Raw genomic sequence first — 121,896 nt, 5'->3', positions numbered from 1 at the left:
ATATCTCCAAATAAATAATTTCAAGAGGTTTTTTTTCACAACACATACTTCATATCATTGCCCTGCAACATGTAAAAAATTTATATGAAATGACAAAATATTTTAAAAATACCTTTATTTATGAAATTCATTGATACCTCTACATTTCATTTGCCTCAACTAATTTAATAATGCATGGTTTAAAGTCTATTAAGAGGAATCTCAAATGTGCCTATGCACTTTTGCATTTGGTCTCATTGTTTTTGCAGTATCACTGAAATGAACTACTGAAAAGAAACCCTTTTCAACTAAACACTTAGTTGAAAATGTTGTAATTTAGCTCTTCCCACAAGTGGGCATGAAAAGCCTGAGTTCCAAACGTTCCCTAATTAGACTGATTAAACTGTATTGTTTTCAAAGTCATCAATTAATTTTCTAAAAATACTTTATTTACTTTTAGAGAAAGGGAGGGAAAGAAACATCAATGTGTGGTTGCCTCTTGCACGCCCCCCAACTGGGAACCCGGCCTGCAACCCAGGCATGTGCCCGCACCCGAATTGAACCTACAAGCCTCTGGTTTGCAGGCTGGTGCTCAATCAACTGAGCTACACCAGCCACAGCCATTAATTCTTAACTCTACCTGCTAGTGTTTCATTGGTTTCGAATGTATTAACCTCCCAGTATTGTAATTCAATCCTATCTTTAAACCTAATCAACTAATTAATTACATCAAATGAAAGCAAAATTTCAATCCATTGCTTCTAAATTGACGTTTCCTTCAGGGAAGAGTAGGGAGAATCCCCTGGGGCAGGCGCCTCTTGCTTTTGACAGCCCCTAGAGGCTCCGCCCCTCACATGCTCCACGCCCCTTTTCAGTATACTTCAGCCTCTGGGCGGGCTTTTGACGTCGAGCGGAAGTGACGTATTGGCCGCCGGAGGTGTCGTTGGTCTGTTGCGCGGCTAGACCTGAGTGGACTGGGGCCTGCACCCGGGAATATAGCGCAATGTCGATCGAAATCGAATCCTCGGAGTGAGTCCTGCGGTGATGGATGGTCGGGAAGTGGCGGGGGCCGGGACTTGAAGGGTGCAGAGTGGAAGGTCCTCAGCGGGAGGCGTCCAAGAGGCTCGGGAATGGAGGAGAATTTCCTTGCCCACAAATAAGCTTCTTGGGTCTGGCTACCTCGGAGGCGGGCCCACGAGGAAGTAGCGGACGAGAACCCCAAAGCCCCGAGGGAGGCGGCGCGGGGCCGGGCGACGGATACTCCTTGAAGATCCTAGTTGTAGCCATCGCGGACTCCTGGTGGCGCTCTCTGTGACTGATCAGATTACCCTTCCGTTCTGGGCTCCAATCTGATTATCTGCGCAAGGGGGTTTGGACTCAGCCTTCCTGCTCTCCCAGCCCCCGTTAAATAAGTGTGATTCGTTTCCTATGTGCTTACGTGGCCCCTTTGCTTTCCTCTGCACACCATTTAACCCAGTACTGTCACTTTTTTTCTGTCCACCTCACGAGCCTGCGTTGGCGCTTAGAGGCTCTTTTTTCTTATAGTTCCAGTGCCTAGCACACCGTAGAGGCTCAATCACCGCCTTTGTAATGAATGAACAGCTAGCTATTCTATCAGACTCTTTGTGACGCTGAATTTTGGTTCGTCTGTGAGTTCTGTGTAGCTACAAAGGAGAAACAGTCTGGAGGTCGGGCCAGAAGAATGATGGATTGGGGCGGGGAGCGAGGATTAATGACTAAAGGAAGTCTTTAGTGAAGTTTTCCAGGGCATCATCTTCCACCTTGCTAACACTTAATAATTAAGTCATCAGACATATAACATTTGTGTCTTTAGTGTAAGTAAGGGAGAGGACTTCTTCTAAAAACCTGCCATAGGATGAAAGGAGGTTTATTCATTCACCAAATACTGAAGTCTACTGTGTATAGTTCTAGACCCCGGGGAATACAGTAATGAACAAAACAGACAAAAATCCTTGACCTTAAGGATGTACATAGTGATTGGTGAAGGCAAACAACATACAAAAACAATAAGTAAAATATGTGGTTTAACAGATGATGATAAGTATTGTGGAGAAAAATAAAGCAAAGAAGAGTGATAAAGAATGCTGGAGTTAAGACAACTAAGTCAAGGGCAGGAGTTGGAAAGGATTCCATGCTTTTGGACTTGAGTAAGAGTGGACACCAACCATTCTTCCAGTCTTGGGCTGCTGTACGTTTTTATTATCAATAGTAGCCACTATTTATTAAGCATTTTCTGTGCTAGTCATGCTATAAGCAGTATAGTCAACCCTTTCACCAAGCCTACAGGGTAGGTATTTTTCTTAGCAGATGAGGAAACAGGTACACAGATAACTGACTTGCCTAAACTCACAATTAGTAAGTGGCAATACTCTGATTCAAATCCCAGCTGATCTCCAGAGTTTTAAACTGTATGTATTACATTGTGTTTAAAGGAAGTAAATTTGATTTTGGTTATGCCAAATAAGAGGTCTTTTCAAGGAGCTTGTCTTATTTTGGGAGTGCAAATGGAAGTGTGTTAAGGACGATAGTAGGTACTAGAAGGGATAGTAGAGATCTAAACCTTATTGTATCTTAAAGGAGCCATGAGAAAAAAGACTACAGTAAATAGCAGTGATCAGTTTCCTTCTACAGGGATTTTTAACACGAGAGTGCTTGCTTTCCTGTGAGGGATGTATGCTCAAGAGCCACAGTGCCAGTTTGAATCTTCATTTTCCCACTTAACCCTTTGTTACTTGGTGAGATCTTCATCTGTAAAATGGACATAATAGTAATAACCTACCTTATAGGATTGTTTTGAGGAGTACTTAGGTATACTGTACATAATAAACATTGATTATTATTTTATGACTTATTTCTCCCCAGAGTAAACTGACTAAATTCCATTCTGAAATCCCTTCCCTATGACAGTCTGACCCTCTGTACCAGTGCTGTTTAGTAGAAATATAGTGTGAGCCACATATAGGGAAAGAGAAGGAAAACATACAGTGAGCTTTTACAGTATATAAGAACAGATTCTTTACTAGACTCACTAAGTGCAAGATCAAGATGTTTTACCTATAAACATATTTAAATATAAATACAAGTTTTCTGTCACGTGTTGAAATGGTTGCTTATTCTCTTAATATTTGGCGATTATCTGGCTTCTTCTTTGGGAAACTGAAGGCAGTAGGTCGGTGTTATTTTTGCAAATGAGGACACATGGCTTTGCTTTACTTTTACATACAGTATCGCTGTACTTATTTGTGTTCAACAAATCCCTATTAAGAAAATCTCAATTTACATTTTTGATTGTCATTTTAAAAAGGAACCAAATCATCCTACAAGCATTTAGAGTGTTTGTTGAACACTAGTCAGTGACTACACTAGGTTTAAATAGTTCACTAAAGTGTGTAAGAATATAATTATACAAATTAGTAAGAAACTTAGCATAGTAAAAAGATCTCTGGCCTGGTAGTGAGAGGGTCACTTTGGTACCAACTCCCTTTTTAGCTGACTGTGAGACATTGGGCGAATTATTTCCCCTCTCTGAACCTTAGTTCTATTTCTGAGATGGAGGTAGGAGTAGATGATCCCCGAAGTCTCCTGTAACTTAGATTCTGTGATTTTTGAAAAGTTTTTCTTAGATGGTAGAGAAATGGAAAGTAGGTAGTGAGAGGAAGATGACTGAGAAGGAGAAATAAACTGGCACGGGCTTCATTTTGTGGTCTCTCTGGTGAGTGAGGATCCCTGAACTGGATGGCATGCTTTCTTTTTTCAGTGTGATCCGTCTGATCATGCAGTACCTGAAGGAGAACAGTTTACACCGGGCGTTAGCCACCTTACAGGAGGAGACTACTGTGTCTCTGAACACCGTGGACAGCATCGAGAGTTTTGTGGCTGACATTAATAGTGGCCACTGGGACACTGTTTTACAGGCTATACAGTCTCTGAAATTGCCTGACAAAACCCTCATTGACCTCTATGAACAGGTAAGTGTGGAGGTGATTCCCGTGGGTTGGTTTATTGTGGGCCCCCTGGCTGGGAAGCATTAGTGCACATTTCTTCAAGCACTATAGGGCTGTCATAGCCCTTAAAACTTACACTGTCAAGGCTTGAGTGCTACTTTGTATTTTTTTCCCTCTCTTCTTGGAAGAGCCAAGGTTTTCCCAAATTGAAAGTATTTCTTAATTGATCATTCAGTGAACTGTTCTGACACCACCTATTCTGACACCAACTAGTGTACCGCAATTCAGTTCTGGCAATAACCACCCAAAGTTAGTACAGACCCCACAAGTTGAGGGGTCAGTTCTCCATAAGCTTGCCCATACTTCATATACCAGTTGTACTTTGGAGTCTCGGGCCTCCCACAGTTCTGACCAAGTGGCTACAATTTGGGGGGTCCCCATGACCCCCTTTGGAATTGATAATTTACTAGAATGACTCACATAACTATGAAAGCATTATATTTATGATTGCAGTTTTATTATCAAGGATACAGGCTAGAACGAGATAAAAGAAGAGACACATAGGGTGAGGTCTTGGGAGGATCCCGAACACAGAGCTTCCAGTGCTCTCCCTCCATGGATTCAGTGTCTCCTTCACCTGTCATAGTAATGTGTTCACCAACCAGGAAGCTCCACTGGGGGTTTTATTGGGGTTTCATTCAATCTTCTGCTCCCTGGAGGTTGGGCTAGCTCAAAGCCTCGACTCGACAATCACATGGTTGGTCTTTCTGGTCACCAGCCCCCATCCTGCGCTATCTTTTAGCACAGACTCAAGAGTGTTGCAGGGGGCTCATTAATAGCAAAGATACTCCTATCACTGGTGAAATTTCAGGGGTTTTAGGTGTGCTGTGCCAGGAACAAACATCATACAAGAGAACAGAGTGGAGTTTCTTTATATAAGAATGTAGTCTTGTTTGTAAAAATAGCGTAGTTGGTTTGTTTCTCTATAATCCGCATGAGTTCAGTAATTCCCCAAAGAAAATTTTGATACTTGGAGAAAGATTTGTATGGAGACCATGGAGATATTAACATCTTTAGTTTTGGTCAGCATCCATGTTCTGAAAAAGTGGCTTGAGAGGAGAGGGGTTTGGTAGATAAAAATGGAGGGTGGGAGTTGAAATATTGAAGTTATTATTTATAATTACTTCATTCGTCCACCTGAAAATGAGAAGGCATTTCCCAATATAGGAAATTACTTTGACAGGCCATTTCTGCACAAGAAATTGTACTAAAAAAGAAGTTTTACAAAGAGAATGCTTTGAAATAGCCATCTTCTTTCACTTTCCAGGTGGTTCTGGAATTGATAGAACTCCGAGAATTGGGGGCGGCCAGATCACTTCTGAGACAGACCGACCCTATGATCATGTTAAAGCAGACGCAGCCAGAGCGGTATATTCATCTGGAGAACCTCTTAGCCAGGTCTTATTTTGACCCTCGTGAGGTATGACTATGGTGACAAAAAGAAACTTGTTAATTTTGAAAAACTTATAATAATGCAACCTTTTTAAAGCATTTAATTGGATACTTTTGTGACTTTAATTTTTTAGGGTGACTTTTATATATGTTGTTTGAAATTTGCATATGTTAGAGATTAATCTCGTTCAGTTTTCTGAGTATTGGAGGGTCTTCCCTTCCTCATATACCCGTTTTGCAGAGGCTTGTATGTTAATCAGTAAAGAAGCAGAAAGTGTATTCTGGTATCCTTCCTTCCTTATTCCAGGCACGTGCCTGGCCTGTGAGTGCTACCTGACTTCCCGTATATTCACTGTGCATTTGTGTCCCTTGCCACTGACGATTACAGTTTCCTTCCAGCTCTTTCTTTCATTTCTTAGACACTAGTGCTTTAAAATTTTTTTTAAAATTTATTTTTAAATATTTTATTTACTTATTTTTAGAAGGAGGAGAAAGGAGGGAGAGAGAGAGGGAGAGAAACACCTATTGGTTGCCTCTCACATGCCCCCCTGCTGGGAACCTGGCCCCATAACCCAGGCATGTGCCCTGTGTGGGAATCAAACCAGTACACCTTCGGTCCACAGACCAGTGGTCAGTCCACTGAGCCACAGCAGCCAGGGCAAAGCTCAAGTTTATACTTCTCAGCTGATTATGCTTACTGGTAAAGCATGGTGACTGGTACTTTTATTCTTTCAAAACCATTTTTTGAGTATACTTTCATTCTTTTTTACTAAGCCTTTTACTAGTCTAATTGGGAGGAAGAATAATTTAATAGACATTGGATAATAGAAAGTTAGGGTAAGCTCACAGAAACCATGAGGATACAGGATTACCAAGACAAAGATTTAAGTTATAGGTAGTGAAGAGCCTCTGGGCTGGGGTCATTTGACTGAAAGAAATTACTGAAGAATATAAAAGAATCCTTGGCTCTGCAGATTTTTCAAAACCTGTAAAAACAACCCTGGCTTTGGTGTGGTTTACATGGACTCTTCAGAAATAACAGTGTGGATTGGCTGGCATCAGTTTTCTCCCAGCTCATACTTTTGAAATACAAGTGGGAAGAAATGGAAAGTCATTAAAAACAAACTAATTAATTTAATTAATCCCCTGTTTAACTGGGAAGCTTCTTTCCATGTTTTCCTTTTTGAGTATTTCTGCTTTATGATTGTGGTTTTTTTTTTAAATTAAGCAGACTCAGATCTTCTAGCCATTTCTTGGTAATGATGCTAATCCCTCTCCTTTTTTCAGGCATACCCAGATGGAAGTAGCAAAGAGAAGAGAAGAGCAGCAATTGCCCAGGCCTTAGCTGGGGAAGTCAGCGTGGTGCCTCCATCTCGTCTCATGGCATTGTTGGGACAGGTAATTAAAGGCTGTGGAACTGAAATTACGCTGTATATAAACTAGATGTGTGAGCTAAAGATATCAAACATCCTAAGTATTGAGGATTACCTGTAGAGCTTTTTGTATTAACAGCTGGGCCATGCCACCCTTATCTTTCCTGGGAGGGGCAGTGTAGATGAGGGGTTAAGAGCAAAAGCTCTAGAGTCAGAGTTAGAGTGACCATAGAATTTATCATTCCATCCAGTGTAACTTAAGGTCGCTGTTGGTCATTGTACCAGGACTCTGTCCCAGGCAAATTGGAATGTAATACGAAAATATTAACCAACCCTAGTTAGAATCTAAGCTCTCTCACTTACTAGCTATGTGGCCTTGAGCATGTTACCTACCTTTTCTGACCCCATTTATTCATCATGGTGTTGTAGTTAGGATTAAAAGATATAATGCACTTAGAGCATTTCCTGTATTGCCTAACACCTTGTAAACACGTAGTAAACAGTAGGTGCTGGTGGTGATTTTTTTGAAATTTGTGGTAGTATTTACTAATGTTGTCAGTATTAACATAGAGCTACCTAGAGTAATACAATCAGTTTTTTAAACATTGATTTGAGAGAGAGAGACATAATGATTTATTGTTGCACTTATTCATGCATGCATTGATTGGTTCCTGTATGTGCGCTGACTGGGGATTGAACCCTCAACCTTGGCATATTGGGACAATGCTCTAACCGACTGAGCTACTTAGCTAGTGCCTAATAGATGTTTTATAAGTAGCACAGGGCACAAGTGATTAACAGAGCTGTAAATAGCCTGTTTGCTCTAAATCGGCACTTAGAAGAGAGCTAAAAAGCTGTTTGTTCCACATTTGTACTGCTTCTCAGATACAAAATCAAGCTGCTTTTTTCCTAAATTACTTTTTATGAAAGTAATCGATATACAAAATTTAGGGCTTTTAGTGAGAAATAGTCCCATCTGTCTTCCATTTCTGAATCTTAATTCCTTACAATCACTTCTAACTCTCCTGGCATTTACCTCCATAGCTAAGTAAAGTATTATGTTTATGCTATTATATCTTGAATTTTTTTGAAACATTAGCTATTGACTTTGGAAGATGATTTACCTCATATTCACTCCCTAGAATGCACTCATGTTCTTCTTTCTTCAATTTCTCAAAATAGTTGTATCACAACTTTTGATTAAATTAGTTTAGTGTTTACATTATTTATTTTATTTTATTTTATTTTATTTTATTTTATTTTATTTTATTTTATTTACTTTATTATTTTTTATTTATTTTATTTTTATTTTTTAATTTATTATTCTATTACAGTTGTCCTGATTTTGCCCCCTTTTCCCTCTCTACCCAGCACCCTCCACTCCCTCAGACAATTCCCCCAACATTGTTTGTGTCCATGGGTCATGCGTGTAAGTTCTTTGGCTACTGCGTTTCCTATACTGTACTTAACATCCCCACGGTTATTTTGCAACTACCTATTTGTACTTCTTAATCCTCTCACCTCTTCACCCATTCTCCCCCTCCCTACTTGCATCTGGTAACTAACTTCTTTTGCTGCTTTTAAGATTCTCTTTATCTTTAACTTTTAGCCTTTTAGTTATGATGTGTCTTGGAGTGGGCATCTTTGTATCCATCTTCTTTGGGACTCTACTGTGATTCCTTGATTTGCATGTGTATTTCTTTCACCAAATTAGGGAAGTTTCCTTTCACTCTTTTTTCAGATAGATTTCCAATTTCTTGCTCTTTCTCTTCTGGTACCCCTGTGATGTGAATGTTGGACCTCTTAAAAGTTGTCCTAGAGGCTGCTTGTACTGTCTTCATTTTTTTTGGATTCTTTTTTCTTCTTGCTTTATAGAGCTGCTTTGGCTTCATGTCTTGGTAGTGTGTCCTAATGTAGTAGGTGTCCTGTAGGGTCCAATGGCACAGCCTCCCCTATTTCCCAAGCTGGGTACTCAAGGGGTGCCCTTTGTGTGGGCTGAGTATACCCTCCTCTTGTAGTGGCACCTTGATTGCTGTTGACAGATCAGTGGGAGGGATTTCCCCGGGCCAGTCAGCAGCAAAGATTGGCTGTGACCACTTAGCACCAACTTCTACCCTCCACGGAGGATCAGCTGTGCAGGGGCAGGGTGGTGATGCTCTGAAATGGTCTGTAGCTGTCCACTGGATACACTGGCCCTGGGGTTTCCTGTGGGTGGTGCAGGCCAAAGTCAGCCCCCACCTTTGTTTTTCTGGGGCACCCTGCCTGAGCTGCAAAGCAATCTGATGGCTGCTACTTGTGCTGGGCTTGGAGAGTCCCAAGTGAAGACAAGCTGTGACTCTAATTTGGCTGCCACTAGGGCTCAGTGAAGCTAGCTCTTGCTTGTTTGATAGGATTTAGGAGCCAAGACCAGACATTCTATGGAAAAGCAGCTTGGGCACCTGTTAAGTTGGGTGGGGCAGAGCCTCTGTGGATCTCCAAGGTGGGTCAAACAGTGTTAGGCAGATTCATGAAGTCTCAGATGTGGCACCAGCTTACCAGCTTTGTAGGGGGAGGGTTTAGAAAAGGGACAACGGCCTTTACTCACCTTAATGGGAGACAACTGTTTCTCCCTGTATACCACTGAAGCTGTGCCATTCAAGCTGCTACCTGGGTGCTGGAGCTCAGAGGGAGTGAGTTCTGAGTAGGTGAATCAGTGTGTGGGTTCTTTAAGAGTAACTGTCTGGGGCTTCCACAGTTTTTCCACTGACTCAATCCCTTCTGGTTTACCGCCAGAAGTTGTGGGAACTTAGGTTCCTGGCTTGGCATCATGGGATGGGGGATGTGATATGGGTCTGAGACTCCTTGTTCCCACGATATCCCTCCTGAATTTTTATTCACCACACATGGGTGTGGGACCAGCACATTCCCCATCTGTGCTCCTCCTACCAGTCTGGATGGATGAGGTTTCTTTAATTCTGTGGTTGTCAGACTTTTATTCAACTCGATTTCATAGTTGTCAGACTTCCATTCATCTCTATTTCTGGTGGTTCTGAGTGTTGGTGATTCTATATTTTAGTTGTAGTTTTGATGTGGGTGTGCGAAGAGGCCAGCCGTGTCTGCCTATGCCGCCACCTTGACTGAAAGTCTCATTATCTTTACACAAGTACTGCTCATAGCCCAAAATAGCTACATTTAATTTCTTACATACTTTCTATGATTCCTTGCAATAATTGCTTAATTTTTTTCTTTTGCTTGTTTTTCTATTACCTGTTGCTAGCTTAGCCTGAGTCTTTCCAACCATGTAAAAAGTGCTTCCCTTCCCCTCTTGCTGATACCCTCCCTGAGGCCCTTCTCTTTTGTCTCCATCAGGACTGGTTCTCTTGGTTTGCCGCACAGTAATGGTACTGGGACTTCTTTCATCTTCCTCCTGGGAATTCTTTCCCTCTTTTGTTGGGGCATATTTTTTAGGAGCATTTTGTTTTTCCTTTTTTGTAGTTTAGCCTTTATTGTGGTGGAGTACTTCTAGGAACTTCCTGAGAAAGGGTACATTGAGGTAAATTTTTGAGACTTGTGTATGGAATATTTCTTATCTCTCTTTACTCAAGTATTTAAAGTGTTATTTTTCTCCTTGCATTTCCTTTTTTTCTCTGAGTCCCTTTTTTCCCTGCCCGTTTGTTTAGGTGCCTATGTTTAGAAACTTTGCTGAAATATTTCAGGTTTCTTGGCCGTTGGTCCATATTTAAGAGTGAAATGCTGAAAAGTTATTTGGAAACTCAGTGTGGGAAGGGGATAGAAACTGGTAAGATTCGACCTGGAATGAATGGGTATCCTCATATATCAGTATCTATAGAAATATTCTCTTGGACTCATCAGCTTTTTCAGGGGCTAGTCCTCTAGTTTCCTACATGGGAGAAGTGCAAACTGTCCTGTGAGCCACAGGTAGGGGGAACTGGTGGGTGTGGAGAGTAGAGAAATCCTACTGTCTTGCATATCAATTTGTAGTGGATCCCCATTTTCATTGTAGCTTCTTACTCACTACCCCTCAGTTCTATCTTGTTTTCTAGCGCCCAGGATCTCAACTTTTCCAGAAAATAAACCACCTGTCTTCTCTTGAGGCTGGGGCAAGGCAGTCACCTGATGCACTGGGTTGGGAGAGGTTCTGGGAGTTAACTGCTCTCAATACATATTTTATCATTGCCTCATGTCCTGCCTTACCCTTGAGAGGTATATGGTACCTCCATTTCCTAAACCTTTCTGGAATTTGCAAGGTAGGGGCTTGCTTTTTGTGGCTTCCTCATCCTCACCTTATAGAGTTGTTTCATTTTTCTCTGTTCTTGGTTGCCACTGGTTCATTCACTTTTTAGCATCTGAAACTTCACTAACATTTATCTTGTTAGTTTCTTCTTCCTGTTTTTTCTTCTTCTATTCTTGTTGCTTTTTTTGGTATATACTTTTGTATTTCTCTTTTATTGTCATTGTAATAGAGTTTCTAGAGAGTAGAAATAAATTCATGTGTTCCTCCACATTTAATTGGTTAAATGTGAGGAGTGAGTGAGGCTTTCACTCTGCGTTGCCCTTTGAGGTTTCTGGCTTGAGTAACTTGGGAAGGAATGCAAGCAGGGCAGAGTCATCAGGATGGAGGTGGGAAGTGGGGATGGGGAAGAGATCACTTTTGGATGTAGTAATTTTGAAGTTCCAATGGGATGTACAAGTGGAGACTTCCAATACAAGTATAGTGCCCTCCCCCTTACCTGTGTTAAAAGGTCTGTAAATCTTAAATGGGAAATTCAAAAAAAAAAAAGAAGAAAATTCCAGAAGTAAACAATTTGTAAGTTTCAAATTGCATGCTGTTTTGTGTAGTATAATAAAGTCTTATTTTATCCCACTCTGTCCCATCAGGATATGAATCATCTTTTTTTTAAAGATTTTATTTATTTATTTTTAGAGAGAAGGGAAGGGAGGGAGAAAGAGAGGGAGAGAAACATCAATGTGTGGTTGCCTCTTGCACACCTCCTGCTGGGGACCTGGTGTGCAACTCAGGCACGTGCCCTGACTGGGAATTAAAGAGCGACCCTTAGGTTCTCAGGCCAGCACTCACTCCACTGAGCTACACCAGCCAGGGCTGAATCATCTTTTTGTCCAGAGTATCTATGCTGTAGATGCCATCTGCCCTCCAGTCACTTAGTAGCCATCTTGATTATCACATTGACTGTTAAGGTATCTGGGGGCTTATGTTCAAGTAACCATTGTAGTAGCCTAATGCCTTTGTCATTCACCTCACTTCATTTCACCACATAGGGATTATATCAGCTCACATCATCACAAGAAGAAGGGTGACTACAGCACAAGATATTTGAAGAGAGACCACATTCACATAACTTTTTTGTAGTATTGTCATAATTATTCTGTTATTAGTTATTGTTAATCTCTTACTGTGCCTAATTTATAAGTTAAACTTTATCATAAGTATGTATCAGGAAAAAATAGTATATGTAGGATTCAGTACTGTCTTGTTTCAAGTATCCACTGAGGGTCTTGGAAAATACCACTGTGAATCTAGACCTCAGTCTTGAGGTTTTGGTGAGATCTATAGATTTGTAAATTGCAATAGTGGTTGAAGCCATACATGTAAATGTGATTACTCTCAGAAAACATGTAGAAATAAGAAAAGTAAAAATTTGAGAAGAGAGATATAGGGAACACTTACAGTCAACGGAGTGAACACAGAAAAGAACAGCCAGAGAGATAAAAGGGAAGCTGAGAGAACAGGGTTAGAAAAGCCAAGAGAGGAGATTCAGGAAGATGCGTGGTCATCAGAGTTGACAGCAGCAGAGAACATGAGGAAGTTTAACGTCAGAAAGGAGTCTGGTTTTGACTGTTAGGATATTTGAGATGCATTTCCGATGAAAAAGGAGACAAGTGGTATGTTGCTGTGAGTTGGGATTGAATTAACTCAACAGTGAAATAATGAGTGTAGATGGCCCATGAAGCTTGGCTGTTAAAGAGGGACAGTGACAGTGAGGGGGGAGTGGGGAGGGCAATGGCTAAAGAACACAGGGCAAGAGAGGGGATTTTTTTCGTTTAAAGATGGGAGTGATTTGGAGCTATTATGAACTAATGGTAAAGAGCCAGCATAGAGTACACATTGGTTGGAGAGAGGCCCTGAGGAGATATAAGTTTGTTTTTATTTTATTTATTTTTCAATTTCAGTTGATGCACATTATTGATTAGTTTCAGGTGTACACCCTGGTGACTAGACATTACATAACTTCCTAAGTAGTCATCCTGATAAATTTCACATCCAACACCATACAGAGTTATTAGAGTATCATTGACTATATTCTCTATGCTGTACTTTACATCCCCAGGTCTATTCTGTAACAACCCATTTGTACTTCTTAATCCCTTCACCTTTTTTACCCATTCTCCTAACCTCTCACATCTGGCAGTAGTCCAAAGGTTCTCTGTATGTATGAGTCTGTTTCTGTTCTGCTTTTCACTTTGTTTTTTAGATTCAGTTGTTGATAGGTATGTATTTATTGCCATTTTGTTGTTCATATTTTTTATCTTTTTTTTCTTCTTAAAGAAGACCCTTTAGCATTTCATATAGTCCTGGCTTGGTGATGAACTCCTTTTAGCTTCTTCTTGTCTGGGGAACTCTTTATCTGTCCTTTGAATCTAAATGATAGCTGTGCTTGGTAAAGTAATCTTGGTTGTGAAAGAGATACAAGTTTTTTTATTATTGCAGTAAAACATGAAAAATAAGTAACAGGAATTTTGGAAAGAAAAAATTAGTAATATTTAGTAACATTACATATTTCAACTATAATAATCATAGAATTTAGAGGTTTGGTGATGTTGCCAGATACAAGCTGATTGCATTTCTATGTATCACCAGTAGTCAGTTAAACAATGCAGTGAAAAAATAGCTCTTGTGTCTTTTTTAACATCATTTTTTAAAAGATTTTATTTATTTACTTTTAGAGAGAGGGAAGGGGAGGGAGAGAAACATCAGTGTGCAGGAGTTACACGGGTCGGTTGTCTCTCATTCACCACCCACTGGGGACCTGGCCTGCAACCCAGGCATGTGGTCTGACGGGGAATCGAACTGGCAACCCTTTGTTTCATAGGGCTGCACTCAATCCACTGAACTACATCAACCAGAGTAAATTGGCAGAGTTTTAAAATGATATCCAAAACTGTTGAGTTTTCTTGATATAACCAAAGGAAGAAGGAATAAACATTGATTCACGTACTGGTTATATAGACTTGACATCTATTATTTTGTTGTATCCTTTCAGGAGCTCTAGGAATTAGGCTTTTACTTTTTTTTAGTTCATAAAATGGAGAGTCAAAATAACATTTGGCAAATGATGTAGCCTAGGGCCATCTGTCTCCAATGTCCAGGATTCTTTCAACTCTTCATAATATAGTTGTGGGCACTATTGAAGTTGGCAACTTTTTAGGAGAATAATTTGTCAGTATATATCAAGAGCTGTAACCATTCGTGTTCTTTTTTGGATTCAGTAATTCCTGTTCTAGGAGTCTATTTTAAGGTGGGAATGTTTCCCAAAATAGAAAAAGCCTATGTCCAAAGATGTTCCTTGTAGCATTATTTAGATGTGTGAAATATTGGAAGTATGTAAATGTCCATTAATATATTAATTAAATTGTTAAATATCCACTAGGTAGGATATATTTTATAGCTATTGAAATGTTAATTATAGTATAGCATGATTTGATATTAGATGAAAACAGGGGAATGTATAACTTTATATATAGCCCTGACCAGTAGCTGAGTTGACTAGAGCATTGTCCCGATGCATCAGGGTTGAAGGTTCAATCTCCATTCAGGGCACGTACAAGACTCAACCAATGAATAAATAAGTGGAACAGCAAATTGATATCTGTCTGTCTGTCTCTCTCCCCCTCCTCCCCTATCTCTCTCTATCTCTATCTCCCTTCCCCCTCTCTTTCTAAATTCAATTAAAAATTTTTTTTTAAAACTTAAAACTTTACACATAGAATAATTACAGCTACATTAATTAAACATGTAAGGGGGGAATACTAGAAGGTAATATGTAAAATGTTAACAGTGGCAGCGTTTCAATGTTGGAACTATGGGAGATTTCTGTTTTCCAAACTTTGTTCATAATAAAACAAAATAGGTGTGGAAAGATGGACTTGATGGCTTTCAGAATCCTCAGCCCACCCTGAGATTAGCCCGTGTTCCTAGGAGCATAGATTGTGTTGTGCGGAATCTGTTTGGAATCTAATGATTCCATATAGAGTAACATAGATTGTGTTGTGTGGAATCTAATGAACAAAATGAACTTACAAGCAAAATTGAAACAGACTCAGAGAGAGTAGGCTGACAGCTGTGGGGGAGGGACTAAGGGGGCAGTGGAGGGATTGAACAAAAAAGAAAAAAAGAGAAAGAACTCATGGACATAGACAAGTGTGGTGATTACTGGAGGGGGAGGCATTGCGGGAAATGGAGGAGGGTATGGGGGGATAAGTGGTGTTGAACAGACTTGAGTTGGGGTGAAGAACACAATACACAGTGAACAGATGATGTATTGTAGAATTGTGCACCTGAAACCTGTATAATTTTGTTAACCAGTGTCACCTCAATAAATTTTTAAAAAATGTGTGTGTAGATAGCCAAAGATGGTTGGGTCTCGGTAGCTCACAATGTCTTCTGAACTTTATCCTTTTGGGCTTGGCTTTGAGCAGTCAGGATCAGATCTTAAAAGCACCCACGTGGATTACTGTACATTTGTTTTCTCATAGGCACTGAAGTGGCAGCAGCACCAGGGGTTGCTTCCTCCTGGCATGACCATAGATTTGTTCCGAGGCAAAGCAGCTGTCAAAGATGTGGAAGAAGAAAAGTTTCCTACACAGCTGAGTAGGCATATTAAGGTAGGATCCTTAGACGCTCAGCCAGCTGGTAATCATTTGTTGAGGACTCAACGTGTTCTTGCTCAGCCGGGCCCCTGTGCTGGGAGTTTGGGTTAGGAAGCAGAACTCATTCTCCAGCTCTGACCACATTCAGTGTTGCCGTTGGTCACTACTGGGGTCCTGTGGCCTGGCAGTGGCACCCCTCAGTTGTATAACCTAGTGGACATACATTTGATATCTGGCCCATTGTCTGCCCTGCACTTCCTCCCAGGAAGCCTGTGTTTGGAAGAACCATTAGCTGTTTGGTTAAGCCTGGGACTAACTGAACTGTTAATATATTTGTCTTGGTTAGCATTTGTGTTTTTTGCCCGCTGTGTGTCAGGCAAATTATCAGGCATGGACTGTAAAGTGGGCTTGTGTGCAGTTTGAGGAAAATAATTTTATCATACTATGTCTGGGTCTTGGTTTTTTTGGCAGGGGGTGGTGGTGTTGGTTTTCACTTTTTTGTTTATTATTATTTTTTTATTAATCTCAGACCTTTCTATGAAAAAGCACAATCAAGTAATTGCTGCACTTTCCAGAATTACAAATATATGTGCTACTTCAGCATCTTTTTTTTTTTAGACAGGAGGGAAGGGAGGAAGAAAGAGAGGGAGGGAAACATTGATCAGTTGTCTCTCACACACCCCCAGCGGGGATCTGGCCTGCAACCCAAGCATGTGCCCCGAGGCTTTTTGGTTTGCAAGCTGACGCCCAGCCCACTGAGCCACACCAGTTGGGGCAGCATGTTTTTATATTATAGTTTCTCTCTGGGTTTCTGTTCTCATTGAATTTATGGATTTTAACATAATTCATATCCTTAAAATTTGACTTTGGCTTACTTAGCACATTAAATTTGTCTCTTCTGGGTTATGTATTTTGACTTGCATTCAAAGATATTTTTGAGCAGTACTTTTACCCCGGCTGAAGCCTTGAGACAAATAGAGATCCACTGCAATTATGCTTCTGGGCTAAGATTTTTATTACACTTTCCTTTTTGGGCATCTAAATGGAAATTTGTAACAGAGCATTTCTCTGTACTCATCTGTCTAATGTTCTGTAGTTTTCATGTTATTGGGAGCATGACTGCTGGTAAATGATCAGGATGCATTTCACAGGTAAACAGTCCATGTCAGCTTTCATTAGTTTTCCTGGAATTGGTCACCTACACATTAACAATTAAGAGAAGATCATGAAAAGAAACAGTGATAGAACATTTGTTTACAAAATAGTGTGTGAAAACAGGTATCTGTTTTGAAAAAATGACTTTTCCCCTTAAAGCACAATAGTAACATATAATACCATAGTAAGTTGAGTGTGAAAATCATGCTAATAATGTCTGATTCTGATAAAAGCTTCTTGCTTGGGTTAACAGGATTGTTTCTTCTAAGTCCCATGCTAAAATAGTTTTTTTTTGTGGGGAGGGGGCACTTTTCTTTGGAGATGTCAACTTTACATTTAAAAAAAAAAACAAACTAGTTTCAGCTGAGAGCCCAGACATACAACTGGTCAGAGAAAATATATCCACAGTCTTTCTGTGTCTGGGTACAGAAATGTCCAGTACTTCAATAATAAGCTAGCTATGACTTTATGCTAGGGCAGGGTTTCTCAAAAGGTTAAAATGAGAATTGTTATAAGGCCATTAGATAAAGATGTGTCTGTTTCATTGTTCTGTTTGAAACAGTTTGGTCAGAAATCACATGTGGAGTGTGCTCGATTTTCTCCAGATGGTCAGTATCTGGTCACTGGGTCTGTTGACGGATTCATTGAAGTATGGAACTTTACAACTGGAAAAATCAGGAAGGTAAAGTATTTAAAATGTATTAATTTTTCTAGTGAAACAATGACCTATTATTGCTTTTTAAATTATCTGTTATTTTTACAGTTTAAATTTATTTTTTTGAATGGGTGATATGTACATCTGATACAGTGTTTTATAAAATAGGAAACTTGTTCAGTATAAAGAGTCTTGCTCACCCACCCATGTTCCTCAGCTGGTAATTTCCTTTCCTTGGTCCAGCCAGGGTTACTTGTTTTTTTGTGTAACCTTTCTGGAATTCTCCAGGTATATTTAAGCAATTTTTATTCCCAATCTAACCTAATTGTAGTTCTATTTGTGTTTCTGTTATTATGAATGAGAGAATATCTTTTTATATGTGATAAGCCACCAATATTTCCTATTCTGTGAAATCTCTTCATATCATTTGCCTGTTTTGCTTTTGGATTATGTCTTATTGATTTGTTGGAGCTCTTTAAAGTTTGAGGAAATCAGCCTTTGTAATACTTTTCAATTTTGACTTCTGTCTTTTGATTTTGCTTAAGTTTTTCTTTATATACCTAAACTTTTTTGTGTCATATTTATCCATCTTTTCTTCCACAGTGTCTTCTAGTCTTTTAATGTATCATTTTATGTTCAAATTTTGATCCATCTGGATTTTTTTTAGGGAGATAAAGTTGGTGTAGATTGAATTTAATCTTTTTTCCCAGGTAGCTATTTATTGACAATTCACTAATTGTAATCTTCATCACAGAGTACCAAATTATACTTGAGTAGTGAATTTATGAGTGATTTTTACTTTCTTTTATATATATATATATATCTTTATAGTTTGTCTTTTTTAAAACCGTGAAGCAGCCTCAGTTTATAATTAGAAAAATATAGGGATACTTTCTTTGAACAGTAGTAGTTGATAAAATAGGAGTCACAAGTAAACAGATTAGTCAATAACTTGGTTTAAGGAAAAGTAGCTGAGAATTGGGGGAAAAAAACACTAGGTTTTCACATCATACCCCTAAGGTAAATAAGTTTGGATTTATTAAAGATGTACAGTATGAAACTGGATGCAATTTTTGCTTAGAAAAGATTAGTCAGCAAAAGATACAGGCTTTTATGTTGGCATGTTTCACAATGTTAGTTTGAATTGTGTAAAAGTATTTATTCCCAGCATTGTCAGTTGTTATTAGCAACACGTGTGCTTGCCACTACTCTTTGCTTCAGAGATTTAGTGTAGGTATGAGCCATTATCCTGCTTTCGGTGAGTTTGTAGAGATCTGGCGTAACTGGGTTTTGTGTTATTTTGATAACTGCTTATCATTGTTTCCTTTAGGATCTTAAGTACCAGGCTCAGGATAACTTTATGATGATGGATGATGCTGTCCTCTGCATGTGCTTCAGCAGAGATACAGAAATGTTAGCAACTGGGGCCCAAGATGGAAAAATCAAGGTATAGATTATGGCACAAACTCTTGTATGGGGACCTTTTGAGAGTTCTGTAATGAGGCAGTTAGGGTCCTACATGTGATATGCAGCTCAGTAACAGCTCCTGTTTATTGAGCATCAACTTTGTGCTAATCACTTTATTGTTTTTCATTTAATTCAAATAATAACTCTGCTGAGGGAGGTCCAATAATTTCTTTAAGGTCACACAGTTAGTAAATGATAGACCTGGGACTTCAGTCCAGATCTGCTCTTGCCCTTTCTGCTGGATGCCCCCACCCTTCCTCACCTTATATGTGTTGTACTTTACTTTTTAGCGAGTGAGATGGACTGCAGCTCATTAGCTGTGGCTTGTACTTAATTGCTGGTAAAATGTCCTGAGCTAGATATAATACAGAAATGGTCTCTGCAAAGTGAACTCAAAGTCTAAATTTTTGTTTTAATAATTTACAAGGAAAGAGGTTTAGCTTTTAAGGATTCAGTTATCATTGTTCTATGTGAACCAGACACATCATATTCAGCTATTAGCATGCATTTTTAATGCTGTTTTCATACAGTAGTGAGCACTGCATGTGGCTGGCTTTGTGGACTACAGTGGGACACTATTTACAAGTTTTTACTATGTTTTTTTAATAAAGGTATGGAAAATTCAGAGTGGACAGTGTTTGAGGAGATTTGAAAGGGCACACAGTAAAGGTGTCACCTGTCTGAGCTTTTCTAAGGATAGCAGTCAGATCCTTAGTGCCTCTTTTGACCAGACAATTAGGTAAGTAAGAATGCCTAAATTGCCGTTTCTTGGGTTTGATATGATGCAGTACCTCCCTTCAGAGGTACTTGTGATTCCTTATGCTTTTACCGGGATGGTATTACATGGAGATTGAGAGTCCGTGAGATCTCATTTCCCCAGTCAGGGTACAGCTGACATAGTGCTGTTATTTTGTCCATTGGAGTCTTTACCCACCTGCATCTGCATCATGTTAGAGGGCATATCACAGATAGAGATTCCTGGGACCCAGCGAAGAAGACATAGAAGTCAGTCCATGAACAGAAACCTGTGTTATTATTGGCATATTTTCTTCCAGTCTCTCTGCCAACCTTTACCTTAGTTTTGTTTGATTTTTGACACAATGAAAATTATACTGCATATGTAAATATGTAGACCTATTATAACAAGAGCTTCTATAATTCGTCTAAAATGCATTTAATACTTGGTCTCAACTACAACATACTGAATATTAACAGTTCTTTTTATTTCCTTTTATGCGTGATAGAATTCATGGTTTAAAATCGGGGAAAACCCTGAAGGAATTTCGTGGCCATTCTTCCTTTGTTAACGAAGCAACATTTACACAGGATGGGCATTATATTATCAGTGCATCCTCTGATGGCACTGTAAAGGTTAAGTATTTGGGGTTTCTATTCCATTTTTGCTCTCTGAAGAGGTTTCAGTGGTGGTAATGGTGATAATTCTAGTGAAGTAAACCTCTTTACTATCTATATTTATAATTGAGGTGAGTCTGAGACAATAGTAATATTCTATTGGTAATTCCTATTGGCCTAGGAACCTCAAATCTCAGACCTACAAAATCAAAACAGACTTTAGCATGTGTAGGGAAAGGGGAAAGGTATGGGGTCCTAAATTTAAGTCATACCCCTCTTACAGGGTTAAATTTGATTTTGCCATAGCTATGGTCCACTTGCAACCAATTCACAAAGGACTTGGTGACCAAATAAATGGATCTCTTTTTTTTTTTTTCATAGCCTCATCCCACCCCTAGCCCCCACATTTATGGCCTTCCTAATAGCATTTATAGAGGAACAGAAGATGTATAGAATAGAGCCAAACCCTTTCTCAGATACCGCTTTCAGCTGTCCGCTGAAAGTAATGGCTCTTTAGTACCTTAAGAGATTTATTTTAAGAGAAGGCCTCATTTTCTTGAAAAGGTGAGGAATCCAAATAGTAAATTGCTGAAGATCTTTGAGACATTCCATATACATTCTGGACTTGCTTTTAAATTGCCTTAATTGAGTGCTTTTTAGCGAAAGACCTCAACATTTTAATACAAACACCTGAAAGTCAGACCATGCCCTGAGTTTTGTTCCCGCTTGGGAATCGAATCAGAAACCTGAGGGTAGAAGATACACACTTCCTCAGGATGCATGGGGAAACACACAGAGCTCTTGGTACTTGAGTCATGGGATTGCCCTCTTTGTGCTATGTGTGGGGCACCACCACATGTAAAATGCCATTGGGCATTTTTATCTATTTTTAGAGAAAAGAGAAGGGAGGGAGAGAGGGAGACAAACATAAATGCACGAGAGATACGTTGATCTGTTGCCTTTTGCACACCCCCAAACTGGGACCTGGCCTGCAACCCAGACATGTGCCTTGATCAGGAATCAAACCAATGACCTTTTGGTTCATAGGCCAGCACTCAGTCCACTGAGCCACACCAGCCAGGGTGCAACTGGGGTATTAGAAAGACTGGGAAAGATGATTACAGTGTTTATTAGGAAAATAAACACTGGGGCAACTAGTGGGCAACTTTCCTCCTGTTTAGGGGTATTCAACATCTGTTTTGTGCTAAACTGTTGACGACACAGAGAAAATACAACAAATTCTGTACTTTTGAGGCATTTACACCTCATTAAGGGGGTGGTGTCCAGGCAAGGCTGTGCAATTAATATTTGGTCCATCCCTCGTCTTAGCACATCTCAGATGTCAATAACTATGATGTCCGATGTAACCCTTCAGTTCATACCAGTCCAGGGGACATGGTGAAAAGCATTAGGGTGGAGAGCTATTACCAGAAGAGATGTTGGACGGGGAGAGGTAATACAGGTGGCCAAGAGTGGCTTCCACTTCATGGACCCTCATGTGTGTCAACATTTTGACTTATGCTAAGGGGTTCAAGCTGTATGTTAGAATCATTTGTGGAGTTTTTAAAATGCACGTGCCTGTGCTCCACCAAATCAGAATCTCAGGATAGGGTCCTGAGCATGCAGTTCTAAACAGCTGCCATTTGAGTTTGTTGTCCAGATGAGGGTAGTTTTGTGGTTGTTGATGACAGTGGCGGTATTGACATACAGCTAATTTTATTTATTTATTTATTTTGAGAGTACATTTATTAAAGCTGGGAACAGTGGAACAAGGAAGGGCTTAGAATGGACAAAAGGAACCAGAGAGCACCTAGGTGGAGCTGCTTTGGCTCTCTGGAAATGTTATAGGAAAGAAATGAGCCACGGCAGGGCTGCTTTGGCTCACTGAGAAGTAAGTGACAGTGACAGAAGTGAGCCAAGGTGGGGCTGCTATTATTGGCTTACTGGAAAGTCAGAAAAAAGGGGGCCTTGGATACAGATTTGGGGGCTTAGCGCGGGACAAGCTGCTGCTTCCTTTGCTCCCCTGTTTGCAAGTCTTGTGAGGACCCTTAGAGTATAGGAGCTGCATGCACACCTAAGAGGAAAGAAAGGCGTGGGTGTGTTCTTGAGAGGGAGGGCATTGGCACAGCTAATTTGAAAGCTGGGTAGCTCATTAGAAAAATTTTATGAGAAAAGATCATAGGTTTTTAAAGGTTTTTATTTAGTTTCGTGACTTTTATTTATACTAATTAGCAAATAGATTAGTGCTTACTATAAATATGGCAGTGTAGGTATTTGTTGACTGAAAAATCAAGAAGTTCTTTTTTTTTAAAGGTATTTTAAAAAAGATTTTATTTATTTTTAGAGGGGGGGGAGAGAGGAGGGGGGAGAGAGAGAGAGAGAGAGAAACATCAGAAACATCAGAAACATCAGTGTATAGTTTCTGGGGGTCATGGCCTGCAACCCAGGCATGTACCCTGATTGGGAATCGAACCTGTGACACTTTGGTTCGCAGCCCAAGCTCAATCCACTGAGCTACGCCAGCCAGGAAGAAGTTCTTTTTTTCCTGAGTCAATTTTATTCTTTTTTAGTAATTAATTTTCATTGTTTTAAATCCCAAAACTGTAGAGGTTTGTATGGTTTGAATTTGCTTATGCTTTAAATTTTTGTGTCGTAGATCTGGAATATGAAAACCACAGAATGTTCAAATACTTTCAAATCTCTGGGCAGCACTGCAGGGACAGATATCACTGTCAACAGCGTGATCCTGCTCCCCAAAAACCCGGAGCACTTCGTGGTGTGCAACAGGTCGAACACGGTGGTCATCATGAACATGCAGGGTCAGGTGAGTGCCCCAGGGGAGCGCCTACACCTAGAGCCTGTGGTCCCGGCCCTCTCAGCCACCACCCCCAAACCAGATACACTGTATTTGTTATTCAAGTGCTTATTTAAACTATACTCTGGTTTTTCAAAAGTTATCTCTTTTCCCCAGGGTTTTTGTATATTTTTCTCTTTCTTTTGTACCCTTTGGATACCTGAGGCTCTTATCTGTCTTTAAGCCTTTGCTGAGTTTCATGGAAAATTTGAAGATAACAATTCCTGTCTGAGTGAGGGAGATAGTGTCAGTCACCAACTTGTGACATCTAGCTACCACGTGATCTAAGGAACTCTTAAAGGAGAAGGGCAACGATGTCTTCACACGGTTCCTAAGGAATCTCACTTTTATAGCATCAGGAACATTAGAAACTCAAGGTTGAGGTCTCAAGCCCTGAGAATATGTCGTGTGATATTGAAATATTGGCCTGGGCATGTGGGGATTCTGCTGAGCACGGAGAAGACCTGGGGGGAGGTGTATGGAGCTGTGTATTCCTTTAGTCCCTATAACTGATACAGATGAGTAGTTCACAGCCCCCGTGGCTGGTCTGCAGCATCTGCTGGGCCCCTGCACAGTAGCCATAGCTGCCCACTTCCTAGCTTTCTTTTTGACTTTTTAAAGATATTTTTATTTAAAAATTGTGTTTAGGTTCATAAAGATGTTGCAGAAAACAGTAGAGTGTTCTTGTGTACCCTTTCTCCAATGATAACATATTACATAACCATAGTACAATGATCAAAACCTGGAAGTTCATATTAGTACAATTCTGTTAACTCAAATACAATCTCATTTGGATTTCACCAGTTTTTACATTCATTCATTTTGAGGCAGGAAGTTAATAATTCTATGAAATTTCATTACATGTAGATTTATGTAAACATAACCATAATTAGGATACAATACTGTTTAATCACCTCCAAAGAATCTCCCTCATAATACGTGTTTATATTCAAACCCTCCCCATCAAGCCTAACCTCTGATCTGTTTTCCATTATTATAATTTTATCATTTTGGGACTGGTGGATAAATGGAATCCTGTGGTATATAACCTTTTATAACGTTTGCGCTTTGTTTTCTCTCAGTTTGATTTGTGATGATTTTAAATGGTATGTAAAATAGAGCAAGTGAGGTCCTGGACACAGTGCCAGCCTACATGGGAGAGCGTCTCGTTCTGTTGGAAAGTGGGAACTGGGGGGCATGGTCCATGGAACATTGAGAACTAGTGGTATACTGACTTAGAAGCTGTTGTATGTGTGGTAATGACTTTGCTTTAGGGTAAAAGGACTCATTAGACTAAAGAGTGAGATTGGTGACTTGGGACATAGGAAGTTTAAGCTTCTGTCTGCCACTGACTTTAGCTACTGACTACTGCCACTGACTATTGAATATTTCTCAGGATTTAGCATATGATGAATGGAATTGATGATCTAATTAAAAATGTCAGTAAATGAAAGTACAAAGTAACAATGTAAAGGTAGCCATTTAAACTGCTGCGTTAGAACTGCTAATCCAGATGTTTTGTTTTGGTTTGCAATATGCTGTAGATTGTCAGAAGCTTCAGCTCTGGTAAGAGAGAAGGTGGTGACTTTGTCTGCTGCGCCCTCTCCCCCCGTGGTGAATGGATCTACTGTGTGGGTGAGGACTTTGTGCTCTACTGTTTCAGCACAGTCACTGGCAAACTGGAGAGAACTTTGACAGTGAGTATTACTGACTTCAGGCCATTTAAAGAAATTGATGCTTGTGTTTTTCTGAACTCTGAAATAAACCTTTTCCTTACTGCTACCAGAGTGAACCTTGGTATGAAAAATACAAAAAAATTTATCAATAAAATTAAGGACCCATAAGCAATATTTGTATGTAATTACCTCCTCTGTTAAGAAAAGTCACCCTTCATTGAGCCCTCGGCTACAAATGGGTAGGGTGGGTGTACATAAAGCAGAGAAGAAGAAAGGGAATATGCCTGTCTAGCCAGCTAGGTTATCTGTATCTTCCTCAGGGGGTTGGGAGAATAACAGAGCTCATTCCATGCATGCCCTTTCAGAAGCACATTACTTTTACATTATCCTATCAAATGATTTGATTATGATGTTTTCAAGCAGCTTGATTTTGTAAGAGTGAGTACAAGGAGTAATTAATGCCAGCTGTTGTAATAACCAGTCCCCAAATTTCAGTGGCTTAACTGAATGAGTTGGATAGCCTTTCTCCTTTATTAAAAATAAATAAAAGATTTTATTCATTTTTAGAGAGGGGAAGGGAGGGAGAAAGAGGGAGAAAAACATCAATGTGTGGTATCCTGTCATGTGTCCCCCTTTGGGGACCTAGCCCGCAACTCAGGCATGTGCCCTGACTGGGAATCAAACCGGCAACCCTTTGATTTGAAACCAGCGCTCAATCCACTGAGCTACACCAGCCAGGCCTTCTCCATCTTTTTAGCTGTGCCATTTGAAATATATGTCCTTTAAGATCTCAGAAAGAAAGAGGTACCTGGAGGGCTATATTGGATGTTTTTAAGACCCACATCTGGGAGTGGCTTCTACTACTTTATTCCTCATTTGTTTTTGGTTAGAATTCAGTCATATGGCCACACCCAGATGCAAGGGGGACAGGGAAAATGTAAACTCCGTGGTCCAGGAAGAAATGCTATGGTGAACATATAGAAAATTACGTACATACTCAAGTTAGAGAATAACCTCTTGTCTCGTTATCATTCTTGAGTGAACTTTTGGTGCACCTGCCCTGGGAAGTCTCCAGTGCTGAACTAACATGTGAGTAAAGCAAGGTGAGGTGGAAGGTGCCTCTAGCCGAGGGCCCTGGACAGTCCAAGTTCACTGAGTAGAAGCCACTGTCTCGGGGCAAAGTGTTCACACACTGTGAAAAACACTGAGTTTTGGATTTGTGTGTGTGTGTAGCCCTTTCTGAGGCTGGCTTAGGCTTGATTCCTTTGGTGAAAAGTGGAAGGTTCACTCTTATTCTGTCCCACTCAGCTCTGGAAGCCTCTTCAGAGTGATTTTCTTATAGACCCGTGTACCCTAACCCTGTGCTTTACTTTTCCCAGGTTCACGAGAAGGATGTGATTGGTATTGCACATCATCCTCATCAGAACCTGATTGCAACCTACAGTGAAGACGGACTCCTCAAACTCTGGAAACCCTAATTTGACTTTTTTTTTTTAATTAGCTTGAGAGCATGTACTTAAATGAAGACACATTCATGTGTTGCTTTTTTCGGGAAGGGGGCTTTTCTGAGTTACTTGTCTGAATTAGGCACAAGAATAATTTTGTGAAAATTCATGTTTAAGTAACAGTTACCCTTTTTAATATATTTTTAAGGTATTCATTTGTTTCTGATTGAGGTAGTCACTTAATGTTTTCAATAATCTTTGACCTGGAAAGTAGAATAACTGCTATTTCTAGAAAAAAGTAATCCTTTGATTATTGAAATGTGCCTCCTTGCAGTAAACTTGTAAATAAGGGACTATTCTGTATTCAATAGCTGTTCCTTTTTTTTTTCAGATTGTAATAAACTTTACAACTTTCTGGGGGCCTTGTTTTTAAATGTAAATAATGCTCATCTAGTTAGTGTTTACTTAGAATCTAGTGAGGTGGGTGGGATGTGGACACTATTAAGCCTGAATCTTAAATACAGCAGGGAGTCAGCTCCTGGGTGGAAGAGGAGACTGTACATGAAAAGTTGTGGTGTTGCATAGGGTCTCTCTTCACTGCCCTAACCCTTCCACTCGTTTTTATTGGCTGTGCCTTCTCCCATGTTCTGGCCAACTCCAGGGAATAGCATCTCAACCTTAGTGGTGGAACCAGTTGCGGGATCCATTATAAGAATTTTCGTTTTGGCACCTCCTCTTCATTGAAGGAGGGTTTGGCATTACAAATGTGCTATTGTTCTGAAGAAAGAAAAGGACCTGAGATTTAGAAAAGTCTTTTGTCATGTGTGTCATTACCAGTTAGCTAAAGAAAATTAAAATCCAACAGACCCTTGAAAATATTTGGCATATGGGTGTCTCTTGTTTCAGTTGAAGGTGCTGCAAGACGGAGCATCTGTGTTGTGCTGGATATCATTTGCAGAAAGTGAGACATTATTAGTTTGTGTAGTTCTTTTATGCCCCTCTAATTTTAGATACAAACTAGTGGGGAGAGTTTTTAAAAACCTTTACAGTCTTATAATTTACCTTTGATTGTAATTTTAAATACAGCCTGATCCTGTGCCTGGCAAATGGTAATGTTCCATATTGGTTGAATAAATTCTTAACGGTGTTAAGAAATCCTTCTCTCCCAGCCATATTACCCAAACTAAAAATTTTTCCTGGGACTGCTGGTCAGCATAGGCAGACATGGCTCACCTCTTCTTGCGATCACATCAAAATTACAACTAAAATACAGAACCGTAACTCAGAATCATCAGAAATTGAGCTGAATGAAAGTCTGACAACTACAGAATCAAAGAAACCACATTCACCCAGACTGGTAGGAGGAGCACAGATGTGGAACGGACTGGTCCCTCATCCATGTGTGTTGGATAAAATTTGGGAAGGATATCTCAGGAGTGAGGAGTCCCAGCCCTGGGTGCAGGAGCCAGGAAGGTAAGCCCCCACAACTTCTGGCTGCAAAAACCAGTAGGGATTGAGTTGGTAGAAGAAACTGCAGGATCCCCAAACAGTTCCTCTTGAACCCACACACTGATTCACCTACTCAGACTCACTCCCTCTGAGCTTCAGCACCTGGGTAGTGCCTTGAAAGGTACCAATAGCATAGAGGGAGAAACTGAAGTGTCTTGGCATCAAGGCAAACAGAGGCCATTGTCCCTTTTCTGAACTCTTCCCCTACAGAACCATCAAGCAGGTACCACATCACACCCTATCAACCTGGCTAACAATGACTTGCTTTGGAGATCCCAGAGATGCTGCCCCACCCAATTTACCAACCCACCCAAGCTGCTTTTCCATATGAATAGCTGGTCTTGGCTCATACTTCACAACTACCTAAATCCTCTTGAACAAGCAGCTGCCAGCCTAGATTCATAGCTTGGCTTTACCAGGGTGGCCCCAGACAAAACACAGGTGGGGGCTGACCTTGGCCTGCACTGCCCAGGAAACCCCAGGGACAGTGAACCCAGTGGACAGCTACAGACTATGTTGGAGCATCAGCACCTTGCCTCTGCACAGCTGATCCTCCATGGAGGGTGGAAGTTGGTGTTTAGTGGTCACAGCCAATCCTTCCAGCTGACTGGCCTGGGGAAATCCCATTAATCTTCCATCAGCAAAGGAGGCTCAACTACAAGAGGTGGGTGTACTCAGACTACATGAAGGGGACACCTCAAGTACCCAGATTAGGTGATAGGGGAGGCTGTGCCACTTGACACTACAGGACACCTACTACATTAGGCCACACTACCAAGACATGGAGCCAAAGCAGATCTGCCTAATACATAGAAATAAACACAGGGAGGCTGCCAAATTGAGGAGACAAAAGAAGCATGGCCCAAATGAAAGAACAGATCAAAACTCCAGAAAAAGAGCTAAATAAAATAGAGATAAGCAATCTATCAGATGCAGAGTTCAAATCACTGGTTATAAGGATGCTCAAGGAACTCAGTGAGGACCTCAGCAGCATAAAAAAGATCCAATCAAAACTGAAGGGTACACTAATTGAAATAATGTGCACTTTACAGGGAAACATGCAGATGGAGCCAAGAACCAAATCTACAATTTGGAACATAAGGAAGCAAGCAAGAAAGAAAGAAAAACCCACACAAAACAAACCATACACACAATCAAAACAAGAAAAAAAAGAATAAAAAAAAAAGGATAGTATAAGCAGCCTGTGAGATAACTTGAAGAAGTCCAACATTAGCACCATAGTGGTGCCAGAAGAAGAGGAAGAGTGAGAAATTGGAAATCTATTTGAAAAAATAGTGAAAGAAAACTTCCCTAATTTGGTGAAATAGACATGCCAGTCCAGGAAGCACAGAGTCCCGATTATGATGGATGCAAAGAGGTTCAGTCCAAGACACATCATAATTAACATGCCAAAGGTTAAAGATAAAGAGAATCTTAAAAGCAGCACGAGAAAAGCAGTCACCTACAGCGAAATTCCCATACGACTATCAGCTGATTTTACATGCAACTTTTCAGGCTAAGAGGGATTGGCAGAAACTTTTAAAGTCATGAAAATCAGGGATCTACAGCCAAGATTGCTCTACTCAGCAAAGATATCATTTAGAATCGAAGGGCAGATAAAGAGCTCCCCAGACAAAAAAAAACTAAAGGAGTTCATCGTCACCAAATTATTATATGAAATGTTATATGAAATGTTAAAGGGACTTATTTAAGAAAAAGATGACCAAAACTATGAGCAAGCCCTGGCTGGTATGGGATTGAGTGCAGGACTGCTAATTGAAGGGTAGCCAGTCTGATTCTCTGTTGGGACACATGCCTGGGTTGTGGGCTGGGTCCCCAGTTGGGGGCTTGTGAGGCAACTGATTGATGTATGCCTCACACACTGATGTTTCCCTGCCTTTCTCCTTCCCCTTCTCCCTAAAAGTGAATAGTTGGGGTAACAATAGCTGTTACCTGGTAACTTATCTGAAAAAGCAGTCTCAGGCCCTACTCTAGACCTACAGAAGCAGAAACTGGCAGTGGCACTCAGCAAGTACACACGAATTTGAGAACCAGTTGACTAGAGGACAGTTTCCTCACCTATAGAGTACAGCTATTCCTTGGTATCTGCAGTGGATTGGGTCCCAGACCCCCAGGAGACACCAAAAGTGGAAAGATGCTCAAGACCCTTATATAAAAATGACATTTACATACAGGTTACAGCAGGATACACCTATACATCATTCTTTTGGCAAATTCAAGTTTTGCTTTTTGGAACTTTCTGGGATGTTTTCCCCCAAATATTTTTCAATCCATAATTTGTTGATTCTGTGGTTACAGAACCTGGGATATAGAGGGCTGACTGTATATTTTGATTCTTCTGTCAGTCTCAGGAAGTTGTGAAATGATAAAAGGTTGAAGATTTCAGAAACCCTCAAGTGTATTTGTAGCTTACAAGCATTTTCTTTCCCTGTACTTTTAGAGCCTATACTTCCTTTTCCTGTTATTTCAAAAGAAAAATTGTGGTGTTTAAGCTGGGATGCTCCCTTGGTCTCAGCCTCAGTATCTCATTTGCAGTGGCAAGGGCCGCCATTATTTGAACTTCCACATTAATTCTATGTGGCATTTCTGTCCTAGATGGGGTAACCCAAACTTGGCTGTACCCAACCATCCAGATTTTAAAACTTCCCAGATAATTCAATTTGCAGCCAAGGTTGAAAACCAGCACTGTATGCAGAAAAAGATCTGATGTTAACTTTACATACTGGAAGGTTGGCCACCATGTTACACAGTACCCTTGTGGGATAATTGGCCTTTATTCTTACTCTCTGCAAGTGTGAATGGGTGAAGGTAAGCATCACAGAGAAAGCAGTAGTGCTGAGGTCAGGAAATGCACTTGTTATTTCTGTGATAACCTTGGTCAATGTTCTGAGGCATTTTTTTTAAAACTACAAACTTGTCAAGTTTCTGCCTCTCCAGACTATAACTATTTTCTTCTACTGATTTCTATTTTCTTCTAAAGGTTTTATTGTGGTAAGGTACGGAAAATTTACTTTGAACCATTTTTAAGTGTAGAATTCAGTAGTAGTATACAACCATCACTATTTCCAAGACTTTTATTATCCCAGACAGAAAAATTATGTACCAATTCTCCATTTATGTCCCCGCCCTGCCACCCCAGTCTGTGGCCTTTATGTAGCTGGAAGCATAATATATAGTATTGGTCCTTTTGCATGTCATATATAGGGTGGGTGAGTAGGTTGTTTTTGTATGATACAGTAATTAATACGAGAACTGTTTCAGGTCCTCACAATTGTAAACCTACGTTTGCCAATCCCCATATAACGTGTCAGGTTTTGTTTACCATCTTTTAGACCCACAGTTGGTTTGCCTTTGGCTACTGTGAACAATGCTACAATAAATACTGGCATACCAAGTTACCTGAATTTTAAGTATACAGGCTGGGTCATATGGTGATTCCATGCCTGGCTTTTGAGGAGCTGCCCAACTTTTCCACAGCAGGTGTACGTACCATTTTACATTCCCACCAGCCATGTAGAGGGTTCCAACTTCTTCATTCTCATTTGCTTTCAGTTTGAATTAGATTTTGGACTATTTGATGGGAAGTAGTAGCTCACTGTGGTTTTGATTTGCATTTCCCTCATGATTGATACTTTTCACTCTCCACACATTTAACTGAAAATATTTTGACTACAGTGAATGGTATTTTATGAGTAATGGAATTACTCATTTTAACTAGTTAAATGAAAAGTTACCTATCTTAATTAGTGAAAAGCTAATGCTTTCTTCTGGGGAAAAAAAAGCCTGTAGTGACACACTGAAAATGCTTTGTAATCAGTATATTAAGGAGACATTCATACATTTCAAGAATTGCTTAAATTCTGATATCCAGACTTAAGCTTGTGAACATGACTTTTAAACACACAATTAAAGCTATTCATAATTTGCTATACTACCAACATTAAATTACAGTTACTTTGGAGCATAAGTTAAATGGCTTAAAGTAAGCCTGTAACATACCTAAAAAAAACCAAACCAAAACAAAAAAAACCACCTTCCTATCTCATACATGCAAATTACTTTTCCATGTAAAGGTCTCATCACTCCACTTCTAAATTAGCCTGCTCCAGAAGTCACTACTCTAAGGCTTATGGTCCAAAGAGAAGGAAAAAAATGTAACCAAGGACTGATATAGTTATATATATATTTTTAAAAAGATGGCACTGCAGAAGGGAATGCAGTTCTATAAGTGCAAGCCCTCAAGAAGCAGCTTATGATGATAAACCCCTTCTTCAGAAAAGTATCGTTTCTATCACTGATACCACAGGTTAAATTATATGGCATGCCACCTTCAAGTAACAGTTGAGGCAATAAATGCAGAGGCATTACAATGAATCCCACTTAATACAACTATACAAACTAACACTTCTCTATAAATTAAGTTTTTTGTATGACTGCCAGTTTTAAATACAGAATTTTAACTTCAGAGCTTAACAATTAAGGGTCATACACCAAAGTCAATACATATAACCTAGCAGTTCAGTCTAAGCTATTCCATGTACATAGCTGAAATTAATTACAAAGTATGGCCTAACAAATGCTAGGGGGAAAATTTTTCTTAAATAGTTTTTACAGGTATTAAACTTATCTTGCACACTTAAGTCATCATACATACAGGGCAAAGTCAGAGCTTTTATATTTTGAGTTTATTCTTCATTTAACTTTTAAAACACTACTATAGTTGAATATTAAAACAAAAACAATAGCAAGTAGTGAGCATATTATGATTACAGTCCTTCACTCATTCACTACTGTATATAAAATGCCAGCAGTGAGTATCATTCACTGGCCACATTAAGAGGTCTGACACTGAACACCACCCCTAGGATGATGTTCATCATCCTCATAAGCTTCTCCATTGTAATGGCGCCGTCTTTCTTGATTTGGATCAAAGTCCACCAGTTCTACCTGGTCCATTTCATCAGTCTCTTCTACTTCCTTCCTTTCAGGTAGGAGTTTTTCCAGCAAAGAGAGTTTATCAGGAGAGAGAAAGCCATTCTCAGGAAAGTTTACCTATAGAAAGAAATTTCTACTTTAAGTTTAATTTGATTTACTTCATCACTAGTTCCTTAAATTACTGCCAACCCATTTTCCAGAAAAACTCATGTAACCATACAACTTTTCAGTGAATTTGCCCATCTCAGATTAGAACACATGTTCTAAGAAAGGCACAGCATCTAGTGCTCTGAATTAGTTTCAGTTTAAGACATATGGCACAAGTAAGGCCTTTTAAAAAAATAATGATCCTAGTAAAACTGTACTGTAATAATCACTGTTCTATTCAACAAATACATTATACAAAAACCCTTCCTAAAATACCTTTTATGAACCACCCTACTAATAAACCAAGCACTGTAATTTTTGCCAAAAATTCACAATAATTATCCCAAGTCCTTTCACTAAAACTTTAAGATCCCAGTTATAGCCCTGTCTGGTGTGGCTCAAGTGGATTGAGTGCTGCCCTGCAAATCAAATGGTTATCCATCCAATTCCCCATCAGGACACATGCCTAGGTTGTGGGCCAGGTCCCCAATAAGGGGTACGAGAGAAGCAACCACACATTGATGTTTCTCTCCCTCTCTTCCCCCTTTTCTAAATACAAAAACAAAATCTTGCCCTGGCTGGTGTAATTCAGTGGACTGAGCACTGGCCTGTGAACCAAAGGGTCAATGGTTCAATTCCCAGTCAGGGCACATGCCTGGATTCTGGGCCAGGTCTCCAATAGGGGGCACATGAGAAGCAATCACACTGACGTTTACGTTTCCCTCTCCCCCCGCCTTTCCCTCTGTATAAAAATGAACAAGTAAAATCTTTAAAAGAACAAAATCTTTGAACAAAAAAGATCCCAGCTACAGACTATCATTGATAAAATAACTACCTGTCACACACTGTGCCCCCACTAGCCAATCTTTAAATAGCCAAATAATGAGGCAAACCAACCCAATCACAACTTGTTAACAATGACCAACACATCAGTAGTATTAGACCAATGTTATTTCTTCCTGGACAAGGGAGAAGATAAATTTGAAGTTTATTCCCATTGAGAAAATGTGAATGTTATCAGATTTTAGCAAGTAATCACTTAAATATTCCTAGAATACGTTACAGCTTACCTTAAATTCGATGATTAGGCGACCCTTTTCATACGGTCTACGGTAAATTGGCATGCCTTCATTTAGCACACACTTGATATCTCCATGCTTGACAATCTGGCCTAAAAACATTGAAGCCAAGTTCTTCCTTAAATACAGCCACATTTTAATGAATAGGGAAAATAAAGAACAGAGGAATGTCCTAGCTCATTGACAGGAGGTAAAGTTATGAACCAATACTTTACTTTTCATTTATGGATTTTCTAGGGGCTTCCAAAAAAGACCCAAGACCATACAATTTCAGCTCAGCTCATAAGGAGGATATGTAACTGAGCAAGTAAAATGTTTCCTTAGTGTTTATATTAGCTATCTGTGGAGAATGAAAAGAAATTACCAAAATAGAAAGAGAAGCCCATCTACGGTTACCATACCTGGATGAGAGGTGATGACTATGGTTCGGTTGTCAAGAGTAGCTATTGGCTTTTGGAAGCCACATAATGCTTCAACCAGCTGAATGTCCATACACATGAAAAGGTCTTCTCCTCGCCTGCATTAACATCAATATAGCACATACTTAGATCTTTTAAATCACCAATGATTATAAGTACCATAGTAGGCAATTATTTTCTTAACAGCAGCAAGGTTATCCTTCACAAAAATGTCCTTTCTTCTCCATTCTAAAAACAGCTGAGAACTGGGGACAGCAAATATATGGAATCTGCCAGCCCCATTTCCTGGACAAGGGTTCAGAATCCTTCCATACACTCTAGGTAGTTATCTACCATCTCTGACTTGTCTCCTTACCTAATTTTAAATCTAGTTTCTCAGAGAAGGAAAAGTCTCACAAGAGTGAGGCTAAAAGAAAGCAAACATTGAGCACGGGTTGTGAACCAAAGTGTTGCTGGTTCAATTCCCAGTCAGGGTACATGCCTGGGGTGCAAGCCATGACCTCCAGCAACCGCACACTGATGTTTCTCTCTCTCCCTCCCTCTCTCCCCTCTCTAAAAATAAATAAAACCTTAAAAAAAAAATGATTCCATTGGAGGAAAACCTTAGTTTACACCTATTTAAAAAAAAAAAAAAAAGGAAAGAAAGTAAACACATATTAGGAAAAAGACATAGCGTAAGTTGGACCGACCTCAGCTGGGTCCTGGATTATGGGGCCCTATGAAATTTACTGATGCACATAAATTAAGTAATACAGTGCCTGGCACATTATAAACACAATCTTTTATACTTAGTAACAGGCCATTTCCTTCTTAGATTTTCTTCCTTTTCTAATCCACATTAAAAAAACATCCGGCAGAGTACCCTCTAGAAAACACCTCAGGATTTATCTCAAACGATAGCATTAAAATCCTGAGCTTGACAGTGTTTTCCACTGTTGGGACACTCATGGAATGTTCTTTTATAATTAATTTAAAACCAGTTCCTTCAGCCCTGACCTGTGTGGCTCAGTTGGTTGGACACTGTCCCACAAAGCAAAAGGTTGCTGATTCAATTTCTGGTCAGGACACATGCCTGGGTTGTGGGTTTGGTTCCATGTTGGGCTGCATATGAGAAGCAACAATGTTTCTCTCCCTCCCTTCCCCCCTAAAAATAAATAAATAAAAAAAATCTTAAAAAGAATTCCTTCAGATGTCATTCCCAGTAAGGTCAGAATCCTAATCCAGTCCAGAATTTTAAAGTCAGCCACAAGAGGCAACCACACATTGATGTTTATCTCCCTCTCTTCCCTTCTCTCTAAAAATAAAATCTTAAAAAAAAAAAAAAAATCAGAGCAATAGACCCGAATTTACAGTTTTTAATAGAGATAGTTCTAGACATTTATTTACAATTAAAAGCAACCTACCATGAACTAAGGATTGAAATTGATGAAAACTTCAGGGCAAAATTTTGTCTAGGGAGGTGTCCCCTAATCCACCTGTTTATTACATTCATATAAATCATTATCTAATTGAAGTATGTATCCTTTAAATTCCAGATTAGGTAACAACTTACCTAAATTTAGACAAAAAGCTAAAATCTGATTTTTTAAGTGACTTTTTAAAAGATGGAAATACTAGTGACTAACGACCTTTTAGAAAAGACATTACCCATACCTTTGTTCTCCCAACATATTTTTCCAGGTATTTCTAGGAAATATGTTCTGAGAGTAATGAAAAGCTTAAATTTTAAAAAAATACTTCAACTATGAAAGATGTCAGTTTGAGTAGATGGTTCAGGTTTTTACCGAGTGAAAACAGTATGGTCCTTCTGGTCTAAAACAATGATAATATCTCCTGGCTCTAGTCCCGGTTCTTGGTCTCCTTCACCATGGAATGTTATCTTCTGGCCATCTTTCATGCCTAAAAACAAAAGGTTAATTTTATACTCTTATTTAACATCCAACTAAGATCAGATTCACAATCTATTAAGAAATACAGATGCATGTTTGTGTGTGCATAAAAAAGAAAGTTCGTTAACGTTTTTGTGGATGATAACAAAAACTGTCCCACTTAACCATCAACTGTCCCAGAGACCTAACTCATCAGGGCTGTTGTGAGGATTAAAAAAAGGTCTACGCTGACAACAAATCAGTGACTGGCAAACACTATAACCATGAATATTAACTATTTCAATTTCATGGAATGTATATCAAATTATTTCTATTAACCCTAACAGAAACATAAATCAAAACTGTCTTCCCTCTATTGTATTAGCAATATTTACATATAGAAAATCTATACCCAAAACCTAAATAACTGAAAAATCCCTATCATTTTGTTTAAGAAATGATTCAGGTTAGCACCCTTAAAAAAAGGCTAAATATGTGACACTCCCTTCAGCCTATGTGGTTAGTGTCTAAAGTACAAGTATTTTCCAATAAAAATTTAAACCACAAGATCAGTATTACACACTGATAAAACTAAACATACTCTGGATTTAATAATCATCATGAGGTAATAACACGACTGTCTCATTACAGCAGTGTAACAAATTCAGCTATGTTTTGCTGGTTGCTTCATTATTGTAAAGAGAACAGGTAAAGGCAAAATTAATGCCCTCCCCTAAGTACATATATTGGTAGTAGGGGGGGTGCAGGGGTGCCATGCATCATACTGGAAGGAAAATATCTGAACTATAAAATGTGGGCCAAATAAGGTGGGAAATGTAAGGGAGGGTAGTATCATGAATCACAAGGGAAACTACCATTGCATGGCTTAAGTAATGTAGATGTATGCATTAATGAGATGATGTTCTTGATAATTCTAAATCAGTATGTACAGTATAATACTAGTTGCAAAGTCTTAAGATTACCACATTTACTATTTCAGAATAGCAAAATTAGAGATTTTAATTTATTCTGGAGTTATATACATTTCTGATTTCTACAACAAATGTGTATTGCTGTAATACACTTACAAATATTTTTATAAATTCTGAAATTAAGGAATTGGCCAAATAAAAAAATATAGTTACATGTTATAACCTAAAGCCCAAGAGTCAGAAACCAAAAGATAGGTTTTACATAGTCTATAAAAAACATTTTAAAAAGCAATATTCTTAAGTTCTTACAAATCAATTAAAACATAAAACATTTCTTTAGTTTGGAAAATTTTCAAGGAAATACTAGTTTTAGTGAGGCCCCCCCCAATCCTTGGAAGTACACGTGTCACTTAACGTAGCAGCAGTTCCTCAAGAACTTAACAATATGTGCAAAAGCTAATTACAATTTAAAACAAGGTAGAACTACTAATTTATCCCACTACTCCATTGTTTACTGATGTCTGTTACATTAACTGCGGAGATTGCTAATATATTCCCTACAAATGGGCAAAAATGTCTGATGGAAAAACACTGTTTACTACATAGCTAAGATATCTCTGGGTGATAAGATCATACATATACCCCTATTGAGAATCTTTTTAGCTATAAAATGGAAATATTCTTGACATAGCTTTAAAGAATTAAGAGGTGGCTAGAACTCACCTTTGTCAATATGAACTTCTAGAATCTTCTTCTCTCGAACTATCTTCCTTCCATTGCAGCTTTTACATCTATCTTTAGGACTGATCCGTTCGCCGTGGCCCTGGCACTCCATGCACACAGATTGAATTTGCTGAACCATTCCAGGTCCTATCTGATGAATTCTTATTTGCATTCCAGTACCTCGGCAATTGGGACAGCACTCTACTGCTCCTTTCTTACCACCTCGGCCTAAACAGTTTAAAAAGAAACTAAATTATGTTTAAACTCAGTGTTGGACATGGTAATGAATGTTTTAGTAAGTGAGTTCCTAAACACTTCATTTTTAAGATTTGCAAGGTGTGATGGAATGCTGCCTTAAGAACCTACAACTCAGCCTTTCTATTTGACAACATACAGCTGCAGTCAGCTTCAGTTATCTATAAACGTACACACACTGACTGCTGCTTTCCCAAGGAGCCATTTTAGAATTGTGAATTTTAAATGTGCTCCCAAATAACAATTCATAGAATGTACTTTATCTGTGAGATGAGAATTTTTTAATCTAAAAAAAAAATAGGACACTGTTTAAATCATACTACAGATTATGAAGCCACTGGAATGATTACGTTTTAGAGATAATAAGTACCTGTTTGAACAACATTTAGGAAAAAAGACACTAAGAGTGATCACTACTACATTTAAAAAATATATATATAAAAATATAAATAAAAGTGCCAATATTTTGCTAATATTTTTCTAGATGGTAGGTTTATGTAGTTTTCTTTTTATCTGTACTCTCCAATCTTTAGGTAGTGTATTTTTGTCAGTTTTTCATTTCCAGAAAGGCTTCAGTTATACTTAAGATGTTAAAAGACCATACCTCCGCCCAGGCTGGCTTAGCTCAGTGGATTGAGCGTGGGCTGTGAACCAAAGCATCACAGGTTCGATTCCCAGTCAGGGAACATGCCTGGGTTGCAGGCCTTGGCCCCCAGCAACTGCACATTGATGTTTCTCCCACCTCCCCCCAAAATAAATAAAATCTTTAAAAAGGACCATACCTTCACATTTGTCACAAATCACATTCTTTTGCAGAGCTAGTTTTCTGGTTGCACCATTATATAAATCTTCTAAGGTCACTGAGAGCTGATGCACAACATTTTTACCTAGAACAAAATATTGCTCATTAAAAATCTAAGAGGCTACATCTTATTTGTGTTCAATGCACCATAAAAACAGTAAAGAATAATGAAAGGTGACACTCATAGGGTATATCTGTTGGCTATTACATGTATGGGCAGAGAATGTTGGCCACATTATCCACACATGATTCTCAAACTGTAACATAATTTCAGACAAGGACAATTGGGTGAGATTAAATAATTTGCCTGAGAATGTAGTGGAGCCTTCTTCCAGATTATGGCAATCAAAAACATTAACTGCAGAATCACTTCAGAGAACCAATGTCATTTAAATAAAGGCACATTTCACAATAATTACTCCAAACTGCACTTCTGTCCTAATATGTTCTTTTAATCTTTCCCTCACTGGGATATTGAGAAACATGGCACATTACTTCATCCCAAAACTCCTTTAGCACACTAAGTTTTATGCTACAACAATCATGATTGACCAGGGAAGCTGATACATTTATTCAGCCTCCATAAAGTACCAATTACTAATTCTTCCAGGAGGGAACAGCACATTTACTGCTTGGCCAGCACTAGTTTAAAGATTTCTGCCCTGGCTGGTGTAGCTTAGTGGACTGAGTGCTGGCCTGTGAACCAAAGGGTGGCTCATTCGATTCCCAGTCAGGGCACAGGCCTGGGTTGCTGGCCAGGTCCCCTGTAGGGAGTGTGGGAGAGGCAACCACACACTGATGTTTCTCTCCCTCTTTCTCCTTCCCTTCCCGCCTCCCTAGGAATAAATAAAATCTAGAAAGAAAAAGTTTTTATATCCATGCTATTCAACATAGTAGCCACTAGTCACATGTGGCTTTTGAGCACATCAATGTCACTATCACAGACTAGATTGAAATTTTTTTTTGTCTGATCAATCTAAATTTGTTGTGGCCAGGGGCCACTGAGGAGTGCCGTACCTCATTTCAGAACGGAAAGTAGAAGTAGAGATCATATGAGGACACCAGCCAATGGTTAATAAGTAAGTCCCTAGCCAGTGGTTCTTCCACAAGGACTTTACCCACCACAAAACAGTACATGCCTTATGTCTAAGTGAAAAAAAGTTCTCAAACTCTTATCTGCACAACATGCCTATTGTGTACATTTCTAGTTTCCAATGAAGTGTGAAGTACCATTAACTATATTCTTCTGCTCCTAGCTCCATCTTTGGGTTCTGTATCATATAGTCCCACATAGGTGGTTCCAGCATGCTGTAAGCTGCCCTTTTATTTTAGCGTTAGAGAGTATATATAGAAAAAAACCCCGTTAAGTGTGATTAAGGAAGTGTTTTCTGGTATCACACAGACAGACCCTTCGCTGATCTAAATCACACGGAGGAGTTTCCAGTCAATTCATTATTAAAAAGATAATTCAAACAAAAAAACCGAAACAAAACACTACTATTCTTCTCTGGGACAAACCACCCTAAGTGACTGACTGTGATTGTAATACATCATTTTAAGACATTAAAAACATACCCCCTTTCAAGAAAAACTGAGTAAACAATTTCCAGTCTTTCCGAATTTTAAATAGCTCAAAGTGAAATTTAATGGCTTCCCTATTCCTTCAAAATGGGTTCTAATCATTAGCCCTTATTTGTGTAAACTGTACTGGGAACAAAGTGAAATCGACTCTCACCCTAACACTGTTTTCCTATGATGACTATCTCTACAGCCAGGAAACAAGATTTCTGACAAATGCAAAGGACACATATCTTCATATAATAAAAATGAAGCAATGATAAACAGATGGCAGGCTATTTGGAGGTAAAGAACCTATGTTCCTATCCTGACTACTGATGCCTTGCTACATGACCTCAAACTTTTAACTCTTTTTCAACCGAGTACCTCCCACTGGGTTGGGGCTGTCAGATAAGATCTGTAAAACTGGCTCTGAAAATTCCGTTCCTATACTTTGTTCCTTTAACTAACACTTAACAACCTTATTAAAAGTTTGTGTCCTACAACCCACGTCACTTGTTAGCACTTGAACGGCCTAGATAATTTTAGTTACATCAAATTTCATTTTAAAAAACTATACCATAAATCAAAAGGGCAGTTCACAGTTTGCAACATTATACCAACATTTAAAATAGGTGAATTCTCAAAAATTTGCTTTGACCAAGAGGCTACTTTGAATTGCTGCATGTGAGCTAGATTATTTTCTTACCTCTCCTTTCCCTTTGCATCCTTCCTCCTCCTCCAAAAAACATATCAAAGATGTCCATGGGGGAGCCAAAACCACCACCTGCTCCACCTTCTTTAATCGCCTGTTCTCCTCCTTTATCATATAATTCCCTTTTCTTTGCATCAGAGAGCACTTCGTAAGCTTGAGAAATCTGTTTAAACTGTTTGAGAAAAGTAGTGTTACGAAGCATAGCCACTATATTTGGCATACTAAATTTCACGTCGTAATGGAATTACCATACCCCTGGCAGACAACTATTCAAGCTATGTTTATGAGTATAAATATACAACTTGCCTTCTCTCCTTCATTTGGATTCTTATCCGGGTGGTACTTCAAGGCCAGCTTCCTGTAAGCCTTTTTCAATTCTTCCTGGGTGGCATTGGGTTTGACCCCCAAAACATCATAGTAAGTGGTTTCTTTCACCATTTTTGACAGCCTGAAATAAAAAAAAAAATGCAATTTTAGCCAACTTTTAAGTAGTAGTTGTAATTAGTCAAATCAGAGTTTAAAATAGAAAAATCTCTTCTTTGCCAAATCTGATTATAAGAACCCCACCTTCCCTGAGTTTCACTGAATAGGTAACAATTCCTGTGATAATTCAGCCGTCAGTTCTAACCACCTAAATACAAGCTAATAATTATCAGGGAACAATTCAAAAGCTTCCTTCTATTGCAGCTGGTTCCCAGTCTCCCACACGAAAGCCTGCATACTAACACCATTATCTTAATTCTTCCGGGTTTCCCTTCTCCCTCAGAGACAGAAGTAATCAAAAGGAGCACAAACAGGTTCAGTCCACTGCTTATTCCATTACCATCATCTTTGGCAAATCCCGTAACTCATACACTCCCTAGAAAAAAATACATCTGGATACAAAGTGGGGGAGGCAAGGAGTGGTTTATGAAACTGATGGACAATCCTAAGTGTGTTTCTCAATCACAGGACTCATAGCGCCTCCACGAACACCGCCGAACCCCTCACCACCCCCCCCAAGCCAGCGTAGCTTACACGACGTTTAGTTTCCCCCTGCACTAGGCGCTGGTCGTTAAAATTTTCTTCCTTTCCCCCTCTCACCACGGAGCGAAGGGGTAGGAGAAGCCCAGCCAGCAACAAAGAGGCCAGACGCGAGAAGCGAAACCATAGCCTCCACCCGGCTCCTCCCGCAGCCCCTCGCCCTAGGCTCCTTTTGCGCTTGCGCGCAGGGTCGCCCACCCCAAGGGAGCGCGAAGGGAGGGGGCGCGCAAGGAGGAAAAGCCTTAGGCAGCAAGTCCTTGGAGACCTCAGGCTGGATGAAGTACAAGGGAAGCTGTATGAAAGGTCTCGGGCCTACTCACTACGTGCCACAGATGGCTTGCCGGGGTACCACACCAGCCCTCCAAAAAGGGAATCGTGGACCCCAGAACCGATATCTCTCCCGCCCACGCGGAGCCAACCGCCTTCCCACCGCGGCTCCATCCAGCTTCATGGCGCCGTTAATGGCGCCGGCCTTGGGTCCACGGGAAGCGCGAGGGCTGAAACTCACCGGTGAGCGGGCCGAGGCAGGTGTGGAGGAGCGGGAAAGAGCGCGTTACAGCGCGCAGCTCCGAAAGCCGCCGCTCCTCCGCTTCTCACCGAGTGTTCTGGAAAGTTCCGCCCGGCGCGCCGCAGCCGTCGTCTTTTGTATCCGAGCCTAGACGCGTCACCCGCAGGAAGTCCCGCCCTTCCCGCCGCTGCCACCGCCCGCTGTTACCCGGGCAACAGCGCGGGGGTGCTCGAGCTGAACTGGGCTTTGCCGAAAGGCCTAGTGGGGGTGGGTCTAAGCTTGGGTTTCTGGCGCTCCTGGAACTTTCTGGAGCCCATTCTTCCACCGGGTCGGCCCGAGAATACGGGAGTGTGAGGCGAGAGCCGGAATTGCCCAGGACCGTGGCAGTCCCGAGCAAACTCGGAATTTTCAAATCAGTGGGACGGCCGCCGAGGCCTGTGAGGACGCGGTGGAACAGGACTGCGGGCGGGTACTCTGTGCAGAACGAGTGTCTCGCAGAACAAAGCCCTGCAGCACCTCCACCCTGCTGACTCTCGTTTGCCTCTTTCGGCTTCTCTTACAGCTTAGTTCTCTTGCCTCTTTCAGCTTAGTTCTTTAGTCCTGAGGTTCTGGGAACCCACTGAGCAACAAATGCTGAGCAAGGTGGGTCTGGACCCCAGAACAATCTCACAGGCCTTGGATCTTGCTCCTTTTCACACGCAGTCCCTGACCTCGTAATTCATACTGCGAGGTTAGAAGAGCTCTGCAAGTCCACACTCCTATGCACGAGTTATCTGTCTTGGGCCTTGCGGCCTCCTACACGTTCCGTTCAGGGCAGCACTAAACAGGGAAACATTTGCAATCCCTTTGTGCAAACTGAGGACGATGAACTCTTCCCTGGCCCGGCGTTCACCTGGCGTGGCGAGCCGGTGACACGGAGTAGCACCAAGAGTGACTGACAGATTGTTTTATTTGATTTTCTAAGTTCCACATATCTGAACTTGGATCTACCGTCTGCAAAGTGAGTCTCTGGGATTTCAAATGCTGGGAGGGGGGCATGTTGGAAAAAGGGGTCTGTTTTTCTTATTCACTAACACAACAAACAGGAATGCCACCTAGCTCCAAGGAAGCCGGAACTGGAAAGTTGAAAAAATCCTGTTCACATCTCTTAGACTTTTAAGTTGCAAGTAATTGGGTATAGCCAGACCTAAGGGAGCTGGAGTGGCAGGAGTTGAGGCTTCAGAGCTAGTTGGGTCACACCTCTTGTTTATCTTGTTAAACTAATGAATCTGAACTTTATCCTGGAGGCATCCCCATGTGTATCTCTCCAGCCTTATCTCTTTTATTTAAATTGTGTACACCACAGACGTGGAACTATTTGCAGTTTCCTAAATGCACTTTTCCACCTTTCTGTGCTCTGACCAATGAAGACCTAATTTTTCCAATCTTAGATGTTACTGTATCAAACACTACCTCTGCTATAAATGTTTCTTTCTACCCATCAGCAGTTACTGAAAGTGTAATACTGCCAGGAAGGGCACCAACTCTTGATAATATAAAAGTCATGTAAGTCATGGTGCCTGTCCTCAAGGAGTTCGCCACATAAAGAAGGAGAAGTGGTGTGATAAACGTCAATAAACGAAGAATATATTGGGGTGCTTAACAGGGAAACCTTGCACCATTTAAGTAAATATTCCAGGTTGAGAGACCAGCAGTTGTGAAAACATGAACAATTAAGAGATGAGCAAGCAAACAGTAACTAAATTATACTGTTTGTGCATTATGTAGGCATTGTAGTTCTAAAGTTCCTACTTTGCTGTAACAAACTACCTTTGTGAATCTAACACTGGTTAAGCACGTGAGATAAGCATCAGTACAGCAAAACAGTTCAAGAGTTTCCACAGTATGTATAACCAATTGATATCAAACATGAAGATACCCTCTAGAGACTGCCAACATAAGGCTATGAAATATTATATTGAAAATGCTTTTATAATTTGCAAGCTCACTTAGCTTATTTTTTTTTAATTTTAAGGTTCAGTAGCTTTTAAAGGGCTGCTTATTTTTATTTTTTAAAGGTTTTATTTATTTTTAGAGAGGGGAAAGGAGGAAGAAAGAGAGAGAGAAACATCAATGTGTGGTTGCCTCTCATGTGGCCCCCACTGGGGACCTGGTCTGCAACCCAGGCATGTGCCTTGACTGGGAATCGAACCAGCAACTCTTTGGTTTGCAGCTGGTGCTCAATCCACTGAGCTATGCTAGCCAGGGCTAATTTTTTTTATTAAGATTAAAAGTAAGGGGCACATAAGTTGAGTAAAAAAAAGGGAAAACCATGTAGTACTTATCTGCTTGTATGTGCATGGGATATTTCAGAAGGATTCCCCGAAACTTGTAATATGGTTGCCTGTGGGGAGAGCTGGGTGTGGGGGAGAGGCAGATGGAGGGAGACATTTCACCAAGTACCCTTTTGTAACTTTGGAATATTTAACCCATCTGAATGTAGTACTCATTTAAAAATTTAAAAACATCATTACATATGTTCAGTTTGATACTGTTTTCCTTCGTGAAAATTTATCTCATGCTGAAAATATGTCCTGATGAGTACTCTGGCTTTTCACTACTGGAAGTTAACACTTTTAAGAAGCATTCTTATTTACATAAAATAGAACAGGATTAACAATAACTAAGTATGTGGTTTTTGGTAAGGAAATGGGATCATATTAAATATATTGTTTGCCCCTTACCCTTTTTTATTTAAGTTATTGTCATCATGGTCAGACAATAAACCTACTGTATTTCTAATGATTTCATGGTATGTAGGATGCAGGCAGTATAATTTAACCATTGTCCTATTGATCAACATTTTGGTGATTGTCAGTGTTTTATAAACAATGTTAAATAATAAATATTGTTTATTGTTGAGAAATTCTCAAATACAGGTTCAGGCACTCATGCAATTATTTCTGTAAATGAACATCTAGAATTAAAATTGTTGGGCTCCGTGAATGCAGTTTTAAAATTGTGATAGCCCTCTCCGTTGTGGCTCAGTGGATTGAGTGTCGGCCTGCAAACCAAAGGGTTGCTTGTTTGATCCCCAGTCAGGGCACATGCCTGGGTGTGGGCCTGGTCTCCTGTTGGGGGTGTGTGAGAGGCAACCACATGTTGGTGTTTCTCTTTCTTTCTCTCTCCCTTCCCCTTTCTCTGGAAATAAATAAATAAAATCTTTAAAAAATATAAAATAAAATTATGATAAACAGTTTTCCATACTGGTTTGTATGGCCACCAACACTGTGTGAGTGGGCTTGCCAATATGGGGGATTCTTTTTTCTTTTTTTTAGCCTTTGGTAACTATAGAGATTAAAACGCGTTATCTGTTGTTTTCATTTGAGTTTCTTTCACAGTGCGGTGGTTAAGCATCCTCTGTCAGGGGTGTCCAACCTTTTGGCGTCTCTGGGCCACACTGGAAGAAGTAGAGTTGTCTTGGGCCACAGATTAAATACACAAACACTAACAACAAAAATATCTCATTATGTTTCAAGTAAATTTACAATTTTGTGTTAGGCCGCATTCGTAGCCGTTCTGGACCACACGTGGCCTGCAGGTTGGACACCCCTGTATCTAAACAGTATTTATCAACTCTGCTATGTCAGTGGTCCTTCTTGGTACTTGACCATTTTTCTATGGTGTAACTCCACTATTTTAATGTGATATAATAGCACTTTTATATTAGAGATAGTGTGTGTGCATGTATGTGTGTGTATATATATATACACACACACGCAATAGAAAGGTTTTAATTTTTATGTAGTTACTTTTCAAAAAATTCTAAGTTGATTTTTAGAGGAAGGAGAGAGAAAGAGAGAAGAGAAATGTCAATTTGTTGTTCTACTTAGTTCTGATTCATTAGTTGATTCTTGCATGTGCCCTGACTAGGGATAGAACTCACAACCTTGCCTTATTGGGGCAGTGCTCTAATCAACTGAATTACTTGGCCAGGGCTAAATGAGTTTTGACTCTTTCTTTTTGGCTTTTGCATTTCTTTTCTCCTCCCCCTTCTCCTTTATTTGTTTTACTAGAGAGCCTTCACCAATCCATTATAAATATGGTCTGCCAAATTTTTTCTGGTACTTTTTATGGTTCCATTTTTTACATTTAAATTATTATTATTTTTTATTTTTAAGTATATTTTATTGATTATGTTATTACAGTTATCCCATTTTTTCTCCCCTTTGTTCCCCTCTGCCCCGCACCCCCCTCCCACCAGTATTTCCCCACCTTAGTTCATATCCATGGGTCAGACATGTAGGTTCTTTGGCTTCTCCATTTTCTATACTATTCTTAACCTCCCCCTGTCTATTTTGTACCTACCATTTATGCTTCTTATTCCTTGTACCTTCCCCCTACCCTGGTCGGTCTTCCTCCCCATCCCTGCTGATAATCCTCCATGTGATCTCCATTTCTGTGATTCTGTTCCTGTTCTAGTTGTTGGCTTACCTTGTTTTCATGTTTGTTTCTTTATTAGGTTCAGTGGTTGATAGTTGCGAGTTTGTTGTCATTTTACTGTTCACATTTTTAATTATCTTCTTTTTCTTAGATAAGTCCCTTTAACATATTCATATAATAAGGGCTTGGTGATGATGAACTCCTTTAACTTGACCTTATCTGGGAAGCACTTTATCTGTCCTTCCATTCTAAATGATAGCTTTGCTGGATAGAGCAATCTTGGATGTAAGTCCTTGCCTTTCATGACTTGGAATACTTCTTTCGAGCTCCTTCTTGCCTGCAAGGTCTCTTTTGAGAAATCAGCTGATAGTCTTATGGACACTCCTTTGTAGGTAACTGTCTCCTTTTCTCTTGCTGCTTTTAAGATTCTCTCCTTATCTTTCATCTTGGGTAATGTAATTATGATGTGCCTTGGTGTGTGCTTCCTTGGGTCCAACTTTTTGAGGACTCTCTGGGCTTCCTGGACTTCCAGGAAGTCTATTTCCTTTGCCAGATAGGGGGAGTTCTCCTTCATTATTTATTCAAATAAGTTTTCCATTTCTTGCTCTCCCTCTTCTTCTGGCACCACTATGATTTGGATGTTGGAATATTTAAAGTTGTCCCAGAGGTTCCTAAGCCTCTCCTCATTTTTTTGAATTATTGTTTTTCCATTTTCTAGTTGAATGTTTATTTTTTCTTTCTGCTCCAAGTCATTGATTTGAGTCCTGGTTTCCTTCCCTTCACTGTTGTTCCCTGTATATTTTGCTTTATTTCACTTTGCATATACTTTACTTTTTCTTCTACTTTGCGACCATACTCAACCATTTCTATGAACATCCTGATTACCAGTGTTTTGAACTCTGTCTCAGATCGGTTGCCTATGTCATCATTGCTTAGTTCTATTTTTGGAGATTTGATCTGTTCTTTCATTTGGGCCATATTTCTTTGTCTTGGTGCACCTGTTATGTTGTAAGGCATGGAGCCTTAGGTATTTGCCAGGGCCAGGCAACCCATGTTCCTGCACTGTGGCACCGTATGTGGGGGAGTTATTAGAGAGGGAACAATGCTGATTGCTCAACTCCTGCCCTGCTTTCAGTCACTTCCTCTGCTGCCCACAAGCAACTTGGGCCCTTCTGGTGCTGATTCCTGGGTGGGGGGGGGGTCATGTACATTCTAGGACCCTGTGGGTCTTTCCAACTACCTCTCCTGTGAGGCTGGGAGTTTCTCCCAGTGCTGCAACCACCACAGATTTTTACAGCCAGAGGTTTTGAGGCTTTATTTCCCTACGCTGGAACCCTGGGTCTCACAGTCTGTCTTGCTCCCCAGTTGTTTCTCCCAGTTTATTGGCCTGCAAATGTGGGACCGCCTGGTCTGCCAGCCACCGCCTTGCCTGCCTGGTCCTCCAGCTGGGCCTTGCCCCTTGTTCTCTCTACCCTGGCTGCTTGTCTCTGACTTTCCTACCGGTCTGGATGAATGTGTCTTCTTTAACTCCTTGGTTGTTGGACTTCCATACAGTTTGATTTTCAGTCAGTTCTGGTTGATTTTGTTTTTAAATTTGTTGTACTTCTTTCAGTTGTGTGAGGAGGCAGAGTGTATCTACCTATGCGTCCATCTTGGTCTGAAGTCCCCACCAATTCTACATTAAAAATTTTAATATATCTGAAATTTATTTTGGTGTAAGTGCTAAGGATTTTTTAAAAAAGATTTTGTTTGTTTACTTTTACAGAGAGGAAGGAAAGGAGAAAGAGAGGGAGAGATACATCATTGATGGTTGCCTCTTGCATGCATTCAACCAAGGACCTGGCCTGAAACCTGGGCATATGCCCTGACCAGGAATTGAACCAGGGACCTTTCTGTTTGGGGGTGGACACCCAACCCACTGAGCCACATCAGTCAGGGATGGGTTGAGGATTATTTTTAAGTAACTGAGTTTTATTTTTGTCCAAATGGCGAGCTAGTTTGTCTAACATTATTTTATTTTTTCTGACTAATGTGAAATGCCACTTTTATTGTATACTAAATTTCCATTAAAATACATTTTAATGTTTGGGAGTTCCTGTCATTTCTTCTCCTTTTTACGTTTTCCTGGCATTTTTCTAGTATGTTTATTTTTCCAGATGTGTGTAAGAATATTTGTGGCAGCTTCTTTCCAATCTCACTGGCATTTTGATTGTGATTACAGTACTCTTGTATATCAGTTTTGGCACAATTAAAATATTTATGATTTTAATCTTCCTACCCATGAACAAGGTATACCGTGCATATATTCACTTTCTTTATTGTTTATACTTACCTGTTTTTTTTTAAACTGGGTCCTGATCATTTCTTCTTAAGTATGCTACTAGACTTTGTCTTTTTGTTGCTTTCATAAAGGGCCTCTTTTCTTACCACTGTATTTTATTTCAGTGGTATCTTGCTTAACTCTCAGTAACCATGTGACCAGATCACAGATGTCTGTGCAGGCAGATGGAGATGGCTGGAGCTATCGCGGAGCCAAGTTGTAAGGGCTTGAGTGTTATATTATTAGTTTGAATTTTATCTTGAAAGCTCTTAAGAGATACGAGAAGGTTTTAGGGATTGCGTGATATAATCTCTAACAGCTGACTTTTTTTGAGCACCCATCAGGCACTGTGCTAAACTCCTTAAAAATGTCATATTTTAATCCTCACAGCAACTCCGTTTTATGGATGATTTGGTCATATTTACATTTCATTTATTTATTTTTAGAGAAAGGGGAAGAGAGGGAGAAGGGGAGGGAGAGAAACATCAGTGTGAAAGAGAAACATAGATCAGTTGCCTCTTGTGCCCCAACCGGGGACTGAACCCACAACCCAAGCATGTGCCCTGAACAGGAATCAATTGGACCTTTCATTTTGTGGACGATGTCCAACCAGTCAACCCACACTGGTCAGCATCATGTTACATTTTAGAACAATCATTTGGGTGCTAATGTGAAGGATGGATTCTTAGAAATCTTTTATGAGAGAGATGAGATTAATAAGTGACAAGCCCTAAACAGCAGAAATGGAGAGGGAAGCAAATAGCAACACAAAGGGGAAATCTGTGGGTCATGGTGACTGGATCCAGAGGTGAGGGAGAAGGAGTCATAGCTGACCTACCCCTTTTTGGCGTGAGCAGTGGGATGGTTGGATATGCCCTTTCTGAGCTGAGAGGCCTAGAAAGAGGAGGAGGAGCAGGCTGTGTTGGGGACAGGAATGGGGAAGGGGGTAAGATGACTCCAGTTTTGGATGTGTAGAATTACTATCCTTTTTTTCTTTTAAAAAAAAATTTTATTGTATTTTTTCCATTATCATTTAGCCCCGTTATATATCCCTTTTTCTTGAATTTAAAAAGAAAACAAACATTTTATTGGAAAACACAAAATGGAAAGTAAATCATAGCCAAAATGCTATTTTTATGCTTGTACAAATTAATTGAAATTTCTTGCAGCATTTAGATTTTAATTGACTGTGGGGCCTAGTAGGGCTGTAAATTTTTTTTTTTAAGGTCACCAATTTGTTCTATTTTTCCTCTTACCACTGACTACACACAGTTTCAATCTTCTTTATGAGCTGTTCTCCCTTCCAACTTCCAATTGTTATTTTTTAAATAAACTTTTAATTTTAGAGTAGTTTTAGATTTATGGAAATGTTGAGAAGAGGGTACAGATATTCCTGTATATCTGGCACCTAGTTTTCTGTACTATCAACATTTTGCAGTAAAATGGTGCAGTGGTCACAACTAATGAACCAATCTTGATACATTATTATTGTTTTTTTAGGCTTTATTTATTTGTAGAGAGAGGGGACAGGAGGGAGAAAAAGAGGGAGAGAAACATCTATGGGTTACCTCTCACATGTCCCCAGCAGGGACCTGGCCCACAGCCCCAGGCATGTGCCCTGACTGGTGCACTGAAGTCAAACCGGTGACCCTTTGGTTCGCAAGCTGGCACTTAATCCACTGAGCTGCACCAGCCAGTGCTGGGTATTGCATTACTTTTAGTTGTCATGCCTCCTTAGGCTCCTCTTGACTGTGACAGTTTCCTAGATTTGCCTTATTTTTTATGACCTTGATAGTTTTAAGGAATACTGGCCAATTATTTTGTAGCCTACCCTTCAATTTGTATTGTTTAAAGTTTCTCTCATGGTTTGAGTGGGTTTATGGGTTTTGGAGAGCAAGACCACACAGATAAAGTGCTAATTTGATCATATATTCCAGGTACATGCTATGAACATGACATCACTATTGATATGCACCTTGATCACCTGGCTGAAATAGTGTTCTCAATTTTCTCCATTGTGAAGTTATTCCTCTCCTCTACTCCTTTTCCATTCTGTACCCTTTAGAAGGAAGTCTCATTCATCCTGATGTCACTGGTGTGAAGGCATGGTCTGGCGGAGAGTAGTATTAGCTGAACTGAACTGGGTTTCTATTATTTTTGAGTCTCAAAAAAGTTCTGCCAGAAAATTTTATCTACTTTATCAACAGGAAAATAAAAATTAGAGAATTTGAGTAACGTGCCCAAAATAAAAGTTAGTGGTCAAATTGGAATTTAAATCCAGTCTCTCTGAATGCAAAGCCTGTGGCCTTTGCGCATACCAGCTGGCTTTACGGAGGGTTGTATTTACTTTGGCCATCTTCCCTAAGTACTGGTAATGCAGAAGTATCTATAGATAATGTGGTTAGATCCTTCGTTAAATGGAAATTTAATTCCTCTTTTCAATTTAAAGTTATACTTTAGAACTCACAGCCTTGAATTGGGCAGATCTCTGTGCTCAGTATTGCTTGATCCAATTTTAATCTAATATCTTCTTTTAATTCCCTGTAGACTTGTGAAGGGTGGGTTACAGCAGAGCCTTACTGGGAAAATGGGTACCAGTTAGGGTGTTACCACAGTAGTATAGGACTGGCTACATAGTTTGTGAGACAGTGCAAAATGAAAACGTAGTGCCCCTTGTTCAGAAATTAAGAATTCCAAGACATTGACAGCAGAGCACTGAAGTAAACATGGGGCCCTTCTAAGTGTGAGACCCAGTGCGATTGTACAGGTAAGATGTCCATGAAATTGGCCCTTCAGCAGTAAAAGTAGTAGGTAAACGGCCAACATTAAAGCAGTGGAAGTGAGAGTGGAGAATAGAGAGTGGTAACACAATATGTTAAAGAGGTAAATCTACAGGCGTTGATTGATTAGCCATGATGGGTGAGTGGGCAGATAAAATACGGAATGTGCATTTCCTAATGGGGTGATGCCTGCCTTTCACTGACACGGGAAACCCAAGAGAAGAAGATTGTCCTTGAAGGGAAAATGATGAGTTCAGTTTTAAACATATTAACATCCAAATGGAGACATTCAGGTAGCACTTGGATATGTAAGTATCCATAGAAAAGGAGTTGGGGCACACACTCCAGAATGATAGTGCTGCTTACTCATTCTGAGGTTGAGGACCAGGATAAAGGGGGGTGATTGGCTGGGGACTTTAACCTTTTAAAGAAAGTCTTCATGTATTCCTTGTATCATTGAGAAATAATATTTTTATTAATGAAAATCAAGTCACAAAGTATTATTATATTTGTAAGAGAAAGGGAGTCAATCTGAAAATAAAAGTGTCAGAAGTTTAGAGTAAAAAGAAAGGCATTTATGATAGAGATTTGCAACCACATATTTTCTGTTGCTAGTACCACATTACACGTGTTTCAAAATAGGCTCTTAGTTTACTGTTCTTACATTTTTTTGAGCACCTACAATCAATTGTTTGTTCTACAGTGTATATAACTTTTTACAATTTAAAAAAAGATTTTATTTATTCATTTATTTACTTTAGAGAGAGGGGAAGGAAGAGAAAGAAAGGGAGAGAAACGTCAGTGTGCTGACCCTCTTGCAAGAGAGTCCCCAACAGGGGACCTGGCCCACAACCCAGACGTGTGCCCTGACTGGAAAGCAAACTGATGACCTTTCAGTTTGCAGGAGGATGCCCAAGGTACTGAGCCACACCAGTTTGGGCTACAGGGTATATAGCTTTAAGCACTTACCTTAAATTTTAGTTTTACTTTGTATCTCTGTTTTCTGATAATTGACATGTGAGCATTTCCATATTTTTATTGTATATTTTATAATGCTCCTTTCTTTCTATTACCTGTGTATTTTTTCTCGAGGGAGGTGATGGGGAAAGCCTGAAGGTAGAAGTCAGAAGGTCAGATAAGTTCTGCTTCTGTCTCTTGTTGGCTGTGTGATCTTGGGAAAATTATCCAGCTTCTCTGAGTATGGTTTCCTTATTGGTAAAATGGAGGTGAAATTAACCTTATTAGAGATGGGAAAATTAAATAAGACTATAAGGGAAAGTTCTTTGTAAACTCTAAATTTTATAAGTTCATACCCTTTAGTTCTGCACTGAGGGCCTTTCTTAGTGAGCTTCCCAGATTCATCTCCAAAAGCCTACCTTCTCAAACTCGTTTTCTCACCATCCCCAGAACATGCCTTATATTTTTCTTCCTCCTTAATATTGTTCTGATTCCTTCATTTAATCAGCAAGTGTTAGCACCTTACCTCCCTGAAGTCTTTATTTAAATGTCATCTTCTCAGTGAGGTCTACAGTGTTTACCCTATTCCGAGTTGCAATCTTCTGCTCCCCAACACTCCTAATCCCCCTTAGCTTGCTCTATTTTATTTCCATTACACTTATGACATAACACAATATTTACCTATCATCTCTTCTCTCCACACCCTCTTCCCACTAGAATTTAAATGGCACTTGGGCAGGGATCTTTGCTTTGTTTTATGATGTATCCCAGGCATCTAGAACACTGCTTGTTACAGAGTATGTACTGAATTGGAGGTTCTGATTGAACAAATGAATGACTATTCATTGTGTCAGACTTTTTAGCCAGACTCTGAGTACATAGTTGTGAAAAAGAAGAGCTGGCTTCTGCCCCCGTGGAGCATCCAGCCTAGCCTTATAGTCTGGTGGTTTTTCTGCCTGCCTGAACTGCCCTCCTCTGGGAGATGTCTGAGTGGCTAATGGTGAATTCTGAGTAGCCTTTCCTCTTAGCAGTGAGCAATTTTCAGGTAGTTTTGCTTTTAAGTTAAAAAAGAATGTAATATAAGGGCAGGGGCAGAGTAATGCATTCTATTTAGTTACTCTACATTAAAAGTCAACAGTTTTCCCTATTGCAAAGATAAGTATTCCCTTTAAAGTGCCAGGCCTTGCAGATAGCTGAAAGAGGTCATGGGGGTATATCTGGTTTATTTTCCTTCTTTCTGTTTCTTCCCTCCCTCCCTCCCTTCCTTCTTTCCTTCCTTCCTTCTCTCTCTTTTATTTTTTCACTTGAAGGAAGATGGTTGTAATTTTTCATATTATTGAAGAATGAGAGGATGTGCAGTAAACATGTTTATTCTTGTCTTTTTGTAATATTTTGGAATGCTTCATCCATGAGATCCTGACCATTTCTTGAGGTCCTCTGTATACAGTTTGTTAATCAGAGTTTTTATTGCTAGAATTCTTTCTTAAGAAAAGAGAAAACAAAAGGAACTTAAATTGAGTGTATTTAAAAATAATCTGCTGATCTAGCACACTTAACACAGTGTGTCAGCCATTATTCTTTCTCTCATTCTGTTCTTACACAGGCAACCACATAACCCAGGGAAACTCCAAGGCTGTGGGTACACCTGCAACATGGAGTGAAGAATTAAGGAAGAATACTGCTGCACAGGTATGCAACTGAACTAAATGATTTTTAATATTCCTCCTAACTCAGAGACTCTTGATCTAGATAATTTAAATTTCTAAGTCATGTTTGTTTTCATTTGTTTGAATAATCCAGTTGATAATGTTTTGTTACCATGTTTTGATAATGATATATGAAGTCTGCTCGGAAAAAGTCTAGCCATTGTTAATATAATGAGAATGGTTTGTGTGACGTTAATATAACCTGGCAGCCAAGGAGAGTGGACTGGAATGTACATGCATGAACAATGACGACTTCACTGTAGTAGTCAGTGGGAGTGGTAGATGCCATTGTGTGAGCATGTGTACTGTGTGGCTGTTACATTTGAGATGACTGAGTAGAGCAACAAATCTGCATCAAACTTTGTGTTAAACTTGAGCATTCCTCTGTAGAAACTATTTGGATGGTTCATAAGATCACAGCTATGGGCAACTGGTGACTGGCAGCTTCATCATGACAATGTGCCCACACATATCACGTCTCGTGCAGAGTTCTTTTGATGAAACATCAAATCACCCAGATGACTGAGCCCTACTACAGCCTAGATTTGGCACCCTGTGCCTTCTGGCTTTTCCCAAAATTAAAATCACCTTTGAAAGGGAAGCGATTTCACACCATTGACGAGACTCAGGAAAATACAACAGGGCAGCTGATGGCAACTGGGAGAACTGTGTGAGGTCCCAAGGTGCCTACTTTGAAGGGGACTGAGGCATCATTGTCCTATGTACAGTGTCCTTGTATCTTGTATCTTCTTCAATAAATGTTTCTATTTTTCATATTACATGGCTGGATACCTTCTGGATAGATCTCGTGCATCATTATTTTCTAGATAATTATTTTAATTCTTTTTTACCTTACATTGCTGTCAAATATCTTCTAACTTAAATTTGATATTCCATCTGAATTTTCTTTTCTGAACACAAATGCTGATGTAGATATGAATTGCTCTGCCCCATGATCTTTTTGTCAGGAAAAAAAATTGATAAGGGAAACTCTGGTGGCAATAACTTCAATTTGTTGTAAACAATTTCTATGGTGTCCCATAAACCCATGCAATGACATAAAAATGTATTCTGCAAGATTATTTTCAGCATCTTCTTGTACTTGTTAACAACTTAATTTTGTTTTAACAATTGCTACATTGTGAATAAACTCTAAAATATCCTCAATAAACAAAGCACAAAAGAAAAACTCAACTCAAGCAGTGACCCTTGTGCAAGGTCTCCTCTAATGCAGTGGACTGATTTATAAACCCTCTGGAATGGCCACATCACCTGGTGGACACATCTCTGTCATAGCATTTACGTAAATCTGTGTTTGTATGTACATTATAAATATTGATGGTGATATCTTCTCCCAGAAAGGGTTCATAGCCATTTCCTAAGATATAAGAAAAAACCCCAAAACAAAAATCACACATACACACACACAATGCAAGATGTCATAAGTTAAAAGGGCAGAGAATGAAGAACTGAAGCCAGAGACAAAGCTAAAAATGAGTATAGGAATGGCCTTCACAATTGCTGCAGCTGGGACATGAATTTGTCCCTAATCTGACAGCCTCACTGGTCCCACAATTCATGATATCCATAGATAAAAAACAAACCTGTTACTCTGGAGAAGTAAAACTATTCCCAGAACTGAGGTCAAATTGGACTGTCTCCCAGGGATACTCATACAGAAAACAGTGTGTTATCACGTGAGCAGCAGTGTCCTTGACAGCATTCCTGACCGGGTGGCCACTTCACAAGGCTGCCTCTTACAGCCTGATGGCAACACACCAGAAAGCAAGTCCATGGGTGGAAGCAACACTTGGGTGGTGGAGCACTGTCGCAGTGATCACGGCTCCATGGTGTTTTATCTCCTGCGCCTACCACAGTTACTGGCATATAGCAGGTGTCAAGACGTATTTTTTGAGTGAATGTCAAATGGAGAAGACCAGTGCAAAGACTCCTTAGAAAGATCCCCCGATTACCAAGAGCTAACACCCTGCTCCCCAACTCTGCAGTCCTTTTGTAGCTATCAAGAAATACAGTTATGAAATAGTTCTTCTACTGTTGGGTTAAACTGCCATTTCAATATTTTAATGCTAAATTTCTCATGTCGTCTCCAAATATGGGAGTGAGACTAGGGAATTTGTATGTGCGTGTTCATACTTGGTGGTGGTGGAGGTGTTGGGTCAGGAAAGTATGTCCTCATCAAATTGGGAAACCAGTTTGCAGGTCACCCAGGGAGTACTGTTGGCTTAGATACAAACTCCCACATCTGGCTGTCCTTCACAGCAGAGGCAGGGTTGGTCATGGTGCTACAGTGGGCCTTTGGCCATGAGTCTGTGCAATGGGAAGACCCAGTCACACGGCATAGTAGCACCAGCATTAAAAGAGACTCAGTGCTGAGCTAGCAGCTATTGACTCAGGGCTTTCAACAGTCCTGCAGGGGAACTGGGGTGAGTTGAGGTCACAGGTTAGGGTTTAGTCATTTTAGCTGCAGAGTTAGAGGCTTGGGATAGGGCTTGGCATAAGGGTCTTTCTTCCTGGTGGGTGTCATCGCCTCTCAGTTCTGACTGTTATCTTCCTGTTGTTATTGGTATTGTGGAGGTATTTCAGAGCAGGAACTTGGTCCCTGTGTGCAGCTTTCTTTTTGCATAGTCACAATGATGTCTATATCGTGATGAAGATGTACATCTTCTGTAGTGTAACTTTACCTTGTTCACACTTCAACAGCAATGGCTCTGTCAGAGCTAGGACAGTAAACTGGGAGAGAGTCTAGTGGTTAATAATGTGGGCTTTTGCCCTTGCTGGTGTGGCTCAGTGAATTGAGTGCTGGTCTGGAAACCAGGGAGTCACCGGTTCTGTTCCCAGTCAGGGCACATGCCTAGGTTACAGGCCAGGTCCCCTGTGGAGGATGTGCGAGAGGCAACCAGTTGATGTATCTCTCATACATTGATGTCTCTGTCTCTGTCTCTTCCCATCTCTCGAAAAATAAATAAATAAAATCTTTATATATATAAAAAAGAATATGGGTTTTGATGGAGGCCTGCACAGGTCCCAGCCTGTCCAGGGCTTGGGTTGCACTCTGTCTCATAAAGCAGAAGGGTTGTCTTCTGGGAAGACAGGATCATCTTCTCTGAAAAACCCTCCTGCAGAGTTGGCTTTAGCATCTTTTAGGAATAGGAAGGCGAGGACTGAGGACTCATGAATTTGGTTTTCATTTGACGTAGAGGGAGAAGGCAGTGGTTATAACCAGAAAATTCAGTGTGAGTTTCCTATAGAACCCATCACTATTAATCCAGTCTGGGCTCCATGACAGTTGTAGAAGTGGATTCCTTAATAATAAAATAGTAATAATACAGTTAAAAAAAAAGGAATATGGATCCTGGAAACTGATTCCCTGGGTTTAAGTCCTGGCCCTGCAACAAGCAAGTTACTTATCCTTTGTGTGCCTCAGTTTTCTCATCTGTAAGAAGGGATAATAGCCCTGGCTAGTGTGGCTCAGTGGATTGAGTGCTGACCTGTGAACCAAAGGGTCGCTGGTTCAATTCCCAGTCAGGGTATATGCCTGGGTTGCAGGCCAGGTCCCCAGTAGGGGGCATGTGAGAGGCAACCACATATTGATGTTTCTCTCCCTCTCTTTCTCCCTCCTATCCCCTCTCTAAAAAAAAATAAATAAAATCTTAAAAAAAAAATAAGTCAGCTTTCTTATTAGGGAAGTTGACCTTTGGCCCAAAGTTCAGACATTTCAGTGTTAAGAATGCCTTAAAAAAAATAGAAAAGAGAATGTTCTGGTTATCTAATGCTTTGTGACAAACTGCCCCCAGAATTGGTAGCTTAAAGTAACAACAGTCATTTATTTGCCCAAATTTCTGCAGGTAGCACAAAGCTTAGCAGGAATAGCTCACCTTGGTTCTGTGTGGTGATTGCTGGGATGTCTTGAGTAGGGCCAGAGAATCCTTCCAAGCTGGCTCACTCACATGTTGTCTGATGGCTGACAGCTCAGCTGGGGATGTTGGCCAGGGCCCGGTTCTCCTTCATGTGATCTCTTCACGTGGCTGAGTTGGGCTTCTACCAACACTGCAGCTGGGTTCTGAAGAGGATCACCCCAAGGAGACAGGCCACAATGTGTAAGCACCTATTAAAGCTAAAGCTCTGTTCACATCCTGCTTGTTAAGCCAAAACCAGTTAGTCTCTTGGCCAAGCCCAGAGTGGCAGGGGACTATACAAGAGTGGGAATTCTGAGGTGAGAATTGATAGGTTCTGGTAAAGTAATAGACTACCACAGAGAGAAAGGCTAAATTTACATTTCCTCTTTTTTAATCAAAGGATTAATTAATGTACTATTATACATTTTAACAATCTGTTTATTATTTATTTATATTTTTCCCTCCACAGAACCACCCCCATGCTGAGGTTATTTGGAGTGGGTCACAACCTGGGCCTGGAGTCTGCAATCTGAGGCACCCTTCTCTCATTTTGTGGCTGAGGTATGAGCATGGTCCAGGCAGAACTGGTGTGTGCTTTTGGATACTTCGGAAGGGGGAGCTAGGCACACCCATAAAGGAGGTCACACCTAGGAGGGCAGGCCGGAAGACAAATTATCTGGTTAAAGGCACTTTTATCTCACTAGGGGGCTGGCAGTTGGCTGGGAGTGTTTGTAAGGTTAGAGAGGAGCCATTTGATGGAAGTGTTATATGCGGGTTGCAGAGAGAAACGAAGGGAGCTCACCTACACTTGGCCATCTGCAGGTTCAGTAGCAGCTGCTGTACCCCTTGGCTGCCTCAAGGGGAAGGTGACATAGGCATCAAATTGGAAGAGGTATGCAGTGATTAGGCCCATCACCCCTGTGGTGATTTTGGAGTGGTTTCCTCTCTCAACGCGGACAACAATGGAGATGATCCAGCAGAGGATGGTCTGCTATGAGGGTTTGGAAGAAATCACTCCAAGGCCAGTTGAGGATCTCATTTTCTGAAAAAAGATTTTATTTTATTTTCACAGCAAGGGCAAGGGAGGAAGAGAGGGAGAGGAGCATTGATGTGGGACAGAAACATAGATCAGTTGCTTCTCGTATGCACCCCAACCTGGGACTAAATCCGCAGCCCAGACATGTGTCTGACTGGGATTTGAACTGGCAGCCTTTCAATCTGCAGGTTGATACTCAGCCCACTGAGCCACACCCGTCAGGGCCCACTTGATAGTCTTTATCTTGGTGTTCAGGTCTCACATGTAGATGACAAGACAGCAGCAAGAATCATCTCAACCACTGACAGAGAAGTATGCTGATGTGGAGGTGATGAAATAGAGCAGAATCAACAGGCACGCTATCTCAGCAAACAGCAGAATTCCCCAGAGGGTGCGTGTGAAGTTGGTGTAGGCAGCCCAAGCAGCCAGGGGTGAGGAACACTTGAAATCTGCCATGGCATGGGCCAGATTCTCTAGGAGCATAGATGATCCTTACTTTCTAAATCCATATTTTCTAATTTTTAATTTTTTTTCTCCTCAATTGCATATACCATATTCCCTATCTCTAAGATGTCAGGAGAAGTCACATAGATGGGAAGTAAGGTTTCTTCTGTATCAAAAGCCCTTTGGAGAGTGATTAAAAACTTTTGTTACAGGCCATATAATTTAGTGTGTTATAATTCTATGTAAGTAAGTAGACACTTTTCTCTGGCTGAAAGTGTGTGAAGAAAGAAAGCATAAATGTAATTAACTTATTTTGACATACAGAGCTGGAGTTTTGCTAGTGAAAGAGTGACAAGGTAGGAGGGTCCCAGGGTTATCTGAATAGTGTAAAAGCATACACATACACATTTTTTGTCCAGAGGAGGCAAGCCGTGGGGCATGCAAAAAGACAGTGGGAGACAGAACAGATTGGCAGGAAGGATACTGACAGGTTCAGGAGAGTAGAATAGGTCACAGGAAAGTCCGTGCAAGGTGAATGTACGCTGGAGCTGTGCTTGTCAGACTGAAAATTCTGTAAAGGGAGGGGCTGTGTCCAGCTTGTTGATTTCAACACCAAACTCACTGTCTAATAGACAGGAGGCACTCTTAAGTGGTAGTTAAATGGATACAGACACTAAGGTAGGAAGAAATTGCAGTTCTCTCTAAGTAAATAAATAGAATGACTGTTTGGAAAATATGTTACTTTGGTTGGAGGTCTCAGGGCTTAAAAAAAAGGTCACTCCTTTGATTAAAATCCTTTGATGTTTTCCCACCTCATGCTCAAGAAAGGCCAACAATATGCAAAATGTCTGCATCACTTTTTAAATTTACAGACTTAAATATCCCATTTACTAATTAATAAACCTTAATAGAACCAGTCATTTTTTTCCAGAAGCAGACACTGAGGCAAAGATTTGAGTGCCAGTCATTTGTTTAGGAGATGATCCCAAGAAGTGCCAGTCAGGTGTGGAGAAGTGAGTCAGGGATGGGAAGGAAGCCAGTGTGCAGGTTACCACTCTGGGCAACCGGGGCTCTTGCTGGAGACCCTCTGGGAGACAGTGTAGTACATGCTTCAAAGTTGTTCACCCCAGGGCTGCGGAAACAAGCTTACCCATCTACTTGTTCATAACATTTCACTACTGCTCCCAGCGTGTAAAGTCCCTCACTTCTGGCTTGTACGCAGTAAGAGAAGGCCCTTGGGGCCAGAGGAAGCTACAGGCAGAGTTGCAGGTGTTTGCAGTGAAGTTCTTGGATACATGAAACATGCAACTAATTTATAGCTCATTAGGTTCTGGTCTTATCCGTATTAAGTGACTTTTATTATTTGGCATCTGACCTAGGTCTGCCTACAAAGAAGAATGTCTTGCACTCTTTGAAACTGCCTCCAAAATAGCTTCTGAATCAGTCCACCTCCTGTCCAACCTCCTTTGTTCTACATCAGTAAACTCTTTTAACTGTTCTCGGTCTTTGTGTTTTGTCCTCCCCCAAATCCCTTCTTTCTCACAGAGCCACAGTTATCTTCATAACATTAAAATTGAATAATGTGTTCCTTGGTTAACTCTTCAGGGATTTTTCATTAAATGTAGCATGACCACACATACAATTTCAAAGTGGTTTACTATCTGAGCCTTGCTCAGATCTCACCGTTTTCATTTCACTACGTACTCTTCAGCTCCAATTTTTCAGACCAACTGAAAGAATATGTTAAAGGCCCTGCTGTAGAGCTTTTGTATATTCCCTTTTCTCAGCCTAGATAAGACCTGGGATATTCTACCACTAAGTATTCACTTTGTTTCCTTTTCATCTTTCTGCACTGTGTTTATTTTCCTTTCCTCAGATAGGTCTTTGCCAATACTTCTCTAAACTCCCTCCCATGCTATCCCCCGCAAACAAACAAAAAACCACAAAATTTCCGAGCTATACTCTATCCCAGAATTTTGCACTCTTGTTTCAGAGTAAATCTGTGGAACAGACTATTGCAGCCTCCCCAGGTTGGTACTCTGGCTCTAACTGCCTTTCCTTTAGACCAGAAGCCTCAAAGTTCAAAGAAAAGAAGGGCCTTAAGGGAGACAAGCAGGTTATATAAATGAGTGGGTGGAGACAGTAGCAAACTAGAGAGCACCTAGCAACCACTCACAATTCCAGCTATTTGTCACCAGAATTTGCTGAATTGATTGATTATTTTCCCCCTGCAGACCAAGAATCCTAATTTTCATGAGAGAACTTTGAATTTTTAACTGTTGGAATTAAAAAAACAACAACAAATGCCCGCCCCCCTCCCCCCTCCCCTGCCATAAGCAGAACAGCCAGAACTATTTTGAAAAAGGGAGAAGTGGGAGGTCTCATCCTTCCTGGTTTCAAAAGTTATTGCAGAGCTACAGTAATCAAATCAGGGTGGTTCTGGCATAAAGACAGAAACAATGAGCAATGTAATAGAACAAAGAACCCAGAAATAAACCCAGTCAGATGATTTTCAAGGATTCCAAGGGAAAAAACCCTCAAAAGGCCTGAGTTGGCCAACAAAAGAAGTTTATCATGGTGTACAGTTTGAAGCCTTTGTCTTCCATCAGTGAATCTCAGATTCACTTGGGCATGCATCAGGATAGCCTAAAACAGGTTGCTGGGATCCACCCCCAGATTTCTGAATCAGTAAGGTGGGGGTGAAGCCTGAGAATTTGCATTCCTAACAAGTTCCCAGGTGTGAGGCAACTGCTACAGATCCGACATGGGTCTACATTAGATAATACTACAGACTACTCTCTTTATTTCTGTTATCTGTGATAAATCTTTGGTTTTGGAGTCTGTGAAAGTCTAGTGTCTGCCATGTCCTTAGCGATGCATTGTGCCATGTCCCTCTGCTTCTCTGGCCAATAGTATGTTGTACCAGGGGTGTACAACCTTCTGGTGTCTCTGGGCCACACTGGAAGAAGAAAATTTGTCTTGGGCCACACACTGAATATACAGACACTCATGAAAACTGATGAAGAAAAAAAATGTTTTAAGTAAATTTACAATTTTGTGTTGGGCTGCATTCATAGCCATCCTGGGTGGCATGTGGCTCGTGGGCTTTGAGTTGGACACCCCTGCATGTACACAAAGGGCTAGACCTAATAGGCTTGGCATGGAAATTCTGCCCAATTTTGCACAATATCTGGTGAATAATCCAATTAGAATAATTCCATCCAACTTTAAATGCAAGACACAGGAAGGCAGGTCAGGTAGAAGCAGAGACTAAAAGAAGCTTAATTCTGATGGAACAACGAAACTAGTTAAGTCCACAGAGTTGCCTCTTTTTATCTTGAGCAGTATGAACCACATTGCACCACCGTGAGGCCCGTGAGGCCCATGTGGCTGCTGAGGTGCTTCCTGTGCTTCCCCACTTCCTGGTGTGACCCTAATGTAAACTTGCATTTCTCTGCTGACAGACAAGTCTCTCTTCCGTGTTTCCTGGAAGATTCTCCCACCCTCTGTTTTGATAGCTCTGGTATCTTCATAACACTGAGTTTCTGCTTTTCTATGGAAGGAAACAATATTCCATTTTGATCAAGAAGTGTGATTCCTTAAGGATGAGTTTCTTTTGAGTTTAAGAAAAAGTATGAACTGCGCCTTCATCCATAAGAGGAATTTCTCTATCTGCCAAAATGCCTTCTAGTGATTGCAATACATGACTCTGAGGGAACATCCTGGGATTGCTACAAAAATCTGGAAACAGCTTATCCCAGCATGTAGCTTGTCTCTTCCTTGATTGACCCCACCCCCCCAGCCAGTTCATTTAGTGGACAGCATTAAAAAAAGTCCTAGCAGGTTTCTTTACCTCTAGCCTCACCAGTCCTTTCTGCCCTGAAAAAGGAGAAAGCAGACTGTAGTTCTGAAAGGGGGCGGGGAAAAATGCTACAAACAGGTACTGTCTACAATGGAAAACTGGGCCTTACTAAAGGTAGTGGGTTCCTTACCAGGGAACTGTCAACAGGCTGCACTGCTGCCTAGAAATGGCCACAGAGGGGATAGCTGCCTCAGGTGTCTCCCAACTCAGGACTGAGAGGCAGTGACAGGAGAGCAGCCTTCGTGTAGACAGATGCTGAGACAGCTCCCAGGAGCCACACTGGGTCGTGTCCTGCTGAGGGACCGATTGGGGTGGGCGTTTACGATCCGGGCATTGGGCGAGACTCAGCCAATCTTAGGACAGGCAGTGGTGACGCGATGGTTCCCGCCAGTTTGGCGACGTCATTCCACAGCGCCGGAAGTGGTGCGGGGCGGAGACAAAACGTGAAGTTGTCTACTCTTGGAGGTAAGGCAGTTCGGGCCTACCTCCGGTGCGGGCCGTGTAGAAGTGACGGTCGTGGGCCTGAGCCCAGGTTCGTTCCTGTCTGTGAGTGACGCGCCTTGAATAACACCATCATGGCTTTTTCCCCGGCAGGCGCTGCTCTGGCCTCGGGCTGCAGGGCTCTCGGCTACCCACTTTCCTACCGCTCCCGCGGGCCACGTGTTGGCGGCGCTCACATTGGTCTCCGCCTCACTTCGCGTTCTTCACCCGTGACCCCGACACCAATACCTACCTTGGTCGCGACTCAAACAGACGAAAGATTAGAGAGTGAACACTGTCCAACCCATGGGGGCGGCTCAGCCTGCCAGGAAGGACATTGTTTCTTTGAGAAACGTTCCCTGAAAGGAACTCGAGGGCCCTTCACAGCGTCCTCAACAGGCTGTACGGAAAGGCCCGAAGAAGCAAGTCTGTTCTCCCGCAGACCAGGGATCCAAAACAGTGATATAATTTCCACTTGGAATTAATGTGGCCCAGGTTTGCAGCCTTCTTGTAGTTTGACTTAACGTTGGAGATCGTTAGGACACTTGGGACAAGACTGTGCATATGGGGAAACACTACGGTTTTGTACGTTTTCACCGTAGTTGCACAGTCTGCTGTGGGATGGTTTTTAGCTCCCGCTCTCATCCTACCTTTACTGTTAACGAGAGTGGTAAGAGTTTGGAATGCTTACATTTTCCCGGACACTGATCTTTACATACTTCCTCATTTAGCCCTTGTAGTGTAGAGAGTTGTTAATACTGTTTTACAGCCGAAGAAGTAAAGGCTTAGATTAAATAACTGGCCTCAGGTCACACAGTGAGTAGGTGGTGGAGCCACAGTTTGAACTCAAGCATTTGGACTTCAGAGCCCTGGGCGTTATCCACTTTTCTATATTGATTATTCACCTGTTCCTTAGGCTCCCATACACTTCACTTCATTGTTATCTACTATTTTATGGGGAAAATTGAAGGCATCAGATGTGCTTTTCCTGAAATTTCTGCCTCCCCTTTAACGAAGCCGTCTAGGTTTACACCCACCTTTACCTTAAGATAAGTTGTATATTCTGATCAAAGCAAATCTCCATCTGTGTTTCTGAGCTTTGTTTTATACTCTCACCTATGAGACTTTGTTTTCATTTGTCTTTTCTGCCCCTGTTACAGTCATGTATAAACAAGGTCAGATTTCTCAGATTTCTGGCCATCCTTCACCCCCACTCCCACCTGTAAGCCAGAAAGAAAAGAGAAAGTTCTTTGTGGTCATCTTCCATTAGCTGCCATCCAGCAACTCTTCCCGTTCTTACCCAAGGCGTTTTAAAGCATATTCTAAATTCTGTTTCCATTTATTCACCTCCCATTTCCTTCTGCAGTCTAGCTTTTAGACCTGTTATTCCCCTGAAATTTTACTCTAAGGTAACCAGTGGTTACTTCTCAAACCAGACAGACATTTTAAAATCGTTACTGGATCCCTTTGCCGCTTTTGAAACTTTGATGCCTCTCACTTCCTTCTCCTTTGCTTTCCAGGATAATGCACTCAGCTGATTTGTTCAGTGAACATTTATTGTAATACAGATGAATAAGACAAAGTGCCTTTCCTTAAGGAGCTTATATTTCAGCTGTTTCTCCAGGTTCCTCTCACACCAGTCATTTCTCCTGTGATTAGTTTCTATCCTCTCCTAAAATATTGGGTGTTTCCAATGCTTGTGGCTTTGGCCCACTGTTCTTTTCATTCTGTACACACTGCTCAGTGAGCACATCACCTGGCTTGGTTTTAACTCCCTACATGCTCTCAAATAGGAATTGTCATCTAAGACCCCTTTTCTGAGTTTCACCCTCACCTCTGACTACCCTGCCAGACGGCTCTGCGTGTAAGTCCACAGGCAGTTCAAATTCAGAGGCCCAAAACCGAACTCAGTATCTTCCCTGAACTTATTCTGTCACATTCATCACTAAATCCCGGTGATTTCACTCCCTAAATGTTTCTCAAATCTGTGCCCTCTGCTTTGTCTCTACTATTGTCCTACTTTAGGCTAATCATCTCTTACCTGGAACATGGGCTTCTAACTGATTTCCCTGTCTCTAGTTCTTTCCCCACATAACCATTCTCCAGACTACCTACCTCCTCCCCTAAAAGATCTTTGAAAACATCTGTGTCAGAGTCCTGCTTAATAATCTTTAAAGAGCTGTTCTTTCATCTGATCTTTTCTCTCATTCGTTCAGTAAGTATTTATTGTTTACTGAATTGCAAAATCCATTGGAACTTCTAAAATTTGAGCTACTCAGCCACTCACCCAGGGCTCTGCTTCATTTGGACCTTTTTACATCTCCAGCCTCTTTTCTGCCTCATACTTTAGATTGCAGCAACATTGAACTGCTTCTTCATATGCACAGTGCTGTTTCTTTGTGTATTTGCCTTTGCTGTTCCCTTTTATTGGAATCTTCTCCTTGATTTCTTTCTTCACTTTCTCCTTTTTACCTAATTAGGCTGCTCCCTCTTACCTAATTAACCTGGTTTATATTCAATATATAGGACTCATTTTTAGGACCACCTCCTATAGGAAATTTTAGGAAATTTTTCTTGACACCTCCTTTTTCCAAGTCTAGGTTGGGTACTTCACCTTTGTGCTCCCATGAAACCCTTTTGATGGCAAGTATGTTGTATTATACTTGTATCATACAATGCAAATAAGATGTATTATGTCTTTGCTCCTAGCACCAGAATGGCACAAGGAACATACTGGGCATGAAGTAATTTTTTTTTTATCCTTACCTGAGGATATGTTTATAGATTTGAGAGAGAGAGGAGGGGAGAGAGAAACATTGATCAGTTGCCTCCCATATGCACCCTGACTGGGAATCAAGCCCACAGCCTAGGTATATGCCCTGACTGGGGATTGAACCCGTATGGGACCATGCTGCAATGAACTGAGCCACCCGGCCAGGGTATGGGCATGCTGTAACTTTGACAGAATGATCAAATGAGTGAAAACAAAAGGTACCAGTATACAGTGTAGTGATTAAGAACCTGTTCTTTGGCATTATTTCAAATCCCAGCTCTGGCACACATTGGCTGTGTGACTTGAACACATTACTTATCTTCTCTAAGCCTTACATTTTTTCTTAAAATGAGAGTTGTTGTGAAGATTAAATGAGATGATATAAGCAAGACATTTAGCAAGTACCTAGCACATGATACACACTTGATAAAAGTATGCTGAACACCAGGGGATTCAGAAGTATAAGGCCAGGCCTGACCCAGGGCAGTGATCTCCAGAGAGCCTTCCTCTGAGTTTTCTGGACATGGATGCAGTCTGTATTCAAGGAGATTTTATTCTCATCTGGAGAGTAGAATTACATCCACATACAAGTTTTAGAGAATTGTGAAGGTAAATGGACCACACCCAATAACAAGATGTAGGAAAGAGAAGACAGTTTGGTGAAAGCCTCAGGGAGGAAGTGGGGCTTGAAAGTTGTGAAGGACTTAGGTGTCTAGGAGTGGGTAAAGAGTATAAACCAATAATACTAGGGGATATTAAGGATTGTTTATTTGGGAGACACATATTTGTCTGGGGGTAGGGAGGAGAGAGAGGATGGGTAAATGGGACTAGTCCAATGAAGAAGTGGGAGGGGTAATAAATAACTTCTATGGGGTTAGAATATGAGGGTATTAACCTCAAGTCCGAGGGATTTGGGATTGATCAGGGCTGGGCAAGTTTTCAGGGCTGTGCTGGACATTATAGTAGCCATCAACCACATATAACTAGCTATTTAAGTTTAAAAGGAATCTAAGATACTCAGTTCCTCCTTGTGCTGGCTACATTTCAGACTGTCACCTGATGGCTGCATTATTAGATGGTGCAGATTGAGAACACTTTCATCATTGCAGAAAATTCTACTGGACAGCACTGTTCCAGGTTATCAGATTTCTGGCCTTGTGTGGTTTATTGGATCACTTGGGTTCCCTGAGAAATAATTAGAATTTCTTTCTGACCAGTCCCCGCAACTCTGGAATGGAAAGTATGGAGCTGAAAAATAGAATTACAACTTATCCACATAGATGGGAGGATGGGATTGCCCAAAGAGAGGAGCAAAGCACCCCACATAAGAGGGGGTGCCAGAAAAGGGAAGAGAACCTGGATAGGTCATCTGGTTATTCATTTGCAAATATTTATTATATTCTTACTATATGCCAGTATTGTATTAAGTGCTGAGCTATATTGGTAAACAAACAGACTTCTGCTATTGTAGAGCTTGCAGTTTTTGGAGTTTTATTGGATGGACTATATTGAAGATTCAGAAACACCCGTCCTTAAGTGCTCCCCACACTCTAAAATGCTTTATTCCTAGAAGTTAGAACTAGTCTGAAACAAGCCAAGATATTATGTAAGGTTAGTTGCCTAAGTATTGTGTAGTCATTGTTTCAGCTTCTTGGGGAGTGCTGAGGTGGAACATCATAACGTCAGAACTTTGGGGAGAATGAAGCTTGTGAGTATGTGTTTGTGTAGGGCAGGAGGGGTAGTTCCTGTTATCCTGCAACTAGCAGCCATGCTCTCAGCTGTCTGTTGGATTCTTTCCTGTCTCTGCTGTCAAACTGCTCTCTCCAGGATTCTTTTATTGTTGCAGTGAGTAGTCAGTCATCATCACATGACTTGTCTCCCTGCCTAATGAAAATATACTTCTCAGCGCTTTACCTGCTCGTTCATCAGTTTCCAGCGAGAACAAACAGATGCCCTTCTGAACACATAGTATTTAAAAGTGGGACCCGCCTGTAGCACCATCATTATTTGACACTCCAGATTAAGATTTTGGATTTATAGCTGACTCTTCATGCTTTGGCATCAGCTCCTTCACAAAGACCTGCTAAACTGCCTTTTGGACTTCACTCTGGGTCACATATTAACAGCCTCCTGACCAATTTTCTAAAAAAGATTTTATTTATTTAGAGAGAAGGGAAGGAAGGACAAAAGAGAAACATTGATGTGCAAGAGATGTATTGATTGGTTGCCTCTTGCACTTCTACAACTGGGGACCTGGCCTGTAACCCAGGCATATGTCCTGACTGGGAATTGAACTGGTGATCTATTGGTTCACAGCCCGGCACTCAATCCACTGAGCTACATAAGCCAGGGCCTAATTTTTGATCGTAGATTTCTCCACTCCAGCCTGCCTACCACAGCTGTTGTTTCACCTTAGTATGTAGCTCAGAACCTGGCAATGGTCTCTTATTGATTGTCAGATCTCAACTTTTCAGCTTAGTGTTCTTTCAACCCCTCTGCCTTTTTTTGTTACCCTTTGGGACACCCTCTGGCTCAGCGAGCTAAGGTCTGCTTTCCACCCCTTACCAATGGCTTGTCATTGCTGAAATCTGTGCTGTCACTTGTATTTTTAAAAATGGGATGTCCCTGCCCACTCCTTTTCTTCCATTGGCTCCTGGCTTTTTCGACTGGGAGGTTTCAGAAACCTTTCCTGACTGATCCATATTCTGTGACTTGGCCCTCTGAGCACTCATGTGTTCACTCTGCCTTGCATTATCCTGTCTTTGCAGATGGGAATGAAACTCTGATTTTTAAAATATGGTTTCTTCTTCCCCTTTGGACGCAGAGCTTGTGCAGAGGGCCTGATAGTTGTTGCCTTGCTTACAGGGGACATTTCTTAAAGAGAGGGTATTAGAGGTTTGAGCATTGGTAAGTTTAGGGAGTCTAGAGAGGCATCCCAAGATCTCGTCCATTCCTGCACGTAATTCCCTGCTCTATCTCCCTGGGTAATCTCATCATCTCTCTGCCTCCCTCTCAAGTATTTGGTCCATTCCTCTACCTGAGCTTCATACCCATATATGCAGCTTGACTCTTGGATCTTTCATAGTCAACTTAAACTAATGGTGTTTTAATATGAAATCATCCCTTCTTCACCTACCATTTATCCCCATATTATGTCTCTTTGTTTATTCTTCCTTTTGGTTAATAAATATTTCCAAATTACTCCTTTGTCATTCCCCAAATGCAGTCAGTAATTAAGTCTACCTTCATGATTTCTTCTGGCTCTTTCTCTATCCCCTTTGTTCTGCTTTTGTTCAGGCAGAATTTCTTGTCTCTTTCTCTTCTGCTGATTCTCTGCATGGCCTTAAAGGTAGTTTTTCAAAAGAGCACAGCGACTCCACTATTGTGCAGGTTGTATATTGCACACAGGTGCTGCATTCATACTTTAGAAATTGTAGGTTTGTGTATTTCTTATGACAGCCTTCTGGCAGATGGCAGCAAAATGTTTCATTTTAATATCAGTATGTGATGATAGCTAAGGAGGGAAATCTTCTAAAACACACAAAATGCTTGTGGACTGAAGAACATCTTCTGTTCTTATGTCTTAGTTTTCTGCCAGGCAAACTCCATTTTGTCCTTAAAAAAACAAAACAAAAACAAAACAGCCTCAACATAAATATATTTTATTAGTTAAGCCTTTTTTTATACTTTCTGTAAGAGTCAGTCATTCCTTTGGCCGGCCTAATGCCATTTTTGATTCTTTCCTTCTTATAATGCTTGTCACATTATATTTTAAGAATTGGTATATGAGTCTATCTGTCCCATTGTATGCCAGGCCCCACAAGGATAAGGACAGTGTTTAATCATTCTTTGACCCTCAGCTTGTAACCTAATGTCCACATAAAGTATACCATAAGCATAACACATATTTGATTGCTTGGCATGATTCAGCACAGAGATGAATACTTTACTCACGTTTTATCCTCATGAGTCCTTATGAGTCCTGTCATTATCACATTTTACAGGTGAGGAAATTGAAACTAGGGAGGTGAAGCTACTTGTCTCCAGTGAACAGCTTGTAAATGGCATGTGGGGTATGCTGGGGTGTGGCTCTGGAGGACTTGTGCCAGTTTTTCCAGCAGTTCTCTTCTGTTTTGTCTCTCAGAGTAATGATGCGGGTGTGCTGGTTGGTGAGACAGGACAACCGGCACCAGCGGATCAAACTTCCACATTTGGAAGCAGTCACCATTGGGCGTAGCCCAGAGACCAAGATCACCGATAAGAAATGTTCTCGACAGCAAGGTAACTGGTCTCAGGAATGTGGAGAGTATCGCGTGTGGTTCTTTAGAGTAGTGATAACCAAAGGTGCACATTTTTTGGATGCTCATGGTAGAAAACCTTTTGTCTGCTATAAACAGAACTCAGGAACTGAGCTCTTTTAGCCAACACCAGGGCACCATTCACTCCTGATTCCACCCTCTGAAAGCAGTTACTATTCAGTGTTGAGAACAGGCAGGTCCTTTCTGTTGCTGTGGGTGGTGGGACTGATCCTGCACCCCACTTTGCTCAGGGAGCATCCACGTTGGGCAGTGAGACTGTTAAATTCTGGGATCTCCAGGCTGAAACCATGTCTGAGAAGTGATGGAATGGTTCCATCCTTTACATATTGCCTCCTACAGAGGGAGGCATCTCATTAAGACTATGGCATTTAGCTTTTGAAATGTCATCGTTGGGATTTAATGAAATGAAAGTCCTTAGGAAAAAGCCTTACCATATACCTCCTTTTTTGCCTGTAAACTTCTGGACATGCTTACTGTTCCCAGGCCTCCCACCTGTGGTGTGTTCCCTGTAGCAGGGTTTTCCAAGGCTTGGAGTCTGCAGCACTGACCACTGGTTTTGTCACATGAGTTAATCTAAGCGGGGGAAAGAAAAAGTCATGCTTGACCTTTCTAGGCCCAAGATACAGAAGCAGATACTGCTTCTTGCACTCTGTCCCCCTTGTCACAATGTCAGCCTGTCCTCTGCCTGTCCTCCCTGGAGAGGAGCTATGGTGTCTCTTTTTTGCTCCCTGTCTCACTCCAGAAACTTTGTTCATGTCTCTGAACACAATTGTTGAATGTTACTTCTCACACATGCTCAGACTATTCTGTTTGAATATTCTTCTTCCTAGAATATTCTGTCCATTCCTCCAACCCAAGGGCAGCTGAACTTCTGTTTTCTGGGAATGTATCATTTACCACTTTATCTGTTAAAGGCATCTGATAGTTTTATATGATAGTGGAAGCCTGGTTTAATCCTGAACCAAGAGCTTGTGAGAGAAGTTGGTCTGCTTCCATGACTGCAGAGTGTTTGATCCCAGGTGGGCCAAGGACTCTGGAATAGGGAGACTTGTGGGGATTCAGTGAAGCTGCCTATTGGTGTATTGGTAGTAGGTAAGGGAGTGTGTACACTGTTGGACATTTTATGGGAGGATTTGGAGCCCCAGCCACCTGTATGATAGGCAGTTATGCTCATGGGCCTTTGAGGAATCCCCGTTAAGTTGCCTCCTAGAGTGAGGCTTCATTGTCTTGTAGAGACAATAGGAGTAAGTGCCTGGTTCTTCATGGCATTTGGGTTTAACTTTTTTCAATCTCTTTCAGTACAGTTGAAAGCAGAGTGTAACAAAGGATACGTCAGGGTAAAGCAGGTATGTCTCTGTATAACTTGGATTTCCATTTTATTCTTGATGATTTTCTCATGCTGTTGACTTTAGAGTGTCTGTGCCAGCCCATAACTCTTCTCTGCTATGTGTGGGAGTGATGGAGCAATGTAAGTGATCATTAAGCACAGTGCTTGGCACATAGTAAGTGGTTAACATAGCAGTGACTATATTTGTAATGGTGTTGTTGTTATTATTATAATTATTTTCTTAATATTTCCTAGGTAGGGGTCAATCCCACCAGCATTGACTCAGTCATAATTGGGAAGGACCAAGAGGTGAAGCTGCAGCCTGGCCAGGTTCTCCACATGGTGAATGAACTTTATCCATATATTGTAGAGTTTGAGGAGGAGGCAAAGAGCCCTGGCCTGGAGACACACAGGAAGAGAAAGAGGTCAGGCAGCAGTGATTCTGTAGAAAGGGATGCTGCCCAGGAAGCTGAGCCCAGTACAGCACTGCAGCCTGGGAGTAACTCTAGCCAGTGCTTTGTGCCCCCAAACAAGGAAACAGATGCATCTACCAAAAAGGTGAGGATAGTGTGCCTGATAGATGAAGAGATTAAATGAGATGTAATGACTGCTTAGTTGTTTTGTACACTATAAAGCCCAGGCACACGTGAGGGGTTATTCATGAACCATAGCAAGGGTTATTAACCATGATGGAAGAGTCACTTGTTGGTGTCACCAGTCAATTGGTACTTTTCTCTTGAATTCCTTAGGTAAGTCACTTGAAGGTAGGGTGATAATGGCATTATACTTCACAATGAGCTACTAAAATGGGTCAGTAATTTGTAAATCTAGAAGGTTAGCATTGGAATACTTTTCATAGATCATGTGATTCACATCCTGATGTCAAAGTGGAAACCTAGTCTGGCTTAGATGGAGTGGGAGAGGACATGTAGCTCTGAACACAGGAAGAAAATGAGGTTGACTTATGGTTATAAAAGCAAAAGATTGAGATAAAGGGGATATAGTTTAATTCTTAAAAATTAACCTTATTTAAGCCCTGGCTGGGTAGCTTGGTTGATTAGAACTGGAGACCCTTTGGTTCATACGCTGGCACTCCATCCACTGAGCCATACCAGCCAGGGCTAAAATAAATTCTTAAAAATTTCACCTTATTTGCAAGTTTGGTCGAACTTTGCTGACATACAGTGTTAACTAATGCTATATTTAACTATTGGCATTTGAGATTTACATTGCCCTTTTTTGTTTTAGGAGTCATTGGGCCACTGGAGTCAAGGCTTGAAGATTTCTATGCAGGACCCCAAAATGCAGGTCAGAATAAAATTTTGGCATTGAAATATATTTCATGTTTAAATGACCAGCGCTCTGGGTGATGTGGCTCAGTCGATTGAACACTGGCCTACGAACCAAAGGGTTGCTGGTTTGATTCCCAGTCAGGGCACATGCTTGGATTGTGGACTAGGTCCCTAGTAGGGGCACATGAGAGGCAACCACACATTGATGTTTCTCTCCCTCTCTTTCTCCCTTCCCCTCTGCCTAAAAATAAATAAAATAAAATAAAATAAATAAATAAATCTTAAAAAAAAAAGACCATTCTGCAGAGGTCATAACTACAAATGAAATCAAAGGAGATCAGTTATTCTGAGTGAGATTTTTAAAAGATATTTGATTTATTTTTAGAAGGGGAGGGAGAGAGAAAGAGAGGGAAAGAAACATCAGTATGCAAGAGATAACATCAATTGGTTGCCTCTTGCATGCCCCCTACTGGGCATCTGGCTGACAACCCAGGCATGTGCCTGGACTGGGAATGGAACTGGTGACTCTTTGGTTCGCAGGCTGGTGCTCAGTCCACCGAGCAACACCAGCCAGGGCTGAATGAGATTTGTTTTATTGGCTATTTTGTGAGGACAGGTAGCTTTTCCCATTGTCAGTTAAGTGAGCACCTGGAATTCTTTGGAGAGAAGCTCTGTTCTTCAAATGAATATCCCCTCTGCCTTGTTCCTCCTAAACTTCTGGATATTGTTAACAGGAGATGAGTTAACCTTACTGTGGTTTCTTTCAAGAGAGTGTTAGATAATGTATTGTGACTGTACTTACAGGCTGCACTGGGATTAATAGTTTGGCACCACCCTGGGAGGGGGTCTTTGAATTCTTAAATTATATCCTGGGGTGACAAGGGGCCAGATCTGATAGGGCTTCTTGGAACACATGTGTAGATGTCATGTGGCCTGCTGTGGAAGAGTGGAGAAGGGAGCATTCGAATTGATGCCTGCAGGGATTTCACATCAGATCCTTAGGAACTACTTTGTACTGTGCATCTTCTGTGTATTCTGTGTAGTGTAGTGATTAAAACACAGATTAGAGTCCACTGGATCTGGGTTGCAATTCTAGATTTCCTACTTAGTGACTGTGACTTTGCACAAGACATTCAACTTACCTGAGTCTCTGTGCTTTCATCTGTCAAAATTGGGATACTAAAGCCTTTTGTAGATGATTGTGGTGGGGATTAAGTGAGTTAACAAATATGACATCACTTGGCACACAGAAGATGCATGGAAGATATCTGTTCCCTTTTCCTGTGCCCCTCTGCTAGGTTTACAAAGATGAGCAGGTGGTGGTGATTAAAGATAAATACCCCAAGGCTCGTCACCACTGGCTGGTCTTACCATGGGCCTCCATTTCCAGTCTGAAGGCTGTGACCAGGGAACACCTTGAGCTCCTCAAACACATGCATGCTGTGGGGGAAAAGGTGATTGCAGATGTTGCTGGGTCCAGCAAACTCCGCTTTCGATTGGGCTACCATGCCATTCCCAGCATGAGGTAAGCCTTGTGGGTAGTGCTGGTACGTCCTGATTTTGTCTTGGTGGGCATATGGATTCAGCCTGAGTCTGCTGAGTGTGCTGATAGCCATGAGGCCTGGAGAAGTAGGGTGGATGTTTCCAAGGCAGGCGGGCTGAAACTCCCACCCTCCTGTCTGACTTGTCTGTAAGCCTTGAGTTCCTACTTCTGCTTGTAATTCAATCATACTTTTTTTGTTCCTCTCAAAGTGTAAACCTCTGAGAACCTAACCTATGAACTAGATGAAGCAGCTTCATTACTCTCTGATGAAGAATTGTGGTCAGTGACTTTTCAGAAGCCTCTACAACCACTAAGTGATTAAGGACCATTGCTCTGAAGGAGACAAACGTCACTGACTTCTGTTATGACAGCATAGTAGATCTAAGATTTAAAACAAAATGAGAGAAAAGTGCAGAGTTTGCTTTCTTTGGGCTCGTAGCCAGAAGGATTCAGAAATGAATGATTGATTGTTTTCAAAGAATGCAAGTAAGGCAGATCTCCACAGTTGTTTACAGCTAAGCAACAAGATAGGCAGACTAATTGGTGTTCAGAGTTTTTATCTTGGGTAGTTTTTTTTTTTGTGGTAAAATAAACATAACAAAATTGACCATTTTAACTATTTTCAAGTGTACAGTTTAATGTCATTAAGTACATTTACATTGTGCAACCATCACCACTATATTTCTAGAACTTTATCTTCCCACACAACCTTCCATTCCATCCTCCCACCAGCCCCTCAAAACCATCATTCTATTTTCTGTCTCTATGAATTTGACTACTCTAAGTACTGCATATAAGTGGAATTATATAAAATCTGTCCTTTTGTGACTGGCTTATTTTACTTAACATAATTCTTCAAGGTTCATCCATGTTGTACCATGTATCATAATACCTTTTGGTTATTTTTTTTTAAGCACCCAACATTCTTCACATTTTATTTAGGTGGGTAATTAGGATACTTTAACCTAATGAAATTTTTGTGCCACATATTTTTCTCCTATCAATGCTCTTTCTTTTAAATTAAGCCATAATGTACATAGAATAAAATGCATAATAAGATTATAGTTTGGTCACATGTACAGATGGTCAAATTTGACAAATGTACATACCATGTAATTATCACTGTGATCAATAAAATATATTAAAAAAGATCTGGTTAGAAATATGGAAAAAAATAACATTTCACCAACATAAATGTTAACAGAACTCAACAGCAGCATTAACAACCATTATTCCTCCCAAATTGGGGGGGGGGTGTGCGTCTTATAGTCCGAAAATACGGTAATTTTGAATAAATGTTATGGAAAGGAAAAGGTAACAAATAACTTTTTTATTGTTAAAGTAATGTATTTTCTTTTTTTAATTTTATTTTAATCATTATTCAAATACAGTTTTCTCCTTTTTACTCCCAATCCAGCCCGCCCTCCCACCCCTCCCCACTTCCCTCCCATTACCACTCTCCTCTTAGTTTATGACCTTGTGTCCTTTAAGTTTGTTCCCGTGAACCCTTCCCACTGTTCCCTTAAATTCCCTCTACTCTCTTCTGTGGGCACTGTCAGCCTGACCTTTATTTCAGTGTCTTTGGTTATATTTTGTTTCTTCGTTTTGTTATATAGGTTCCTGTTAAAGGTGAGATCATATGGTATTTGTCTTTCACTGCCTGGCTTGTTTCACTTAGCATAATGCTTTCCAGCTCCATCCACGCTGTTGCAAAGGGTAGGAGCTCCTTCTTTCTTTCTGCTGCATAGAATTCCATTGTGTAAATGTACCATAGTTTTTTGATCCATTCATTTACTGTAATGTATTTTCAATGTAGAAAATCTAAAACAGAAAAGTATAAAGCAGAACAAAAACCTTCCATAACATCACCACAATTAAACTCTAGACTAGATCTTATTTGAATTTCACCCATTTTTCTCATAATCTTTTTCTGCTCCAGGATCCTGTCCAGGACCCTGCATTGCAGTTATTTGTTATCTCTCCTTAGTCTCCCTTAATCTGCAACAGTTCTTCCTTTTCTGGTTTTTATGACCTTGACACTTTTGATGAGCACTGGCTAGTTATCTTACAGGCTGTCTCTCAGTTTGGGTTTGTCTAATGTTTTTTCATCTTAGATTGAGGTTATGCTTTTTTCTTTCTTTTTTTTTTTTTTGCCAAAATGCCACAGAAGTGATGTGTCCTTCTCAGTGCATCGTATCAAGGAGTGCATGATGTCGATATGGTTTATAACTTCATGATGTTCACCTTGGTCACTTTGTTAAGTGATGTCTGCCAGGTTTCTCTACTCAAAGTTAGTATTTTTTCCTTTATAATTGATGAATATCATGAGTATTTTGAGACTGTGCTACTGTCTTGTTCCTCCTCAAACTTTTGTCCAGTAATTTTAGCATCTCTATTGGTGGATATTGCCTGCAGTAGTTATTACTATGGAGTTTACCTAATGGTGATTTTATGTTTTTCTCATTCCTTCTAATTTATTAATTGGAATTCTTGTAGGTAGAAGAGCTATCTCCCCACCCAACCCTGATTATGCAATTTTTTAAAATTTATTTTATTTTTAGACAGAGGGGAAGGGAGGGAGAAAGAGAGGGCAAGAGAAACAATGATGTGTGGTTGCCTCTCACGCTCCCCTTACTGGGGACCTGGCCCACAACACAGACGTGTGCCCTGATTGGGATCAAACCAGCGACACTTTGGTTCACAGGCTGGTGCTTAATCCACTGAGACACATCATCCAGGGCCCGATTTTGTATTTATTCAATAATTTATTAGTAAGGACTCATGGGTATTTATTTTATTTTATAGGTTTTAATTTGACCTATTATTTGTTTTGTTGTTCAAATGGTTCCAGCTGTGGTCATTGGAAGGTCCTTTGGGTTGACTCCTGCAGCACTTTGACATGACCCCAGCATTTTTTGAGCACTTATTTATTTTCTGGAATAAGATATTCCAGGATCATCTTATATTTTTCCTGATCTAGCCCTGGAATGAACCACTTCTGTCAAGATCCCTAGTTCCTCTTATTGGAGACTGATATTTATAAACCAAGACTTGGGCACTAGGTTTCTGTAATGTTGATTGTAGGGTGTCCTTGGTCCTATATTACTGAAGTATTATTGATTCTAGGAGTCAAAGCTATACAAAAAGGTATACTACTTGGTTTAACAAGTTGAAAAGAGAATTCTTGAGTTTCTTCCTCATACCTACTTTTCCTGCAAGCTTCTCCATTTCTGTAGGTGGCACCTCCTGAAACCCATATCCAATTCAATAGTAAGTCTTGTTGGTACTGTTCCAAAATGTATTAAAAATTGGATTGCTTCTTGTCATCTCACCTACTATAGCTCTAGTCTAAGACATCATTATTTCTGGCTTGAACAGCTAGGTCTCTCTGTATCCATCCTTACTCACTTTATAGTCTTTTTTTACACAGCAGCCAGAGTCATCTTTTAAAAGTGTGGCTCAGATAGTAGTACTCCCCTGCTTAAAATCCTTCAGTGGTTCCCTACTGTACAGAGAGTATAGTGCAGATCCCTTGCCGACCTACAAGACCTTTATGATCTGTCTCCTACTTAATCTCTGCTCCATGGCTACAGTCATTCTGGCTACATTACCTCTCTGTTCCTTGGGTACACTAAGCCCTTTTTCATCTCAGGGCCTTTGTGCTTGGCCCCCCTGCTCTCTGAAATACTCTTTCCCCAGATCTTTGCTTGCTTGACTGCTTTCTCAGCTCAAATCATTGCTTGGGAGAGGCCTTCTCTGAACACCCTAAGCTAGTTAAAGAGGCAACCTCTACCCCCTGGGCACTCTCTGTTACATTTCCCTGTGTTCTTATTTTCTTAGCAATGTTAAGGATTTGAATTTTTCTTGTGTATTGGTCTACTTATATTTTATTTGTCACCCTCATGAGAACATAATTTCTAGAAGGACAGAGGCCTTTTTTATTTTGTTCACTATTAAATTCCCAGTGCTAGAACAGAGCTTGGCCCATCTGGGTACTTAATGAGCATTAAATAGTCTGAAGTGAATGAATGAATTGAATTAAATGGGAACACTGCTAATAGTTTACATACCCATACTTGTACTGTTTGTTTTTTTAATTTAACCACAATCTTTAATGGATTTAATCGTCAATTTTTTTCCCTCTCAACTAGCCATGTCCACCTTCATGTCATCAGCCAGGATTTTGATTCACCTTGCCTTAAAAACAAAAAACATTGGAATTCTTTTAATACAGAATACTTCCTAGAATCACAAGGTAAACAGTATTCTTTGGTTTTTACATTTATTTCATTTTCTCATGTTCTCATACTCGATTTAGCTGTTTCCCTAAATAATTACCAGGTCTCAAAACTTACGTATAACTTTGTGTTCCCTATAAAGAGGGCCTCATTAAGGGAAACTGGATTATTTGGATTATGGTAGGGTTGTCACTTTGATGTGAGCAACCTTCTTGGGGGACCTAGAAAGTTGTTGTGTCAGGGTCAAAAAGGTGTTTTATTATAACACCAGGGGACTTAAAAATTGTTCTGAGAGTTATTGGACTTCATAGATGTGGAAGCTCTAAATAGTTCTATGTTTCCTCTGCCATCCGCTGGGCAGGAGCTTGGGGCTGCCTCGTGCCAGGAGTGGTTAATAAACAGGGGAAGGCTATGTATGCAGAAGGAAGCATTTCCCAGTGTGTATTCTGTGGAACTTCAGTATGCTGGCAAGTTAACAGTGACCGTGGCCATTGACCAAGGGCCAACCATGAGTAAAACACTGTAATAAGCCTTTGACATGGTAACATAGATTGTTTAGAGTGTATCTTAAAGGAAAATAATCATCTTCAAAATAAGTTGCCCAGATTCAGAATCTGATCAAGCCTATTTTCCCAGCAATGAGTCTAACCTCATTTACTAGCTTTAGGGTACCTGTCATATTTTTATTTGGAGTCAGATTTTTTTTTTTAAATTTTGTATTGGCTTTTCAGAGTAGCTGGGCTCTGAACTTTGTATCTTGCTTGCAGCTGTGATTGCGATGGTACAAGAGGCTGGAAGAGTGACTGTCCGAGATGGGATGCCTGAACTCTTGAAGCTGCCCCTGCGTTGTCATGAGTGCCAGCAGCTGCTGCCTTCCATTCCTCAGCTGAAAGAGCATCTTAGGAAGCACTGGCCAGAGTGATTCTGTGGAGCCTGAGCTTCTGCAGCAAGTATGACTGAATGTTTAGAGCAAAATCCTGGCACCTGTTCTGGACTGCTTGTGAACTTTTACTTATTTCTTGAACTAAAAAATACAGGCTTTTTAACAAAGCTCATACTATTCCTGAGTGGCTACAATGTGGAGTGACTTGAAATGGTTCCAGAATTTGGGTTTGTCATGAATGTGTTCTCTGGTTGGTGAGGGTGGCTGGGATAGGCCTAATCATCTCTAGGACCCATGTCAGCTCTGACTAATATGAGCAAAACTATGTTCAAACTGACCTAATGCAGTAATGGAAGCAGAGGGTGGACTATGTATATCTTTTCCTTACAGTTATCCTTCCTGCCTGGAGACATTCAATAACCTTTCCTCAGAGCAGCCAGAGGGGTCCCTTGTTTATCCTGAAAGGCACCGTTTGGTTCTGTTCTCTGATCTTGTGTAATTTAAAAATTTTTTTCAATTACAGTTTACATTCAATATTACCTTATATTAGTTTCAGGTATATAGTATAGTGGTTAGATAACCATATACTTTGCAAAATGTTCCTCCTAGTATTTTCAGTACCCATTTGGCACCGTACATAGTTATTATAATATTATTGATTATATTTTTTTCAAAGATTTTATGTATTTATTTTTAGAGAGAGGAGAAGGGAGGGAGAGACAGAGGGAAACATCAATGTGTGATTGCCTCTCTTGTGTCCCCTTCTGGGACCTGGCCCGAAACCTAGGCATGTGCCCTGACTGGGAATCCAACCTGTGACTCTTTTGTTCACAGGCTGGTGCTCAATCCACTGAGCCACACCAACCAGGGCTGATTATATTTTCTATGCTATACTTGTTCTCTGATCTTGTTCAATTCTGTAATACACTTTCTTTTTTCCTCTGTCATGGGGAGACTTAGCTTCTTCTGTTCCTTTCATGTTTTTCTATCCCAAACCACCCAAATACTCCCTTGTCAGAAAGTCTGTCTCATAAGCTCACTCTCACCCTGAGCAAACAGACTCGGTGAGGGGGTGGAGGGATGAGGCTTCCTTCTAATATCAGGTGTTCCTGGGTGGTGAGGAAATACATAGCCTTATGTTCATCACAGTTCAGCTGTCCAGTCTCCTTGCTGCCCTGCTTGGATCTGTGGTCTGAAAATAAGTTGATTTGTTTGGGGCATCTCTCTCATGTAGTGGAAAACTGTTGGGAATTTAGTTAACAGTCACAGGTCATTTCTGATACACGTAAAGGGAGTTGTTGAATGAAAAAGTTACAGAGAACCACACAGATTCATTTTCCCCTCAGAACGAATTTGGACAGAACAGTTGGATCAAATCAATTTTTGGAACTAAAGGTAAGGGGAAGTCTAAAATGTTTTTGATTAAATTGTTTGATTAAATTGGGGATGTGACTCTTTTTGTTCTTGAATTTACTGTATTTTGCCAGGTATAAAGCACACTTCTTTGCCCAGATTTTTGAGGGAAAAATGAGACACATTATACATGGGTAGTACTAATTCCATATTTATATACATGTTTCTAACTCTTTTATTATTATTATTTTTTAGATTTTATTTATTCATTTTTAGACAGAGGGGAAGGGAAGGAGACAGAGAGGGAGAGAAGTATCAGTGTGTGGTTGCCTCATGAGCACCCTGTACTGGGGACCATGTGCCCTGACTGGGAATTGAACTGGTGACCCTTTGGTTCATAGTCCATGCTGTATCCACTGAGCTACACCAGTCAGGGCTGTTTTTAATTTTTCTATTTGTGCTTACACGTTAAAAGTGTAACTCTAGAAAGCAATAACGATATCCATATGCACAATAATACCCTGGAATATGATAATTGGTTTTGTTGAATTTACCTGAACTTATAATGAAAGCAGTTTCAGCCAGTGCTTCAACAAAATGAAAGAAAGAGTGAGTGTTGTTATCCACAGAGTAAGATAGATGATGCCAATTGTTATCCACTTGATAAGATAGATGATGCTGACTTGATTACTGTAGGGTGAACAGTGCAACATTTCTCTCTGTACACTTTAGTTGGGAGAAATTATTGGAAAATCCCTTGGAAAATGTCAAAATGGTTTTTGTACACTGCAATCTTTAAGCTAAAAGTTATGAAATATGCTAAAAAGCATGGCAGCAGAGCTGCCAAGAGACACTCTGGACCTCCTCCCACAGAGAGTGTCAGCAGGTTGTGGGACGACAGGAAGAAACACTTCTTCAGATGCCAAGACAAAGAAGGCAATGCGAGGGAAGCCTCCAGAATGGCCAGAGGTGGAGCAGGAGGTGAAGACCTGTGTTCTGGAGCAGTGCCAAACTGTGATCTCTGTTTTGTCCTAGATGATACAAAGAAGGTAAAAGGACTGCACTAGAAAAAAACATTGATGATTTCTCAGGGACACCTAAATGGTGCTTTAACTTTATGAAGAGAGAAGGTTTGAGCATGAGGACATGAATGAAACTTGCTGCCAAACTTCTAGCAGCCTATGAGAATCAAGTTGTGGAATTTCATTCTTATGTTATCAATCTTTGAAAGACTTAGAACTTTGAGCTGTCTCAAATCACCAATATGGTTGAGGTTCCACTCACCTTTGATGTGCCATCCAAGAGAACTCTGGACATCAACGAGCAAAGACAGTGGCTGTTAAAACTAGTGGTCATGAGAAAACACATTTTACTCCTTTAGCCTGTTATGCAGATGGCACAAAACTACCACCTATGATCATCTTTAAAAGAAAAATGTTTCTGAAAGAAAAGATTCCAAGTGGAGTTATTGTCCATGTGCATGAAAAAGGATGGACGAATGAAGAAGGCATGAAAATCTGGTTTAACAAAGTCTGGTCATGAAGGCCTAGAAGATTACTTAAAAAACCAGCTTTGCTTGTTTTTGATCACTTCAAAGTCTGTGTTACACAAAGTGCAAAAGCAATCGCAGCAGACTTGAAAACTCAACTTGCTGTGATAGTGGGCTAGCCAGCCAACTGCAGCCTCTTGATGTGTCAGTAAACAAGCCCTTTAAGGCCCTAATGAAGAAAGAGTGTACATCATGGATGCAGTCAGCTGGTAACGATTTAACACCTATAGGAAGGATCAAGAAAGCATCCATCACCCAGGTTCGTGATTAGATCCTAAGATTGTAGAATGGTGTCAAGAAGGAAGTGGTTGTGAAATTGTTTAAAAAATGTGACATCAGCAATGCTATGGATGGAACTGAGGACAGTGAAATTTACCAGGATGAGGAAAGTGACTCTTCAGAAGACACTGGTAATGTAGAAATTGAAGAAGACCATACTTCTGATATGGACAGCGCTGAAGAGTTCTTGGCCTTCTTTAATATGTAAATATAAATTTTCTACTGGTACATAAAATTTCTTGAACCTTGTATCTGTTCTTGTGTTTTGTAATTATTTGTTACATAAAATTTCTTGTACTATAATATATGAAAAAATAAATGCTAAAATTCCTTTATAATACAAAGAAACAACTAAATATAAATAAATAAAAAATTGAACTAAAGAATTAAAATGAAAGATTGGGCCAAAACTTTTCCCTGAAAGTTTGGGCCAAAAATGTGGGTGTGCATTATATATGGCAAAATACGGTATATTTTTAAAAAACACCCTACAAATAACTTCTCTCTGGAGAAAAATTTCAATCCATAGAGACCACATTAGACCTCACTGTCTTTCCCAAGTAAATAAGATGCTACAGTGGTTTCTTGGTAAGCGTGGGTCTAGTCATAATTGGTAGTAATTAATGATTATAGCAGCTAACACATATTCAATCCTGTGTGTCAGTATACTAAGCACTTTATTCAAATGATCTCATTTACTTTCCACTGTCTGTAACTCTATGGTGTAGGTACTATTGTTATGCCCCTTTAGAGAATGAGGATTTAATAATCTATAAAGGATCTTGGGCTTCAAAGTTGGTCTTGATTCTGGCGCATCAAATTCATTTCCCTATTAGTTGAAGAGTGTAAATGCAGAACTAAGCAGGGGCCATAGACCTGCAGGGGACTTGGGCCTGTACTGACCGAAAGCTTTCCATGGCATTTTATTGATTTCTCTGAGAACCGTCTGTCCTTTTTGTCCACCTGTCACTACCCAACATTTTCACCTCTGACCTCTGTCCCTTCTGCAATAGGATGTAGTCCAGCAATATAGTCCTTACCTCATTAGCCCAGCTACTATAGTTCTTCCATTCTGACTCTGCCCTGCCTGATCATCTGTGTCTTCCCCTGCAGTGGTTGCCTACTTACCCTGTGGCCTGTGGGATTCTCCCCTAGCCCAGCTGCAGAGGAGAGGTGGGTTCATAGTTTCTCCTTTGCTGTCATCAGGGCACTAGGCACTGGAAGCCTTTTAAAAATTGCAGGCTTCTTGGTTAAGAACAGAGCCTGGATTCAGATGTGGGTCCCAGTCCTGGCTCTGGTACTCAGCTGAGGGATCTTGTGCAAGTTTCCTATTTTCTCTGAACCTCAGGGTTGTAAGGGATTAAATAAAATAGTTTATGTAAAAGCTTATCATAGTATCTGGCACAGAAGGCTAAATAAATGGTAACTGGAAACCTCTGCTTTTATTTCATTGGGGATTGGGAAGGAGGGATTGGTTTAGTCTGCTCCCCAGACTTCATAGCTTGTATAATAAGGTGTATATATATGTATGTGTGTGTACACACACACACACACACACACACACACACACACACACACACATTTTATATACTTTAATAGGGAGTTTATAAAGTCCTTGAAGTGCTTCCATAGACTCCCTAGGTGTCTGGAGCTCTACTTAAGAACCTCTGCTCTGGAGAAAAGGGTCATCACCGTGAGTTTAGGATTTCAGGAGGTGTTTGGGTTACCATGGAGGACTAGGGGATGGACTTCATCTTCAGGATGTTTCTGGGATGCTGTCCTTTGATCTCAGTGCTTCTACCTCAGCCCTTTGGTATGTGTACATCTTAGGGGCCTCTGGCTAGAGATAGAATTCAGGCCCAGAAGCTGCTGGCTGCAGTTCAGCCACCACACTCAGGGAAATAGGGAAACTTCAGCAGGTCTGAGGGGTTTGGGAACCCTGGCTAACAGACTCCTCGTAGCTATCTAAAAGGCCTTGAATCTGTATTACTAAAATGAATGCCTTGGGAAAAACAGTACCAGTCATCTGTACAAATAGATGAGCTGCATTATGACTGTATCCCAGGATTGTGGGAGTGGCAATATTTCTTGTGTACAGTATATTAATACTACAAACTGTACTGAAGACCTTGTATAGCTTTTAGCAGCTTGTACTATTAGCTAAGGCAGAGATACCAAGGCACCAGAACATTTACAGGACATTTAACTTCAGATAAACTGCCCAGTGAATGTCTTCAGCGTAGGTATTGCAAAAGCATTCAATTTTATTTCCCACTAATCAACAATGCTATCTCATTTAGCATATCAATATTAAAATAAAAATGAATGGAAGCATAGGTAAACACAACTTGCCTGCTCACACAACCGTAGCAAAAAACAACTAAAATAGAAAACAATTATCACTTAGAATCATCAGCAGACTGAATTGTATGGAAGTCTGACAACCAAGGAATTAAAGAAGTCATGTTCATCCAGATGGGTTACGAGGGGCAGAAATGCAGAGACATGGAGACACATAACAGACAGCTGCACATCTACACATGGTGGATAACAATTGGGAGGGTTACTTTGGGAGAGTGAGAGATCCCAGCCCCACACCAGACCACCCAGCCCAGGCTTCCAGTGCCAGGAAGGTAAGTCCCCATAACTTCTGGCTGTGAAAACTAGTGGTGGTTGGGGTGGCAGAAAAAACTGCAGGATTCTTGGGAGTTTCCTCTTAAAGAGCTTGAAATGGATTTAGGTTAGGCAGACTTGCTCCCTCTGGGCTCCCATGCACCAGGGCAACAGTTGGAGGGGCACCAGTGGCACATGGAGAGAAACTGGAATGGCTGGCATTAGGGTAAGTGCAAGGAAATAGCTTCCTTCTGGACAAAACTCCAGAGGCCAGGCAGTGGCCATAGTCCCTTTTCTGAGCCCTCCCTCACAACGAGCCAGAGTAGCAACACAATATGGGACACATCATCAACCTGGTTCTCACAGGTTGCCCCGCCCAGGTGATTACCTAAGGCTCTGCCACCTCCAACATACAGGTGTGCTTTTCTACAATAGACCATGCTACTAAGACAGGGAGTCAAAGCAGCTCTACATAATACATAGAAACAAACACAGGGAGGCTGCCAAATTGAAGAGACAAAGAAATAGGGCCCAAATGAAAGAACAGAACAAACTCCAGAAAGATAACTAAACAAAAGGGAGGTAAGTGATCTAGCAGGTGCAGAGTTCAAAACACAGGTTATTAAGGATGTTCAAGGAACTCATAGGATACTTCAATAGCATAAAAAGGATCCAGGCAGAAATGAAGTTTACACTAAGTAAAATAAAAATTTACAGGGAAGTAATAGTGGATGGAGTGGATAAAGTGGAGAATCAAATCAATGATTTGAAACATAAGGAAGAAAAAAACATTCAATCAGAACAGCAAGAAGAAAAAAGAATAAAAAAAAAGTGAGGATAGGTTAAGGAGCCTCTAGGACAACTTCAAACATACCAACATTTGAATCGTAGGGGTGCTGGAAGGAGAAGAAAAAGAGCAAGAAATTGAAAACATATATGAATAAATGATGAAAGAAAACTTCCTTAATTTAGTGGAAGAAATAGACATACAAGTCTAGGAAGCAGAGAGAGTCCCAAACAAGACAGACCCAAAGAGGACCACATCGAGACACATCATAATTAAAATGCCAAAGGTTGAAGATAAAGAGAATCTTAAAAGCAGCAAGAGAAAAGCAGAGAGTTACCTATGAAGGAGTTCCCATAAAACTTCCAGCTGATTTCTAAAAAGAAACTTTGCAGACTAGAAGAGACTGTTAGGAAGTACTCCAAGTGGTGAAAAGCAGGGACCTACCACCTAGATTACTCTATCCAGCAAAGGGCACTTACAATGGAAAGGCAAATAAAGTGCTCCCCAGACAAGGCAAAGCTAAAGGAGTTCATGACCAAGCCCTTATACGAAGTGTTAAAGGGACTTATTTAAGAAAAAGAAATCAAAACTATGAACAGTAAAGTAATAAATTCACAACGATCAACAATTGAATCTAACAAACTAAACAAACAAACATAACAGAAACAATCATAGATGTGGAGATCATTTGGAGGGTTACCAGTTGGGAGGAGGAAGGGGAAGAACAGGGGAAAAGGTGCAGGGATGAAGAAGTACAAATTGGTAGTTTCAGAATAGGGTGATTTTAAGAACAGTATAGGAAATGGAGTAGCCAAAGAACTTATATGCATGACCCATGGATATGAACTAAGATGGGGTTGCTGGAGGGAATGGGGGTATCAGGTGGGGGGGGCAAAGTGGGAAAAATTGGGATAACTATAATAGCATAGGCAATAAAATATATAAAAGTAAAATAAAAATGAAAATATTTGATAAGAAACTCCAACCAAGGAGAGACTGTACTACAGAAAGTATAAGAATATGTAGGATGTAATGAAGGAAAATTTTGAAGAGTGAGATGACTATCTCTACATTCTTTGTTCAGCCAGGCTACTCATTGACCTTGACTAATCGCTCTTGTAGAAGAACAAATGTAAATAATGACTTGGAGGAGCCAAAAATGTATGTGAGATATTGAGGTATTTAGGCCTCATGCCACCCCCCTCCCAGGTGGGCTATTGTTGACATTGTTACATTGTTACTAGAATAAATTACCTTTCTTTGTTTATTTTATTCAGATTTTGAGTGGAGTCTTCTCAAGATACAGGGCCCACTGGCATAAAAAAATAGACCAGAACCATGTAAATCATATTTGTGAAGCCAGGTTGTAGTATTTCCTCCATTGGGGATTTTTAAAAAAATATATTTTATTGATTATGCTATTACAGTTGTCCCATTTTCCCCCTTCACTCTCCTCCACCCTGCCCACCCCTTCCCACCCACATTCCCCCCCTTTAGTTCATGTCCATCTGTCATAAGTTCTTTAGCTTCTACATTTCCCATGCGATTCTTACCCTCCCTTTGTCTATTTTCTACCTATTGTCTATGCTACTTATTCTCTATATCTTTTCCCTGCTGGCTCCTCCTCCCACTTCCCTGTTGCTAACCCTCCATGTGATCTCCATTTCTGTGGTTCTGTTCCTGTTCTATTTGTTTGCTTAGTTTGCTTTTGTTTTAGGTATGGTTGTTACTGTGAATTTGATGTCTATTTTTACTGTTCATATTTTTATCTTCTTTTTCTTAGATAAGTCCCTTTAACATTTCATATAATAAGGGCTTGGTGATAATGAACTCCTTTAACTTGGTCTTGTCTGAGAAGCACTTTATCTCCCCTTCCATTCTAAATGAAAGCTTTGCTGGATAGAGCAATCTTGGATGTAGGTCTTTGCCTTTCATGACTTGGGATACTTCTTTCCAGCCCCTTCTTGTCTGCAAGGTCTCTTGAGAAATCAGCTGACAGTCTGATGGGAACTCCTTCGTAGGTAACTATCCCCTTATCTCTCGCTGCTTCTAGAATTCTCTCCTTCATTTTTATGTTGGGTTATGTAATTATGATGTGCTTTGGCGTGTTCCTCCTTGGGTCCAACTTCTTTGGGACTCTCTGAGCTTCCTGGACTTCCTGGAAGTCTATTTCCTTAGCCAGAATGGGGAAGTTCTCCTTTATTATTTGTTCAAATAACTTTTCCACTTGTTTTTCCTCTTCCCCTTCTGGTACCCCTATAATTCGGACGTTGGAACGTTTAAAGATGTCCTGGAGATTCCTAAGCCTCTCCTCATTTTTTTGAATTCTTGTTTTTCGTTCTTTTCTGTTTGGTTGTTTCTTTCTTCCTTCTGGTCTCTTCCATTGATCTGAAACCCAGTGTTCTTTTCATCACTGTTGGTTCCCTGTGCATTTTCCTTCATTTCTCTTATGGTAGCCTGCATTTGTTCATCTAATTTATGACCAAAGTCAACCAATTCTGTGAGCATCCTGATCACCAGTGCTTTGAACTGTGCATCTGATAGGTCAGCTGTCTCTTGGTTGCTTAAAAAAACTGGCTCTGGGGCTTTTAATTCTGTTTGAGCCATCTTTTTAATTTAATTTTTATATTTTTTCTTTGGTCTGGTCGTGCTTGTTACGAATGAGGGGGCAGAGCCTTAGGTGTTCACCGGTGCGGGGCACCCCAGTCGCTGGGCTGTGATGTTGTATGTGGGGGCGGGGTCTGAGAGGGGACAATGGTGCCTGCTCCGCTCTCTCTCGGACTTCAGTCCCCTTTGCCGCTTCCCACAAGCAAATTGGGCCCCTCTGGTGCTGGCTCCTGGGCAGGTGGGCTTGTGTACTTTCTCGGACTCTGTGGGTTTCCCCAAGGAGCCTCCTGTGAGGCTGAGAGAAGCTCCTGGCCTCACCTCCCACAGGTGTTTTCAGTCGGTGCCTTCAGGCTTTGTTTCCTGGTGCTGGGGTCCCTGGGTTGTGCGGTCTGTGTCGCTGCCCGTTTTCACTTAGTCTGTCTGCGCGAATGTGTGGCTTCGGACAGCCAGCTGCCTTGCGTGCCTCACTGGGTCTGCTCGTTGCCTCCCACGCCCAGGGTCTGCCACCGGTCCGTCAGCTGCCCCTGCGCTTCTGGGGTCCGCCAACTGCCGTCTGCGCCCTGCGTGCCCACGTCTGCTAGCCACCGATTTTTCCTGCTGGGACCCCTCGACCCCTCTCCGTAGGCCTCCAACTCCGCCCCTCTTTAATGGTCTGGATGAGTGGTTGTCAGACTTCCGTTCAGTTCATTTCTCTCTGTTCTGGTTGTTTTTTTGTTTCTAAATTCTTGTCTTTAGTTTTGGTTGCTTGAGGAGGCACCGTGCAACTACCTATGCCTCTCCATTGGGGATTATCCTCTTTTATCTTGGCCCCATCATAGCCTGGCAAGGCAGCAGTTTTATTAAAATAATGCAGTTGAATATGGATGGTTACTTCACCTACAGCTAAGAAGACAAATTTATCGAGTTCTGCTGCTGTAAAAGAAGGTAGATACCATGTAACAGAGCTGAACTGGAAACTGACACTGAGCAAGTGAATGTTTTCAGTGAGAGCATGGGGAATAGACCTCGAACAGTTAATAACACATCTTAAGTCAGAGCTGGAGAAAAGGGTTCTCAAAGCCCATTGGACTTTATGAATTGGAGTAATCTATATTTATAGTTAATCTGTTAATTCTTTTTTTTTTTAAGCAAAAAAATAAAGTCTGCTTCCAGGGAATGGGCTTTGGGTTATTTTATTTTATGTATTATTATTATTTTTTAAAGATTTTATTTATTTTTAGAGAGGGGAAGGAAGAGAGAAAGAGAGGGAGAGAAACATCAGTGTGTGGTTGCCTCTTGTGTGTCTTCTACTGGGGACCCAGTCCACAACCCAGGCATGTGCCTTGACTGGGAATCGAACTGATGATCCTTTGATTCACAGGCTGGCGTTCAATCCACTGAGTCACACCAGTCAGGATGGCTTTGGGTTGTGGAGTCTCCTAATGATTCGGGTTCTCATGCTTCTGACTCAAGAAGGCACCAGTAGGTGAACATTATAGAGGCAGTTGTCAAAAGACTCATAAAATCAGTGACATACTCAAATGCCTGAGAGTTCCCTGTCACAGCTGCTGTCTACTCAAACCTCAGTGAAGGGAATGGCCAAAGCAGGGAGGGAAGTGGGAAAGGAGTTTAGAAGTCCAGGATTCTGGGCCACTCACTATTCACATTTTTTGCCAGTTCTATTTTGCAAATTTATTTTGAGACTATTTCAACTTCCTCAATTTCTAGAAGGCAGCTGGGATATGGACATTTAAGGGGCTCCCTTAACAATTTAAACTAGGTCTTGCCCTTTATCGCAATCCTCTCCTTGACTCTTCTCGGATGCTCTGCGGCAACGACATCTTATTTAAGAAGGATTGGCATCACCGCTAAGTCCCCCTCTCTTCTGTGTCCTGCCTCTGCCTTCATGTATATCATCCAAAGGTAGAGTAGGAAAAAAAGGAAAAGGACTTAGGCTTGTATTTGAGGCTCAGCTCTGTTCCATGGAAGCTATGTGACACTGGGGACATTTAACCTCTCTGGTCTCAACTCCATCATCTGTCAAATGGGCCTAAAATATGTACCTCCCAGACTGAGGACTAAACAAGTGTGAACTCAATAGGGCCAGGTACGTGTGTAGCCCAGCACTCATCAATCCTAGTTTCTTCTGCCAAACGCTAACCCTAGTGAGAATTTTCTCAAGCAAGCCCCTTTTTCCTCCTAGCCTTGGTTTCTTATGTTTAAAATTAGGGCCTTGTGCTAGATTACCCCTAAAGCCCCTCCCTGTAAGATATGAAGCTTCTAGCTTCAGCTGGTTGGCTCTGTCCTCAAGGTCTTTTTTTTTTCCCTAAGACCAAAATTGACAGATGTGTTTTCTAAAGCACAAGAGATTCTTTGCATCCATGCCTTAACCCATGAAGTAAGTTTTTTTTAAACATTAGTGTTCTATTGAGAAAAGTACACAAAATCACCTGTGTATATACCCTCAGATGAACATAACAAGTAAGCATCCTCATACCTTCTGTTACCTTATAAAAGCTTAATTTCTTTGGAGTAATGTCTTTCCCATTCCAACAAGTACCTCAGTTGACTTAGCTCTTTTCCTCCAGGCTCAAAATAGAATCAAACTCCTCTTGGGTGAGGGGCTAAGAGTCTCTGGAGAGTGAAGAGCACCATATTTTCTAAAGGGATGGTAGTGGCTTTGTGAGCTTGGCGATGGGTTTTGAGCTCAGCTGGGGAATGAAACACTTTATCATCCGAGCAAACTACATCACCACGGACCATTTGGGGTTGTCTGTTTTGCTGGGTGGGTCATAATAGGGATAGCTTTTCTCAAACTGTGTGTGGTCTGGGTAAACATCCTTTACAATCTTCGTAAATCCTGCAATGCCTGCCTCTTTGCAGTTGCTGTGGTAGAAGGCTTCTTTCTCCAGCTTCATGGCTCTAAGGAAGTTCTGGGCCTCCTACTTTTGAACACCGTGCCAGAATGGTGTCTGCTGGGGCTGTGCTTTGAGATCCTCAGTGCTGAACTTCACATCTGTTCCATTCTCTGGTTGTTTTTCTGGCTCTGACTTCATCAACCAGTAAGTTGCTAAGAATCTTCCCACATTTTTAGGGGCTGAAGTCTTTTGAATGCTGGAGTTCTCCACTTTCGCTGATACCTCACCTGGGTTCTTAGTCTTGGTACACTTTTCTGCTGGTCCCTTCCTGTCTAGCCCAGCAGCCCCAGACAGCCTCTTTCTGGGTGTCAGCATGGTCTCCCTGCACAGGCTGAAGAGCTGAAGATTCTGGAATTGACTGAGAGATACAAGAGGCAGCTCTGTGAGTGCCCCTGGAAACCACTCTGCAGACACAGCCCCACCCCCTAAAGTAAGTTCTTTTCTTTTGAAGTAAACACATCCTCAAATTTTATTGTCACATAATAAAACAAAACATAAAGCTTGGAACTGGATCACTAGGCCCTTTCCCTTCTTATCTCCTCCTAGATAAGATGCAATGCTTATATCTCTTAATAACCAGCCTTCTCTTAGATCTGCAGTTGTGCTTAACACATTCAAGCCTCAGCACAGTCTTCTTTGTAGTTTTAGCCTTTTTGTGGAAAATTGGCTTAGCTTGCCCACCATAGCTGCTCTGCTTCCTTTCATAGCTCTGCTTTCCTTATCTAAAGAGAGAGTCCTTACCCTTCTTGTATTGTGTTACTTTGTGGGGCTGATGCTTGCCACACTTCTTACAGAAAGTTTGGTGGGTTTGGGGATATTCACCATGCTTGTGAGAGCCCTATCAGCATGGAAAACAAAGTAAGTTTTGAAAGAATTCTTCATCTGTACCACTTTATGATGATTCTGAATCCACAGCATGGTCAAATCTAGAGGTTTAAATGATGTTACTTCTATTGCTTAGTTCTGCTTCCTGTGTTGATCTCTTGAGAGGGCAGTAAAAATAGCCATGGGCCTGAGAGAGAGAAAGAGAGAGAGTAACACTTCCCTGCCCTCGCCCCCCCGGGCCCCCCTCCCCGCCGGCTGCCATTCTTACCAAAGCACAGAAAGGATACTGACTTCTCTGCTTAGGTCACATACCCATCTCTGGACTAATCACTGTGTCACTGGATGGGGTGGCATACTCTGGCCGGCATGAGTATCAGGACCACCTTGTGGTGGAGTACCTTGGGACCGATGGCCTCTCTGGAATTACTTGAAGCAGAGAGTGGTAGTCTGCAAAGCAATCGATGGTTATCACTCACGTGGACTGCATACATCATCCCAGCATGCTGGTAGCTCCCTTGGCCCATGCTGTTTTCATGGGATCTAAGACTAAAAAAAAAAAGTCCTTGACTTCTGGTAGCTACAAGTGGAAAAGTTGACATAGCCCACTGCCTCCACCCCCAACCTGTACTGTTTGTCTTGATTGGAGGAAAAACTACTGATATTATATATTCAAATTGAGTAATTGGTTACTGGTCAAGGACTTTTTGTGGAAACTTCTACAGAAACTATACAATGTACCTTTACAACTCTGGTTAGAGTTCTCAGGGTCCGGGGCCTCTCCATGTCCTGTCCTGGCTCACCAGCCAACCACCAGCCTTTGATGTTCTTTCCTTGGCTGCATTCTGGAGATAGGAGGCCAGGGCCAGGGCAGTGGAAGGGGCTTTGAGGGACGCCTGAAAAGGCAGCTGAGGTTGGATTCTTATGTACTACTGATAGCATTTCCACCATCGTCAGTATCCCTAGAGAACTGCCCAGTAACTAGGGAATGGAAACTTAGTTTTGTTTTCAAGAACCTGTAAAGGGGGAAATATTCATGACAGGGCAAGGGGAGGAGGTAGGTCACATACTAAAATGTGATCCCTCCAGCTGGTCATGCATTAGGGAAGAGACCGTAGGTATCTGAATTCCTTACCTGAGAAACTGATGGCCCATGTCCCCTTAAGGAGAATGAGAAAAGGGTTCCCCCTGCAGGCAGAAGCTTTTAGGCTACTCTTACCTCCCCCTCACACACCCAGGCTGAGGCCCATGTAGGGCACAGATACACAACTTTACAGGTTGGGACTCTGTTTCTCACCAGACCATGAGGTTCTCTAGGACAGATGCTGTTTATTTTGTTCTCCATCATGCACCCAATGAAATTCAGTGTACCTGGAACATAATAGGATCCCAATAAAATTTTGTTGAGTGAATGAAACCTTGTGTCATACTTTAAAAGCATAAAGAGCCCTGGCTGGAGTGGCTCAGTGGATTGACTGTGGCCTGTGAACCGAAAGCTCATGGGGTTTGATTCCTGGTCAGAGCACATGCCTGGGTTGCAGGCCAGGTCCCTGGTTGGGGGTATGTGAGAGGCAACCAACTGGTCAATGTATCTTTTGCACATAGATGTTTCTCTCCCTCTTTCTCCCTCCCTCCCCCTCTCTCTAAAAATCAATCAATCAATAAATCAATCTTAAAAATATAAAAGCATAAAGAAAACATAACTCTGGTGCAGGTGGATTTAACTGTCAAGTGCATTGTCTGGTGAGGCTGCATCTGGCTTTTGGAAACATTTTGATAAACAGCCTGCTACCATTGTTCACAGGCATAGTATCTCTTACAGATCAGAATTAGTGGGACATAAACATGCTAATATTTTTTTGCACATAATTCTGCAGATAATATTTTTCCACATAACATTCCAGATTATCAATCTTTGCTAACAAAGCAGGTAATTAGGGATATGGGTTTTTTTCATAACTTTTCCATGATCTATTTTTCTGGTTTACTATTTTTGGCCACCAGATGGCAGCCTTTGAACAATAAATTCTTAATCTGTTTTTTCTTCGGTTTTTTTTTTTTTTTTTTAATAGTCCAAAGCTTTTTAGGAAAGAAGTTTTATATAACTCTCTTATGTTTCAGAATCAGTGTTTCAAAATAAAATATATAAGCTTTTAAAAATAAGTCTGATGTGTGTTTAACTGACCTCCTAATTAAGATAGAAGTTAGAGAGAAAACTAGGGTGTAGATAAGAATACAATTGATTAGGGGAGGTCATTTGGCTTGGAGATTAAATAGACTCTAAAATTGGGGAGAGCCAGGGTTGAGGCCTGACACTGGCATTTATCAGATGAGGGTCCTGAGGCATGTCATGTGCGTGGTAGGTGTTGAAAGTAGCTAATTTCCTTCTGTTTCTTAACTTGACCCCAAGGTTAGTAACCCTTAGTCACATCACATGGCTCTTAGTGTACCTAGGAGCCGTGCTGGGAGCAGACACTTCCCACTCTGATGGAAGAACCTAGCCCCGCTTCTGTTTCTAGCTCTTCTAAGACCTCTGTCTTCCAAGCAGACAGAATACATGCTCCAAACGCAAACAGTACCAGAATATTAGAGCTGGAAAGAACTTTTCAAACCAGGCTTCTGAGAATTTGGTGAAAGCTAAAGACCCTCTCTCCATACATTTTCATAAAAATCAATCGTTCATGGATTTCCAAAGGCTGAGGTGCCCAACTGGAGTGGGTATGTATGTGTGTGTGTGTGTGTGTGTGTATTCTTCAGGCTTCAATTATTTGGAACCATGTGGTAAGGCTTTTTCCCAAACTGCACCCGGAAGGCACTCTACTATCAATGGGAGGGCACCTAATGCCCCTGGTGCTTTGAAGGCGTGTGTTCAGGACGCTGACGTGGAAGTGGTGTGCTTCTCCCTGGGTGAAGGCTTTGTTCCTTATACATTTCATGAGTGTTTTCTCTTCCCTTTTTAAAAAATAAATAAATACTTAAAAAAAGAGAATACTTGTATTAGAATGCTCTCATCTTTCTTCTCACCTACACTACAGCAATAAAGCAATATGACCTAGGCAAAGATCTGCTATTAGTCTTTTATACTTTAGTATGATTTTAAACCTCAATATGATTTCTCCCAGATATTTGTATGTCAATTCTATTTGTGCAACAAAAAATTTTGCCCCCAGTGGAAGGATTTTTCGTTTAATGAAGTACTACTTATTACTCCCTTCCCCCGTAGGTCATGCTTTTAATGTTTTAAAGTCATCATCAAACCTAAGTTCACCTAGATTTTCTCCCACTTTATCTTCTAGAAGTTTTATTGTTTTGTATTTTACACTTAGGTCTATGATCCATTTTGTTTAATTTTTGTGAAAGGTGTAAGGTCTGTGTTTAGATTCATTTTTCTTTTGCATGTGAATGTTCAGTTAAAGGATTTTAAAGCATTACCCAATGGGGACATTTTAAAATACGAAGTAAGCCTCTCTTTCCTCTGCCTCCAAGGTCTCACTTCCCTGATAATGAGAATCTATGATTAAAGAGAAAAATCTCAAAGGAAGATAATACAGTTGCTAGTGGAAAGCCATGTACATTAGGGGTACTAGAGTGTGAGACCTTCACTCCTTCTCCAGCCCTTTCCTTTTCCTCCAATGGCTGGAGGGGAGGGGATGGGGTCACGGGCGCTGTTGCCCTCCCTGGGCTGATGTGCTAGCTCTTTCCGACTCTGGTGCACCCATCAGCAGAGGCCGCTCACCCGCTGCCTGTGCCTGTCTGCCAGTTCGCAGGCACCATGGAATGTGGGCAGCGTTCAGAAAACCACGCATTTGCTTCCGTGTCAAGGCCCAAACTCACTTTAAGATTGGGGGAAAATGAGCACGGGCGGCCACCGTCACTGTTAGATGTGAAAAGTCAGTTGTTTGTAGAAGGCATGATTGAAATATCACAATTTGGAAAGAACTTGTCACAGCGTGTGATCTGCCCAGAGGCGCTCTCCAAAACGCCGCCAAATCCTCCAGGAATCTTTTCATCTTCTTAAAACTCTGGTGTGCACTTCCAGGAGCCAGGCTGACCTGCTGAGCACAGTGTTCTGTGAAGGCACAGTTTGTCCTTCAGTCACTGGTGGTGGGAGGAACACCAGAGTGGTGTCTATACTGTGAGAAAGAGTCTGGAACTAATTCGTGAGAGGCGGATGGGCACAGGGAGCATTAGGCTGCCCGTGTGTGTGAGCAGTGAGGGCATGGGGTTGTTTGGAGACACGAGTAATTCCCAAGCCAAGTTTGCCATGAGAAATAGAGACCGGTCTCTTCAGGATGAGATGTTTTCCCCCTGGCTGAGGCCTAGGAAGCATGGTCTGCTGGATATGGAGGCACCAACTCAACAGCACCAAGGTTCCCTCTGTGCCAGGCATCGACCCTGGCAGCCGTGCCACAAGATAGGTGGCTTTAGTTTCACTTTCCTTGAGGAACTTACAGCTCAGAGTGGTTATGTCACAGACCAAGGTGAGGAGCTAGTGGTGGAAGATAGGGCACTCAGGAGATAGAGCTCCTCCCTCATCCCAGGTGTCTCCTTCTGTATCCATACGTGACATGTCCCTTAAACTGGTTACTGAGCCTTGACTTTGAGTCAAGGATGTTAGAAGGCAACTTGAGAATGGTCAGGTCTCGACTCTGACCATTAACTCTGGGATTAACTCTGAGGGCCGGGGCGTGCTATTTGGATCACCCTATTTCTACCCTCAGTCCCTTTCAGAAAAGCACCTATTCTTCCCAAGTGATTTTCTTCTAACCGTGAGAACTGGGAAATTACAGCTAACAAATGACTCACTCCAGTAAAACTTCCGCTACCACTGACAGAGGCGAGGTGGAAAGGGCAGGAGAGCAGACTGAGAAGGTTTGCCTGTTTGGGTTCTCCCTGCTCTACTGGCTTTTCTGAGTCTCAGCTTTCTTTGCTGTTACGTCAGGGGTTTAAAATGTAAGAAGTAAAGAAGATAAAGTATCTAAAGTGCCCAGCACAGCACCTGACCCATTGGATTTTAATCACCATGGAGGTGGGATGGAGGGCGTGCCTGGGAGAAGGTACTAGGCAGGTGTGGCCCATAGCCCTCAGGAAGGGAGGAGGTTGGTGGACCAGGGAGAGGGGGCTAGCAGCTGCAGTTCCAGCCAGCTGTGAAGCTCTTACCGTCTCCTTCCTCCCCTCTCCTCCTGGGGGAGACGGTCTGAAGGCCAAGCAGGATCACTGCATTGAGTTGTTGGTGAGGGAGCTGTGGGAGCCACCACTGGAATCCACCATGAGAGTGCCTGTGGGCTCTGAGGGTTCCTTGGCTTGTTGGTGGCTCTGGAGGCTGCCATTCTGGCCTCAAGCTGGAAGAAGTGGGGAACAGGGGAGATGGTGACTCAGAAGGAGACCTGGGTCCCATGAGCCTGGGGCTAGAGGAAGGTAAGCCCCTGGTCCTATCTCCCCTCCCCTAGTGCCCACAAGAGTTACCCTCAGTGGTAGTAGGCTCTTGAGAACCTCACTGGGGCTGTGTGCAGGGAGGGGGGAACCCAAGCTGGAGCTAGGGGTCCTGGTGTGAGGACTTCCCTGGGGCTTGGGGTCATGGGAGGCTCAGGGGGGCTCAGGCCCCTGCAGGCACTGCTCATCACAGGACCAGGCCTGGCATGATCTGGACTGCACAGACTATAGCAGCAGGCTACTGCCTTGCCCGGGCAAGGACATTGTGCTGGACAGTGAGGTGAATGCAGCTATCCTGGCAACTTGCTGGGGCTGTGCTTGAATGCCCAGAGACCAGGCTGTGAGCAAGGGAACTCATTATTTCCTCAGGGCCCCAGGACCCTTGGTCTGAAAGTGGTTTTTCAGTGACCTCCTGGTGAAATACCTGCACCTGTTCTACCCCCAGTGACCAATCTTGATTCTTAGCCTCTCATGTTAACCATCCCTAGACAACAGCCACACTAGAAGCTTTGAAGTCACTGGGTCTAATCCCAGATTTACCACTTAGAAATGGTGCAACATTTGGCAAGTTGTTTAACTTTTCTGATCTTAGGACTTCTCACCTAAGTAAAACAGGGATGCTCTAATGTCCCTTTGTAAAATTATTGTGATCATTAAATGAAATAATAAGGGTAAAGCACTTGGTTGATGACTACTAACAGTGATGATTATGGCAAATAGTTGTTTTCAAAGGAAACTTTCTGCAATTGGTTTAATCTATTTATTCATTGGACTTCTTGGTTTCTCTTCTGATAAGGACCTATACAGCAATGAACAGGCTTTGGAAAAGAATCATTTTGGTAGATACCAAATATGTCTTAGGACCAAGTAAGACATTTTTAACAAAAAGTCATGTTTTTTAAAATTTAAAATTTTAGTTATTGATTTGAGAGAAAGAAACATCAATTTGTTATTACATTTTTTTAATGCATTCACTGGTTGCTTCTTGCATGTGCTGTGACCAGACATTGAACCTGCAACCTTGGTGTATCAGGATGATGCTCTAACCAAGATACCCAGCCAGGACTAAAACAAGTCATTTTAATTCAAAAGAATTTTCAGAAAGGAGATAATTTAGCCTCTCCTCCAAAGATAAGAGCTTGTAATGGTAGTTTCTATATTAATTAATAGACTATTATGTTTCTGAAGTGGAAAATAAAATGACAGGTGAAGATTTTAGGTGAATTTAACTTGTAAATGTATGGAGCAATAGCCAACTTCAAGTTTAAACTCCCAGATTGGACTTCTGGTCAAGATGGAGGCATAAGTAAACATGATTTATCTCCTCATACCATTACAGCAAAATTTACAACTAGACCACAAAACAAATATCACCCAGAATTGTTAGAAAATCAAGCTGTATGGAAGTCTGACAACCAAGGATTTAAAGAATCCACATTCATCCACCCAGGTAGGAGGGACAGAGATGTGGAGAGGTGGAACAAGCAGTCTCACATCCATGTAGGTGGATAAAATTCAAAGGGATACCTCAGGAGTGAGGGATCTCACCCCAGACCAGACCACCTAGCCCAGGGTTCCAGCACAGGGATGTAAGTCCCCATAACTTCTGGCTGTAATAATCAGGCTGTAATAACTTCAGGTTTCAGTGGTAGAAGAAACTGTGTGATTCTCAGGAGACTCCTCTTAAAGAGCCTGCAATGGACTTAGGACTTATGCAGACTCACCGTCTCTGGGATTCAGCACCAGGGCAATAGCTGAAAGGGCACAAATGGGATAAGAGGAGAAATTGAAGTGTCTGGTAATAGGCGAGTTCCAGGAGACAGCTTCCTCCCAGACAAAACTTGAGAGGCCAGGCAGCAGATTATTGCCTCTCTGAGCCCTCCCCCACACAGAGCCACAGAGTGGTGACACAGGTTGCCCTGCCTTGGTGATTACCTAAGGCTCTGCCCCTTGCAACTTACAGGTGAACTTTTCTGCAATAGGCCATCCTACTAAGACAGGGTGTCAAAGCAGCTCTGTTTAATACACAGAAACAAATACAGACAGGCTTCCAAAATAAGGAGAAGAAATATGGCCTGAATGAAAGAACAGAACAAAACCTCAGAAAAAAAACCTTAACAAAACAGAGATAACTAACCTATCAGATGCAGAGTTCAGAATACTGGTGATCAGGATACTCAAGGAACTCACTGGATACTTCAAAAGCATAAAAAAGACCCAGGCAGAAATGAAGGTTACACTAAGTGAAATAAAGGAAAATATACAGGGAATCAATAGTGAAGGGGATGAAGCCAAGAATCAAATCAATGATTTGGAACATAAGAAGAAAAAACATTCAAACAGAACAGCAAGAAGAAAAAAGAATTCAGAAATATGAGGATAAGCCTAGGAGTCTCTGGGATATCTTCAAACATAGCAACATCTGAATCATAAGGGTACTAAAAGGAAAAGAGGAAGAGCAAGAAATTGAAAGCATTTGAAAAAATAATGAAAGAAAACTTCACTAATTTAGTGAAGGAAATAGACATACAAATCCAAGAAGTACAGACAGTCCCAAACAAGATGGACACAAAGAGGACCAAACCAAGACACATTATAATTAAAATGCCAAAGGTATTGAAGATAGAGAATCTTACAAGCAGCAAGAGAAAAGCAGAGAGTTACCTACAAAGGAGTTCCCATAAAACTGTCAGCTGATTTCTGAAAAGAAACTTTGCAGGTTAGAAGAGACTGTTAGGAAGTACTCCAAGTGGTGAAAAGCAAGGACCTACCACCTAGATTACTCTATTCAGCAAAGCTATCATTTAGAATGGAAGGACAGATAAAGTGTTTCCCTGAAAAGGTAGAGGTGAAGGAGTTCATCATCACCATGCCCTTATCATATGAAATGTTGAAGGGACTTATTTAAGAAAAAAGAAGATCAAAACTATGAACATTAAAATGGCAATAAATTCACAACTATCAACAATTGAATCTAACAAACTAAACAAACAGGCAGAACAGAAGCAGAATCATAGATGTGGAGATCATTTGGAGGGTTATCAGTTGGGGGAGGAAGAGGGAGAATGAGGAAAAAAAGGTACAGGGATGAAGAAGTACAAATTGGTAGGTACAGAATAGACAGGGTGATGTTAAGAACAGTATAGGAAATGGAGAAGCCAAAGAATGTATATGTATGACCCATGGATGTGAACTAAGGGGGGAAGATTGCTGGAAGGAATGAGGGGGTACCTGGTGGAGGGAGTCAAAGAAGGAAATATTGGGACAACCGTAGTAGTAGAAGCAATAAAATATTTTTTAAAAGATTAAACTCCAGTCATTTTTCCAGCTGCAGGTTAACATTCCAACTCATTTGTTGTGCCTGTGTGGAAAGTAAACATTGTGTACAATTACAAATGCCAGTCATAATAGTTTTCACACTCAGGGTCTTGTCATGTCTTCCATGTGTTATGTCTTCACAAAGCCCATGAGGTTTTAAACCAATGTGACTAAGAGCAAAGATGGTCAACAGAGGTCCTCTCTTCTTCTGTGGCCCATTTCTTTCAGGATGGGGCTACTCGGTACACATAACATAATTGTGTTGTGCACATTATCTACTCCTTTATATAAAACTCAAAGGGGAGTAATCAAAAAGAAGAGCAAATAACCTTTAAAGATGAACAATACAGGCAAGTTCATTGCTTACAGTCACATTTGTAGGCTAACCTAATAGGACTTTGTGTTATAATTTAAAATGTTTCTGAATTGCTTTTTAGTTCCTCATCATGTTATCCATATGGCTTCTGTTTCTTGAGACAAAAACATAATTTTTCTCTTTTTAACAGAATTTCCTAATTGCACAGTTATTTTCAACCATACAAAAGGCAACATTAAAAACCAGCCAAGGGAAATAATTACAACTTTCAGACAGGGAAGAGGTAAATGATATGTATTCAGTAGTTCTTGTGCTTAAGGAATTTAATTTGGCATCAACAAAAAAAGGATTTCTCTGAAGGAAAAAAATGCAATTTAATCCACAATATATTTAGCTATAGATAGTTCTATTGACAGACTTTGCTTGTTTTTCTGATTCATTTGGTGCTTAATGAAGATATTGCTTTAGCTCTTGTATCTCAGTTCATTGTTGTATGATTCTTTAATCTTAATTTTTTTGGCTGTGAGAGAAGTAAAATAATTATAGTGAGAGATTTGTAGTGTATATTGAAATTGAATGCCTCCAGGAGGCAAAACCACCTAAGGACATATAGGAATTGAACAATACAATAAATAAACTCATGTCCATGGAATATTCAAAATAGTTGATTCCGTATTTGACCATAAAGAAAATTTGATACATGTTTGTATTGTTTCACTTTTTGCAACAATCATGTGTTGCTTTTATAGTGCAAAAAAACAAAAACAAAATAAATTTTTAAATTTTAAATGTGTTGTTTCTATTCCTAATGTCTAGAACAATGTTTGGCACATATTAGGGACTCAGTAAATGTTGGCTGCATAAACAAATGAATCTTAACATCCATTGAGTACCTGATACATGTTAAGCACTAAACAGCAGGTATTGCCTGATAGCTGTGTAGTCTAAAGCCATTTGGGTTAAATGGATTTTGTTATATCAGAGAGCAAACATAAATAACAAATAACAAGTCCATAGTCACTTCTTTAGTGAATGACAGGGGCTATATCTGCTCTGCAACTGCATTGTAAATTATTCTGCTCAGTGGTTTATTTTTTTTTTCAGTTTCTTTTTGTTGCTGTTTTTCTTTTTTTTATTTCCATTGTTGACACTATTGTAGGTGTTCCCATATACCATTATTGTTTTAAAATATATATTTTATTGCTTCTACTACTACGGTTGTCCCAATATTTCCTTCTTTGACTCCCTCCACCAGGTACCCCCTCATTCCTTCCAGCAATCTTCCCCCCTTAGTTCACATCCATGGGTCATACATATACATTCTTTGGCTTCTCCATTTCCTATACTGTTCTTAACATCACCCTGTCTATTCTGTACCTACCAATTTGTACTTCTTCATCCCTGTACCTTTTTTCCTCATTCTCCCTCTTCCTCCCCCAACTGATAACCCTCCAAATGATCTCCACATCTATGATTCTGCTTCTGTTCTGCCTGTTTGTTTAGTTTGTTAGATTCAATTGTTGATAGTTGTGAATTTATTGCCATTTTAATGTTCATAGTTTTGATCTTCTTTTTCTTAAATAAGTCCCTTCAACATTTCATATGATAAGGGCATGGTGATGATGAACTCCTTCACCTCTACCTTTTCAGGGAAACACTTTATCTGTCCTTCCATTCTAAATGATAGCTTTGCTGGATAGAGTAATCTAGGTGGTAGGTCCTTGCTTTTCATCACTTGGAATGTTTCTTGCCAGTCCCTTCTAGCCTGCAAAGATCCCCCCCCCGCCCCCCCCAGAAATCAGTTGACAGTCTTTATTTCATTTAGCGTAACCTTCATTTTTGCCTTGGTCTTTTTTGTGCTGTTTAAGTACCCACTGAGTTCCAAAGCCCAACCCTCTTTGTTTTTTTACAGCCAGAAGTTATGGGGACATATCTTCCTGGCCCAGAAAGCCTGGACTGGTGGTTTGGTGTGGGGCTGGGATCCTTGGCTCTCAAGATATCCCTCCTGATGTTTATCCACCACATGTGGGTGTGGGACTGCCCCTTCCGAATCTCTGGGTCTCCGTGCCTCTCTGCTCATCTCCGCCCTTCCCACACATCTGGATGAATGTGACTTCTTTAATTCCTCGGTTGTTGGACTTCTATACAGCTCAATTTTCTAACAATTCTGGGTGATATTTGCTTTGTAGTCTAGTTGTGATTTTTGCTGTGGTTGTGTGAGGAGGTGACCTGTATTTATCTACACCTCCATCTTGAGTTTCTGAAGTGATTTATTTCATAACTTTGATATTCGTATCCAGTTCTCACACTTCAGACAATAATTTACAGAGTGAGAGAGGTGTGACAAGGGCACATGGGGTAGGAAAAGCTTTCTGACACCAAACATGCTGACTGCCCAGGTAACTTTGATGTCCTTTCCAACTTTACTGAGAATAATTCGTCCGTCTCCAAGCCTACTGGCTTTGTTGTCTGTTTACTTATGATTATTTTTTACTTGTTATCTGGAATAAGGCTCTTTTTTCATTTATAAATATTTGTTCCCTCTTTTCAAAATGTTGGCTTAGATGAAGAGGTCGCATTTGTGCTGTAATTGCTGACTTAATTATAATTGTAACAGGCATATCCTCATGAAGTACTATTCACCATAATGTGCATTCATATTCTAAGCAATTTTCAATCAAAGAAAATAAGAGCTCATAATTGGATTAGGATTTTCACTTTTTTATTAGGCATTTGCTTATAATTAGCATCAATAATAGGGTAGTACATTTTCTACCCGAAAATGTGTTATGCATCTTAATAATTAATAGTTGGCAGAATAATAGGGTACCTGTGTATTTTTTTTTTTTGGCAATTATTGAGAGCATAGTATGTCCTGGACATTGAACAAAGCTCTTTAAATAAGTTATTTCTTTTAATTTGCACTGCATTCATATGAATTAGGTATGATAACAAAGCAAAGTTAAGTGAAGATAAACAACAAAACTGGTGAGAGGAATTTTCTCTGGCTCAAAGTACGTGCTCTTAACTATGAGATACACTTCTGTTTATTGCATGGCCATATTCTGGAACTAGCCTTCTTCCAGAACACCTTCATCTTGGAAGACTCAAGTAAAACTCAAGAATCCTAATGATTAACTCATCCCCCAGCTTCTTCATAACTTCATTTCCCCTCTATCTGTTTTTTAATGTCAAATTTTCAATCCTTTGGTGCTTCCACTTTCTCCTGGTTTAATAACTCCATGTTGGGCTTTCTTTCTTCATCACATTTGATCATCTACAATATTCTCCCATAAATACCCACTTTACTTCTACTGCTAACCCTATTCCACTATACCCCAACCTTGGATCATTGCCACAATTTGCTCCCTTTGCTCCTATCATCAGGTAAGTTAATCAATGTTAGAAAAAAAATCAGTAGAGCTTGCAATAAACCCTGCAGACTGGTACCACTATTCTTTAATGGCCTTAAACCTTTGTGGGGCTCCTGGCACTATCATTTCATTCTGTGACTTGTCTGTTTTCAACAATTGTGGCATGTCAATGCCATTGTCTTTAAGTTCTCACTTTTCTTATTCTTAGCTATGCTTTCTCCTGCTTCATCAAAAAGAAGCCATTAAGCATTGTCTTGTTCAACTTTCCATCCCCCTCACTGCTGCTCATCTACATGTATACCATTCCTGACATCCTTCCACAGAATAAGGGATCCCTCTTCTTGTTAAGACAAAATTTCTCACCTTGAGCTCAAGTCTGAAGATGGAAACATCTGCATTCTGCGCTATAGGGAACCGGTCTGCGTGGCAATGGTGAATGTAGCTTAGCCCTGGTTTGGAAAATGGACAGGTGCGAGGCGGCACACAGGAGCCAGGCCCACAGATCAGCTTTCCCATGGGTGATCAGGCCTGCATTATATCTAGGCTGCTTTGAGGCTTGCTTTTGCTAAGACTCCCTCACCCTGAGTTAAGATAGCAGATGTTTAATGTACATCTTTGAAGTAACTCCCTCAAGTCTGTGCTAAGCTGTCCCAAGCACAGAGTGTAACCAGATCAATCACTGTTATTGTTCCCTTGCATTTGCAACATTCTTTTCCTTGTTATCTATAAGAAGTAATCACTTAAAGTAAACCTGAGCATAATGAATCAGGACCTTCCTTGATGTAATGCTCCCAGAAAGCAGTACAAGCTTGTCCAGGCAAGGGTTGGGGCACTCTCTCACTCAGAGAGTGGCTATGCTGTCCCTTTTTCTCCACAGGGCTTCTGTAGTCTGTGTGACTTTGTTCGTCGCAGCTGCAACACCACAGACACTGCTGGCTGGAGTCCACATCACTGGGCAGCAGGATGGAGGAAAAGATGAAAAAGTGAGTCAAGGACTCATGCATACTATCTCTTAGGAAGGTTCCTGGATATTCCTTCACGACCCTTCTTTACATATTGCTGCAGCCAGAATTCAGTCATATGTGACAGGTGACTAAGCTTTAAGGGAGGCTGTAAAATATCTTCGTTTTGGGTAACTACATGCCCAACTAAAATTTTTATTATTATAGAAGCATCACAGAATAAAAATCAGAGATATTGAACAGTCTCTGGCAATGTTACCTTGCACATGGAAAAAAAATGGGTTGCTCCTTTTTTTCCTCGACTTATTTGTAAATTATATTGCAAATACTTGACAAATTTTGACCTTTTAATCTTTTATTTTTGTTTATGGTGTTTCTCATCATACAGAGGTTTAAATTATTATCTAGCTGAAACAGGCATTAATGTTTTTAATTTGTTGTTTCTGGATTTTATGTTTTTCTTTAGTGGGCCTTCCTTATCTATATATCCTTACATTTTCTTTGGTACTTTTACACTTTGTTTTTTGACCTTAGGTCTTTATTATATCTGGCATTTAATTTTTGGTATACTATGAGGTATGGATCCATCTTTATGTTTCCAATTTATAGGTAATTACTACAACTCATTTAAAACAGCTATCATCCTCATTCACTTGAAATGTCCATTTATGGTGAACTGAATTTTAATACACTAGTCTATTATGGACTCTTATTTCAGTTCTACTGAGCTGTTTATTACTCAATTCATACCAGTTTTCATTACTCTCTTTCTTTTCCTTCCCACTCTTCCTCCTTTCTCTGCCCTGCTTCCACTTCATTCACCTAGCCAAGCTCATATGCTCCTGTGAAGAAAAGGCAAGCCAGCGTGGGCTTCCATCTCTATTTCCTTAGCCACAGAGTCTTTGTCTCTTTCCTAATCATCACTATTCCATTTCTTTGCTGCCCAGTGTCACTCCTTCCAGGCTTTGCACAGCGTGGGATGCTGGGATTGCAAGGGATGCTCTTGATAGTTAAGACTTTTTCTTTGCACTTCGTCTTTTGATCACTTGGACTCTGTATGTGTGCAATCAATTTCTCTTTATTGCTGCATTTAATTTTTTAAAAGGTCTCTATAGTTGTAAAAACATCATTGCCTTCAGTATGTGTAGATTCACCTTTTTATTTACTCTTTTATTTATCTTCCTTGACTGCCTGACTGGTTCTTCAGGTAGGATGAAGCTCTTCTCTGGATTAGCGAGCCACTGAATCTCAGAATCGTGTAGCATGTGAATGAATTATATGGTATCCTTGGAGACAATTTGTTGCCCAAAGTTCTGGCTGAACTTGTCCTGGGTGCAGATAATTAGGAAGTGCTAGTGTATGCTTGTGTAGAGCTCTGCAGGATGAGAAATTGACACACCCTGGGCTCTTTGGGCAACTTTGCTGCCACCCATCTTCACTTTCTTGGTAGTCGTGGGCTGTCTGATCAGTTGTCTTCTCCACAGTTTATTGGCTCTTCTATAGCCACTCTTCAACATAGACACTCTTCAAGAAATACAATATGAACTTCTTATTCAACTTGTCAAATTTAAAAAAATCTCACTAGGATTTTGACTTTGATTGCTTTTAATGTATCAATTAATGAGAGGGATATTAACCATGCTGGATCATCAGAACAGATTGTAATAACAGGAGCTGGGACTTTACTTTTTATTTATTTAATTTTAGAGAGGGGATGGAAGGGAGAAAGAGAAGGAGAGAAACATCAATGTGTGGTTGCCTCTAAATCACCCCCTGATGGAGACCTGGCCCACAACCCATGCATGTGCCTTGACTGGGAATTGAACCAGTGACCGTTTGGTTCACATGCCGGTGCTTAATTCACTGAGTCACACTAGCCAGGGCCAGGATCTGGGACTTTAAAGGATTATGTGTGTGTGTGTGTGTGTGTGTGTAGAATGGTGGAGGACTTTCCTTTATGCTATTATTTCAATAGGAATTTTAGAGGGAAAAGTAGATTTACTCATTTAGTCATCCATCTTGAACTAGAAACTCTGATAACTTTTATGAGACAAACACTAAAAAAGGCCAAATAAAACCAATACAGTTTGGTTACATTCAAGTGTTAATATATTATAAACTCGCTGAATACACACTGAAAGGTTGCCATAGTAACTGTAATTTTCATGAAATAATTTTAGATACTGGATTCTTGAGTGATGGCATGCTTTGTTATTTGCTTTAAGATCTGTCTCTCTCTCTCTCATCTCCTTGGAGGATAAAAAAAGAAAAGGACTTACACGTGACACAATTCTTTGATTGAAAGTGACAGAAACCAATTTTGACTCATTTAAGCAAAAATACATATATTGGTAGGATCAAAGGATAGTTCACAGGGTTCACAGGGTTCACAGGAAATGTGGAAGAGGGCGGCTTCAGAGGGTTCCGGAATATGGAGCAGCTCTCAGAACCTGGAAGCAGTAACCATGAGACAGCCTCTTCAGGGCAACCAGAAGGATGAGTGAGGCTGCTACCATTTTCAGTTCTGTGATCAAATTCTAGGAAGTTTCTGATCTGCCTGGTTTGAAAAAAATTCTGCATACACACACACTTTTTTTAAATAGAGAAATTCTCATGGGGTTTGCAACCTCTTTCAGATTATAAGCCGTAAATCATACAAGAAATGCTAATTTCAAATGCAGAAACATGTTATAATTGAGCAGTTCATTTCTCTGTGAAGTTTTCTTAAAATTTGTTTTTCTCTGGGATTTTCTTTTACCCTTCTTATATCTATCTCTTCCTACTGTCTTATATTGTTCTTCTATATTCCTGAATTTTCATTAGTGAATGTCATTCATGAGGGTGCTCTGCTTTCTTATGTTGTCTTCCAGGCACCTCTGTTGTGGCACCTCCTCTAGCCCTTCTCCTGTTCTAGGAAATGCCTAAAATGCTACACTTTTCTAGTTCCCACTTTTCCCCTTTACTTCTGTTCTGTTTCCGTAGTGTCCTCCTTTCAAAACCAACTAAGTCTGAAAACAGAAATGTTACTGTGTTATTGGTTAACAGTGAGTTTGTGTTAGTTTTGGAAGATTGCATTATTGTTCCCAATTCTTCAGCCCACCCCTGTGTTCTGGCCCTTTGCCATATGACTTTGTCGTTCCTCTCACTACATATGGAGTATATTTTCAGTCCTACCGCTGTTGGATAGGTCATGTGATTTGCTTTGGCCAATGGATGTTAGTGGACATGATAACAGCAAAGGCTTCAGATACACCCATGTGCTTTGGCTTGCCCTCTTGTATTTCTACATTGTCATGAACACATCCTGGCTTCTCCACTATTCCCAGAAGAGTGATGACATTTGGAGCAGAGCTACCCCAGCCAACTTCTGCAGACTTATGTATGTGAGAAAAAGTGCTTCCTGTTGCATGCCCCATAGTTTTAGAGTAATCATCTGTAAAGCACTTTTGTGGCTTAATGTATAGTTAACTGATACATTACTTTTCCAATAAATGTATTTTTATTTAAACTGGTGTATTCTGGAGGCCATGTCTTAATCCTTGTACATATTTTACATAATTTAATGCAGAGTAGAGAGAAAATGCTGGGCAGACAGTGTCTCATAGGACCCCTTCAGTGCACACCAGGAGACAAAGACCTACTCTATGTGTGTTGGTTTCCCACACTAAATTGTCTACGTATTTGTTAGAAAAGGGAAGTAGATTCTGAAAAGCTTTTTATGATAGTGTAGTTATACAGAATTACCCTCATTAAGTACATTTTCATCATAATTCTAGTATAGGTTAGAGTGTGGCTCCAGTTGTTATAAGCTTGCCAGGGCTTTGATGGGCTCTTGAAACTCTGCCTAATATGGTCTCCCACAGATTTCCAGGCAGAAGTCTCCCAAAGTGCAAGTCATCCATACTTTCCTGGAACTTACCCTGTCTATGAGATGGACTCTGAGTTCTTTTTCTTTTTCGGTCTATAAAAATCAGTGTTTATTAAGAATCCCCTTATTTGTGGCAGCAGGCAGTACGTAGAAGAGTGCTCATCTGTCATCCATGTCTTTAAGGAGCTTATACTCTGAAGAGACAGGATGAATTATATTCTTAAGTCTTTATTGGTTTTTATGCTTAGAAAAACCTATACTTTTATAAAATACTCAAACACTCAAATAAATGACATTGTAAGTAAAAATTTTCAGTAATCCTATACCTAGAGATAACTACTCCTGCTTCCTTTGGATTTTTTTCTACGCATATACAAACATATGCTTCTTCTTCCTCTTTTTTACAAAAATGGAATTATACCATAAATGCCATTTTGTAATTTGCTTTTTTCTACCTAACGATATGTTGCAGACCTCTTTTCTTATTAGTTGTTATTCTAGTTGTATTTTAGAATTCATTGTAAAGTCATTCTCTTTGAGGGAGAATTTTCTTCTCTTCCCTAGGATCATAGCCTCCACCAACATAAAGTGTTAGTTGCAACTTCTAAAAGCAGTAAAAACTTGGGAGCAAAACATTTAAGAAGGATTTTGTATAATCAGAGTTAATGCTAACAAGTCCAGGTGATAGAAACAGAAATTTACACTCTTTACTGAGAAGTGGGCCAGTTTTTGCTTCTCCTTTACACAGTTTTTATACCTTAATATAAACCCTTAGTAGAAGCAAGGTGTTCACAGGGAATGAACTGCTAGAAGCCTGAGTGATGACAGCAGCAGGAAGTAACAGGTGCCACTCTACCCTGAGGAAGGATTCAGAAAAAAAAATGTCAAAAGACCTGAGGGTTTTAAAAAAAGAGAGTGATCCAGAGTCTTTTAGAGGTAAAGGGTCAGCAGTTCCTCAAGAGTTCCTGCAGCAGTTCCTGGAAGATAGCTGATCTTCATAATGAAGGTCCTGAGCCACAGGAAAAATCTCATTATTGTCCACTGTGTTAAAACAGCAGAATTGTTACACAGTTTAAGAAACGTTTCATCAAAGTGTGTAAAATCTAGAAATTAAATATTTAAAAGGCAAGCTCCAGTTAGATGAAGAAGTTAATTGGGCAACTCCTTCTTTGTGTTTTGAGTAAACCCAGTTGTCCATTCTTTTTTAAAATATATTTTATTGATTATGCTATTGTGGTTGTCCCATTTTTTCTCCCCTTTATTCCCTTCCACCTGCACTCCCCTCTCACCAGCATCTCCCCCCTTAGTTCATGTCCATGGGTCATACATATAAGTTCTTTGGCTTCTCCATTTCCTGTACTATTCTTAATCTCCCCCTGTCTATTTTGTACCTGCCATTTATGCTACTTATTCCCTGTACCTTTTCCCCTCATTCTCACCTGTCCCTCCCCACTGATAACCCTCCATGTGATCTCCATTTCTGTGATTTTGTTCTTGTTCTAGTTGTTTGCTTAGTTTGTTTTGTTTTTAGGTTCAGTTGCTGATAGTTGTGAGTTTGTTGTCATTTTGCTTTATATTTTTGATGATCTTCTTTTTCTTAGATAAGTCCCTTTAACATTTCACATAATAAGGGCTTAGTGATGATGAACTCCTTCAACTTGACCTCATCTGGGAAGTGCTTTATCTGCCCATGAGAGCTTTTCTGAATACAGTAATCTTGGATGTAAGTCCTTGCTTTTCATGACTTTGAATACTTCTTTCCAACCCCTTCTTGCCTGTAAGGTTTCTTTTGAGATACATAGGTACATGTATTTAATACTTACTTAAAGACATGTTTATTGATTTTAGAGAGAGAGAAAAGAAAAGAGAGAGGGAGAGAGAAACATCAATATATGAGAGAAAAATTGCTTAGTTGCCTCTTGGACATACCCCTACTGGGAATTGAACCCACAACCTCTTGGTGTACTGGATTACACTCCAACCATCTGAGCCATGTGACCAGGGAGTTCGTGTGTTTTTGTGTGAAGTCTCTTTACTGTTTTTTAAAATACATTTTATTGATTATGCTATTACAGTTGTCCCATTTTCCCCCCTTCACTCCCCTCCACCCTGTACACCCTCTCCCACCCATATCCCCCCTTTAGTCATGTCCATATGTCATACTTATAAGTTCTTTAGCTTCTACATTTCCCATGCTGTTCTTACCCTCCCCCTATCTATTTTCAACCTACAATCTGTGCTACTTATTCTCTGTACCTTTTCTCCCTCTCTCTTCCTCCCACTCCCCTGTTGCTAACCCTCCATGTGATCTCCATTTCTGTGGTTCTGTTCCTGTTCTAGTTGTTTGCTTAGTTTCTTTTGGTTTTGCTTTAGGTGTGGTTGTTAATACTTGTGAGTTTGCTGTCCTTTTACTATACATGTTTTTTCTTTATCTTCTTTTCTTAGATAAGTCCCTTTAACATTTCATAAAATAAGGGCTTGGTGATGATGAACTCCTTTAACTTGACCTTATCTGAGAAGCACTTGATCTGCCCTTCCATTCTAAATGAAAGCTTTGCTGGATAGAGTAATCTGGGATATAGGTCCTTGTCTTTCATGACTTGGAATACTTCTTTCCAGCCCCTTTTTGCCTGTAAGGCCTCTTTTGAGAAATCAGCTGAGAGTCTGATGGGAACTCCTTTGTAGGTTACTGTCCCCTTATCTGTGGATGCTTCTAGGATTCTCTCCTTCATTTTTACCTTGGCTAATGTAATGATGATGTGCCTTGGTGTGTTTCTTCTTGGGTCCATCTTCTTTGGGACTCTCTGAGCTTCCTGGATTTCCTGGAAGTCTATTTCCTTTGCCAGAATGGGGAAGTTCTCCTTTATTATTTGCTCAAATACGTGTTTAATCTGTTGCTTTTCCTCTTCCCCTTCTGGTACCCCTATAATTCAGATGTTGGAATGTTTAAAGATGTCCTGGAGGTTCCTAAGCTTCTCCTCGTTTTTTTGAATTCTTATTTCTCCATTCTTTCCTTTTTGGTCCTTTTTTTCTTCCTTCTGGTCCACTCTATTGTTTTGAGTCCCAGTTTCCTTCCCATCGCTATTGGTTCTCTGTGCATCTTCCTTCATCTCTTTTATGGTAACCTGCATTTTTTCATCTAATTTGCTACCAAAATCAACCAATTCTGTGAGCTTCCTGATCACCGGTGTTTTGAACTGTGCATCTGATAGAGTGGCTATCTCTTCGTCGCTCAAAAGGATGAGTCTTGGGGCATTGATCTGTTCTTCTGTTTGAGACATGTCTCTCTCTCTCTCTCTCTCTCTTTTTTTTGGTCTGGTCCCTCCTGTTATGGTGAGGGGTGGAGCCTTATGTGTTCACCAGAGCTGGGCACCCCAGTCGCTAGATAGTGACATTGTATGTGGGGGCGGGGGTGGGAGGGAACAATGGCAGTGGCTCTGTTCTCCTGGGGTCTCAGTCTCTTCTCTGAGATCCTGGGTTGCGCACTCTGCCCTGGTCCACAATCGCTGCCTCACTGGGTCTGCCAGCTGCTGCTTGCATACTCAGGGTCCACCCGCTGCGATCTTGCACTCCCCAGATGCCTTATGCGCTCCCGGTTGCCTTATGCACCCAGTTCTCCTGTTCTCTGCGTGCTGTGACCTGTGCCCAGCTGCTCCTCTCCGCCCCTCCTACCGGTCTGGATGAACGGGTCTACTTCAACTTCTTGGCTGTCTGACTTCCATTCAGATAAATTCTCAATCAGTTCTGGGTGTTATTCTGCCTCTAAATTGTTGTTGTTCTAATCTTGGTTGTGCATGGAGGTATGGCGTGTCCACCTGTCTGAAGTCTCTTTACTGTTAAAACACGGTGACAAATGGATTTGGTGTTGTCTTTTGGAATAATGTCTTCCTGTCACCCAGTGACTGATGATGACTAGAATCCTGCAGGATGTCCATTTCTCCAGGCTTGGTTTTGGCCTTGGCCTTAGATGCAGTATTCTTGGGCCTGGGTGAACTTCAGTTGTACAGCTTTTGAACTTTCCTTAAAACCATTTGATTCAAATCTTCCTTTATGTCTTACAGCAGTTTGGTAATTTTCTCTCAGTCTATAGCCTCCACATCTCTTGTTTATCTTAGAGGTTATTCATTCTATGTAAAGAGATCCTGTTGCTATTAGAGTGGGATTTTTTTTTCATTATCATTATTTTGGCTTATTGCTAATATATAGAAAAACAGTAATTAGTGATACATAGGAAAATAGAAATAACCAAAATTAGTTAGTTTGTAACTATCCCTTAGTGAATGTTCTGATAGTTTGGCAATTGATATACTGAAGTTTTCAGATAGATATCAAGTGATAATTCTTTCTCCTTTCTGATTGTTATATTTGTTTCTTTTTATTGTCTTCTCCTCACCTCCGTTTGCCCAAATCCTCAAAAGGCAATGTTAAGTAATAGCTGTAATATTGGTTATCCCTGTCTTGATTCTAAAACTTATGAGGGGCTTGATTTTTCATTTTCTGTTTTTCTGTTCAGGGATATGTAAATTTTGTTAAATGAAGGAAATTGTTCCCAAAGTTCAATGCTGTGTAGTAGATGACAGATCATGGAAATTATCTGTACCTTCAAAATGTGTTATTTTCAAATTATGTCAACTTGAGTAAAGAAAATCACATAAATCCTTTTTTAGCCTTGGCTGGTGTGGCTCAGTGGATTGGGTGCTGGCCTGTGAACCGAAAGGCTGCTGGTTCAATTCCCAGTCATGGCACAACCTGGGTTGTGGGCCAGGTCCCTGGCTGGGGGCATGTGAGAAGCAACTGTTTCTCTCTTACATAACAATGTTTCTCTCCCTGTCTCCTTCCTTTCCTATCTCTCTAAAAATAAAGAAATAAAATCTTTGAAAAATTCCATTTTTAGAAAGATAATTATAAGAACAGAAGTGCAATCCCCACCTTTAATAACAGAAGTCAACTTATCAGTAAAGTGCTTGTTAGCTAGATTTTGAGGTTCAAGAAAAGTTTCGAAGACAAATGCATTTTCTTTGATTGAACTATCTGTTCTCCAGCTTCTGACACCCAGGGAGAAGATAAGGATTTTTCTTGTACTAAAAATATTCTGTTAGTTCCTTTTCTGTGCACACAATAAACTCTTTTAAAAAAAGTCTGCCTCTAACACTTATTATGAAATATTGTTTAGATTAATTATAATATTTTATTTTTTATTCATTTAAAAATTTAAAAAATTTATATTATTTTAATAGTGGTTTTTATGAAGAAGCATAATGAGTGGCTCTAGTATTGTTCAGTGTTGTAAATGATTCACAGTAAACTTCTAAGACCTTTCTTAAAGGTGAATTGTAATCAACATCTATATTAAAATATACACCTGATTTCTTCTATGTTAATAGATTAAGAAGAAAAGAAGTTTTGACAGATTTGTCCCCTGGACCATAAACACAATGCAATAAGTAACAGGGTGAGATAATTACATGGTCACGGATAATCCCAAATTGCAGTGAAAACCGAACTCACTAAGGCACTGTACAAAACGGATTTAATGAACTTATTTGGTACATATTATATTGAGAATCATGTGCATAACCCACCTTCCTTAACCCTGTGCTCTTCCTGCCCTCTTCTCTACCACTCCTCCCCCTTGAAAAACCCAGTCCTGGAGGAACCCACTCAGCCTAATCTCCCATTAATTAAATTCTTTGACTTTCATCTTTTTCTTCCTTTCCATTCACCCTTTGCAGCTGTAGGCTTGAAGGCAGTTATGTCCAATCACATTTAGCCATAGGGTTTTAAATTGGGAGAATAAAAGAACTAGGAACTGGCCCTGGCCGGTGTGGCTCAGTGGATTAAGTGCTGGTCTGCAAACCAAAGAGTGGCTGGTTTGATTCCCAATCTGGGTACATGCCTGGGCTGTGGGCCAGGTCCCCAGTGGGGGTCGTGTGAGAGGCAACCATGCATTGGTATTTGTCTCACTCTCATTCTCTCTTCCTTCTCCTCTCTCTAAAAGTAAATAAATAAAATCTTAAAAATAAAGAACTAGAGGATCGGCTATTAGGTTTCAGAGATTGTTTTACAGTGGACACTGGAAGTGTTGGTCAGGACAGGTTTAAAAGTTGTCTCTTATTCTCCACTAGTGTCCTGTGAAGCTCTTCTCAACTATGAGAATATATATATATACACGTATGTATGTATATATGTATATCTTTAAACATGATCTGGGCTGTCCGAGGAGCCCCAAGTCAATGAAGGTTGGGAGGTGCTTGATTCACCTTCCCGAACAGCTTCTCCCACATCACTGAAATTCTTTTCACATACCAGTCCAGTTATTTTCTTTTACATTTGCACAAGGTATCTATGGTATGAGTCACAGTAGTCACCATGAGAATGTGCCAGATTGCAAAATAGATTTCCTTTCTTTCCCTAATGGCAGATTCAAGATTTTAAAATTGCAGTGATTTAGTAAGCTTAAGAGTATAATTTTTGAAGCTCCATACTTTTTTTTGTTAATGTAAAATGCATTTTTGACTACAAAAATTAACTTAAATTGTCATTTAATTCAGGCATTCTCAAGTTTAAAACAATTGCCTCTAGAGAGCTGTGCTCTTCACATTGAAAATAAAAGGTGCAATTACACCATAAATGGATGCAGAGAAGGGATTAAAAGCAAAGGCAGAGCATGTTGCTGTTAGTGTGTGTGCACTATGTGTGTGGTTTGTGTGGCATGGGTGTTTGGTGGTATACATGGTTGTATGTGGTAGGAGTGTGGTGTATATGTGCATATTTATGGTATATTTTTTGATGATGAATATGTGTGTGCTCTGATATGTGTGTGTAGTGTGTGGTATGTGTGTGGTTTTTGGTGTGTATTGTGTGTGTTGTGTGTGTTTATGTTGTGTTTGTTTTTTGTTTAGTGTGTGTGCTCTTGGAGTCTATGTAATAAATATGTGGTGTGTTTGCTGTGTGTGTATGTGTGTGTGTATGTGTGTGGTATTCTGTAGGAAGCTGAGACCCAGAGCTTGGAGTTTTAGTTTTAGAAGTATCTCTGCACTGAGATCAATTGATAAAGATTTTTCCAATGTTTTATCTCCCCAGAATCATTTGAAAGGTGTTGTCTTGAGCTTCATGGTTTTTTAGAAAAAGATTTTATTTATTTTTAGAGAGAGGGGAAGGCAGGTTAAAAGAGAAGGACAGAAACATTAGTTGGCTGCCTCTTGTATGTGCCCTGGCTGGGGACTGATCTTGCAACCTAGGCTTGTTTCTTGACTCGGAATCCAATAGGCAAACTTTTGCTCTGTGGAATGATGCCCAACCAACTGAGCCACGCCAGTCAGGGCTCATGTTTGTTTGTTAGGAAGAAACTTCAAATATTATAAACTAGATTGAAATGAAAGTGATTGCTGAATTACTGTAATTTCAGCCATACCAGTTTAATTTAACAAATGAAGCCACATGTATTCAGAGTTATTGTATACTCCGAGTTTTTTTTTTAAAGGAAACACATGCTATATATTCGTTTTTTAAAAGATTTTATTTATTCATTTTTAGAGAGGGAAGGGAGGGAGAAAGAGAGAGAGAGAAACATCAATGTGCGGTTGCTGGGGGCCATGGCCTGCAACCCAGGCATGTGCCCTGACTGGGAATCGAACCTGCGACGCTTTGGTTTGCAGCCCGAGCTCAATCCACTGAGCTACACCAGCCAGGGCTCTATACTATGAGTTTTAAATGTACCTGTCTTCTCTGTCTCTGACTTGTGAATCCATTTGCCCTGGTCAGTCGCAACCACTTCTTTCTCTTCCAGGAAAGTGGTTGTGTGGGGTGATGTGCCTCATTTTGGCATATATCACATCAACCCCGTGCCATCCTGTGGGAGACAGTGTAGCTTAAAGGCTAAGAATGGGAGCTCTTGAGTCAAAATACTTTAGGTCCAAGGCTGGCTCCACCAACTGGGTAAGGGCTTAACCTTGATGAATTTACTCATCTGTGAAACGGGGTAATAGTGGTACTTAACTTGCAGGGTTGTTGGGATGCTTGCATGAGATGGAAATGTAAACATAGTGCTTGGAACACAGGAAGTGTTCGGTGAACACGCGCTTTGATGATGGAGGGGATCTTGCATGGACGTGGCTGTGCCTCTACAAGTATAGAGAAGAAGAGAGTGGAAGGTGTTAGTGGGTAAAGAGAACCTGACTTGGTGAGCTAGATGGGAAGGACATGACAGTCACAGGGTACTCGATACAAATTTTTCAAGATTTATTGTGAATTTATTCCATTTGTCCTGCCCGTACCAATTAGATTTATGAGTGACCTCTCAGCTTGTGCATCGGGGTAGCCTGATCTCTTGGTGGGATTAATGAGTGTCACTTAATTAATGCTTACTAGAGGTTTTGAAGATGTCAGTAGTTCTAGGTCCAAAGTTAGGCAAAAGAGCTCTCCCTCACATGTTGAAACTCACCCTACCATCTGTTTCCTGCTCTGGAATAGGTAGGTGTCTCAGTAATGGGGAGCTGTACTCTGAGCGCACTAAAACCCTTCACAAAAACCCTGGCACATTATATCACTAACATGCAGTTATTTGGCACAGTTTTCAGATGAAACATCACATTTTGTCCCTGTTATTTCCGGGCCTCTATTAGACATTAATGTCTGAGCGAAGTGTCCAGTAGGAGGCTCTGGATGCTGAAAGAGGGACTGTGGATGAGGGGTTTCTGCTGCATTTTACTGGCTTTTGCTTGTCCATCCTGTTTCCCTCTCCTGGTGTGAGGTACACAAATTGTGGCTTCACAGGGCATGTAGGGGTGGGGAAACACCTACAGAAACTAACTCAAAACTTCACGCTTTTCCAGCACTGCAGCTCTGCCAAAGAGTTTTGTGAAACTGTGGAGCACTCAGCCAGCTGGAAAGACGCCAGTGGGGACAACTGCTGCCCCCATCATGTCAACACCCTCTCCCACCTGCTGGCTTTCATGGTTAGTGCTGGCTTTTAAGATTGCCACTGGGTGCTCCAGCTGGTGTGGCTCAGTGGATTGAGCGTGGGCCTGCAAACCAAAGGGTCGCTGGTTCGATTCCTAGCCAGGGCACCTGCCTGGGTTGCAGGCCAGGTCCCCAGTAGGGGGTGCACTAGGTGTTGTTTCTCTCCCTCTCTTTTTCCCTCCCTTCCCCTCTGTCTAAAAATAAGTAAATAAAATCTTAAAAAATACACTCCTTTTAAAAAAAGATTGCTGCTGGGCTTTTTGCTGAATGTCAAGAACTAATGGTGAAGGGGTAGTCAACTTTCTCTAGACCCTACTTATTTACTTGTAACCAAATGTAGTCATGCCTTTGATCAATTAACCACTGATGAAATCAGTATTTTAAGAATGTTATTGAGCAAATGTAGTAAGTTCTGCCCCTTAAAATGTGCTTGAGGAAATATGAAGGGCCATTATACAAGGTGGGGCAAAAGTAGGTCTTCAGTTATTCATATGGAAAATAACACAATAATTAATAAATAATAATACAAGAATAAACTATGCTTTGTGTACTCACAATTGTAAACCTACCTTTTGCCCCACCCTGTATGAAGGCCTGCTTTCAAGAAGCTTAGTCACATTAGAGAGACAATGTTAACATCCATGAATTAATAACAGAATAAAAAAATATGTATTAATTTTTATAGTCCACCTAGATTAAGGAATTGAGGTGGTTCACAATACAAGCTTGCTCTATACAATGTTATAATAACAACAAAAGACCAAGAGCCATGTAATAGAGAATTATAAAAGAAACCCAATTTAAGGTAGGTTGTTGGGCTTGAGTACATCATTTATTTTTATTCATTATTTTTTTACATTGAATTTGTTGGGGTGACATTAGTTAATAAAATTATATGGGATTCAAGTGTATAATTCTATTGTACCTCATCTGTGCATTGTGTTTTGTGTTCACCATCCCAAGTCAAGTCTTCTTCTATCACCATTTAGCCCCCCTTCACTATCCTCTACCTCCCCCACCTCCTTGAATACAAAATTTAGAATTGGGCTTCCTGAAAGTTTAGAAAAAAGGGAAACATGATGAATTATATGATTTCCATGTCTTATAAGAGGATACATATCAGTGTGTAAACCCTGAATTTTTTGGCACTACATACTAGGAAGAACCCATTTGTTCATTTAGTTATTGTACACATACTATGTTTCATGTGTCTGAAGGAGTACAAGAAAAATTTTCAGCCCTTATGAGGTTTATAGTTTAGTGGAGAGAGAGAAAAAGCCAAATAAGTTAGTAAATAGAGTAACACCAGTTGTTAATGAGTGGTCTGAAGGCAAATAAAGTGAATTGATGGGATAGAGAGTGCTGGGGGGCAGATGGAAGGTCTCTCTGAGGAGGTGATATCTGAGTAGGTACCTGAATGATAAGAGGGAGTGAGCCATGCAAAGAGCATTTCAGGAGAAGGAACAGCAAGCTCCAAACCTCAGAAGTAGGAGAAAACACAATATGTTTGAGAAACATCCAGTAATACTGGAGAAGACCTGTGTATAGTTGAGAGGATACAACAGTGGTGGGGTTAAGTGGCAAAGGGCTGGGAGAAGCATGGAGAGAAGGTGGCCTTGTATGGCTTTGTAGAGATCTGGAATTTTTCCCCAAGTGTGATTGGGGAGCTATTGGAAGTTTTGAGCAGGCAGTTTTGTCACCTTTT

The 121,896-nt window shown here is 40.7% G+C and overlaps 3 protein-coding genes and 2 pseudogenes across 12 annotated transcripts; 2 read left to right on the top strand and 3 right to left on the bottom strand.

The window, feature by feature from the left end:
• The first annotated feature begins 893 nt into the window (after positions 1 to 893).
• Positions 894 to 26,675, top strand: SMU1 (SMU1 DNA replication regulator and spliceosomal factor). Its single transcript, XM_045840944.1, has 12 exons — positions 894 to 1,008; positions 3,758 to 3,968; positions 5,272 to 5,424; positions 6,684 to 6,794; positions 15,542 to 15,670; positions 17,373 to 17,492; positions 18,796 to 18,912; positions 19,544 to 19,671; positions 20,177 to 20,303; positions 22,942 to 23,109; positions 24,684 to 24,836; positions 26,195 to 26,675. The coding sequence occupies exons 1-12, from the start codon at positions 983 to 985 to the stop codon at positions 26,291 to 26,293; spliced, it is 1,542 nt and encodes a 513-aa protein (XP_045696900.1). The 5' UTR covers positions 894 to 982; the 3' UTR covers positions 26,294 to 26,675.
• Positions 26,676 to 32,456: 5,781 nt separating this feature from the next.
• DNAJA1 (DnaJ heat shock protein family (Hsp40) member A1) lies at positions 32,457 to 42,908 on the bottom strand. The gene is made up of 9 exons (XM_045840908.1): positions 42,754 to 42,908; positions 41,529 to 41,670; positions 41,217 to 41,394; positions 38,931 to 39,035; positions 37,894 to 38,121; positions 36,155 to 36,269; positions 34,353 to 34,468; positions 33,943 to 34,043; positions 32,457 to 32,842 (listed from the first exon to the last, which is right to left on the bottom strand). The coding sequence occupies exons 2-9, from the start codon at positions 41,658 to 41,660 to the stop codon at positions 32,624 to 32,626; spliced, it is 1,194 nt and encodes a 397-aa protein (XP_045696864.1). The 5' UTR covers positions 41,661 to 41,670; positions 42,754 to 42,908; the 3' UTR covers positions 32,457 to 32,623.
• A 102-nt stretch (positions 42,909 to 43,010) lies between these two features.
• Positions 43,011 to 81,207, top strand: APTX (aprataxin). 10 transcript variants are annotated; one of them, XM_045840927.1, is made up of 11 exons: positions 43,011 to 43,753; positions 53,037 to 53,192; positions 54,836 to 54,921; positions 59,325 to 59,416; positions 71,595 to 71,731; positions 73,069 to 73,115; positions 73,352 to 73,654; positions 74,345 to 74,404; positions 75,687 to 75,913; positions 80,083 to 80,186; positions 80,937 to 81,207. In XM_045840927.1, the coding sequence occupies exons 5-11, from the start codon at positions 71,599 to 71,601 to the stop codon at positions 81,089 to 81,091; spliced, it is 1,029 nt and encodes a 342-aa protein (XP_045696883.1). In that variant the 5' UTR covers positions 43,011 to 43,753; positions 53,037 to 53,192; positions 54,836 to 54,921; positions 59,325 to 59,416; positions 71,595 to 71,598; the 3' UTR covers positions 81,092 to 81,207. The 10 variants fall into 10 exon arrangements, with proteins under 10 accessions (XP_045696883.1, XP_045696880.1, XP_045696885.1 ...); XM_045840924.1 differs by lacking the exon at positions 53,037 to 53,192; XM_045840929.1 differs by lacking the exons at positions 43,011 to 43,753; positions 53,037 to 53,192; positions 54,836 to 54,921 and adding an exon at positions 59,039 to 59,056.
• A 10,424-nt stretch (positions 81,208 to 91,631) lies between these two features.
• On the bottom strand, positions 91,632 to 93,479 carry LOC123820096 (annotated as a pseudogene).
• A 120-nt stretch (positions 93,480 to 93,599) lies between these two features.
• Positions 93,600 to 94,910, bottom strand: LOC123819586 (annotated as a pseudogene).
• Between the last annotated feature and the right edge of the window lie 26,986 nt (positions 94,911 to 121,896).

This window comes from Phyllostomus hastatus, unplaced genomic scaffold (assembly GCF_019186645.2).
Source record: "Phyllostomus hastatus isolate PE091 unplaced genomic scaffold, TTU_PhHast_1.1 phas_contig_34, whole genome shotgun sequence".
Taxonomy (NCBI): Eukaryota; Metazoa; Chordata; class Mammalia; order Chiroptera; family Phyllostomidae; genus Phyllostomus; species Phyllostomus hastatus.
This window is presented reverse-complemented; position numbering and strand designations above follow the sequence as displayed.

Bases quoted from the DNA above. Each gene is read 5' to 3' on its own strand.
- DNAJA1 (XM_045840908.1), bottom strand. From the start codon at position 41,660: ATGGTGAAAGAAACCACTTACTATGATGTTTTGGGGGTCAAACCCAAT. The intron at 41,395-41,528 runs GCAAGTTGTATA...TTTCTCAAACAG, and splicing joins ATCCAAATGAAGGAGAGAAG to TTTAAACAGATTTCTCAAGC. The intron at 34,044-34,352 runs GTATGGTAACCG...CAATGTTTTTAG, and splicing joins AGTCATCACCTCTCATCCAG to GCCAGATTGTCAAGCATGGA.
- APTX (XM_045840923.1), top strand. The intron at 71,732-73,068 runs GTAACTGGTCTC...AATCTCTTTCAG, and splicing joins GAAATGTTCTCGACAGCAAG to TACAGTTGAAAGCAGAGTGT. The intron at 74,405-75,686 runs GTCAGAATAAAA...CCCCTCTGCTAG, and splicing joins TGCAGGACCCCAAAATGCAG to GTTTACAAAGATGAGCAGGT.
- SMU1 (XM_045840944.1), top strand. From the start codon at position 983: ATGTCGATCGAAATCGAATCCTCGGA. The intron at 19,672-20,176 runs GTAAGTAAGAAT...TATGCGTGATAG, and splicing joins TCTTTTGACCAGACAATTAG to AATTCATGGTTTAAAATCGG. The intron at 23,110-24,683 runs GTGAGTGCCCCA...AATATGCTGTAG, and splicing joins TCATGAACATGCAGGGTCAG to ATTGTCAGAAGCTTCAGCTC.